Below are 122,940 nucleotides of genomic sequence, written 5' to 3' on the forward strand. Positions count from 1 at the left end.
ATGATAATTTTACTATTTATACCCCATACATCTTACTGGGTTGCCCCAGCCACTCTGGGCAGCTTCCAATAGGGTTGCCATATATCCCCTTTTTCCAGAGCAAGTCCTCTTTTTTATAATGAGAGTAGTCATTGATGAGCCTGGATAGCTCAGTTGGTTAGACCATGGTGCTGATAACACCAAGGTTGCAGGTTCGATCCCTGTATGGACCAGCTGCATATTCCTGCATTGCAGGGGCTTGGACTAGATGACCCTCAGGGTCCCTTCCAACTCTACAGTGCTATCCATCGTTTAAAGTAGAAATTTTCAAATATGTCCTCTTTTTTGCTCTTCAAAATATAGCAACCCTACATATATTAAAAACATAATAAAACATTAAGCATTAAGAAAAGCTTCCCTATACTGGATTGTGTTTTGGACGGTTCAGGGGTCAGATAACTCCATACCCTCCAACATTTCTCCAATGAAAATAGGGACATCCTAAGGAAAAGCAGGACGTTTCAGGATCAAATCAGAAACCAGGACAGCTTCTCTAAATCAGGGACGTCCCTGGAAAATAGGGACACGTGGAGGGTCTGCCGTTTCTGTCATGCTGTTGCTAGGATATTTTAGCTTGGCATCAACTGTTATCTCAAGGTTACTGCTAGTGAACTGCTTCCATTATTTTGCCAAGTTTTAAATTTAACCAACATTTTCAAAATGAAAGGATAAGGAGCAAGACCATGGTATATGTTGTAAAAGCTTTGTTGATCACTTTGCTGAATGTTCTCAATCCCAGATCAGGGGTCAAAGTAATGAAAAACAAATAAAGAGGGGGGAAACAATATACAAAAAATACAGAATCATAGAAACGGGACCAATAAACTAAATGATTTGATCCTGAGGTAAACAAGCATAAATAATGAATACGTCGTTGTCATATATGTCACAAGCAAGCATTGAGTCACTATGTTGCCGAAAGAGGATTGGCCATTTCTAAATGGGATCTTGGATTTATTTTGACTTACAGAGTGAATATGAGCAGCATGCTTTTGTGGAAATTAAACTGTGGAGACAGAGGGAAATGCCAGTTTGGATTAAAATAGCAGAAGTAAGGCATACAAGTGAAGTCTGTTTTTCTTTCAGCCTGACAGGTAAGATCCAGAAGATGGCAGTCACTCCACATAAAATATTTAAAGAGATGCTCAGGAGACAAAGTAACCGACTCTTCCCCTCTTTTTAACTGATAATTACCGTATTTTTCGCTCTATAAGATGCACCAGACCACAAGACACACCTAGTTTTTGGAGGAGGAAAACAAGAAGAAAAATATTCTGAATCTCAGAAGCCAGAACAGCAAGAGGGATCGCTACGCAGTGAAAGCAGCAATCCCTCTTGCTGTTCTGGCTTCTGGGATAGCTGCGCAGCCTGCATTCGCCCCATAAGACGCACACACATTTCCCCTTACTTTTTAGGAGGGAAAAAGTGAGTCTTATAGAGCAAAAAATACGGTACTTTGATGTCAACATCTAAAAATCTTATCTGCCTGTAGCCAGCTTACATACTGGCTGCAGTTGGCTGAAACTGCAGTCTAGCAACATCTGGAGGGCCACAGGATACTTCCAGCTCTTGCACATGCTCAAGGAAATCAGTGTTTGGCTGGTCTGAAAATCCAACTTCCTCTCCATTTCCTCTTTTCCGGCCAAAACATACGCAACTCCCTCAACCATTCCTAATAAAGCTCGGTGTCCAGACCCTTGATCTTCTTGGTCGTCCTCCTCTGCAAATGTTCCAGCTTGTGAACATCCTTCCTAAATTGTGGACACAGTATTCCAGGTGTGGTCTGACCAAGGCAGAATAGAAAGGGAAAGGGAAAAGACCCCTGACAGTTAAGTCCAGTTGCAGACGACTCTGGGGTTGCGGCGCTCATCTCGCTTTATGGGCCAAGGGAGCCGGCGTTTGTCCACAGACAGTTTTTCTGGGTCATGTGGCCAGCATGGCTAAGCTGCTTCTGGGGCAACAGAACACCGAAACAAGAGCAGCGCACGGAAACACTGTTTACCTTCCCACCGGAGTGGTACCTATTTATCTACTTGCACTTTGATGTGCTTTCAAAATGCTAGGTTGGCAGGAGCAGGGACTGAGCAACAGGAGCTCACCCCATTGCAGGGATTTGAACCGCTGACCTTCTGATCGGCAAGCCCAAGAGGCTCAGTGGTTTAGACCACAACGCCACCTGCATGAATAGAGCAGAATGGAGTGGGACTGTTACTTCCCTTGATCTGGACACTGTACTTCTGTTGATGCAGCCTTAGAATAGCATTCTCTTTCTTTGCTGCTGCATCACCCTGTGGACTCGTATTAAGCTTGTGGTCCACTCAGATCCCTAGATCCTTTTCACATGTACTACTAGCAAGCCAGGTCTGTGCCCCCCCCCCCACTGGCAATCCATGCTGTGCCCTTGCATAGCTCTATTGCCTGATTTACATATAAGCTAAACAAGCTATAGCTTAGGGCCCCACTCTCTTGGGGGCCCTCCAAAAAAATAAAGGGGAAAAAATAGATGTACATTTCCAAAATATAAGATAAAAAAACAAATAAAATAAAACCTCCATACAGCAACAGGGTTTTGTGTTGTGTAGGCTCCTATGATGTAAGTAATGGGCCCCGCCTGCTAGCCTGCTCCCTAAAATATCACTGGTTTGATCATTTATATATAGGGTGCCCATATCCTGCATGGACTTTGCATTCTGCATGGACTTTTCAACAATTACTTTGATAAAATACATCTTTTGCTATGTGCAAATGGCTTTAGATACCTATTAAGTCCATAAATTACCATACAGTGGTACCTCGGGTTAAGAACTTAATTCGTTTTGGAGGTCTGTTCTTAACCTGAAACTGTTCTTAACCTGAGGTACCACTTTAGCTAATGGGGCCTCCCGCTGCCGCCGGAGCACGATTTCTGTTCTCATCCTGAAGCAAAGTTCTTAACCCGAGGTGCGAGATTTTGACCAGCTTCGGCCCATCTGAAGCTGATACTGGCCCTGACACATGGGACTCTTCCCCCCCACTACGCTCTGGTGGGGAAGCTGGTCCTGATCTCCCGCTGCTGCTTTGGGAGTCCCCGCTGGCCCCTTGTTTCTGGTGCGTCCCCCCTGGGACCCCCCTTGCCCTGACCATAGGCGCCTCCTTCTGGGAATCTTCCGATTCGCTGGAGAAGCTCATGGAATCTCTCGGGTCACTGTCATACTCCCCTACGCTGCCCTCAGATTCTTCCCCTTCGCTCTCCATTTCCTCCCTCCCCTGTACCTCTGTTCCTGAGCCCCTGACAATTGTGTTCGACCAAAAAGATGTTTAAGAGAAGGGATGGAGCTGGGAGCTAGAATAGAGGGGAGAAGGAGGGTAGTGGTGTGGTATCAGTATAATTTACATCACTGTTGCTCTTCCTCTTTTGCTTTGCTAATATGGCTTCCACGGTTTCCCCTGAAAGACGCTTTGTGCCTTTAACAGCTGCATGAAAGGCAGAAATTCAGCAGATAAGACTGTCCCTTGCCATGGAGCTGAAGGAGAAACTGTATCTTCTGAATGTTCTGTCTGCTGTGCAAGCAAAATAAATAAATGAATGAATGGGTGCTCTGCCAGGCCCTATCTAGCCTGTATACGTTAGTTAGTTATTATTATTTTTTTATCAAACTGTTCTTTTTTATTTAAAAAAAGTTGCAAAACCCATTGCACAAACTAATTATCAACTTTTCTGACCTTGGAGATACTATGAGTACAACTCAGCAGATTTTAACCGTTGGTTTAACATTTAAGCTGTTCACCGTTTGTTTGTTTTTTGTTTGTTTTTGCTTCTGGGCATTAATCTAGGAAAGAGAACTCGGATCTGCTGGCTGCTATGAATGGCTCCCTGGGTCATAAGGCCAGTGCTTTTTTCCGGGGGGGGGGAGAGACTCAGGGGTATGCATACCCCTAAACATTTTGTGAATCTAAGTTTGGCCTCATTGAGGGGCAGTATTTCAAGATGAGAAGGAAAATGAGAGTACCCCTAAACATTGGGGGGCACTGCGTAAGGCCACCAGAAACCTATCAAAACCATTTACATTTTTTTTGGGGGGGGAGGGAATCATGAATTTATAGAGAAGTGTGTAAAAATAGTTTTTTCCCATGGCTGTTGTCCTATAACCATTTTTTTATTGTTGTTATTATAATAATTGATTCTCCCGCAATCTTCTAAACAGCCATCTAAAGGCAATTTACACATAAGATTATTATAAATAGTTAATACACATATACAGTATCTCAAATGCATTTAGGATTGGAAAAAAAGCAAATGCTCATGGTAAAAAAGAGGCCCGTTTATCCAGATGGGAAATCCTGTCAGTAAAAAGAAATGCGCAGATAGAGAGCACTTGTCGGGTTTCGACAGGAATGCTATTTCACAGGGCAGAGACAGCCACACTCAAAACCCTGCTCTGAGTTATTGTAGAGGCAGCTTAGGAGATCTTTGCAGGAGAAACTGTCCCGTGGACTGCAGCGATCTCTTGGGTGTACAGTGGTACCTCGGGTTAAGTACTTAATTTGTTCCGGAGGTCCGTTCTTAACCTGAAGCACCACTTTAGCTAATGGGGCCTCCTGCTGCTGCCGCACTGCTGCCGCACGATTTCTGTTCTTATCCTGAAGCAAAGTTCTTGTGGCTTCAATAGAAGTTTGATCTGGCAAAGCTTCCCCACAACTGCACAATCCAATGTATGGGAGAAGGAAGCCCGGCCGTATTAAATGTGGGGAAAGGGTGGCAGCCTCAGTCTTTGGGTAGGGGTCACCTCGTTAATTCCTGCTTGTTATGTATCCATTTGGGTTAGCGTTTAGCTGCCGAATTGTCAAACTTGGCTTCGTTTATGCAAAGCACCAGCAGGAACTAGTGGTGGTTGGACAGACATGTTATTGGCTACTCAAGAAAAACATTGCACAAAAGTATAAAAGCTGTAGAATGTTTTATTACATTTCAGTGTAGCGCCACACAATATTACCATCTTTTACTCTTGTTGTTCTCACTGTAGCTTTGTGAATTTATACCCCAATTTGTGCCCAGTGTAGTTGTAGCTACCTACAGCTGAGGTGAAATAATTTTGCTTTGTTTCAGTTTATCCATAGAAAATCTTCATGATCCCTGGCACATCCTTAACTTCTATTGGTGGTTTTCTTGGACTCCCGGGCTGCATAAATTTCTTAACTGTAGGGATGCTGCTGATTCTTACTTTAAAAGCCTGAAAAGAGAAACAGCAAAACATTTAGAAGAGAAAAGGAGAAGTCTTATAGCAAAAATGGTGGCATTCCTGAAGAATCATCTCTCACCATGATGGTAGTACAACTTAATCATCAATACTGAAACTATTTGTGAGAAACTTTATTATCTACAAAACACAGTTATTTCAAGGTTGCTCCTTTGAAGATGGAAGCCACTATTTGCAGGCTTGTGAGTTGCTTTTAAGAGTCCACGGTTAATTCACAAATGGCTTATCCATGAATATGGGCCTTATTTGTGTGATGGAAACCCAAGTCATGTTTCAGAGACGATGGTGTTTTAGATACGCAAAGGGGGATAAAAGCTCCATACTAGAGCTCAGCTTATGCTTCAGTAAGCATACTGAGCTCTCATCTGTGTGGCCTGCCGCTTTCCTTTATATGGAGGCTGAAGATATCCAGAAAGGGGTGCAAGTATAGATCTACTAGTTCGGTTGAATTAATGGCACCATACTTATGAGCGCCAGAGCTGCTCCTCCTATTAAACTACTAAGTCCTAGTTTAGGATGTGTGCCTGTTGCCATGTGATGCTGTAGCACCCTGCTTGTGGTTAACGCTTAGCTGGAATGAAATATTCAACGCAGCAATAGAGAAATTAAAATAATAATTTATTTGTCAGACAAATAAATGAGAGACACAGTGGTATATGGTTACCAAAGCTCTGCCCACTCCAGCCCTGATGGCCAGCACTTATATTTCCTCAGCCCAGCCCCCTTGCTCCTCCTTTGGCTGCCTCTGTCCAATCAACCTGGTTGAAATTCCTATTGGTTGTTTGCTAGAACCAATCATAAAAGATACACCCATTTCCTATTACCTTTTATGGGAGACAAAGAGCTATATTTCCTTCTATCCATAAATGGCAGACAAGTAGCCTTATATCTTATATTTGCCTCGACCAGACACCTTAATTACCAGATAACCTTTTTGCCCTATTGCCCTATTACCCTATTGCCCCTTCACTCCAAAACAGATGGCTAAAACAGATGGCTCATGGTATTAAATTTTGTCTAAACAGAGATCTTGGGTTCACCTTCTCACACACCATCAATGAAATAAGAATCTAACATAAGAATCTAACATTTCTTACTTTCTAAATCCTTTGCAAAATTACATTAAGCCAATATATTTCATACATAACATAGATAGATTTTTAGAAGAAAAGGAACTTAGTAAAGACAGTTTCAAAAGCAACCTCTTCAATTTACAACTCCTTTTCCTAGCCAGCTGCTGTTCCTATTAGCTCTTGCCCTTTAACCTTAGGAAAATATGGCTCAAGTCTTCTGTTAAACAATAAATTTTACTATTTACCAACTCTTAATTAGTGTTTTTGCAGCTTGATTGTATTCTGTAATTTGTAGGGTCAATGTAACCTTTGCTCCCAGCCTGTATTTCCCTTTTACAACTTTGAGAAACGTGTCTCCTGTTACTATTATAAATCAAGGGGGCCCTGTTCAAGGAGATAAACAACTGCCAAAGTACTTAGCCAGCTGCTTTATGCCTGGCATGAGACATACAAACATTTGCAAATATATTTTTTAAGCTCATTTTAAAATGCAGGCCTTGATCTGATGCCTCAATGCTACATGCTCAATCACCAAAACACACACGCACACATATACACTATATGCGTACAGACATTTTTAAAGCCTGGGAACCTGCACAATCTATCTGCTGTATACCAGCAAAGGTCCCCAGAGAATTACAGTGCTGTACCAAGTACGTGGGTGGCGCTGTGGGTTAAACCACAGAGCCTAGGACTTGCCAATCAGAAGGTCGGTGTTCGAATCCCTGCAACGGGGTGAGCTCCCGTTGCTCGGTCCCTGCTCCTGCCCACCTAGCAGTTTGAAAGCATGTCAAAGTGCAAACAGGTAAATAGGTACCGCTCCGGCGGGAAGGTAAACGGCATTTCCGTGTGCTGCTCTGGTTCGCCAGAAGCGGCTTAGTCATGCTGGCCACATGACCTGGAAGCTGTGCGCCGGCTCCCTTGGCCTGTAAAGCGAGATGAGCGCCCCAACCCCAGAGTCGGCCACGAATGGACCTAATGGTCAGGGGTCCCTGTACCTTTACCTTACCGAGTATACCTTGGAAAACGGAATATGGAGTCTCACTTTGGGGCAGTTTGACTTGAATGGTATTTGCAATTAGCAGACATATTGTTCCCTATGGTGTGTCGCTGTGTCCAACCCCCTTGCTATTCTGCTACTCTTGTATGGATAGCATGCTCTAGCACAGAGGTAGGGAACCTATGACCTTTCCCTTATGGACGGCCTACATTTCCCATCAGCCCCAGCCAGCATGGCCAGTGATTGGGGTGGATGGGAGCTGCAGTGCAGCAAGATCTGGAGAGTTTCACAGCTAATGAGAACTTGCAAGAGCCAGGGAACCTGTACAGTGGTACCTCACGTTAAGTACTTAATTTGTTCCGGAGGTCCGTTCTTAACCTGAAACTGTTCTTAACCTGAAGCACCACTTTAGCTAATGGGGCCTCCTGCTGCTGCCACGCTGCCGGAGCACAATTTCTGTTCTCATCCTGAAGCAAAGTTCTTAACCTGAAGCACTATTTCTGGGTTAGCGGAGTGTGTAACCTGAAGCGTATGTAACCTGAAGAATATGTAACCCGAGGTACCACTGTACCTACTTAGGGAAGTTTTTAAATGTTTGATGTTTTATCGTGTTTTTCATGTTCTGTTGGGAGCCAGCCAGAGTGGCTGGGGAAACCCAGCCAGATGGGCGGGCTGTGTATAAATCAATCAATCATCAATCATCAATCATTACAAAAACAACAACAACACCTCTTCATCCTCTATCTTTTATAATAAGTTGTGAAATTGTGTTGCTTACCTTTAAAAGAGGGAATTGGGAGAGAATATCAGCCTTCAGCTCTTCTGCCATTAAAATGGCTTCAAGCAGTTGAATATCTGCTTTGCTGAGCTGATTTCCCACCAGGAAATTTTGCCTGTGATCTTTGAGGACCTACAGAGCGGGAAATGTTTTAAGAGTACTTCAGCTACATAAACAAAATGGAGACTATATATTTGGGCAACTTTTGTAAACCAAGCACCCAGATAATATTGCATCATGACATGAAGAGGATTTGGATCAGTACTGAGGTAAGGAGTGCCAAACCCCCTCCCCACACTTCATCTGAAAAGCCACTGCACCAAAAATGAGAAGCTGGGGTATTAACACGCTGTGTGCTATGCTTACTCTTCTCTCACACCACTAAAATGTTTCCTTTTAGCTCAGGACATGGTCTAAAATTTACTGTTGCCCTTTGGAAAATGAAGAATTAAGAAAATGATTTCTGACAGACCAGGCAGTCCTGTCAACATTACCAGCTGCCAACTACAGTTGAGCATAGGTGACTCTGTTCTCTCAAAAGGGGTTGTAAGTTCCGTTCCTTCTTTGCCTCGTACCTTTTCGAAGGCTGGGAAGTATCTGGTGGTGGCTTTTTCGACAATGTTTGCAAACTCCTTCTCCCTCGTGTCAGCTGGCCTGATGGGAAGCATCATCATCAGTTCATACAGATCCATAGTACCTTCACAATACATATCAATCCTGAGGGAAAGAAAATGTTGTTGTGACTGGATCACCAGGGACCATTGGACTTGGTGTGGTACATTGAAAATCACGGACACCAATAAAGCTTGTGTGTCAATGGTGGGAAAGTGTTTCTTCCTCTCAGATAATAATAACAACATCAGGAATAATATTTTTTAAAAAAATATTGTGTAGCCACTTCAACAATTCAGAGCACCTCACCCACATAGAAAGACGGCAGCGAGGAACTTGAACCTCAATTTGCTTATTTCCTCCTCACACCTGATTCATGTTCCTTTCATGTCATGTCATTTCTTTTCAGATGAGATGCTTGAGGTATGTGTGTGGAGGGGGGTATCTTTTCAAAGTGATTTTTAAGCTGCTCCAGGAATGTTTTTTGGCTGAAGGGTGGGCTTTAAAAAACAACTCAACTCAACCAACTCAAATAACTCAATAATAAAATCATACGGATATCCCTGGGTGCTAGACCTGTTGCCCCTCTGTAGCAGGGATAGAGAAGCTGTTTACCTCCAGAAGTTTATTTGGTTCCTACTTCCATCACCCCTGACCTTAGGCCATGCTGGCCAGGGCTAATGGAAGCAGGAGTAAAACTGCATATGTAGGACAGAGTGGGATTGTGAAAATTAGCCGCACAGATCTAGAGTCTTGTGGCAACTAATTCCTATTTGTATGGGCCTTTCCATGCCAAAGCCTCTTTTACCTTGTTCTCTGTGGAAAGCCCTTTAAACTATACTCTTTTCAGAAAACAGCACACATGGGCACTGGACAAATGGATATAACAACAACAACAACAACAACAACACAATGGTAAGACAAACAGAACCAACACAAGAGGGAGAGGGGAGAATTGAGTCATCTCAGTAGAAAAACAGGGACAATGCTTCTATATTTTGGAGAAGGTATATTTCTTCCTTTGAAAGAGCCCTTTTCTCTCTCAGTGTCTCTCAGTCTCAGTCTCTCTCTCTCTCATACACCATAATAAAAGTGCTTTCGGCATAATATCATTTGTCTGATAGAAAAAACACATTAGCAGGAAATGCCCCTATTTTCATGGGCATAAATATGCACAATGAACAAAAAACTGTATGATTTGCTGATCAGTCATAGAGACCTTCTTCAGTTACACTTTTTTTTAAGCAAATCATATTAAAAATCAGAATTATATAAGCGAAAAGGGGGGGGGATGGGAAAGGTGTATTGACCTCCAGTGATGCAATCTATTGAGATTAAATGAATGTCTAGGGCATGAACTTTGGAGAAACCACCTTGATTTCAAATGAACCAGTCCACATGAACTAGTTGGGAAACTGAGAGATGATATTAGCTCACATTGCTCAATCTTGAACCTTTTTTGTTTTAGTTGGCAGTCACAGGGAGTTGAAATGCGCTGACTCATAGCTTGTCAGCAGATTATATCACAGACTAGAGATTTCTTCTTGGATCATGCATTAATAACAAAACTTATAGAAATGTTACAGTACAATGCTCTCTGCTTCCCATCCTTCCCATAGAGATTGTATTTGGTTGCAATGTAGTTGAGAATAGCTCGTGTCTGCACCATCTTCATCCCATCAATTTCCACCATGGGCGCTTGTTGAAAGAGCAGGACTCCATCTTTTCAAAGGAAGATGAAAAGTGTCATTTCATTCTCCCAGTTAATTACAAGCACATGTGAATTTTCAGGAACATCTGACATGCTTTGAATCTGAGTATTTACTTCTCCATTGTTCCTTTCTGATCATAAAGTTTGCCTCTGCTTTTTTTTGTATAGTGAAGAATGCTTTTGCAGAAATGTGCTAAACCTGTACAGCAAACACACAATGGAAAACTAGTTTTGTGTGTATATGCTAAATCTGCTCTCTAGCTAAAAACAAGCAAACTGCCCTGCAAAATGCAGTGTTGAATATCATGTGTTGAAGGTTGCTGTCTATTGTTAGGAAACTCTCTTCTCTTTCAAAGGACAGAGTTAAAGGCAATACAACCAGATAACAACTGTAAATTCACACATATTCTTGCCGAAAATCGTGCACAGGTAACTGAGATTAAGGGCACAATGAAGAACTGGAGAACTTTGAAAACACCTATGATTAAGACTGGAAGATAGTCCCACTGAACTCAGTGTGGCCCACATGTGAGGAGGCATATGTAGAATTGCAGTGACTCTTCAGAGTAGATTGTCTATTCTTCATATTGTACAGGGAATCCATCTAGACTATAAACTTGCTCTTTTAACTTCCATGTAATCTTGGTATCTGTGTGATTATCCTCTAAAGTATCCTGAGATATTCAGATGTCATACTCACCCTTCCTTAACTTTTCCAGATCTTCGTTTGACTCAATAAATTGTTCTTCAAACTAGAAAATAAAAAAGGCAGAAGATTTCAAGGGTCTCATGAAATAATTTCAGCTGCCATAAATGGCCCAGAGTTTTTCAAGCACTGGAGGAAATTTCATGGAAACCCCCTAAGTAATCTCTTCTGTTGTCAATTTTTTGGGAAAGCAATACGAGATAGGAACGTGCCACAAAGCATGGGAGGGGATTATAAGGGCTGGGACACTATTAATTCCACTGCTAATGTCATTGATGGTTGAAGTGGGGATATGATATTAAAAGTGGTGTGAGTCAGAAAGCAGTTCATGCCCTGAAACAGGGAAGTCACAAAAATGGATGTCTTGGTGTGAAAGCAAGGCCAGCCCAAGACTTTTCTCTGTCTGAGACAGAACACCAAATGGTTCCCCTGCACAAGTCAATTTATTTCGGCACATGACGCAGAAAATCCCTGTCCCTGACAATAAAGGTGCCACAATAGTGAATGAAAACACTGTAAATGCGACAATTTGCTACCCTTCCAGAATAATTAAAATCAGTCACCCGAGGCAGGTGCCTCACTCTGCCATATGGTAGGACTGGACCCAACTGCCTGAAATGGATTCCTAGTCTGCATGCCTTCAAAGCACGTTGAAAGCACATGACTTCTCCCAAGGAATCCTGGGAGATCTGGTTTATCCCCACAGAGCTACAATTCTCAACACACACACTCATTTATGTATGCACATAACAGCCTCGAACAAGCTACATTTCCCCATATTCTTTTTCTTGTGGGGGCGGAGAGGGATGTGCTTCAAATATGCGGTTATATTTACAGCCTTAAATAAATGGTGGGTTTTAGATAAATTCTGAAGACAAACCTCGACCCCAGCTGCAGCCAACAGCCACCTTATGGTTTCCATCCGGCCTCTTCCATTGAAGTAGTAAAGCTTTGGTATCCCAGCCATGTTTCTAAGTGCTTACTTTTCTATTGTGATAACAGAGAGATAGAGAGATGGTGTTTAATAGAGAAACAACCACCACTAGAGAAGGACAACTTTTTAAAATGCTGGTTGGTGATTGCTTATAGCAGGATTTCAGACTGAAGAAGAAGAAGAGGAGGAGGAGGAGGAGGAGGAGGAGGAGGAGGAGTTTGGATTTGATATCCCGCTTTATCACTACCTGAAGGAGTCTCAAAGCAGCTAACAATCTCCTTTCCCTTCCTCCCCCACAACTAACACTCTGTGAGGTGAGTGAGGCTGAGAGACTTCAGAGAAGTGTGACTGGCCCAAGGTCACCCAGCAGCTGCATGTGGAGGAGCTGGGAAGCAAACCCGGTTCACCAGATTACGAGTCTATCGCTCTTAACCACTACACCACACTGGCTCTCTTGTCTAACGGCTTCTTGTCTGTTGGTTTTAAAAAAAACAGTTTCATAATCATGATGCACAAGCAGATATGGCATATCATTAGTAAAGATAAAATTGAAAATGAGTTTTTAAAAATAATGAATGTTTAACCCTCATTAGACGGCCATGATTCACAGAGGCACAAAATAGTAAATTCCCCCCTCATTCCTGCACTGTTGCCATTGTCACTATCTGCCTTGTATCTCCTAGAACAGCTCTGGAAACCTGCCTCTCCAGGATGGCTAGCTATCAGGGATGATGGGATTTTATGGTGATGGATTACATCTGGAGCCCACCTCCACCCTAAAACTATTTCAGATTTCCTCACAGAGACACTCCCTTCTCTCAACCAATTTGCCCCAGTCTTTAACGAAAAGCAAAAGATTTGCCTTGCCTTCCTTGCCCCCTCTTCTTGAGGTTTTGAATCCTGTTTGGTCCTTGCCTTTGTATCTATGCCATGGCACCATTTGGACAACACCAGGTGCTGCAGAATGGACCCATAAAACTCATCCTTTAGCTACTTAGGTGGCAATTCACACTAGAACTTTGCAAGGCAATAAGCCAAAGTCAGCCTTCCCTGTTGGAGAGCTGAGTTCGCAGGATGCTGGCATAATGTAATGGATTTATTTCTCTGGACAACTACATGGTACATTGTTTTCACTAATAAATGCATTTATATGCACACTTTGTGCATTTTTATGCACTATTTGTCTGGAGGTATTTGTCAGGTATTTGCAAATCTCAAATGAGAGCTATGTTTCAGGTGGCATATTATTTCAGAAAATGCAAATTTGGCACGTTAAAATGCAAACTGAATCAAATTTCTCTCGATTTCTTGAAATGAAGAATAAGTAATCAAGATAACAAACTTTTTATAAAAGAATGGAAATGGTTTATTGAATATTTGCAGATAAATTGCAAACAGATATAACCACCGGCAGGATTATTGTAATAACCTGCAGTTTCATAAGAGTACAGTATATATTTAAAGTCAATAATTAAATGAGCAAATTAAATGAATTTGGATATGCAGAAGATATTAAAAAATAAATTTAAGGAACCGCAGAAAGAGGGGAAAGGAAGACAGACTTTGAAATGTTAAAATGATTGTAAAATTAATGAATATTTGAAAAGTATATATATATTTTTTAAATCAAATTTCTCTCCCAACTCTACCCAACACTCCTTTGAGGTGCCACCAAAACCCTCAACCCACCGCTATTTGATTTTTAGAGTTCTGCCACTGTCCAGCTCCTGCCTTTGGTCTATCCAGACAGAAAAGCTTCTTTCACAAGATTACAGATCTCCAGAAAATCCTACCACCACCTTTTAATGTTCTCTTGGGAGCCACCCACAGTGGCTGGGTAAAAGAAGAAAATCTTTGGGCAGAGGTGAGGTCTTTGGGAATTGTCCCTGCACCCCTCCTCTGTCAAGGGTGTCACTCGTGAGCTATGACTCTCCAAAGGAATTGCCTACCTTTGACTACTAACCTGCTGGAAGTCCTGCTGGGCAAGTGATACTTCTTATGAGACAGAGCAAAGGCTGAACTTGTGTGCATCAAGTTTATAAAAAGCTCAGAAGCTCCACCTTCCAGCTCTGCCTTTTGTGAGACTTTTCACCTAGGGTCAAATCAGTTGCACAAAGTTAATCCACAATGGGAAAGGTTCTCTTGCAGGTACATAACGTGATGCAACTCAGTTTAGTGTAAATCTGTGCAGCTGCATTGAGGGCAAACATTAATGTCCTTATCATAATTAACCCAAGCTCTTGTATCACTGGGCAGGAGGCCACCGCAATCTTTGGCTGCAGCTGCTGGCTAGGAAATATGGACAAAGGTCATCTACAAAGAAGTTCCCTGCTGGTGGCACTCACCTTTTGAGGGGTTTGGGGTATTTAGATGGCTGTGTTTAATTTACACTGGTGTGCAAGACAGTGAGAAGTGCTTTTGGTCAAGGAGTCTGGACGCCTGTGTCAGCTGCTTCTCTTTAAAGAGTAAATTATTATTGAAAGGCTTTTTTTCCATAAGGTGCAATACATTCCATACCACAATATCCATGAAACCAAACATTGGTACTAGAGCAAAGGGAAAATGAAATATCATAGCCTGATAAGAGTCTGGTAGAATAAGCAAGTTTCGCATAGCATGAACTTCTTTTGACATATAGGGTTATAGAGTAAAACACCGAGATCCAGCTCCGAGGGTCTTCTGGCAGTTCCCTCACTGCGAGAAGTGAGGTTACAGGGAACCAGGCAGAGGGCCTTCTCAGTAGTGGTGCCCCCCCTGTGAAACGCCCTCCCATCAGATGTGAAGGAAATAAACAACTGACTTTTAGAAGACATCTGAAGGCAACCCTGTTTAGGGAAGATTTAATGTGTGATGTTTTATCGTGTTTTTAATATTCTGTTGGGAGCCGCCCAGAGTGTCTGGGGAAACACAGCCAGATGGGCGGGGTACACATAATAAATTATTATTATTATTATTATTATTATTATTATTATTATGAAGACAGAAATGTTTCTGCATGATATTAGACCAGAGTAGATTATTCCCATCTAATACAGTGGTACCTCGAGTTACAAACGCCTCAGATTACAAACGCTTCAGGTTACAAACTCCGCTAACCTGGAAGAGCTACCTCGAGTTGAGAACTTTGCCCCAGGATGAGAATTGAAATCGTGTGCCGGCGGCGCAGCGGCAGCAAGAGGCCCCATTAGCGAAAGCATGCCTCTAGTTAAAAAGTTTCAGGTTAACAACAGACCTCCAGAATGGATTAAGTTCATAACTAGAGGTACCACTGTACTGGGGTTTATCCATCTAACCCATTTCAAATTTTTTGAAGACTCACTGTACTTCCTCCTCCATTATCAACTATTCTATTCTTTATGGTCATGTGGCTACTTTTTATCTACAGCTTTCTCTAAAACAAAAAAAAGAGCTTGTGATGGAGAGCTAGTAGAATAGTAGAAACCTATAAAACATCTCTAAAAGTGAGATTAATGTCATTAGTAGTGAAAGGGGAACTGTCATCTATCACAATATGACAGGGTGCCATGCCAACTTGAATAAAATAGGGGGGGGGAGCAGGTAAGCCCCACCCCGCATAATTGATCACAATATGCACACCATTTGGCAATGCCCATCAGCTTTGTTGGGGCCCGGTCCCCTCAAATTTTTTATGGGGGGGCAAAGGGACCTTGGCCCCTAGGAATTGGCTTCTAAGCAACATGACCTATATGGTTTTGTTCCTTCTGGACCTTAAAGGCTCTCGCTATCATTTTAGAGCATTTATTTCCAAGCTCATAATATACACGGTTACTTTTTGCATAGAGGTGCTTATATACTCAGCATCTAGTGTTTAGAAGCCCACTGTGCTTCCGCAATAAATTGGCATAAAGTTTTCAGTTCAGTCCTTGTGTCTGCTGAGGCCGATATTTCTTTCACCATCTCAGTTTGCAATGCTGATTTCTGCTTCTTCAAAATGATGGACTTTAGGCAATGTCTCCTCAGTACTGCTTTCATAGCATCCCAGATTATGGCCTAAACTGGTTCAGTTCAAAATAGGCTATCAATTCTGTTTTCAGTCTATTCCTAATTTCTGTATGTGTTAAGAGAGTTATTGGGAGGCACCAAAAGAAGGGTCTCGAGACCCCCTCTCATAGCGTTGAAATCAACGATGACTGAAACATGGTCTGATTCATGTATGTGGATTATCAAATTGTTATTTTATCAGACAGGGATTTGAAAGAACTACATGATCTATTCTGAAATATTGTGGCTCAAGGATTAGAAAAGAATAATCTCTTAGGGTTAGATTATAGAGCCACCATGCATCTAATAAACCATTGCCACAGAGTACTGCTGGTAGGAATGTTGAAGACCGCTGTTTACCGGGACCAGACATACTACTATCCACTTGAGGGTACATAACTTCATTGACGTTGCCTCTCTTGGTGAGACAACCCACCTTAAATTTGTCCAACTCTTTAAACTCCTTTCGGCCATTGTTTGGAAACTATATTGAACCCAGCGTGTGACTCTGTCCTTCTGTTGAGCCTTGGATAAAAAATATAGTGTCCTTACATCATATGTTACGAAAATAAGCATTTTTTAGCTAACCATACTGCCTGTTCCATTAGCTTTGGAGGAGCCATGGGAACAGTGTTGTTTTACAATCCATTACGTGTGTGTGTGTTTGATTATGGATTGTGGGTTTTTTTAAAAAAAAAATTATTATTGTAAGTCACTCTGGTTAATAAGAATGCATTAGATGGGAGGTTATAAATATGTGAATGAAAGAATGCATAAATAGCCTTGTCATTTTGCAGTATGAAAGAAAATACACTCTTGTTGAATATTTTAATGCAAGCACTTTACACACTTTGAATCAACATCTGCTCAACATTCCATGTTGCCACTTTTGCTTTTCATGGCAGGTAACAATCACTTCATTTAAAGATCCCTTGGTTTTCAGCATTCATGGTGACTCTGGCAAGCAGCCTTAAAATCTGATGCAATGTTTTTTAGTCACTTGTGAGAATCTTCAGCACAGTTGCGATATATGCATCGTCAGGGGGTGGTTTCCTTTGGCTTCCAGGCTGCAGGAACCTCTTTATAGTGGGAAGATTGCTCACCTTTGCTTTGAAAGCCTAGGGCAAAAATCAAAAAACAAAACAAAGCGAAGACGTGTTTATATATATATATATAGCATCAGAATAGCTCGTAGTGTATAGACTAACATCCTTCTAAAGGATATTTGACAATACAACCTGAAGTAAGGAATTATGCCAATATACATTAACCAACCACCAGAAAGAGAGACTCGTTGTCCTGCACATAAAAAGCTAATATCTGATCCACACAGTCTGATTGCTGCTTTCCCCTGAATGGATCCCACTCTGTGGCGCTAACATCTAAATGTGCCAAACAGGTTCACTCCTATTATATGGAAAACAGATGCTGGAATCAGCTGCATAGGTGGAAGCCTCTGGGCATTGCTGGAGCTATGTGGGGATTTCCCTAGGGTACATCTTCTTGAGTACCTGTTTTTCCTCAATCCCCAACTTCCCGTTTATTGTAAGGATGGGGGGAGAAATTTGGTTCAATTTGCATTTTACGAAGAAAGTGCATGATTCACATTTCGTGAAACAGGAAACTGAAACACAGCTATCCTTCAACATTTGCACTTCCCTGCATTTTGCTCTCCAGTTAACCTTTTCCACAAAAATGTATATTAGGAGAAAGGGCACAAAAATATCCTATGAGTGAAAATGACTTCCCCCAAACGATTCATATTAGGGGAAATTACTTGCAAAGGTTAGGCTAAATTGGATAAAATAATTGGTTCCCCTGTCTGAAATCATAGAGAAATGGCCATTCAGTGTAGAGAATACTGAGCTGGGTGTACCTGACTTCCTATACGGCAGCTTTTTGGAATCAGTTGCCCAGAAAGGGAATCATTATAATCCCTTAACTATAGCTTAACCTTAACTGAACTCTATGCACCTCAATCCAGAGGTCTGAACAAACACATTCTGAAACATAACGAGAGCAGAATTCTGCACGATGAACTCTACCAACAGTTTACCTGCAGTTGAGGGAAGGATTCAAGAACCTCCGCTTTCTTCTCCTCTACCATTAAGATTGCCTCAAGCAGCTGTACGTCTGCCCAGCTGAGGCAATTGCCAACGAGAAACTCTTTTCCAGCCTGTTTCAGGGCCTAGAAAACAACAATAAAGAGTGTGCTTGGTTTGGGTAAAATGTACTCTCTTACCTTAAAATGTACTTTTAACTCTGCTGAGAAATGTTGGGACAGTGTGAGACATTTTGGGGACTTAAATTTAAATGTCATATAAGCCACATAAGATGATAGCCACTCTGATCACTTTTAATAAACTAACACTGAGAGGGCCCAGCACACATTGTGTGTGTGTGACGTTGTGCGTGCAATGCATGTTGTTCATGACATCACAACGTCTGGAGGAGGCCGAATGCTCCGGAGGAGCTGGCCGCTGAAGCTACGATGCATGCTGGGCCCCCTCAACATTGGCCCCTTTCCCAAAAATATTGAGGGAGCTCAAAACTCATCAGCCCCCTAGAGTTGGTGCACCTGGCCCCCAGGAATCTTTGGGAGAAGGCATGACTGTTTAAAGTTGCACAATGTTGCCTTAATTGTATAGCACAGATGAAGCCTCACTCTATATTCAAAGAAGTCTCAGGACATAGTAAAACCTGTCTGATATTTTCAAAGAGCTACGAAAAATATGACCTGTGCCATTAGTCCAAGTCATCATTCCCCAATGAAGAACCTTCCAGATATTGTTTGGCTACAGCTCCCAACATCTTTGACCATTGGTGATGATGGCAGAGGCTGATGGGAATTGTAGTCCAAAGTTTCCGGAGGACACCGAGATGGCGCAGGATGATCCCAAGTAGCTCATCTTTGGGTTCCCCATCCCTGATGTAGCTACAAATAGGAATCTTTGGTGCCATACCTTTTCGTAGACTGGAAAGTACCTGGTAGTGGCCTTCTCAAGGATGGAAGCAAGCTGCTTCTCCTTTTGCTCAGGTGGAGAAAAGGGATACATCAGAATCATCCCCATCAGGTCCATGGTTCCTTCCACATACATGTCAATGCTGTGAGGACAAGGCAGGCATGGGTAGAGAAAATTCATCTGTTTAATTGAACTTATTGGGAAAATAGGGACATAAAAATGGGAGGTGGGTCTAGCTCATGTGGCCTGTCGATCTATCCTCATGTATTATTTCAGTGCTTAGGGGTTATCTGAACCACCTTAGAAAGAGAGAACTGGAAGCTTCTAAGCAGAATTACCGTATTTTTCGCTCTATAAGATGCACTTTCCCCCTCCTAAAAAGTAAGGGGAAATGTGTATGCGTCTTACAGAGCAAATGCAGGCTGCGCAGCTACCGCTGCACTCAGGAGGCTTTGTGTTGCTTTCGCTGTGCAGCAATCCCTCTTGCTGTTCTGACTTTGCTTCGCTGGAGAGGCGCTGCACAGCTTTCCCTCTCTGCCTCTGTTTCTCCTCCCGCTTTGTTGGAGAGGCACTGTGCAGAGAGGGAGAGAATATATTTTTTCTTGTTCTCTTCCTCTAAAACTAGGTGCGTCTTATGGTCGGGCACATCTTAAAGAGCGAAAAACACGGTAGCTGAGCCTGGGAGTGCTACTTTAGGAGGAGGAGAACTGCACAAATAGCTGCCTAGGGACTTGTTACCGGCTGATGAAAAGACTCTTTGCTTCCAGTGTGTCCCACCTGTAGATATGTAAATAATGCCATTATTTACAAAGGCACCACCAGTCTCCAGGGTTCTCCCTCTGTCATCGAAAGGGAAGCCAAATTCTACTCGTTGACATGCCAAAGTGAAACCACATAATTGTAGGTTGTTTGGGTTGAAGAAGAAGAAGAAGAAGAAGAAGAAGAAGAAGAAGAAGAAGAAGAAGAAGAAGAAGAAGAAGTGGTGCCCTTTTGCCCATTGATTTCAGTGGCTCTATCCTGAGTGTGATCAACATTGGACAAAGACATGCACACACACATATGGGTTGGGCATTAGAACAAGTTAGACACCAAACCAGAAGCCCAAATCTTCAAGAATATCTTTTCCCTGGCCTCTCACAGCTTTTTTCTCTTTCCTAGGCAATGCAAATTTGTGAGCATGTGCAAACACGGTTAAAACCACTAGAGTCTTTTAATGCAGCTATTAAGTACAGTATGGTGAATCATGATACAGTACTATGCTCTTTCTTTCAGGTCCTTCCCATGGAGGTTGTATTTCCCCGCGATGTAGTTGAGGATGGCCTTGGTCTGGACCAGCTTCAGCCCATCCATCTCGACCAGAGGGACTTGATCAAACAGCAAGTATCCATCTTTAGAAAAGCAAAGGAAAAAGCCAAAACAAAGTCATTGACCGGTCCAAAATGGTTATTCTGTGAGATTAAAGAAATGTGGTAAGATTCTGCCACAGTAAAGCACTTTCATTTGGCCTCACTTTCTGCCAGAATGCAAACAGCCAAGCGAAATTTTGATCAAGTAGCCAATCTACTATCATTTTGCAACACGTCTCATACTCTGAATGTGTGGGCACCTTCCAAATAGACTGGAGGGTCTTCTGGTGTCAGAGAAGAAAAGCCAGCTTCTCCCTGCTATTATGACCAATGAGTCCAACATTTGAGACATTGAATAAGCTCTCCTATCTTTCCCAGGTGCCATCAAGCTCACAACTTGAGATAGAAAACCACAACAAATTATTTACATGGTTTGCAAGGATGGGAAAAAACAGCTCGGCATAGACACAAAGTGCTGTGCAAGGACCACGGCATTAGTTCTGCAGAGAAACCAACCCCCTTTGGCTCCTCCTTTCCCTGATGTGTTTCTCCCTCCCCCTAGCTGGCTTCTATAAGTAACACGATGGTGTTTGTTTTTGCTTATTTTCCTCTTCTCTGCTCAACACCTTTTCCTTTTGAGTCATGTCTTTTAGACTGTTAGCCTGAGAGCAGGAACTGTCTTGTTTCTGGGAAGCTTTTTGGCTAAAAAGTAGGGTAACAATGCTTAAAATAATTAAAAGGCTTAGGTAAAAAAAGATAAAGGTAAATGAGCCCTGAATGATCAGGGTCAGTCAAAGGCAACTATGGGGTTGCAGCGTTCATCTTGCTTTCAGGCCAAGGGAGCCGGCGTTTGTCCACAGACAGCTTTCCAGGTCACGTGGCCAGCAGGACTAAACTGCTTCTGGTGCAACGGAACACCGTGACAGGAACCAGAGCACACAGAAATGCTGTTTACCTTCCCGTCACAGAGGTACCTATTTATCTACTCACACTGGTGTGCTTTCAAACTGCTAGGGGTTGGCAGGAGCTTGGACAGAGCAACGGGAGCTCACCCCGTTGCAGGGATTCAAATTGCTGACCTTCTGATTGGCAAGCCCAAGAAAACATTGCTGAGTAGTAAACTTTATATCCCAGGCCCTGTTTTAAATATGATTCAAACCTCCATCCTCCCATGGGTTCTGAGAATCAACCACACCTTTAAATCTGGAAAGATTTCTACATGCTCAGGTGATTTTAATGTCAGATCCTGGGGCCATTTTATAATCTACCACCCCCAAAGAATACACCAAGCAAAATAAAAGGAAATAAATAAACTAATTGTTCCAAGGACAGTCTGTCTTATAACCAAGGTACTCAAGCCCATCTTTAATTGCCTTTAAGGAAAAAATTGTATATTGTAGCCTAGATGATATAACGTGCAATAAAATTAGAAAGATCTTTTGCACTGAGGAATGTTACACATTTTGGGGAAAACATGAATTAGGTATGTTTGCCCCCATCCAGATCTCCAATAATGCATGTTGTATTTGCCATCTACGTGACACACTAATGACACACATTTGGGCATCTGTTGTTTTATTGTGTGGGGCAGAAAGGCAGAAGAGAAATATTTTAAAATATATTCCTATCAATATAGATTTTACATTTACATTTTATATGTGGGAAATGCAGAGGGAGAAGGGGCAACAGCATGATTTGTGCTTTATGTGCGAAAACACCCTTGGCTGGAGCAAAAGAGATTTTACTTATTTTGCTGCTTATTTCATACAGGCCTTCCACTTTTGTCTCTGGTAAACATTTTGTGGTTTCAGAAATATCCATGGGTAGAAAAAAGGCTGCTCACTTGTCTGGGCTTACGCCCCACTGAATTTAGTGGGGTTCCCCTCTGAATAGGCATATATAGGTTTGCACCATGAGTTTACCTTTGATTAATTTCAAATACTGTTCTCTTGTTTTCAAAAACGTTTCTTCAAACTGAAAAAAAAGACAGGAAAAAAGATCAAGTTATTTCCATTCCTGTGTCATGCCAGTTCTTTTTATTGCATAAAGTTACTACGTGGCTCTTTTGTAGATACAGAAATAGCTAAGAGTGTGAGCTGTGAATTGGGAAATCTCCCGTTCAAAGCTCTGAGCACACAATTGTGCAAATTTCTGGTGCGAAACAGAAGCAACCAACCTCCACTCCAGCTGCTGCTAAGAGCCACCTGATGGATTCCATTCTTCCTCTGCCTTCAAAGTACGTCAGTTTTGGTTTCCCAGACATCTTTCTAAGCTGGTGGTTTCCTGATGAGTGCCATTTAATGGGGAGAAGAAAACGTTTAATTAAATATAAAAGGTGAAGAATAAAAGGTGAAGGCTGGCAGCCGGCGGCAGCTACATGGGCCAGATGACAAGGTCTGGCGGGCCGGATTCGGCCCGCGGGCCTTGTGTTTGACACCCATGTTTTAGACTAACAAAGGTGGGGTTTGAGTAATTCTTCCAAAGAAAATGAGAAGATGAGGCGTTTTGCATTGGTGTGGTTCAGTGGTGGCCGTTTCTCAATATAGAAACAGGAAAGTGATGCCATCACCACTTCGTTTCGTGCACACAGATTCTGCAGTCTACACTATTCAAGTGTGTACAAGTTGTTTTGGTGTGAGGCAGATACCAGCAGCAAAGCACCTTGTTCATATTTTCATGCAAAAACAACCCTGCTAAAGAGGCACTCTTCTGGGTACACTGCCTATCAGGAATCATCTGTACTGTCGGATAGGCTATCATTTTAACTGCACATGTTCCACTCTTATATTATCTGCACTCAAGTTCATGCAAAGCTTGTCTGAGACCCAAGGCAGGAGTCTTGTTAGAATGTACAGTAATGAACACAAAGAGTAAAGCAGCTGGTCCCTGGTGCTCCCCCCCCCCCCCAGCCATAGAAGAAGAAGAAGAAGAAGAGAAGAGTTTGGATTTGATATCCCACCTTTCACTCCCTTTAAGGAGTCTCAAAGCGGCTAACATTCTCCTTTCCCTTCCTCCCCCACAACAAACACTCTGTGAGGTGAGTGGGGCTGAGAGACTTCAGAGAAGTGTGACTAGCCCAAGGTCACCCAGCATGTGGAGGAGCGGAGACGTGAACCCGGTTCCCCAGATTACGAGACTACCGCTCTTAACCACTACACCACACTGGCTCTCTCTCACATAGCCCCCCAATACCTGGGGCAAGTGTACCCTGCTGCTCTGTCCAGGCCTCTCTGCACTGAAGAGTATGCAGAAGAAAAGCAACATATTCTGGTTTGGGGGTTTTGTGTTTTGTTTTTTGCAATTTATATGGCCGTCAAATCAACAGGTGCTGTAGTATGCCTAAGCCAATCCTTAGCTTGAGGGATGTTTTGCAACAGATTAAAAGAAAAAATATGCATAATAAATAATATTTAAATGCAGCGCACGCACGCACACACACACATTTTTGTTAAAAAATGTTGCCTTGGAAGTAAGTGTCACTGGTATTTACTTCCAGGAAAGTGTGCTTAGGGAATCCCATTACAGAAATAAGCGCCATTGAATAAGTGCCATTACAGAAATAAGTGCCAGGGCAGTATGCTCAGAGATTACAGGCTTTGTTTTTCCCCTTCAGATGATGGTCGTTCATTCCTCACTGGCTACCCCCCCCCCACCTGAAATGTATTTGCTCTATTAAAATAAGAGGCCCAACAATCTTCCACTTCCCTCCAGCAACATAGTATGCAGCAAATCCATGTGAAATCCCCATTTCTCACAGAAAGAGGGAACGCTCTTCAACCTGTTGCTGTGCTGCAAAGCAAAACATAGAATCATAGAACTGTAGAGTTGGAAGGGACCACGAGGGTCATCTAGTCCAACCCTCTGCAGTGCAGGAATCTTTTGCCGAACATGGGGGTTGAACCCATCATGACTCTGAGATTGCTTTCATCTAACTGAACGTCAGCCACTCTTTATTATAGTATCCTTTAACCAACCCCACACTTTCACTTTTTGCCCTGGCTAATCCACCCCATGCTTCATTCCCACTTTCCTTGCTTTCATCAATTAAAATACAATTATTTATCCTCTCCTTCCTCATGCCAAAGGCAAAGTAAAATATTCTTGCATTGCTGCACGCAGCTTTCTGGGGGTGAATATTTAACCCAATAGCCACACAGCAGCTAATTTAAAGCCTCTTAGACCCCACTTAGCCTGTGAGCAAGTTCAACTGAACTCAATGGGGCTTACCTTTGAGTAGAACTGTATAGGACTGCACCTGTTAAGGCTGAAAAAGTTGCTTATTTCCAACTTCCAGTACTAACCTTTTGCAAAGCCGAACTTAGCTGATCTCTTTCTCCACACGCAGATAAATTGTGCCTTCAAAATCCTGCAGTCCAGGAAACTCCACCTACTTTGGGGGAGTCTCTTCCTCTTGTCTTACCACTCAGTTAAAAAACAAAACAAAAAACAGAAACTTGGGCTTGGTTAACATTACTAAAGTTTTGTGGGCATGCACGAATAAACGATGTTCTATCTGAAACTGCTGTATTTACTGTTTTTTAAAGGTAGATCAAAATGTACAGTTTCACGCATTCAAAGCAGGTGAGAAAGGGTCCATTATGCTTTGTATCTGAGAGAATCCTGTGTACAGAGCTGCACATTTTTAATGGATATACAATGCATGATATCTGCATTCATCACATGATGATCAGAGGCTTCACACTTCCCTGGGAGGAAAGCTGTAAAATGCATTGGGGCTTGCTTCATTCTGAGCAAACAGTGCTTGGGATTGGAGTCCACATGACCTCACTGAGCAAAACGGGTCTTAATGGGTCCATTAAGGTATGAATCTGCTATGATTGCAAAGGTACTGCATCACCACAACCACCAAACAGAATAAAACCTGCAGCAAAGTATGTATTTCCACCTCAGGACCTAATGCAACTCCCTACCACACCATAGCTGTTCCCTACCATAGCTGCTCTATGCATCTCAGACTGACAGGGCCGGGGGCTTCCTGTCAGGTGTAAAAATGGTGCCATACACTTCCTGTCACATCATGCATGAGGCAACCTTAGTTTTCCACTTGCTTGAATTCCTGAGAGAATAGGAGGATCAGCTCCAGGTCTGAGGTGGACCAATGTAGGATGTGGGTGGCACTGTGGTCCGAGCCTCTGAGCCTCTTGGGCTTGCCAATCCGAAGGTTGGCAGTTTGAATCCCTGCGACGGGGTGAGCTCCTGATGCTCTGTCCCAGCTCTTGCCAACCAGCAGTTCAAAAGCATGCAAGTGCAAGTACAGTGGTACCTTGTTTTGCGACCGGGATCCGTTCCGGAGCTCCGGTCGCTAGCAGAAAAGGACGCAGGGTAAAGTGCTCATCTGCACATGTGCGCGGAGCGGTTTGTGCTTCTGAGCATGCACGAGTGACAAACCCAGAAGTAACCCATTCCAGTACTTCCGGGTTTGCTGTGGATATTCGCTGGAACGGACGCTAGACGAGGCAGATGTTCACAGAGGTATTACTGTAGATAAATAAATACTACTGTGGCAGGAAGGTAAACGGCGTTTCTGTGCGCTCTGGCTTCAGTCACGGTGTTCCGTTGTGCCAGAAGTGGTTTAGTCATGCTGGCCACATGAGTCGGAAGGCTGTCCGTGGAAAAACGCTGGCTCATAGCTGTCAACTTACAGATTTGAAAATAAGGGACCAGCAGCCAAAATAAGGGACCTGCAGCCTCACCTGTTCCAGGCACTCCAGTCTTCCTGTCCTCCTGCAGTCTGGCCAAACTCATGCTGGTAGCTTCGAGAACACTGTCCAACCAACTTTGTAAGCAGAGGTTCAACTGAACAGAATCTGAATCACATGCACCACAAAGCCTATGCAGCCTCAACTTAAGATGGCTCCCCGGCCTGGCTTTGCACTGCAAAGTTTGCAGCAGCACATGCAACAAAATGGCGTCCAGCATTCAAAAACCCCCTCAGCTTGCATTAACTAGCCACCCCCAGTCGTTCTTAGACTTCTTATTGGGTGAGCAACACAGCCAAGCAACACAGTTGGAGCCTCCCTCCTCCCTGGCCGGCAGGGAGGGAGGGAGAGGAGCTGCTTCCTTTGAAATTTAAGGGACATCATTTAAGGGACATTTAAGGGACATCCATCAATAAGGGATAGCAGCGGGACATGGCGCTGGAATAAGGGACTGTCCCTTCAAATAAGGGACACTTGACATCTATGCGCTGGCTCCCTCAGCCTGAAAGCGAGATGAGTGCCACAACCCCATAGTTGCCTTTGACTGGACTTAACCATCCAGGGGTCCTTTACCTTTACCTATCATCAGGTCCTGGAGACATTTTCAACAGCTGACAACTCTGGTTAATACAGTCATCTGAACAGCCATTTTTGGTCTGCATTTTCAAGAGGATCATCTTTACCTATGTGTGTACATACAGTGGTACCTCAGGTTACAGACACTTCAGGTTACAGACTCGGCTAACCCAGAAATAGTACCTCGGGTTAAGAACTTTGCTTCAGGGTGAGAATGCGTGGTGGTGGTGCAGCGGCAGCAGGAGGCCCCATTAGCTAAAGTGGTACCTCAGGTTAAGAACAGTTTCAGGTTAAGAATGAACTTCCAGAACGAATTAAGTTCTTAACCCAAGGTACCACTGTACATAGTCTTTCTGGCAAGCCATGCTTACTATATCTCCTGATTCCTGCGGTACCTCACTTTCTGCCCTCTGGCTACTCCCACTGGAAAAGTAGATACAGCTGAAGGAGGAAGTTGGGAGAGAAGTACCCTTTCCCACTTCCTCTTTCAGCTCTATGTTCTTCTCAGGGTTTGGGTTGGCACGTGAGCAGCTGAACAGAAACTGGAGTGACCAAGAGAGTGGAAGGGAAAAGGAATTGGATGACGGTGAGCAGAAAGTGGGGTGCTACAGAAATAAGGAGAAAGACTGCCAGTCATTCTATTCCCCCCCCCCCAAGGTGCCAATCTAAAATTTGAAAAGCACATATAGCTGAAAGAGGAAATGCCAAAGAACACCACTCTTCCAATATCCCCCTTCAGCTCTGTGTACTTGTTCAAGAGGAGGAAAGATAACTATCTCATGACAAAGAGGACCTGAGTATCATAGGCTTCATGAGCACCAGGGGAAACATTCAAGGGTGCCATTTCATACATCATGTCTGTGACCCCAGCCTAAGTATTTAAACTGGATAAAAACACAGCATTTCTTATTATAACATCATTTTTATTGTTTTATTGTCAAATGCTATCTATCTTAATATATTGCCCCAATCTAGGTTTGTAATCGCCCACCCCTACACCCAAATGCGGCCCGCTAAAGAGTTTTAGATTAGCATTTATCTCAAAACTTTATTTGTTAGCCAGAAGCCAACTGGATTATTATTTTAAAGCAGCCCACTAGCTTTAAGAAGCATTTGCAAAGCATTGTTAAAGATAGCTGCTTCCCAGATAGGAGTTAACACAGTGCAACATATGCCCAGTTTTCATTTCCTGTTGAAAACCCTGTTTGCTGTTGCTACAAATTTTTCATCGGGGGGAGGCTTCCTTGGGCTTCCAGGCTGAAGGAACTTCTTAATCGTAGGGACATCACACATTCTTGCTTTAAAAGCCTAAAATTGCAAATGTTGCAAATCATTCAGAGCAAGTAAGTTAGGTCTGCAATCTTAAAATTACAGTGCTGAACAAATTTGAAACCAGTGTAAGTGTCAGGCCCAAATCCTGAGAAGTGTGAGTTTGCTGACTGCAGCCCCCATCAACGACTGTCAGTTCCTGAAGTCTCTTGGGGAAAACCACAATAGTAAAACCAATAATTCATATTTTCCAAAACAAAATGCTAACCGAAACATAGCTACCCCTTGGAAATAGGCCCTTCTCTGAATTTTGCAATGCAGTTCTGCAATGAAAAAATGTATACAAAAATGTGTATATTAGGGGGAAATGTACATAAAATGGATAGCTCATTTGGAAAGCAAGAGATAAAGGTTTAGGATACTTTGCTGCAGGGACTTGGGCCTTCAACGTAATCTAAGATAGAAACTAGGGTTGCCATATGTCGGGAATTTTTCGGACATATCCAGGATATTGCTGTCTCTAGCCGTGTCCAGGCAGAAATCAGCAAAAAAAGTCTGGAAAATCTGGACATATGGCAGCTCATGCAGGCAGTGCAATTTTTGGCTATTTTCCTTAAAAATAGCCCCCAAACAGCATTTATTTACTTTTATTATTTTTTTGCGATTTTGCCATAAAAAGCTCAACAACTTTGTCCCCCGAAAACCATTTTTGTCTGGATTTTCACTGTTTGAAATATGGCAATCCTATGGAAACTCTAGCTTTCATTAGAATGGTGTTGTGTTGTATAACATACTTCCTTGTTCTCAGGAGTATCAGCATCTGACTAGCTATACGTGAGTTTGGAAAATGTCGAGGACACAATCAGTCAAATGCCTGTTCACTTCAACTGAAGGTTTATATTACTGAGTACACGGTCATTGTTAATTCAGCTACTTCTTTTACCTGCAACAAAGGAAACTGTGAGAGAATGGTGGACTCCTTCTCTTCTGCCATTAATAGGGTCTCAATCAGTTGGACATCAGCCCAGGTCCACTGGTTGCCAAGAAGGAAAGGTTGCCCGTTCTCTTTTAAAACCTACGGAAGAAAAGTTCATTGAATGCATGTACATGGCTGTACGAAGCGAGGAGGTAGCTACAAGGCGAGAGGGCCTTTTCAGGGTGGCACTCATACTGTATCTAGAATGTCCTTCACACAATGGTCATGCGTTGGTCATTAAGGCACCAGGCAAAGACCATTTTGTTCTTCAAGGCCTTTTAGGGTTTATGCATTTACACCCCACTTTTTACCAAAGCTTAAGGTAATGCACATGGTTCTGCCAAACCCTAACTAGCACCAAAATCTATGGCCTTTCATTTTCAACAAAATGTGACGTAGCAGAACATGGTGCCAGCATGTTACATACAGTACCTTCTCATAAACTGGGAAGTATCTTTTTGTGGCTTGTTCAATGATTAAACTAAGATTCTTCTCTTTTTCTCCAGGAGGTGATTTGTGGTGAACCCTGATCATTCCCATCAGATCGGTTGTTCCTTCCACGTACATATCAATTCTGGGGGGAAAGAGAGGCAATGTCATCCTAAATAAACTACAGACTGCCCTGATCATTAGGCGTTGCTGAGGCTTAGCTTCCCATGTGTCTGGTTTCGGCTCCAGCACTTGATGGGATGCAAAAGCAAATGGTGGAGGAGAAGGGAGCAGGAGGAGCTGAGCATCTGTGCAACGCATACTTGGATGCATGCTGATCCCGCTAGTCCCAAGGCCACCATCTGAATGGTCAAGGATCAACATAGGGATCTACACCAGTGTTTCCCAACCGGTGTTCCGCGGCACACTAGTGTGCCGTGAGATGTTGCCTGCTGTGCCGCGAGATGTTGCCTGGAGGGAGGCGGGTGAGGGCGTTTGCTTCCCGGAGGACTTGTGGGAAGCCGCCCCTTCCCTGGGCGACGCGCCGCCTCGCGACTCCGGAGTCAGTCCCGAGGGCTCTCGGAGGGACTCGCGAGCGACGGCGCGGCAGCTCCGGGGCGCGCTCAGCCAGGCCGCCGCGCGCCCCCGCGCAGCCCCTGCTGCAGCTGCCCGGCGTGGAGCGCGACGCGGAGCCGGCCAGGCTTGGAGGCGCCCAGGTAGGGCCGAGCCGGGCGGGGGCGGGGAGGTCTCGGTCTGCTGCGGGCGCAGGAGGGCGAGCGGGAGAGGGGGAGCCGTCGGGTCTCCTGGAAGGAAGCGAGGCGGCGGCTGAGGGGGATGCAGCCCCGTCCCCAGCAACAGGCGCTCCTCGAAGTGAGGCCACAAGTCGGGGCTCGGACAGGGCCTGGAAGCAGCGGCTCCGGCTCTTGGGAGCGGAGAAGGGGACTTCGAAAGCGGCCTGGAGGAGAAAAGCCCCAATGCAGCAAGAGCGGGGAGCGTGCTGCCTTGTCCAGGCCTCCTCGCTTTGTTCCGTCCGCTGCCGGGAGCAGGACACGGGGGCTCCTCGTTCGCATGCTTTCCCGGGTGATCGGTGAGGGTTAGGGTTAAGGTTTGGGTCCCCCAGTCCCTCGCTTTGCTGCCTCCTCCCCCCCCACCCCCAAAGCTTGGAGGTTCCCCGGCAAGGGGGAGGGAAAAAAATTGAAAGTTACACTTTCGTGCGTCCCTCCCGGCGTGACGCTGCGCGCTGACGTCACGGGGCTGTAATGGTGGTGTGCCTCGAGATTTTTTTCATCAAACAAGTGTGCCTTTGCCCAAAAAAGGTTGGGAAACACTGATCTACACACTCAGTGCAGGGTTTACAGGCTAGCAGGTGTACTGAGGTGGCATTCCTATGTACCTGGACCAAGCCTCATAGGCCATAGAAGAATTTACTTCCAAGGAAACATGCATAGGCTTGATTTCGGGGGGGGGGGGGGAATATCTGCTCCTACCACATAAACACACCTCCTATTTAGGAACACCTTTACAGTATTGTCAATAAGTACTGGGTGCGACTTGCTTATAAAACTGCACTGTAAACCTTCCCTATCTCTGTTTGTTCTGCCTTTCCTCCCACGCCTTCTATGCCTTGCTTCAAGTGGTGTTTGTAATATTAACAATCACGCAGGGGTAAAATAAAACAAAGAACTTGATTAAAGCAAGCTTGCATTCAACGCCTAGCTCTCTCTGACCCTCCAGCAGTTTTTGCTAAGACACTTCCTGGTAGCTGTTTCCTGAATCTGTGGTAAGTTTCTCTCCCTGACTGCTGTCCTCTTGCTTAATTCCACATATAAATATTTATATATATATATAATCTATATAAATTAATTTTTCTGTTTTACATTTTAAAGTACTGACTTTTACATCCTTAAGATATCAATGACTTCCCGTCTTCTCCTTCCATAGCTCATTTTGCATATCATAAAGGTAAAGGGACCCCTGACCATTAGGTCCAGTCATAGCCGACTCTGGGGTTGTGGCGCTCATCTCGCTTTATTGGCTGAGGGAGCTGGCGTACAGCTTCCAGGTCATGTGGCCAGCATGACTAAGTCGCTTCTGGCGAACCAGAGCAGCGCACGGAAATGCCGTTTACCTTCCCGCCGGAGCAGTACCCATTTATCTACTTGCACTGGCGCACTTTCGAACTGCTAGGTTGGCAGGAGCAGGGACTGAGCAACGGGAGCTCACCCCATCTCAGGGTTTCGAACTGCCGACATTCTGATCGGCAAGCCCTAGGCTCTGTGGTTTAACCCACAGTGCCACCTGCGTCCCTCATAATCGTATTAGGGTGCTCCTAATAAGCACCCCTGAGGAATGCATGTGTATAAAACACATAAAACATGAAAGTTCAAAAATACTAAGAAAAATGCTAAAACACACCCTGGACAGCTCAGTTGGGTAGAGTGTGGTGCTGATAATGCCAAGGTTGCAGGTTCGATCCCCGTATGGGACAGCTGCATATTAAAGTTGTAGTAGATGATCCTCAGGGTCCTATATGATTCTTCCAAAGTCTTAATCCCTTTGCACAACATTAGCCACTACAGGAGTCAGAGAGGTACCACAGGCTATCGGGTTAACCCTTCATCTGCCAATCACTCTGCAGAAAGTATTGATAAAAGGCTACTTTCAGTCAGGCCCTTTTCTCAACAAAAGGGCCAATTTATCAATGAAACCATACTCTATTCAAATAAAACATGAACCAAACGAATACACTGAGCAAGGCTGAGACCATGTTTAGCCTCTAGTCGACCTCAGAGACCCCTTCATCCACGTAGCAGGAAATTCTTCCTGAGCCTCCCACCTGTGAAACTAGTTTAACAGGAAACTATCTAAGCAGACCTGTCAAAAAGGCAGATCTGTGTATGAGTGAAACTGGTCCTTGTCAATGGATTCTGGAGTCAAGGTATTCACCATTTCAAAAGGGTGTCTCAGACAGGCCAAGGAGGGCTGTTATCAGGTATTGTCTGCCAAACAAGATGCCTGACTTGTAAATATGTCAGAGAAACATGAACTCTGAGCAGGATCTGATTTACATAGAATCATAGTTTGACTGCTGTCCTCTTGCTTAATTCCACATATAAATATTTATATATATATATAATCTATATAAATTAATTTTTCTGTTTTACATTTTAAAGTACTGACTTTTACATCCTTAAGATATCAATGACTTCCCGTCTTCTCCTTCCATAGCTCATTTTGCATATCATAAAGGTAAAGGGACCCCTGACCATTAGGTCCAGTCATAGCCGACTCTGGGGTTGTGGCGCTCATCTCGCTTTATTGGCTGAGGGAGCTGGCGTACAGCTTCCAGGTCATGTGGCCAGCATGACTAAGTCGCTTCTGGCGAACCAGAGCAGCGCACGGAAATGCCGTTTACCTTCCCGCCGGAGCAGTACCCATTTATCTACTTGCACTGGCGCACTTTCGAACTGCTAGGTTGGCAGGAGCAGGGACTGAGCAACGGGAGCTCACCCCATCTCAGGGTTTCGAACTGCCGACATTCTGATCGGCAAGCCCTAGGCTCTGTGGTTTAACCCACAGTGCCACCTGCGTCCCTCATAATCGTATTAGGGTGCTCCTAATAAGCACCCCTGAGGAATGCATGTGTATAAAACACATAAAACATGAAAGTTCAAAAATACTAAGAAAAATGCTAAAACACACCCTGGACAGCTCAGTTGGGTAGAGTGTGGTGCTGATAATGCCAAGGTTGCAGGTTCGATCCCCGTATGGGACAGCTGCATATTAAAGTTGTAGTAGATGATCCTCAGGGTCCTATATGAGTCTTCCAAAGTCTTAATCCCTTTGCACAACATTAGCCACTACAGGAGTCAGAGAGGTACCACAGGCTATCGGGTTAACCCTTCATCTGCCAATCACTCTGCAGAAAGTATTGATAAAAGGCTACTTTCAGTCAGGCCCTTTTCTCAACAAAAGGGCCAATTTATCAATGAAACCATACTCTATTCAAATAAAACATGAACCAAACGAATACACTGAGCAAGGCTGAGACCATGTTTAGCCTCTAGTCGACCTCAGAGACCCCTTCATCCACGTAGCAGGAAATTCTTCCTGAGCCTCCCACCTGTGAAACTAGTTTAACAGGAAACTATCTAAGCAGACCTGTCAAAAAGGCAGATCTGTGTATGAGTGAAACTGGTCCTTGTCAATGGATTCTGGAGTCAAGGTATTCACCATTTCAAAAGGGTGTCTCAGACAGGCCAAGGAGGGCTGTTATCAGGTATTGTCTGCCAAACAAGATGCCTGACTTGTAAATATGTCAGAGAAACATGAACTCTGAGCAGGATCTGATTTACATAGAATCATAGAATTGTAGAGTGTAGAACCCATTTTTATGGCATTACAATGGTATTACAATTAGGGGTGGTCTTTCTGTTACAATTTCTGAAGCTTTAAAAGGGTCTGCACATTCTGCTCTGGGCTCCTGACCTCCTTACGTGTGTGTGTGTGTGTGTGTGTGTGTGTGTGTGTGTGTGTGGACTCGGTTGCAACAGATATGCAATGAATAACAGCCAGCCTTGCTTCCTGTCACTAGGTTCCATCTCAGTTTTGTTTTCTCTGACCAACAGTGGACCTTGACAGAAGTGGGGCTGTGAAATCCAACTCCAAATTTTCTTACATGATCGCTATAAATATGGAAGAAGTGTATATGCAAAGCATATGCATATGCTTCTTCACAGCTGTTTCAAGACCTTTTTGCTACCTGAAGCTGAGCTCAGAGGGTATCCCCTCTTCTAAGTTATTGCTGTTGCACTATTCAGTCACCAGTTCCTGCCTTCATTTCTCCTCAAGCGGGTGGCGCTGTGGGTTAAACCACAGAGCCTAGGGCTTGCCGATCGGAAGGTGAGTGGTTTGAATCAATGTGATAGGGTGAGCTCCCATTGCTCAGTCCCTGTTCCTGCCAACCTAGCAGTTCAAAAGCACAAAATGCAAGTAGATAAATAGGTACCACTCCGGCGGTAAGGTAAACGGCGTTTCCATGCACTGCTCTGATTTGCCAGAAGCGGCTTAGTCATGCTGGCCACATGACCTGGAAGCTGTACGCCGGCTCCCTCGGCCAGTAAAGTGAGATGAGCACTGCAACCCCAGAGTTGTCTGCGACTGGACCTAATGGTCAGGGGTCCCTTTACCTTTACCCTTTATTGTTTTGTTATATTAAAAAAGCAGGCGCTTAGGCCAGAAAAAACCTTGCATATTAGTGTAATATGGCTTCTAAAAACATACTGTGCTCTCTCCTTCAGGTTTTTCCCATAGAGGTTGTGTTTTGCAGCAATGTAGTAGAGGATGGCTCGAGTCTGCACTAGCTTCATTCCGTCAATTTCAACCATGGGGACTTGTTGAAAGAGCAGAAATCCATCTGTTGAAAGAGAATCATCATGTCAGCCCTGGCAAGTTCCTGTACCGCTTTGCATGGTGAACTTCCTACAATGGGAAAGGAAGCATTTAAAGAAAGGGGGGGGTTCATGGGTTGAACCTCTGCCCACCTTCCATAGCGAGAGCAGAGATGCTTGTAACACCATTTCCAATGGTGAAGCAGAATCAACGTAGCTGAGTTCTTGTTCACACACACCCTGACCAAACACACTTGCATTAGAATTTCTTGGCACACACACACACACACACAGAGCTGTGGATCTGGATGAAGTTATTAAATCTGTAGCCTTACCTTTTAATAACTTTTCATATTGCTCCCTTGTTTCCAAAAACTCTTCTTCAAACTGAAAAAGCGAGAGGACTAACATTTCATTTATTTTGTTAAATAATCAACCAAGAGTGCTGTAGCACGTTAACCAATAAATTTATTACAGCATATGCCTTTATGGGTCATAGCCTACTGCATCAGTGACCATCTAAGTGGACAATTTATATAACCTGAGAATAGAAAGAACAAAACTTTTAAATAGAGGTCCAAAGGCTAAGCAACATACAAACCAGCCATGGCTGCGTTACGAGACTATACAGAGCATTAATGGATTATTATGGATCAGGGATATTGAGTGAATAGACATAATTGGTTGATATAGCACTTTAATTCATGTAGAAGCTAGATTAATCTTTTCCTAGTCCCCGGCATGCCAGCTGTTGTTCTGTTAAGTGGTTCTGTTAATTTCAAACAAGAACACACACTTGTCTATCATGTTGAGAGCTCATTTCCATGTTATTGTATTCCAGAAAGAAAGAAAAAAAGGGTTTGCAGCCTGCTTAACCTGGAAAATGTGGGAGTCAGGTGAGGGAGTCGGAGGCAGCATCCCAGCATACAGTTCTTTCCTGATTTCCAAGTGGCCCTATAACCTGACAGCTTTAGTGAGAATTTCAACATTACAGACCGGAGTGTGGCTTGTGGGATATGTGATATACTCCTGTAAAAAAAGGAAGCCTTGTGGCTGCCTTGGTTATGCTTTCCTTGGTTTTTAAAATAAAAAATATTGCATCGAAAGGAAATGTGTCCCTGATGTTGGGTGACAGCCAAGGATCCTATCGTTGTGAAATAATGGGTTATGTACCTGTGGCTGCCCTGCCAAACCATCTAGATCAGAAACCCAGTCTCCTGTCTGCTGATACGGTCCTAAGGATGCTCTAATTGTGGCAATGGTTCCCGTGGTCATCCTGGCATGACGTCAAACAAGCAACTCATTTGCAGATTTCCTTCTGGAAGAAAACAAAGGCACAGACCTCAACACCTGCAGCAGCTAACAGCCAGCGAATGGATTCCATTCTCCCTCTTCCATTGAAATAATAAAGCTTGGGTTTCCCAGCCATGGTATTCAGGTGCTGGGTATTCTGGAAGAAAAGAGCGGAAAGATGGAAGTGTTTATGGGGAAGCTGAAAGCCATGCAAACAGTATAAGTTTGGGGAAGAAAATTAATAAATAGTAGGATTTTTATTAGTTGGGATATGAAGGGAATACAGTGGTGCCTCGCAAGACGAAATTAATCCGTTCTGCGAGTCTCTTCGTCTAGCGGTTTTTTCGTCTTACGAAGCAACCCTATTAGTGGCTTAGCGGATTAGCGCTATTAGCAGTTTAGCGGCTATTAAAGGCTTAGCAGCTATTAAAGGCTTAGCGGATTAGCGGCTAAAAGGCTATTAGCGGCTTAGCGGCGTAGAAAAGGGGGGGGAGCGGAAAAAAATCAGAACACTTGCAAGACGTTTTCGTCTTGCAAAGCAAGCCCATAGGGAAAATCGTCTTGCGAAGCAGCTCAAAAATTGAAAACCCTTTCGTCTAGTGGGTTTTCTGTCTTGCGAGGCATTCGTCTTGCGGGGCACCACTGTATATCAGCTGCAGAGGAATTCCTGGGCTGGTCAATGCAAAAATGACCTGGCCAAGTGAGGGCCATTAAGAAACAATAGAGGACCATTGAAAACCACTGGCAAGGCAAGAGAATTGTCCTTCCACCCTGCCCTGAGGTGTGAACAGAGGGGATTTGGAAGGTTGGCCAGGTAACTGGGTGTGAGGTGACAGGGAAAGGGTGTTTTGGCAAGGTGTACTGAGGAGAAGGGAGAACAAAGACAGAGATCCATATTGGGCAGACTGACTGAAGGCAATTGGTGGAGGGGGGGGTGAGATGCCTTGGACTCCAGTGCTGGCTCTGTGGTCTAAACCACTAAGCCTCTTGGGCTTGCCGATCGAAAGGTCAGCGGTTCGAATCCCCATGACAGGGTGAGCTCCCGTTGCTCTGTCCCTGTTCCTGCCAGCCTAGCAGTTTGAAAGCACAACAGTGTGAGTAGATAAATAGGTACTGCTGTGGCAGGAAGGTGTTTCTGTGCGCTCTGGTTTCCGTCACGGTATTCCATTGGGCCAGAAGTGGTTTAGTCATGCTGGCCACATGACCCGGAAAGCTGTCTGTGGACAAACACCGGCTCCCTTGGCCTGAAAGCGCGATGAGCTCCGCAACCCTATAGTCGCCTTTGACCGGACTTAACCATCCAGGGGTTCTTTACCTTTAACTTTACCATTTCTTAAAGCTACAACAGCCTCCACCGTGTCTTCAATTCTCCAAAGGAGCACAGACCTGGCTTGGGGTCCAAGATGCTGTGCGCAGCTTGGCAGGGATTGGGGTGACTTATAATAATATTTTGCAGGAGGTACATTTTACAATATTCATCTCAAGTCTGGGAACTAAATGCAGATCTTTGTTTTCTTTGATAGGTTTTATTTATTATTCATGTCTGTATTGAAACACACTTGCCTTTTCACGCACAGGGCAGCTTATTATGAGTGATATGAAGTCACACAGAACCAACAATAAAACTGAAAAGCTCCACGACATAACAAAAGCTTTCAGCATCCATCTGGTTGCCAACTCTCCAATGAGAGCATGATGACAGTAAAACCACAAATCCTAGAAAAGCATCACTCTGTGGCCAAATACCTTATGAAACAAGCTTTTTTAACATTGCTTTTGAAAGATCAGGAGACACAAATGTATACAGATTAACCTTCCTTAGAAGCTTGTTCTACCGGTTGATTCAGTTGTGATCTCTCCAACGGGACATGTTTTTTTTATCACCTCAGGTGCCAAATTAATATGCAGCTGTAATTTCAACAATTGTTGAAGCTACAAAGCCTTAAAATTGGTTTAAAATTAAGGTTCTATTACAGGAATCCAAAAGAGCAGTATTGTATGTCTTAACTCCACCCAAACTCTGAGTTAGCTGGCAAGCAGACAACTTCTGCCTTTGCCATGCTTTCTGCCAGCGTTCATGTGCCTCTGACAGTTGCCTGACAAGGAGAAAGACAGCAGGTGGAAGGCGAACCTTCTCTAAGCATGGAGGAAATGACCACGAATGCTTCATTTGCTGAATGTTTGCTCTTGAGGCAAGTGGCATGCAAACTCATACAGACAGGCATTTCCTTTTTGCCTGTTAAACCGTTCTTCAGAAGACATAGATTAAATGCAACCACGCCAACATTTTTTATGATTGCTGTCCCTGCTTTCTTTGTATAGTCTTAACTTAGTTATTAAAGACATGGATGTGCATCAGGAACTAACCTCGGAGGCTTTGGTGTGAGCGTCAGGCGGGTCTTCCTGTTGTGGCACAAAAAGCTTTGCCTAAAAGCAATTAAATCCTGGAACTCCTCCCACAGAGGTGACTTTGCCACTCAAACAATAAAGATAACGTTCCAGCCTCTGTTTGAGTGAACCTAAAGCCACGTTTGCAAGCTCAACAAGGATTTGCAGTTCCTTCCTGCATTAGTACTGGCTACTTTGTCACGTCTCGGTTCTAAAGTGTCTGCTTTCTACCCCGGATTAATGATATTCTCTCTAACGTGCGCACAGGGGGTCAAAGATGGTTTTTAATGTCATGTGTGAAAACACCCGGAACTTTCAGATCTGTGTGGATTTAAATATAAGTTAGTGTGTGATAAATTCCAGAGAGTTAACCATGTGAATCCTTTTTGGCAAATCTAGTTGAACAACTCTTCAAAAGATCAACAACCTTGTTAAAAAATAGTGTGGTATAAGCTGTTGTGGGCCAGCTTTTCTGTCAAAGTTGGACGTGGCCCATGAGAGCTTGTGCCAGGATATTATCATCAATTTGTTCATTGACATCTTTGGCCAGAGAAGGAGGTCCTGACCGGCCCCACTGTTGACACCTAGACCATGGGTATGCAATCTAAGGCCCGAGGGCCAGATCCGGCCCAATTGCCTTCTAAATCCGGCCTGCGGACAGTCCAGGAATCAATGCATTTTTACATGAGTAGAATGTGTCCTTTTATTTAAAATGCATCTCTGGGTTATTTGTGGGGTACAGGAATTCATTCATTCCTCCCCCATATAGCCTGGCCCCCCCACAAGATCTGAGGGACAGTGGACCAGCCCCCTGCTGAAAAGGTTTGCCGGCCCCTGACCTAGACTCTGTCTCCCTTGCTTCCCCTTCCTAGCCCACCATTCTGAGGAGTGCCAGCTTTTAATTGCCTATAATGCCCCATAATTTTGTTTTGCTTTTGCACTGTTATGCTGTGAACCGCCCTGAGATCTTTGGATGAAGGATGGTATACAAATTTACGGTAATAAATCATCATCATCCAGAATCACTTTTTGGGAGTCGTGTGCAACAAAATCGTTCTGTTGATGCTTTTAACTGGCAAGATTAGAAAACAAAGCAGTAGCCAGCAGGTGGCACTGGCAGCAAGCAATTGAATTTGATTCATTTCCTCTACCTGGCAGGTAGCTTTCGCCTAGGAAAACTTATCAGAAATGTAGCTTCCGAAAAACAGCCTTATTAGCAAAAGAGGGTGTCTTCAGAAAACCCACACTTATTTAGTAATTTGTGCATTGTGAAGTGACCAGGAATTTGAGTTAGCAGACTACACTATCAGCTGTAGCCATAGCCTTTGAAACACAGTATTTTGGTCTCCTATCATCCACCAACTGTAACCTTAACCAGTAATGTAATAGCCCTAATATTAGTCATTATCCAACTGAGGTTCAGATTTAGTCTAAAAATAGCCACTGATATGTTATCTGAAAGAAGGTTCTGAAAAAGCTACCCCAGACTGCCTTCTGTGGCCTGCGGCTTTTTTCAGCTACGTCAAGCTGGGGCTAGCGAATCATACGGTTGCCGATTCGATCCCCATATGAGACAGCTGCATATTCCTGCATTGCAGGGGATTTGACTAGATGATCCTCAGGGTCCCTTCCAACTCTACAATTCTATGTTTCTATAAAAATATATTAAGTGAGAAAACAGCAACAGCAACCACAATCCTATGTGTGGGTAGACACATATAAAATTGCAGTATCAATAAAGGATCCAGAATAGGGCCAGATTTGGGTTTGATGAGGCCCTAAGCTACTGAAAGTAATGGGTCCAGCTGTCCTTTGTGAACAACAAATTGTCACTGCTTTTGTGTTGAATATATGCTATATGATAATTTATGGATCTAATAGGCATCAAGCCATTTGCACATAACAAAATATGTATTTTTCCAAAGTAATTGTTGAACTGAAATCTGGAACAGATTAAGTTTGAGAACCAAGGTACCACTATATATAGAAATGATCAAACCAGTGATATTTTAGGGAGCAGACTAGCAGGTGGGGCCCATTACTTACATCATAAGTAACACTGTAGGTTTTATTTGTTTTTTATCTTATATTTTGGAAATGTGTTGGGAATCTGAATACGTGCAGCTACTCACACAGAGTCAGTTAGGGTTTGGCAGACAGCCAAGGCAATGTAAAGGAGTGTAATCTGCCTGGTGATACAGAGGCATGGAAACAGCTCCCTGATTGGTCAAGCTCTCTCAGGGAAATAATGATTAATGGCCTACTATGTTGGCCTATTTTGACTGTTGTTAGCCGCCCTGAGCCCAGCTTCGGCTGGGGAGGGCGGGATATAAATAAAATTTATTATTATTATTATTATTATTATTATTATTATTATTACTACTACTACTACTAACTGGAATGTGTCAGTGTAGGAGTTGGAGGTTGAGAGTTGTGATTCATGTATGAGAGAGCTAGCTAAAGATCCGTATTCCTGTAAATAGTCCACTGTATATAATAAACAGCTAACTACAAGTTCCTGGTTCCTGCTTCGTCCAACCTGTCTGCAGCCAAGTTAACTGCTTTCATGAACTCTGCGTTTAGTTGCGAGACCTTAGCCAGACCTAGCAGAGTAGTCAGAAAGCTGCAAAACACTAATAGGTTTTGCCAATAAAATGTACATCCAGTTTTTTCTCCCTTTAAATTTTTTGGGACCCCGAAGAGAGTGGGATTGTAAGCTATAGCTTGTTTAGCTTATACGTAAATCTGGCACTGATCCAGAAGCACAGCTTCCACACAATATTTACACAGTAAGGAAAAGCAAATGCTTCTTTACTCAGGAATCAAGGTAGTTTATTAGAGAGTTTTCCAGATTGTAGCAGCAATAGGAAGAAAAACACTACATAAATTGAATATACCAAATCCAATGTCAGCTTAGTATAATAACATAACGCAAAAGTTGTAGGAGATAGATAAAATATATTGAAGGCTTAGCAACTTAAGTGTATTTTGATTTCACAGGAATTTGTAAATAAGTGTCACTTTGAATGTCTTCATGCGTTTTGCATAACCTTGGCCGTCTGAGCTCAGAAATACCAGCAATGAAAGGCAGAAAGACTGAAACAGATTCTCTTTATATTTTTTTTCCAGCTCTGCAGCAAACCCCTTCCATTTGCAGAACACACTGGTAGGCAGAAAAGGATTGTCCGAGCCTCCCTTCTAATAGTGTTTTTTATAACCGTCCAGCTGAATAAAAATATTGCTTCACCCGGTGAAACAGGATACACAAAATATATTTAATAAAGAAAGCTGTATTCCAAAAAGAGTAGGAAGACTGATGAATATATCTGCTAATAAAGAAGGCCTTGTATATGGCATTCTCCCTTTGCTACGTATGCTACTACTACTAGCAAGGGCACAAGTATTAGGGGTGTGCATGAGAAATTTTGGTTTTGTTTTGCTTTCTGAATGGAAAAGGTGTTTATATAATTTACTTTTTGAAGCTTTTCATATTTAGTTAATTCAAAATCCGTTCATTTGTTTGTTGGGTTACAGTTCAGAAGGAGACACACCCTGTCTTTTGCCATCTAACTTTTAACTTTTTGCTAGATTCCAGGGATACTTGAGAAAGATCCCTCAAGTCTGATAACTAATCTTCCATGAATTTTCAGTGAAGACCAGCCCTGTCTTCTTCCAGCTTTTAGCCTGGAGTGGGGCAGCCAAATGGTTTGAAATTTACAGGCTATAGTAGTACTCCACAAAGGCATCAGATCTGCCAGGATTCAAACAGCTCAAAGGCGCCCATTTTTGAGACAAGGAGGAGGGGGGGAAATTGCCTTAAAAAAATGTCTCTGAATTTGAAATCCTGCCTGGCTCAAATGTTCAGCGGGGTATTTGGTCTGTCCCAGAGTGCTTTGTAACAACCAATCCCTCTCCCCAAGGAGTTCTGGGAGTAGTAGCTCTGTGGGGAGAATAGGGGTCTCCTAACAGCTCTCAGAACCCTCAACAAATTACAACTCCCAGGGTTCTTTGCAGGTAGCCATGACCAGTGTTGGACCTCAAATTTCAGTGTGCCATCTTTGGGACTGGTAGGACTGCTCTCACAAGATCCCGCAGGACAATCCAACTTCCCGCCAAATCTCACGAGAGCATTCCTACCTTGCCTGCATATAGCGAAATTGTGCAATTTAAATGCGTTTTAGATGTGGGCATATTGTGCAATTTAAATGCGGGCATATTGTTTTTTCTATGTGGATGCACATCCCCATGGAAAAGCCTGTTTAGCAGCTATCAAGTGTCATACAGCAGTCTAGTCTCTAACACAATGCCATGAGTTTTACGACAGCCATTGCTATTAGGTATTAGTACTGGTGATTCTCTGGAGCTCAGCAGAAATGCTGCCTAAGGACTTGCAGACATATTGTGATACATCTGGAGGACCCTTCTCACGGTCTCCACGTATCTCTCGTCAGGCACAGGTTTCCTCTGGCTTCCTGGCTCCAAAAAATTCTTAATTGTGGGGATGTTGCTGATCCTTTCTTTAAAAGCCTGCAAACAAGTGGAAAGGAAGGAAAACAACAAGAAGAGCAAACAGACTCAGAATCAAAGAACCTGAACTATAGCACTAAAAACAAACTTGCATGCTGCACCCATCACCTTCAGTCCATTTGGTAGAGTCTATTAAAATTGATGACCCAACAAGCCAAGCAATCTCTAGAGCAGGCATCCCCAACCTGAAGCCCTCCAGATGTTTTGGCCTACAACTCCCATGATCCCTAGCTAACAGGACCAGTGTTCAGGGATGATGGGAATTGTAGTCCAAAACATCTGGAGGGCTGAAGGTTGGGGATGCCTGCTCTAGAGCATAGGCTAAAAAACTTTAGAGCTGCAGGTGTTGGGATGGGATGACTCCCATCATCCTTGTGCTGGCTAAGGCTGATGGGAGGTGGAATCATCTGCAAGGCCACATGTCCCCCAATCCTTGATCTAGAGCAGGGTTTCCCAAACTTGGGTCTCTGGCTGTTTTGGGACTACAGTTCCCATCATCCCTGGCCACTGGTCCTGCCAGCTAGGGATGATGGGAGTTGTAGTCCAAAAACAGCTGGAAACCCAAGTTTGGGAACTACTGAGCTAGAGTGCCACAGCTCTCTTTGCTACAGCTGTGTCAACAGCCATTTTTTTAAAAAATGAATTTTTAACATGCACATGCTTCCCATGTTCACTCTGGTTTGAATTAAGGAGGGTGGCTTCATGGACATCTAAGCATTTTTGCCAATTCATAATTCTTTAATGGGAGGCAACATTAAGCCACTCATCACGCAGAACTAGTGTGCATCAGCAGCAGCAGCATATTACCCTAAGGTCTAACAGTTTTCTAGAAGGGGTTTCGACAGAAGCCCATCTGCTTTCAGGTCTGGAACAGATGGGAAAGGAATTCTTTTAAAAAAGGAAGAAACAACATAACTCATATTCAGTGTTTGAAATTAGCCAGGAGCCAGGCGCATTTTGCACCTGGTTTTCAACCACTTGCAACCAAGTGCCAGGATGGTGCCTGACATCTCCAGCTGGGGAATCACTGGATTTCGATTGTTTTCACGCACTAATATCCCTTCCTGTATAATTCTATCAGTTATATTTTATCTGCACAATTGGAATGAACCTCAGGAACCAAAACACTTTTTCTGAGCAGGAGCAGTGAACGTACCCCACCCCACTGCCCTGCTCACATGGAGATCCCTACATTATGAATGGCTGTGTCACCATTAAGAAAAAGAGGTCGGAATAGGCTGATATATATGTGGGCTGTCCCTGAATCAAGTGACTTTTCTTCTTTAAGTTCTCAAAGCTCTTCACCGAGGTCAGGGTTATCATTTGAGCTAGCCAGATGATTAATTGAGAACCAATCACAGTCAGTCCATCGTTTGAAAAATAAGACTTTAGAGCCCCAAAATGGCAACCAGACATTCCATTTTGGCAACTGCAACCTTGGTTTAAGGAGCCATTTGGTGCCGAGCTTATAGATCTGAATTTCTAACACTGCTCATATTGTGTTTGTTTGCCATACCTGCAAGTGAGGAAAGTCGGCCAGAACACCGGAGGATTTTTCCTCCACCATCAGAATAGCTTCAAGCAGCTGGACGTCTGCCCAGCTGAACTGGTTGCCAACAAGGAAATCTTCTCCATGGCCCTTCAGCACCTGCAAGACACCAGTGTTAGCCCAACGCCTAAGAACAGCTTCCCAAGCACACATAAGCATCTTTCTCATCCATCACTATACCTGTCCTTTAAAAAAAACCACACCACACATTTGTTCTTCCCGTGTTACATTTTACACATTAAATTTGTGAAGCAGCCCAGATCACAAGCCTGTTTTATAACAGCAGGCTACTGAAACGCACCTTTTCATAAACAGGGAAATATCTTTGTGTTGCTTTTTTGATGATTGTAGCCAGTTGCTTCTCCTTGTCCTCAGGTGTTAAGAAAGGGTGCATCATAATCAAGACCATTAGGTCCGTTGTTCCTTCTGCATACATGTCAATTCTAAGGAGACATATATTCATGCATCTGTTAAGGTGCCCATCTTGTTTACGACATGCACACACAAAACAGAATTTCAGCTTTTTCCTGCTGTGCAGAAAAGAGGCCGCCAACTACCCTGTGTCGACAAGACGTTGCAATTCCAGCTGCTTGGTGATGGGGGATTTTCTCCATGTTGTTGCAACCCAGGGATGTGGCAACATGATGCTATCCAGATGTGCTGGGCTCCAACTCTCAATTAAGACAGCCAAAGGCCAGGGATGATGGGAGTTGTTCCCCCAAAATATCTGGAAGGCACCACTTTGTAAACGGTCAGAATGAGAGGACAATTGGGCCTGCAGGCGACTGAGGCAGAAAGTGCCCACTCCTAGTCCACATGGAAATGCTATGATTTTTTTCAATCCCATCGTTTGCTTTTCATGAAGGCTAGCTAAAGAATCATCCGTCACCAACTACTATTCCACTTGTCCCATGCTTAGAAAGCACAGGTAAAAGTTTGCCCCTCCACTTTCCCTAGAAAAAACTGCTTTTTACTTGCTCTTTTCCATGGAGAATCTGACTGATGTTTGCTCCAATTCAGCAGTAAAGAGTGGGTTTCCCTGGGGGAAAGTGGCAGGATAAGTGGAATTGTGGAGGACATGCCCTTTGACTCAGGCCACATTTCTACCATACATTTAAAACCATGCAATGCCACTTCAAACAGTCATGGCTCCCCCCCCCCAAAAGAATTCTGGGAGCTGTAGTTTGTTAAGGGCCCAGAGAGTTGTTAAGAGATATATAATAATAATAATAATAATAATAATAATAATAATAATAATACCCTGCCCATCTGGCTGGGTTTCCCCAGCCAAAAGATTAAAAACAGAATAAAATATCAAACATCAAAAACTTCCCTAAATAGGACTGCCTTCAGATGTCTTCTAAAAGTCAGATAGTTGTTTATTTCCTTGACATCTGATGGGAGGGGCAGGCACCACCACCAAAAAGGCCCTCTGCCCTCTGCCAATTGCCCTCACAGAGCTACAATTCTCAGAGTTGGTTTATCTGTCAATCCCTCTTCACAGGCAACTCTGAGCAGGGGCTGATGGGATTTGTAGTCCACACTATCTGAACGGCCCCAGGATGTAGTAGGTCTCAGAAGCCAGAAACAAGAGTGAAATACAGGACCCGAAATATAACTTAAAGCTAGCTAAATGTTTCTGGTACTGTACAGTGCTCTCTCCTTCAGGTCCTTCCCGTAGAGGTTGTGCTTTGCAGCGATGTAGCTGAGGATAGCTCGCGTCTGAACCATCTTCATCCCATCCATTTCCACCAAGGGCACTTGCTGAAAGAGGAGGAATCCATCTTTTGAGAGGATAAAAAAAAAACCAGCGAAAGGTCAAAATGTTTCTTCTAGAAATGAAAGTCAGTACAATTCCACGGTATTGTATTGGTGCTCAGAAGGACTGCAGAGACCAAATGAGGAAATGGTGGAGCAATTGGTGGCGACTATTATTTTACACGGGCTGGCCAACGAACACACAAAAAAACTATCTTGCAACCTTGCAGTCAGCTAGGAACTTTATTTTCAAGTCATGGAAACAGTGACCATTAAAAACAGCTTTCAAGAGAACTACCGTATTATTCCGTGCCTAACACGCCCCCGTGTATAACACGACACCTATTTGGGGGGATTCCAAATTAAGAAAATGGGGGCAGTCCTCTGTGGCTAGGTGTGCCTTCATGTATTCATAACTTCCAATATAGTGGTACCTCGGGTTAAGAACTTAATTCATTCTGGAGGTCCGTACTTAACCTGAAACTGTTCTTAACCTGAGGTACCACTTTAGCTAATGGGGCCTCCCGCTGCCACCGCTGCACGATTTCTGTTCTCATCCTGAAGCAAAGTCCTTAACCCGAGGTACTATTTCTGGCTTAATGGAATCTGTAACCTGAAGTGTCTGTAACCTGAAGAGTCTGTAACCGAGGTACCACTGTACTGAACTTTTCTGAATAGCAAAGGAGTTGGAGCCGGAGGATGAGGAGATCAATTAAAATCAACATCTCTCCCTTCGGCCACTAGACTATATTGCTTACTTGAAATGCAAGAGTACAATTCTTCTCTGGCACTCAAAAGTATTTGCCTTCCCTTTGCTCCTATCCAAGAAGATACTGTATTTTTCCATGTATAAGACACCCCCATGCATAGGATGCCCCCTATTTTAAGAAAATAGGGGAGAGATTGCCCCGTGTATAAGACGACCCACAGTTTTTCACATAATTTTAAAGTAAAAAAACCTAGTCTTATACAGTGGTACCTCAGGTTAAGTACTTAATTCGTTCTGGAGGTCCGTATTTAACCTGAAACTGTTCTTAACCTGAAGCACCACTTTAGCTAATGGGGCCTCCTGCTGCCGCTGCGCTGCGGGAGCACGATTTCTGTTCTCATCCTGAAGCAAAGTTCTTAACCTGAAGCACTATTTCTGGGTTAGCGGAGTCTGTAACCTGAAGTGTATGTAACCTGAAGCGTATGTAACCTGAGGTACCACTGTACATGGAAAAGTATGGTACTTTGTTTGTCTTGCCTGGCCAAATATTTTCAAAATCACCGAATTACCTTGAAGCAGCTTCTCGTATTGCTCTCTGGTCTCCAGAAATTCCTCTTCAAACTACCAGATGAGAAAAAGAAAAAGTGTAATGAATTGCTGCAGTGCTTGAGAAGCACACCCATCACTGAACGTCATCCCAGGACAAGCACCCTCCTTGAGTTTGTTACTTCTGAAAAGTCACAACTAAGCAATGAGCCTTTCATAACTTAACCAAACCGTTTCTTATCGAGATGTGGGCATTTCCAGCACTGAATCAGGTTTCTAAAACCAGTGAAATGCAAGAAAGGAACAGCTGCTTTCTTCACTTCCGATAAGATTTTCCTTTCCTCCTACATCACTGTGATACCGAGTGGATTTCAACTGAATCACACAATGCAATAGCACGAGGACTAAAAAAAACCCAAACACATGCAAAAACCACAAGCAGATACACAGAAAAAACACATGTCCAGTTGCCCAAGTTTAAGGGCCTTGAAATCATATTTTTAATTCCTCTCCCCTTGTACTGCAGTTAGGTATTTCTGATAAACTGCTTTGGATTACTGATTTGTGATGGGTAAAAGTTGAGTAAAATAGGAGCACCCTAAGACAAAAAGCAACCTTTCTTCATATTATGTTGGCACATCTAAGAAAGTACTACTTACTTGATTTTTAAATATATATATCCTGTCTTTCTGGCCTAACAGGGTCATCAAAGCAGCTTGTAATAAAAAATAAAAACCAGAATTAAAGTTTTTCATAAAACATCAAATCCTCCTTGTTTCTTTTGGGTGGTTCATAAGCTTTCAATAGAATTCAGAGGAATCTGAGGCAGACACCAGCTAAGTGCTTCTGCTAATGCAAAGATTTCTACTTGCACAGTGAAACTTCCCCTTCCTCTCCTTTCACACCACACTCCCCCCCCCCATTCTGCTCCAGAGGGTTAGAGGAACCCCCATAACAGATTTAGGGGGCAACTGGGGAGAGGCGACAGAGAGGAAGCCCCATTCTGCAGTGAGAAGTCCTGGGACTAAAGGAAGCATTTTGTTGGATACCACTCCAGATTTTTAAAGTCATGTTTCTAGTTCTCATGACTTGCCAACAATTTGTACATAACAGTAGAACATTTTTCTATATTGGATCTCAGCGGTACTGACATACGGATTCTAAATTCCTCTCCCCTGGGAGCAGCCGCCAAGACCACATAACACTGGTCTTGAAATACCTACATTGGATCCCAGTACGTTTCCGGGCACAATTCAAAGTGTTGGCACTGACCTTTAAAGCCCTAAACCGCCTTGGCTCAGTAGACCTGAAGGAGCGTCTCCACCCTCATTGTTCAGCCCGGACACTGAGGTCCGGCTCAGAGGGCATTCCGGCAATTCTTTCCCTGCGAGAAGGGAGGTTACAGGGAACCAGGCAGAGGGCCTTCTTGGTAGTGGTGCCTGCCCTGTGGAACGCCCTCCCATCAGATGTCAAGGAAATAAACAACTATCTGACTTATAGAAGACATCTGAAGGCAGCCCTGTTTAGGGAAGTTTTTTATGTTTGATGTTTTATTGTGTTTTTAATATTCTGTTGGGAGCTGCCCAGAGTGGCTGGGGAAACCCAGCCAGATGGGCAGGGTATAAATAATAAATTATTATTATAAATGACTGTGTGGCTTCAGAATGTGCAGTTGCAAAATAAGCAAATAATGAAAATAATTTAAGTGTAGCAGGTTGTACATGCATTCATTCTCAACAATTCTGTATGCTGTGCTGGTGAAAGGAAGGGGCAAAATATATTCCCATGGTATGAATGGGATATCCAAAAAGAAATGGAAGGGGGGACCTTCTCATGGCCAAAGGGTTGCTTATCCAACCCCAGGGCAATTTTATCTGGCTTGATGGCTTTATCATATATTCCATCAAGATATGGCAAAAAAACCAAAAACAGTTACTTCAAAGTTTCAGCACATCAAGAAACAAAATCTGTCCATGCTGTAAGAAATAGGAATACCCCACGGATTCTCATGGCTACAATATGTAATGTGCCCCATTAACTGCATCCCACATTGTACAAGGCATATCTCATAACCATGATAACATCTCTGTACAGAAGCTGGCAGACAAGGAAACACAGACCTCCACCCCAGCTGCTGCTAACAGCCATCGTATTGACTCCATCTTGCCTCTTCCATCAAAGTAGTACAGTTTGGGCTTTCCAGACATGATTTCAGCTTCTTGATTGCCTGATGAAAACAAGAAAAGAAACACAAAGGCACCATTCTTGGTGCACAGCCAACTTGCTTGAGCAAACAAATTTCACCAAATAAAGATCGAAACTAATCATCGTTTGTTAAGCAATACAGAGAGGTCATTAGGTCTCTTGGCACACCGGGATATAGTACAAAAGGCCATCGTTCAGCAAATGCAGTTGGTTATGGTTTGCTTATTGATCCATTGCTAACATACAGAGTACTTTCCACTTGTTTCCCTGGCATGTTAATAAAAACTGCCCAAACAGTAGTGTTGTTGTTGCTGTTGTTGTTGTTGTTGTTGTTTCCCTTTGTGCAAAAGGAAAAGTGGGTGCAAAGGCAGATTAACCCTAAGGGCGGATGGACCACCAAATTCAGAGCTTTTCTGGACTTGCACTGGCAAGGCAGAAGGTGGGCAGGGCACCCCACCACCCTCCTTAAGAAAAATCCTTCCCAATGGTCCCAATTGGAACAAATATTACGTATGTCAGTCCAATGGCCAGGTTACCTCCCTGCACTAGTAGGGGACAAACGTTAAAATACACTTGTGTGAAAAGTTCTTGTATTCTTCTATCTCTTTTCATTTCTCTTATTTTGTCCCTTTTCATTATTCTTTGTGTAGGTTAGCTTGTCTTCTATTGTATTGTGAAAAACTTTAATGAAACTTTATTTTAAAAGAAATAAAGGAAAGGAAACAGCTATCAGGACTGAACAGGTTACTAGAAGAACTCAAAAAGAAAGCTATTCTATTCTGCAACCCACAAGGCAGGAAGAGTGCACAATTAGCAATGCATTCAAGTCAAACTAGTTACATTTTTGGAAGTAGGAAAAGCACCCAGTCTGTTACTTTCTCTAGTCTTCAGCAGAAAGGATCCTGGGAAAATTATGTGTTGGCACGTAAACAATAGCCCACAGTTCTCAGTGTTGCTGCGTCCCTTAATAAGGAGGGGGGAAGCAACGGCTGAAAAACTGAGGAAGACAGCTGCATCATTGGAGAGAACAGCTACTTATTCGGCTAAGAGACATAAATAAAAAGACAGAAAGAAAACAAAACCACCCAGCTTTCAGCTGCTCATTGATGATCGAAGAATGTGGGCGAAGGCTAGCCAACTGCAGTCTGCAAATTCAATCTACAGTGGTACCTCGGTTTAAGAACAGTCCTGTTTACGAACGATTCAGTTTACGAACTCTGCAAAACCGGAAGTAGTGTCTCAGTTTGCGAACTTTACCTCAGTCTAAGAAGAGAAGCCAAACGGTGGAAGGGCACCCGCAGCGGGAGGCCTCATTAGGGAAAGCGCGCCTCAGTTTAAGAACAATTTCCGTTTAAGAACGGACTTCCAGAACAGATTAAGTTCGTAAACCGAGGTACCACTGTATTCTATTTTGTAGGCTCATACTGAGCATTGGAGAAATTATTTCAGATCCCACTTCTAACATGAAGATGGTGAATTGAGAAAACTTGGAATAAGAGCAAGTCCTTCACATTACAGCACCATTAGAAGAGGAAAACGAAACAACGGCTATTTGTAGTGGGGTAGCTGGACCAATTATCCATTGAAGCCCCTTATGATGCAGAGTATTATTATTAATTATTATTATTATTATTATTATTATTATTACTACTACTACTACTACTACTACTACTACTACTGCATTTGAGTTAAAGAGTACACCTGACTGCTGCAATCGCACAGACACAACACAGATGATTGTAGGTAAGAAAATAATAAAGTTGTTTATTGTAGGAAATGAATGCCTTGGATAGAAAATGTTTCTAGTCTAACTAGTCTAGAGGAGGAGAAGGCAGCCATGTTTGCGCCTTTCTTCTCTCAGAGGATCATTCAAAAGGAATACCTTATTCTGAGGTCCAATAGAGAGGTGTGAGAATCAGTCCAAACAATAAAGAGAAAGGACATATAATAATACCCTAAGGATGTTGTCATGCTGCAGTTCAGGTGGCACCGCAAACTACAGTATGATGACAAAAGAGGAGGAGGGAACTGGAGACTGAGGCAGGCAGGTGGGCAGCAAAGGGCAGAATGAACCAGAGATGGACAATATGTATCAACCCTTTCCTTATGCACAAAAAGCACACCTTGTACCAGAAAATCAAAACATGATGTGTACAGGAGCCTCTTACTTAGACAACTGGTCTGCTTCAGAATACAATGGGTGTTCTTCATGCAAAAGTTATACATGACATGAAGTAGGTGGAATTAATTCTTGCAGATTCAAGTCAGACAAAAGAAAGTCTTGCCTACGCAGCTTTATAGGGGATTAGAGCTAGTCTAGTGAGGGTTGGACTAAGATCAGAGAGACCTAGAGTTAAATCTCCCACTACCTTGGGTAGGTCACTCCCTCTCCTGCCTTGTAACAAACAAATAATAGGAATAGGTTTATTAACAGTTATTAGCCTTGAAAGGTAAAGAACTGCCATGTTGCGTGCCAGTATTTCTCCAAACATCAGTTGCCAAGGGGCAAGAACATAACGTGATTATTGCCTTGTGGGATTCCTGGAGGCTTCTGATTGGCCACTGTCAGAAGGGGGATGCTGGACTAGAATGGCATTGAGAAGGATCCACCAGGGCTGCTCCTATGGGGTTTCAGGATCATACCACCTGGAATGCTGGTTGTGACTTAGGGCCATACTAGAAGATACATTAACTAGGTGTGTGCTCTTAAGTGCAGTTTATTACGTACACAAATTGCCAGTGCAGACCCACCTAATCTGGATCGGGACCATGGTAAAGAGTTAGTGGGCTTTAACCACTAGGGGCCCTGTTTCAATGCCACACACCAGAAATGTGAATATTGAAGGAAAAAAACCTCACATTTGCTTTGATTGAAGGTTTGTCTCCTATGCCACCTGGTGACATCGGGCATCTGATCAGGCAAAGCTACATTTAAGGATTCTCCCACGCTGACCATTGTTGTGTAGAAAAACCTTGCATTTGTGCACAGACACGGAGCTGAAGTCTTGCCACTTTCATCTGACTTTTAGGAATACATATTCAGTGACACAGATGAATTGGGGGGGGGAATGAGTATTATTAATTGGAGAGAGAAACTTTCACAGAAAGGTTGGAAGAATGGGCCACAAGGAGGGAGGGAGAAATGAAACACTGAAATGAAGATGATTGCTAAACAAAGTATCCAGTGATGAAACAAAACAAACAAATCCACTGTACTAAAGTTCATTTTATACCAGTTTTGGGGAAAGCACCAGTGAAAAAAATATTGCCCTTTCCTAGATATCTTAGACATCATGCCTTAGAGATCATGCCAACAAATATGGGACATAAAATCAGTACCACTGATTGTATTCTTATCTCCCCATTCTCAGTTCAAATTCTGGGTTTTTTTTAGAAGGGTCAGACTGAACAAACTGAATTCACCCACCAGGTAGATGCATAAAAGCAAAAGTCCTGGAACAGGTTGTTCTTCAAATATAAAATCTCAAGTGGGTTTTCACACACACAAAAACATGGTTTCGAAAGCCAACAATAGAAACAAGCAAGTGTTTGAAGGTTAACTAAGCCCCCACATTTGGCAATATTTACTGCTCCCTGAATATCAATAGTATGGCATCATGGTTGTCAGAAAGGACAAGGAGAAACAAAATGATAAGCAGTGGCATTTTTTTTAATTGAACCAAATTATTTTGGTGTTAAGTCATTGTAGCAGATGACTGCTGCTGGGAAGTGCAATTTGGGAGGCAGAGTTCTCCCTTTTCGTTCTCCTGGACTTCTCAGCGGCTTTCAATACTACTGACCACGGTATTATTATGGGCTGTCCCTGAGATGGGACTTGGAGGGCTGGTGTTATGGGGGTGCCAGTCCTTTGTTCAGAAGAGGGGGCAGTTCTAAAAACTAGTGCTGGGGGACTATTTTTTTAAAAAATTGTAGTAGATACAAAGGACATCAATACACAAACAATGCACAACAAAGTCAAGTCAACTTACACTCCGAGTGAAACGTTAAGGAAGAGATAAATGTCAGAATGCTAGAACCACCAGCAAACAGAAGACAGGGCACCAATAGAAAGTTACAAATGGGGATCTAGCATCAGAACGAAGGGGCGATAAAGATAAGACACAGATAGCACTCCAATTCATTGAATCTACTTGATCCATTCAAAGGCTGGAGGAAGAGTTAGGTGGTGTGCAGCATTTTTTACATACATAATAAAATCAAAGATAATTTGTCTCTTTTGCTTTGTCCTCAAACAACTCTAGTTTTTTTCTAAAAGGGCTCTCTCCTCTTCCAGGGGACTTTTGATCTACCCCTTGGCCCTTGGTGTGCCTCAAAGCTCCATTTCGTCTCCCATGCTTTTCAGCATCCATGGGAGATATTATCCAGAGCAGATGGGTTATCTGTAGGAAACACAGCTCCTTTCCACCATGTAGAAAACCCTGGGGTGCAGTTGAGGTCCTGACAGAAGATGGGTGGAAGCGAGCTCCCATGCTGAAACTTACTGATTCAAGTATGGAGGGATGGGAAAATCTGTTGAACTAGAGGGAACTGTGTCATCCCTACAGGAATAATCAAATCATCAAATTGTAGAATTGGAAGGGACCACGAGGGTCATCTAGTTCAACCCCTTGCAAATGCAGGAATCTTGTGCCCAGATCTTGCAGTGGGCACAGGTTTTGTTTTTTTGAGGGGCACATTCCTCACGGCACCCTGCAAGCCCAGCTTTGAGTCTCCCCTGTTGCACCCTTCTCAAGCGCCCTCTAGTTGGAGGGCAGCTTGAGAAGGATGCAACGGGCATGCACCCTGCCATCCCCGCTCCGTGCTTGGTTTGCAGGGCGCCGTGAATGGGCACCTCAAAGCAGGCGGCACATTTATTTATTTATTTATTTATTTAACAAATCTAACACAAATACAGTGGTACCTTGGGTTAAGTACTTAATTCGTTCCAGAGGTCCGTTCTTAACTGTTCTTAACCTGAAGCACCACTTTAGCTAATAGGACCTCCTGCTGCAGCTGCACGATTTCTGTTCTCATCCTGAAGCAAAGTTCTTAACCTGAGGTACTATTTCTGGGTTAGCGGAGTCTGTAACCTGAAGCATCTGTAACCCGAGGTACCACTGTATGGGTTTTTAGTTTAATAAAACTTTCCTTGTAGTCCAGCGACACCTGGAGGGCGGCACATTGGCTACCCCCCCGTCGCAGGCGACCCGTACAGGTGAGAAGCCCTCTGGATCTTCTACAGAGCCTCTCCCACTCATGGGCAGATGAAAGCAGGAGGGAAATAAAAGTGCATTCACTGCCCCTCTGACTTGGGGCTGCGGCAGGCAGGCCCCCCTGCTGCTTAAGCGCTGAAATGCTAAGTCTCAGTAACCAAGCCATATTAGCAACCCACTGCCAGAGGAGCGCTTTGATCTGGGCACATCAAAGGCTTCGAACTTCGAACGCTCAGTTCCCACCCGGATCCGCCCAGCCCCGGAATGGCTCTCCACGTTCCAAACCCGCAACGTAGCAAAGCAAATGCGCAAAGCCAAAGCAGCGCTGGGGCCAACTGCAGCTTAGCTCCCTTTCCTCCGTTCACGGTGCCTTTCAAAGGCAACCCGATGGATGGGTGCAACAGGCCTGGTGGAGATACTGCTGCTAACCACTATCTATCACGATCATCATCACCCGCAACCTCTCGTCCTGTACCAACCCCCCCTTGCAGCTCTTCACACGATGCACGCCTGCACATGTGCATGGCTGCTGCAACTGCGAACAAGGAACCCTACCTTCGGTAGTAGCTGCAAATGCTGAAGGCTCCCGGAGTCCAGGAGCAGGCAACGCCTCCCTCGCCGTTTTGTGCACAGCAGGCAAGGGGGCGTGGGCAAGCCGAGAGGGCCCAGCCAGTAGCAAGAGATTTAATTTGCATGTCGCTCAGTGCGACCTGGGAAGGAGGTCGAGGGCCAAAATAATCGGAATAATAAATAAAACCAACCCGATTTTGCAGAACGCTCTTTAATGTTCTCTTTCAGCGTTCGAGGAAGAATTTTACTTTTGCGCAGCGAGACAAGCTGATCAGGGTCACTATGACTTGAGAGCAACAGTCTCCCGAGAGGTATATATAGACGTTAGGTCTCTTTTCTCTCTGGATGTGAGGGCGATCTGGCTGCGACATCTGTCACCCCATTGATCGCCAGGGTTGATTCGGCTGATCTGGCTGGCTAGGCGGGTGTCCCCTTCCTCCCTCACCGCTCCATGTGCGTCCCTCCCGAAGCTGCGCGCTCGGTGGAAGAGGACGACCATCCCAGATAGAAGGAGTGTACCGTTCTTCGGTCAAGGGTATACGATAGCTGCGCTCCCCTGCTAGAACCTCCAAACAAGCTCAAGGTCCATTTGTAGGAGAACGTAGGGTAGTCAAGCTTCCAAGACTCCAGACACATCCAAGTAAGGCGCTGCATGTGGCAGTTTGCCATTCTTTTCACATCGCAATGCCTTTTAAAAATGTAGGCAGCGTATTATATTCAACTGTATGTTCTTGTATGTGTGTGGGAGGAGAAACACAAGCATTTTTTTGTTGCAAATCCTAAACACAACACAGCATAAATGTGCATATATCTACCTTTGTAGTTTTCCAAATAAATGTGTTAATAGAGTTATCTATAACGAGGGTTGTCTAGTGCAACCCCAGCCACACACACACCCTGGAAATGCAGGGGATCTCAACTAAAGCACCCATGACAGGCGGCCAATCTCTGCTTTAAAAAAATTGAATGAGGAATGAGTCCACAGAAGTCTTAGGGATGGGACCATAGTTAACCTTCCCTTTTTTTGCAGGAAATTCTCTTATTCCAGCGCCATTTCCCGCTGCTATTCCAGACCAGATTGTTAGATATGGGTGGGACTGGGGACTTTATTTTTCTCAGCCAAAGTTGCTGGGATGAGTTTTTTCACAGATCTGCTCCCAACAGCCTACTTACTGAGGATTCATCCCAATTGCTTGGGGAGAGCTTATACTGAAGGGTCATCTCTACCCCCATCGTTCTGCCCAGACACTGAAGTCCTCCTTTGAGGGCCTTCTGGCGGTTCCCTCACTGCGAGAAGCAAAGCTACAGGGAACCAGGCAGAGGGCCTTCTTGGTAGTGGTACCTGACCTGTGGAACACCCTCCCATCAAATGTTAAGGAAATAAACAACTATTTGACTTATAGAAGACATCTGAAGGCAGCCCTGTTTAGGGAAGTTTTTTTTGTTTGATAGTTTATCGTATTTTTAATATTCTGTTGGGAGCCGCCCAGAGTGGCTGGGCAAACCCAGCCAAATAGGCAGAGTACAATTATTATTATTATTATTATTATTATTATTATTATTATTATTGTTGTTGTTATTGTTATTATTATTATACAATGTCAGCTGCGTGCTGAATGTAGAACATGACTGTGCTACAAGCTGGTGAGAGGTGAACTGGCCCTTGAGTTCTGATTAATTCTTATTTATTTATTTATTTATTTAATAGTCTCAATGGTGCCATTAAGAGTTGAACATTAGCTAAATACTTGTGTCTTTTACTAGTTTCAGAATGTGTAAAGGTAGAAGTGGAAAGGCATTGAACACTAGAGGGCACAACCAGTGGTATTTTTCTAGAAAAAGGAGTGCCAGAACTCACCATGAACACCTCCCTCATTCCCTTAGAATGACCATGGCACCCATTCAGCTGAAAAAAAGCACTGGGCACAACCAAATTTCAGTGAATGCAGGGATTATTCAACACTACTCAAAAACATGATTTTTTGAAACACTTTATTTCGGGAAGGAGCCTCTCGTGACACAAAAGGAAACAAGCATTTGTTTAAAAAACCCCACAAAAGACCCCCAAGTAGAAAACATGTTAGGTTTTCAATACCCATTTATACCCGTTGACTCACATTTAACTTTGTACTTATTCTCCATACATATTTTTCCTTGGCTACAGGACACACAATGTTTCTTGTTTTTACTAAAGTGTTCCTTGGCTGTAGTGATCCACAAACTGTGCTAGAGTCACCGTGTGAGTAGAGTGGAGCTATTCAACACTGATACATTATTGACTAATCATCACAAATATAAACCAATAACCGGTTTTTATAAACCTCAACAACTTTATAAGCCAGTGTAGTGCTGTTGAATGTAGGAAACTGTACGTTTTCAAGCAGGTTTAGGATTGCAGCCTTAATCACCTGAAGAAAAACAAATTTAAGGTGGTTGAGGTGCCCATTCATTTAAGTGCAGAAGATTTAAAACAAACCTGTAGTACAGAATTGGAACAGGTGAGTGTATCTTACTTCAGAATAAAGTGTCTTTCACGCTCTTCTCACCCACCAGCTACTCTACAGCATGCGAGACAAATGGTTCAAATATGAAGGGGCATCACAAACATTGCTAAGGGAAAACATTTCACATGTGGCATATTTGGCAGAGATGTTGCTTTTGGTCAGATCTCGGGGTAAGATATGGCTTGTGGTTTTTATCATTTTTTGTGACACAAACCAAGGAGAAGTGGAAATAAGGCCATTTTACTGCTCTCTAGGGAATTATGTTGTCAATTCAAATTATAAGCATAATAATTCATGAAAAGGTACTTCAAGCAGAGGTGCTCCATATGAATTCAGTGACAGTTGTGTCACTGTAAACTGCTCCAGACTTATCTGTTAAACTTGCAGTACAATGTTATATGTGCTCACTCAGAAATAAGATCCACTGAATTCAGTGGTCCTTACTGCCAGGTAATTTTGTACAGGACTGCAGAGTTAAGCAATCAGACAATAGTAAAGGTAAAGGGACCCCTGACTGTTAGGTCGCCACGGACGACTCTGGGGTTGCGGCGCTCATTTCTGGGCTATTATCTATCATGATTCTTACATTGCAATCCTTTACATGCCTGAACATCCTATACATGTACTGAACTGAAAGGACTGTAAGGGAGCCAACAGGATTACAGCCTAAGCAGTTATTCAAAAGTAAATGCCGTTGGGGTTCGTTCCTTAGTAACTGTGGTGAGAATTGCAGCTTAATAAGGAAAACATATTAGCAAAATTAAATATAAGCTAAACCGTTTAATAATTAGTAACTCTAGTGTCCTCCTTAAAAAAAAGTTCTGAATGAAATAATCCTCCATTAAATACTGGCAATTTTGCTTTCCATTGGAGGGGACCCCCCACATATTTTTCTAAACAGTATAAAAGCAAAAGTATGTTTCTGTTTCTCCTACTCCCTGAAGCAGGAACCAAAGAATATACAAATACCACAACGGAGGATTTACAAATACCATGTCAGTAGTAAATTGATTTAACAGGTGATAGTTATCTCATTGATGAATGCATTTTGAAAATTACGTTGTCACTGCAGAATTAAAAATGGGTCAAATTTATCTCCTTTCGAATTCATCTGTCTCATATAGCAGCCACTGAGGACTGCAATGAAACAGAGCAAGGCTTTGTGTAGGCTCTGATAAGAAAGTATAACGACTTCTTGGTCCATTTTGTGCTTCGCTACAAATAGGAAATACTGGTCAAATATAGCTCATGTGCAGGAGAACTACGTACAAACTTTCCCTCAATAACAAAGGAAATAGGGGAAATGAAACAGCTGGTGGGATAACCCCCAAATGGTGTTATTTTGGGGTAGGGAGATAGCAACTGTTCAGCTGAAGACAAGTGATGAGTTCACATCCTATTACCTTCTGGAGAAAAAAAAATGCTGATTTCCCAAAAGTTATGGAGTTGGGATGTTGCCTGTGACAGGTTAGAGCAGAGGTAGGCAACCTGGAGAATGCATGTTACACCATCACTGACCACTGGCCATGCTGGCAAGGGTTGATGGGAACTGGAGTCCAGCCACATCTGAAGGGCTGGAGGTCTCACATCCATGCATTAAAGAACAATGCAGCTGTTATGCTTTTAAAAAATTTGACAACACCTTTGTTGCCATCCTAGCTGTTGTGATTGCCAACTCCACCCTGTGTTTTCTGTGAGAGAATCATTCACAGCTCTGCTTTCAAATTCCCTCTGCAGTTCTGTTATCTGCACACCTCTTTTGCTGTGTGGAAATGCTTGAAGCAGAATTGTTTGTATTTTAGTGAAGGAGTGGCCAGACACCACAATGCAAAAGGAAATGGGACTTTCCTTCTGCTTCAGTTGGAGGCTGGAAGGACAACTTCCAGTGCAGCCTTGTCAGCCGATCATCGGAATGGGAAGGTGTTAACACACAATTTTAGCATGCCTTCTTGAATCTCCTGCCCTCATGGATGACAGAGAAGATGCAATGGCAGAATATGGCTCAAGACACAGCGTGATTCCTACCACAGATTGGAAACAAAGATGTAGAAAAGATGCTCATTATATACTCAAAAACTGCCTAGACAGAAACACCCATCTACTGGCTTGGGGTAATTATTTCTCCCTGAGAAAGAGACAGTCTTGAGCCTTTTCTGTGAGCTGAGATCTTAATCCCCATTCCTTCCACCTCAATTTAAAAAATGATGTATCATTTCAGCTGAACACTTGCCAGGCAGGGCAGTCTCCTTAAAACTTTTTCAACTCTTTGTTTTCATTTTAAAACAATGCATAGGTTTGAATCTGCCATTTTCTATACCATGTTCTGCTGTATAGCTTCAATCTTTAAAATTCTGGCTTACTGACATCTGCTAAAATCTGGCCATTCTAGAACAGCTGGAACTCGATCCTAAAATTACAGTATATAAATATGCATGTCAACCCATTTCTTAATGTAAACCTTGAATTATATAAAGGATAAATTTTGTCAACCCTGTAACAGAAGTTGCTGAGCTGCATTTGCAAAAAGGCAAGCCATAAAAATGAAATGTAGGCTGTGTGGAATATAAAAAAAATATTTTAACTTTGCTGCTGGTATTTATCTTAATACTCCATTTATATTACTCTACGAACCAGCTTTGTCATATTTAATATTGCTTTAAACATTATCCAAGGGCCTTGCTACTCTTGCAACCCATATTGCTTCCCACTGCAGGATGACTCCATCTGTAGATGGTTTAGTTTGCATTGTGGAAATAGGCTAGAATGAAGAAGCATGTGGTCAAGTTAATTTCCTGGTGTCACAAGTCTTTCCCTTTTCCAGTTTACATAGTCAGCAGTGAGAAGCTTATCCTGGACCAAACCAATATGAGCTGTATGTAGGGAACAAATGAACACTGAAAAAATAGGCTGGATCTTTCCACCTGCCAAATTCATGTTTTATATGCAAGGATTTGGTTTTTCAGGTTTGTTCAGAACATACAAACTCTTATCTGCAGCCTGAAGGAAAAGCTTTACTATTCTATCTTGCTGATCAACTAGCTGTAACAATTCTCAGTAACATGAAGAACAAGGAGTTCATGCCCCAGTTGTTTTTATGTTTTGCTACAGCTAAGACGAGACCAGTAACACCACTGTGGCTGCTGAATTATGAAGCTGAAAGGCGGCTCTGGATACTAAGCTTAACAGGTTATTTTTCCAACATACCAGGTTGAAAATTTAACTTTATAAAGTATTTGGTAAATGCCCTTATGTCTACCTGCACCTTATTTATATTAAATACTGCTTCAATCTGCTACATTTATTCACTTATGTAAAAAAGGCCAAAAAAAGGAAAAATACTTTTCTTTTAAAAAGTTACAAGTTCATCATATAAAAATTGCCAAATAAAGCAAGGGACCCACAATACTAAACCTGATATACAAATGTGTATTGGTTCTATGAAAATAATTGCCCCAATCACATAATAAAAATGATAGAAAAAAGGTCCAAGATTTGCTTTCAAATACATACAACTAAAAATAAACCCTCTTCGACGGTCTTGAAATTTCTTGGTCATACAAAAAAACGATCGACAGAATTGCCAGCGTATAAAATATTGCTGGAGACAGTCTTATCATTGGTCACTGTTCGTGAAATGCATACTGCAGCTCAAGAGTTCAATGGTGAGCGCCATATTTTGAAGACCAGTCAATTCGTCCATGGACTGGTTGAACTGGAGGTGGGTGGGGCAACAGCCCTGGTGTGCTTTTCATAGGTATGTTAAATGACGGCCTCCCTATATGAGGTCTGACAGACTTCAGAGAAGTGTATTCTACAAAGGAAAAAGAGAGGAAGTGTGAAAGGAGAGAATGGATCAGGCGTTAAATTCAGATACAGAATCTGGTGACTTTGACCAAAGGATCCTAAGAGAATTTCAAATCAGAGGGGTGATTCAGAGCTCCTGTGCTCCCTTGCTCTGAGAAGTTAGGAGGCTGTCCAGAGTAGTGTGAGGGATGTGGGGAATCAGGAAAAAATTGTGATTGCAGAAGGCTCCACTTGACCCTTCCATTAACGGAAAGCTTTTCTGGATCCAAACCATTGTCACCAATTCTGAATCTGAATGAATACAATGGTACGATGGTTTACGAACTTAATCCATTCCGGAAGTCTGTTCTTAAACCAAAGCGTTCTTAAACCAAGGCGTGCTTTCCCATAGCTTTGCTTCCAAGGCAAAGTTCACAAACCAAAACACCTACTTCTGGGTTTGCAGCGTTCTTAATCCAAGTTGTTCATAAACTAAGCTGTTCTTAAACCAAGGTACCACTGTACACCAATATGATAAGCAGAACTAGTCTTTTTTTAAAAAAATTATATACTTTAACTAGCACGCAGAATCCAGTTCACAACTTTCTATGCAGATGCCAGGAGAGGAGCCAGGAAAAACTATCTTGGTTGAATGCTTCTGAAGAAGTCAACTAAGATACCGTAAGACCTGCTCTCTCACTTCACATATGAAAAATAAAACAGGACAAAGAGTTGCCTCACTGGAATAAGAAGTTACGGTGTTTTTGAGCTACTGCTCTAGGTTCTGTCAAAGGCCAAAGAAAGGAATATATTTTGGTGTTTTTTTTACTGAAGTGGCTTATTTTCTGCTACCACTAGTTGTGGGTAGGAACACAGAGCTTTGAGATGCTCTCAATTCCCTGCTTACGTTGTTGAATCCTAAAGTTTAACCAAGTACTGTCTGTGCTAGAGGTAGCCAACATGGTGCCCTCTAGATTTTATTGGGCTTCAGCTCCCATCTGCCCTAACCAGCATGGTCGATTATCAGGGATAATGGCAGTTATAGTCCAACATTGTTGCCATCACAAGGTCTAGAAATATGCTTGCCTGGGGAAATATTAATAATAATAAAGCCAAAATCCTTAGGACACTGAATTCTTGTGTGATAGGTATACAACTGCAGAACAAACAGGGTCTGTAGTCCTAGAGAAAATTCAGTCTGCTGGTATTCAGACAAACAGTGGCTCTTTTGTATCAGCCATTTCAACTACTGAAAAAAGATTAGATTTGCAATATTAGCAACTACAGGCCCTGTCCCTCGGTTGCCATGGAACTTCCCCTTCATCTGATCTCCTCTGCAGCTTCCTGTATATTCTCAAAATCGGCTCCAGAGTGTTGGAGGACTTTCTGGAGCAGATTTTTTTTTTGGGGGGGAGCAGGAAGAGAAGAGGAAGGGGAAGTCCCAGTATGTGAGTCCAACTCCATGTATCTGCCTGGGTACTGCAAAACAAAACATGGGAAGCATCCCAGAAAACAAGCCTATTTTTCTGGTGTTACTCTTTAATCCACAGTGGGAAAGCTGGTTCAACAATTGCCCCTTTTGGGCTTTGTATGCACACCATACATTTAAAGCATGACCCCAAAGAAGCATTGGGAACTGTAGTTCACCCTTCACAAAGCTACAATTCCAGGCAGGTGCGGACTGCAGATAGTCACAGATGAAACGCCCTCATTTTGCAGTGCAGTGGCATTCTTGCTGTGCTCCCCAGCACCATTTTCAGAAACAGAAAGAGCTTACGAGATGGGTCCGAAGACGATGCATCAATAATTGGCGCTAACTGAACCCTCTGGCCAGCAGAGCCAACTTCTTTCTTCAGAAATGAAGGGATGTAAGCACCCCTTAGCCCACTGGCTCCTGTGTTGCCTGAAAGAAAATAGGAGGTCAATGCAGTAGGCCAGTACAGTTTCACAAAGAACCACCTTTATTTTTTCCTTTAAAAAATTAATCCAGTTATTTTCCTCTCTCATATATATATATATTCCAGTTAATAATCCAGCCAATGCTTAATCCAGTTAATTTCTTAAAGTCCCACCCCATGTGATAGCTTCCTTTTCTGTGATAAGATGGTACTGTCACCAGAAAGAGTTGAAACTGCGCCAGCACTGCGCCACACTTCTACTTGTCCTATGCATAGAGTCCAAGCGGCTTTCTGCTTGACCCGCACTTTCTAGGCACAGGTCCCAGCAGTTTCCATCTTGCCCCGCTCCAGGGAAAACCCACTGCTTAGTGCTAAATCAGAGCAAATGTCAATCCAGAGAAAACCTGGATTGCCATTTGCTCTCACTGAGCACTAAAGAGTGGTTTTCCCCAGAGGAAAGCAGGGGGAAGTGTGGATGAGCCCTGAGTGAATCGATCCTTCAGAGACTTTTATCTTTGGGGGGAAATCTGATATTTTATGTATATGATGTCATGATCTTCAGTGTAAAACCAGCAGGAATTTACTTTAATCTATGCAGAAGTATTAGGGAAGAAATGCCACTCAGCTCAGCGGGACTTACTTCCAAGTAAATGTGCATGGATCAAAGCTGTGAATAAACTTAGGATCACAGCCACTTTACCCTGTTTTGTCTGTCTCATGCAGTAAATACCCAGCAGCCAAGGATGTCAGTACATCAAACACTGGATCACTATCACAAAGCGCAGTCAGCAAACAGGTCAAAGTAGGTAGAACTAAAAAAGAAAAAGACAAGTTTTCTTTTCCTTACTGGAGTTCAGCCTGGTGATCCCGCCTGCCACCACCGATGTCTTTCCAGGTAAATTAGAACTGGGCCATGGATTGGACGGGATGGAATCTTTGCTTGAACTGGAGACTAAATTATTTCTGGTGCTTATTCCTAGAATAAGAAGTAAGACGCTGTAAAACTGCAGCAGGAATACATTAATTTATATACATATCTCGCTCCTCAGTTGCCCATTGATGACAAGCGCTTTGGGGTTGTATTATACCTTGCTTTTGTATGTTAATTTCATAGATATTCCACACAATTAGGTTAAACATGCCTAAATGTGAAGGGCATTAGGTTGTGGTTGCTGTCGATGTAGAATGTAAGTTGAGCAGAACAGTTGAGACCAGAAAAGAACCAGCTGCAATATGTGATGGGTTTGGATATGGGAAACTCGGGGACAAACCTATGCTAGGCAATGAAACTAAATATATGGCCTTGAGCAATTTACTACGTCACATTTCAGCTTACTTCACAGGACTGTTTGAAGCTAAAACACAAATAAAACGCGCTCTGAGCAACTTGCAGGAAGGATGGTATACAAATGTAACATTATTTTACAACCAATCATAAACTGAAGACAGTTTGATCAACAGTCAGTAATAAAATAGTTTCCCAATCATTTTTTGTGGTTGCTAAATATAAAGTTTGCAAAAATGCATTTTGTAGCAAATTTAAGGAAAATGGCTTAATGAAAACAAAACATGTCTACTGGGAAGTAAATCCCACTGAAGTCCCTGTAAGTGGGGTTAGGATTGCAGCTAACAAGCAGCAGGACGTCTGGGACTAAAGGTTACTCACTCACGTCAAAAGCGAGTTATCATATTTTACGAAGCGTCATAGTAAATATTTATTTTTACTAACCAGGTAAATACCTAGAATGTTTCAAGTAATGTTGTTTGGCTGCAGAAACTTGCAACGTTGGTGTGTCCTGCCGAAGATAGGAAGGCGCGCTGTTCCCAGTTCCTAAGCAAGCTGACGGCTTGAGATCCAGGATACTTTCAAATCTGAAACCAAAATCAACCAGCCATGTTTATACTTCAGGATACAGCAGTATGTATGATATAGCAGTATAGAAATACTTTTATGGAAAAATAATAAATAATAATAATAATAATTTTTTATTTATACCCCACCCTCCCCAGCCAAGGCCGGGCTCAGAGCAGCTTACAAGCAATAATAAAAACAAGATGAATGATTACAACTTAAAAACAAAAATAAAATACAACATTAAAATAATGGAACATTAAAATATTAAAATGTAGCCTCATCGCAGGAGAAGAAGGAAAGAAAAAAGAAAGAGAGGGAGGGAGGGAATCAAATTGGCTCCAAGCCAAAGGCCAGGCGGAACAACTCTGTCTTACAGGCCCTGCAGAAAGAAATCAGATCCTGCAGGGCCCTGGTCTCATGAGGCAGAGCGTTCCACTAAGCCGGAGTCAGAGTTGAAAAGGCCCTGGCTCTGGTTGAAGCCAATCTAACTTCCTTAGGGCCTGGGACCACTAGGGTGTTGTTATTTATGGACCTTGAGGCTCTCCGTGGGGCATACCAGGAGAGGCGGTCTCATAGGCATGAGGGTCCTAGTCCATGAAGGGCTTTAAAGGTCAAATTAGCACCTTAAATCTGACCCTGTACTCCACCGGGAGCCAGTGCAGCTTGAAAAGCATTGGGTGAATATTCTCCCATGGCAGAGACCCCGTGAGGAGCCTCGCTGCAGCATTCTGTACCTGCTGGAGTTTCTGGGACAGCTTCAAGGGCAGCCCTGCGTAGAGCGAATTACAGTAGTCAAGCCTGGAGATGACCGTCGCATGGATCACTGTGGCCAGGTCGGGGCGGGAAAGGTAAGGGACCAACTGCTTGATGCGGCGAAGGTGGAAAAATGTCGCCTTGGCTGTTGCTGTAACTTGCCCCTCCATGGAAAGGGAGGCGTCAAGGATTACACCCAAACTCTTAACGGAAGGCAATGGCACTAATTGGGCCCCCACAAGAGAAGGGAGTTGGTCCCTCATCCCCATGCCATCCCGACCTAGCCATAGGACCTCTGTCTTCGAAGGATTTAGTTTCAATCGGCTCCCACGAAACCATTCAGCCACAGCTTCCAAGCATCTGGTCAGTGTGTTCGGGGCTGAGTCGGTATGGCCATCCATCAGCAGATAGAGCTGAGTGTCATCAGCATATTGGTGACAGCCCAGCCCAAAGTTCCGTATAATCTGGGCAAGGAGGCACATAAAGATGTTAAAAAGCATCGGGGAGAGAATTGCGCCCTGCGGCACTCCACACACCAAGGAGTGGCGCAACGACATTTCCCTCCCTAGTGCCACCCTCTGTCCCCGACCAGAGATAAAAGAGCACAACAAGTTACGGGCTATGCCAGAAGATCATGATCGACCATGTCAAAGGCTGCTGACAAATCTAAAAGGATCAGCAGTCCTGACCCGCCTCGATCCAGTTGTCTACAGAGATCATCTGTTAGGGCAACCAGAGCCGTCTCCGTCCCAAAACCAGGACGGAAACCGGACTGAAATGGATCTAATGCCGATGTTTCCTCCAGAAACCTACCAAGCTGTTCAGCAACCGCTCTCTCAATTACCTTACCCAGGTATGGAAGATTTGAAACTGGGCGGTAATTGGATAGGTCTAAGGGATCTAATGAAGTTTTCTTTAAGAGTGGACACACCACTGCTTCCTTCAGTTCCCCTGGGAATGTCCCCGTGTCAAGGGACAAATTGATAATTTCAACCAGGGGGGTCCGCGCAACATCTGGACACTCCCTAATCAGCCAAGATGGGCACGGATCAAGGAGGCAGGTGGTGGGCCTACCAATTTGGAGGAATCTATCCACATCAGTAGGGAGTATCCGATCGAAATGGTCCAACACTGGACCTGAAGTCAGTCGAGGGGCCTCCAGTTCAGTCACTGTATCTAAATTGGCAGGGAGATCACGGCGGAGCAACAGGACCTTCTCCGCAAAAAAGCTCGTGAATGCCTCACAGCTGTGGGTCGAATTTGTGCTTAAATTTGGTTGTCCTCCTAAGGACGTTATTGACCTAATTATTCTAAAAAGTTGTGCCGGGCGAGAGCTAGCGGATGCAATGGAAGCTGCAAAGTAAGATTTGCATAAGGCCAGTAACTTGCCTACAAAGAGCTTCATCACTCTGTCCTTTGTTTTTAAGCTCCTTTCTGGCAAGTGAAGAGTTAACACCTCCATCTTCCAGGTCTTCCCAATCCTCAGAGTCTTTTAGTGTCCCGGGAATGTGTCCCCATCTACGACGGTTCTTTGGTTTAAGTTCCCCATTTGCCTTCTCTGTGCCAATGTCTGCTTTCTGACATTGCGGGAGGAAAATAAGAAAACAGAAGAAAAGCATGTGAAGATCAGAACTGCGATATGAGCAAAATAGATATTGAAAGTGCTTCCAATGGGCAGAGAATGGGCCTTTGGCAACAGGGCTGTGATTTTACTGCCCAAATCAGGTCCCACTGGCCACCACTCACTTTCATTTTCTCTTCTATAGTTTCTGCCAAATAAATAAATCCCCATTCCAGTTGTACCTTGGAAGTCGAATGGAATCTGTTCTGGAAGTCCGTTCAACTTCCAAAACATTCGGAAATCAAAGCGTGGCTTCTTATTGGCTGCAGGAAGTTCCTGCAGCCAACTGAAAGCCATGGAAGCCCATGGCTTACTGCCTCACCATGGGCCGGAGAGACATAACTGCCTGCTCAGAGCAAGGTGTAGCATGTATCTTGAGAAGCTGGGTCTGAACGCGTCATCTAAATGAGGAGACCTCCAACTTCACTTGATGGTTGTAGCATACTTCCTCCCCAAGAAGATCATGTATAACCATCAGTACCCAGATGCTCAAATGAGTAGAAGTTTGGATCCTTCCTAACAGGCATATTTCAATAAACATTCCCCATGTATCAGTGGAGCCAAGGTCTGCCCCGCCTGCCTGCTCTACACTAAGGAACTCTTGATTTCCAATTCACTGGAGACCAAGTCAAGAGTTCCCAAGACTAACGCAGAATAGATGGGAGAGGCTGCGGCATTCATGCAACATTATGTAGCCTCTGTGTTGAGAGCAACTGTGGAAAGATCAGCTCAACACGAACAAGCTCCTAGCATCCAGAAACAAAAAAGAAAAGTAGAAATCTGTTTTTGCATTTGCACTTAAAATCACACAGCCAATCCTATTTAAAATACAAGAGTGAGATAATGTCCACATTTTAGAAAGGCAGACATCTCATCCAAGACTATGTCTTACCTGCTGAGGAATCTTATTGTGAATTTCTGGCAAAGCCACCTGGCTAGGCTTGTCTTCTTTTAAATGCTCACTCACGGTGGTGTCTGTTTTGTAGGGGTATATCAGGGAGTGGGAGGGCTGGTTCTGCTGGAATGGTCTGAAGGAAAGGCGAACTTGTGCTTTAGGAGGAGGCTGTGCTGGTGGAATGGGTTTCATGTGGACTTGTGCTTTATCAGGAAGGTCTCTCTGTTGCTTTCCCAGATCCTGAGTAGAGCGAGAGGTGCCCAGTAACTGGCCAACCTGGAAGTAAGGATATCGAAGAGCCTAAAAGTCAAGAGAAAAAAAATTTAAACCAGGGGAGTCAAGCAAGCAGAAACAGGCAGTTTCTCAGTCCCAATATCTAGGGTTCTGTGCATGCCACAATACCACTCAAGGGCAGGGAAGACCCAAAATATGATAGCACATGCAAAATTCAACTTTCTAGTAGTTCAGTTGCTGCTTTCGTTTTTAAAAAAGGAGGTTTCTTAGTACTACAAATATATGCCTGTTGAAATCTTAGAAGGCAAACGGGTGGGTCTTCCATGTTCTGTAACCCTCCTTCTCCCCCTCCACAACAAAACCAGATTTATGCAAAAATGAAAAGCAACCCATCCATGCCACAAGCAATTTTGCAGTTTGCATAATGTGTTTAATCTGCACAATTTAAAAATCATAGGCAAAATCTGGAATGTCTGGGTGCAAAATTTTAATTTTTAAATTTTTTTATGGTGTTGTGCACAACCCTCCCCACACAGGCTGTATGCCCAGAGACTTCTCTCTGGCATTACTCATCTGTTGGACTACCTCTTTAACATGGCATTTGACACCTGAGATATATATTTTCAGGATACACGCTATTCCAGTGACTGCAATTTATTTTTAACAAAGTTTTTTAAATTGCTGTAACCTGCCCTGGGACCTTATGGTGAAGGGCAGGTAAGAAATCATAAACATAACAGACAACTTATTTCACTTTATTAGGGTCCTTTGATTAAACCAATCAGTAGTGAAAGTTAATCAATTAGGGCCAGACAGCCTTTATTCTCAAAGTGTGAGTTTTGTTCTCACTGCTTTATTTCCACTGAAAATGAATAAAGGATAAAGCTGTCCGCCCTGTTGCAGTTTTTAAGAGGTGCTGATGTGAACACAAATCCAATTCTACGTGCTCCTTTTCTGAATAGCAAGGATGGGAATGCATAGAAGAAACAAAGCGAGGTATAGAGTTAGAAACTGCAATAAGAAATAGAGAAAAGCAGAGCTGTGCCAGCAGTGGGTGAAGAGACTTGAGACTTCCCTGAATCAGAAAAATATTCCACTGAATTGGGACTGGAGGTGGGAAATAGTGGTCAGAACCAACAGCCTGCAACACATGTTTTGAACCCACTCCTCCTTGTAACCTTTGAAAGTTCCTCTGTTCCTCTGAGAGAGTGAGCTGTCAGCAAGGCAGAGAGTTGTAAAGACATATCCATAAAAGAAGAGCAAACCTGGCTTGCCGTTGGCCGCTTTTTGGGGTCCCACTGCAACATGTCTCTCATGAGCTGTATTGACTCGCTGCTTGCGTTAGGGATGAGGGTCTTCAGGTTGTTTGGGACGCACTGAGGCCAGCGGAAATTCATGGTGCCGGCAAGCTGGTAGCCTTCGGGCCAGTCATTCTGAAAAGGACGGAAGCATGCCTGGTCAGGAAATGAATACCCGTGTAGCTGGTGCAGCCTTGCCCAAGATGCCACCCTCATGCCCTCATAAGCAACGTTTCCAACATTGCATAAAGGTCTGGCTGACTAATGAACTGATCCTGGGATAACTGAAGCGAGCGGATCAGCTCACACATTTCAAGGGGCAGGTAAGAGGCTGAAGTGATCCCAGAGAATCAAGAGCACATGAGAAGACCAGGGACTCATGACTAGAAAGCTGAAGGGTGAAGTGAAAGCAATGACATGGTAGAGTAAGGCAGTCCTAGGTTAGCTGATCACCGCCATATTTTGGCCAGGCCACTCAACAGGTAGACCGTTGTCAGGCATTTTGTTTCTGTTATTCTACTGCATTCATTCATTGTACCTTTATTGTATCTTTCTTTCTCATATCAATATGCACTATATGCTTGTACACCATTTAAGCAATGTGTGTTCTCTTTCGCAGCATCAAGGCACAGTAACGTCAGCCAGTTCCTGGCATAGAATTCTTATGGACAGCAATGCAACAATAAAGAATGACTCCAAGCATATGCAGAATGCTCTCCTAAAGTTTGAGCGGTCACAGCTTCCTCTCACGCATGCTGAATTCCACTGGAATTAATTCCAAGGCAGCACATTTTTCTTCCCTTTGCTCCCCACCAACCCATACAATGTCTCCTTTCTAGTACAAGTTGCTATTTTCTCTATCGAGACTGTATAAAACTGGAGACATCTTAGCAATCAGCTATCCAGTGTCAATAGCAGAAAAGAAGTAGAGTAGTAGCGGGGAGGGGAGAACAGAACATATTCAGAGTTATACTCCTTCATGTGCACTGAAGACAGGCTCACAGTTACCTTTTTTGGCGTCCCCAGCACTTGGCAAATTTTGAAAATAGTATCAATTTCGCTAGCTCCTGGGAAGAGCGGCCGGAGTGTGTAAACCTCTGCCATGATACAACCGACAGCCCAGATATCAATGGGAGAACTATAGTTAGTGGATCTCAAAAGCACTTCAGGAGCTCTGTACCTGAAAGCCAAAAGCGAGGGGGAAACACAGCGGGGTTCATTTACAAAATATGCCAAGAAGAACCTTACACCAGACTAGTACATTTGCACTGGACAGCAATTGCAAAAGGTCCCTTTCTCTCTGCCAGCATGGAAACAAGAGCCTCTAAAATGCTTCCCAACCCAACCTCCCTCCCTGAGCATCGCTCAAGGTAAGAAGCTGAAGCAATTTTATTCAAGGGTTGCTTGTCCTGTCTAGGGCTTAGATCTTCCCCAATATATCCTCTGTCTTGCAGGGATAATTAACCCTTGAAGTTCTAAACTATAATCAAAGTGGTAAGGTGCTGAGCAATTGTTATTTATTTTATTTGTAAATCACCTAACGTAGGACATTCTCTAGGCCAGAGCTTTCCAAACTGTGTGTTCTGACAAACAAGAGTGCTGGCTGCAATGTGTAGATGTGTCACATATGGGTGGTGCTGTGGTCTAAACCCCCATAGCCTCTTGGGCTTGCCAATCGGAAGGTTGGCAGTTTGAATCCGCACGACGGGCTGAGCTCCCGTTGCTCTGTCCCAGCCCCTGCGAACCTAGCAGTTCGAAAACATACCAGTGCAAGCAGATAAATAGGTATTGCTGTGGTGGGAAAGTAAACGGCATTTCTGTGCACTCTGGCTTCCAACACAGTGTTCAGTTGTGCCAGAAGCAGTTTAGTCCTGCTGGCCACATGACCTGGAAAGCTGTCTATGGACAAATGCCGGCTCCCTCAGCCTGAAAAGCAAGATGAGCGCCACATCCCATAGTCGCCTTTGGCTAGACTTAACTGTCCAGGGGGCCTTTGCCTACCTTTTACCTTACCCCATGCTCCTCCCAGGGCTGGAAAGGGGTTAGTTTAACCTCCGTCTTGCTAGTATAACTGAATTACTGCTGAGAATCGATGCACGTCTAAAAAATGTGTCACCAACATGAAAACTTACAATCAAGTTTTAAAGCGTCCAAAATTGTTAGAAACCACCGCCATCAAAATGTGAGCAATAAAACCAGTAACTTAAAACTTGAAATACCCGCTTCCAGGAGTGTGGGTGAATTTATCAGTAATCCAAATTGGCAGTAACATAAAACATTGAACTCAAATTCCATTGAATGCCTGGCTAAAGAGGAAAGTCTTAACCTGGCACTGAAAAGTTGTTAGCGTCAGACGGCTCTTAATTATTCCCAAAATCACAATCATAGTGGGAATAGAAGTAATCTTTAACTCCACATACACAGCCATAGCCTACTCAGTGTAGACCCACTGACATTAATGGACCTAAATGAGTGAGTAATGTTCATTAATTTCATTTGATCTACTCTGAGCATGAGTAACGTGAACACAGTTTAAGGCATATAAGCTCAAGTGTTTACCATCTTGTGGATACGTAATCTGTGTAGGGAGGTCTGGATCTGATTTCCCGTGCAAGGCCAAAGTCTGCTATCTTCACAAGTTCCGGTCCCATGCAAAGGAGGTTTTCAGGTTTCAAGTCCCTATGGAAAAACCCTGTAGTTGTGAAAACAAACACTAGTCAGTCTGTTCTGCCGCCCACATTTTCATTTCATTGTGCATGTTTGTGTGGTTAGTTACCAGCAGGCTTGTCGACTGACCGGAAAAAAATATCTGGCTTTCCCACTCCTCTTCAAACAGTGGAAGAAAACTGCTGCAAGCAGTAGATGGAAGCTTTTTATGGCATGGCGATAAAGGGTGATAGTCAATGTTAGTCATACACAGAGCAAACCCAATGAAATTGAGAGACTTAAATTAACTGATTTCAGTGGGTCCACTCTGACTTATAGTTGGGGAATCACTCAAATGCTATAATTTGCTCATGTACACAGAGCAAAAGCAGTTAAAGGCATAGAATGTCGGAGCCGGGGTGGGGAAAATAAAGATCTGGAAATCCTAATAATCAGTGGTTAATTTTGAGAGAGGGGTGCTACCGCTCAGGTGTGTTTGGATGGTCTTTTTCCTAACCCCAAAATGTGGCAGCTGGCAAAGGTGACTCAGTGTACTCTGCATATGCTATGAGGTTCTTTATTTTATTATTACTTAATCTTCCAGGGCGGATTTCTGGCACAGCAAACAGAATCTGGGGTCAGGTCCCTGCTCAAAAGGCCTCCTGCTAGAAATTCATTAATAAAGCATTAAAAACTCTTCCATGCCACAGGAAAGGGTCAAACCAAGTGGCACAGTCCAAAAAGAGCTATCAAGGCACACTTGAATTGCTTTACAATCTAGTTAACACAGCAGCAATTAATTATACAAAGCTGTTCTATCAAATCATCCACTTCGTTTTCACTTTATGAAACTGTTTCATGTTTCAGAAACTGCAGTGCTTTGGAAGTTACAAGGAATGAGTTTATTCAGGAAATAACAAGCCCTCACTCCGGTTACATAATATCTGACCCCATCTCCTTTCATTGATGCCATTATAACACTTTATTAAGAGAAGGTGCCAAGAGAGTAAATTGAGCTATTTTGAACCACAAAATGTTCTCCTCTAATACTGCTTTATATTTTGAGGTGAAGATCTGACCAGGTAAAATATCTTCTCTTTCTTAAAAAAAAAAAGTGTGAAAGGTAATAATTTCTCTCTCACACTCACTAAACATGAAGAAAACAGCAATAATCACACTTAGCATTACTATTGTGCAAATGTTCAAGACATTTCAAATATATCAGTAAACCATGCAACTGTATTATTACTAACAGTACTATTATTTATTGCATCTATCACTATACAAACAAAGGTCTCAAAGCAACCTAACAACACGATGCAATACAAGGTCAGCATTATTATTGCCAGAATTGCACAGAACTACTGTGGTCTGCGTTGGCTTCAGAAACGGCATCTGGCCACACAACTTTCGGTCTTCTTTTGCAGCAAAACAGTCTTGGTAGCTTTCCTTGAACCCTGCAGCTCCTGCCTGGGATGACATCCCATGATCGACCCATAATCCTCTAACAGGGGTAGGAGGTCAGTTTAACAATAGAAGTGTTCATTCAAATAATCAGGCTTTACAGATACATTTTGTGCAGTTCAGTCTTGTTGCATGTTTACCCAAAGGCAAGTCCTGTTGACTTCAGTGGGGGCTACACCCCAACAGTAAGGGCGTTTCCAGCTGCAGCCTTAATTAGGAATTGCAGTAAATGGTATAATTCTACAATAAATATATCTTGTTTAATGAACATTAGCCTTTTTGGAACATACTGGAGAAGAGTGTGTTTTCAAGCCTCACTCATACCACTCTCGACTGGTCATGTTTACCTTCCTGAACGCAAACAAAAAAACCTTTAGTGCCTGCTCAAATATTTCTTAAGTATTTGTTAATATCACTTCCTACCATGGCATCAATACAGTCACAGATACTCATCCAATTTGGCCTTTAGTCAGGTCTTACCGTGTTTATGTATGAATGCAAGCCCTTGAAGAATCTGATACATAATATTCCTGACAGTAGATTCGGGAAATAATTTGTTCCTGTAAGGTAAAAGTAGAGGAGGGGGATTTATGTTCACACAGGGGATTTCTTAGCTGTACTTCTTTATTTACTGGAGATACAGTCGAAGGGTAGAATGGATACAGTTATACAAGCAGTAATAAGCATGCTTTTATATATCCCTTATTGGAGGAGGACGTTCTGGGTGCCACAGGATAGCGCACAGAGCAGGAGATCTGCAGGCAGAGGTGTTCTGCCCAAGAAGGAGGCATCCTCATTGCACCCATGGAAAGATCTGTGGTTCTTCTTCCAGCACCACTGCTGCAATGGCAGAGAAGGCAAAAAAGAGCATGCCAGGAGTGGACATGGGTGGGCTCCACTGGATCTAATGGCCTTCCATTCCTCTAACACAGGAGAAAAGTATACCACACCTGGAACGAGCATATTTATTTTCTCTCCTATTGATAGCAATGGGAAGGGATTTTTGTTGCTGTCGTAAATTGCACTGCTGATGGGGAACCGGAAAAGGAAAAGTGACCCATCATTGCCTTCAGCCTTAATCAGATCTGGCACTTGTCTGCCTTTGATTTGTACTCGTGTTCCTCCCCCCTTTCGGATTGCTCTGCTCAAAATTCTACTTCACAGCACCAAGAGGCTCTTCAAAGCAGCTTATAAAAGATTCTCACAATAAAACCACTCAAGTCTAGGAGTACCAGAACAAAATTACATGCTATTCATGTGGTGCCAGGATTATTCAGGCAGCGTTTCCTGTCCCCATCCTTGGTCCTTCCGGACATTGTCACTGGATCATGGCCTACTCATCAGCAGTTGCCAGTCAAGGACCTCCAAGACAAGAGAGAGGGAGCTGAGCAATCTCAGTTCAAAAACCTAAATATCATGCTTATAATGTACTTGATGTGATTTCGCTACCATGAATTACAGTTGCATAGTTCTAGTGCTTGGTGAATAGTAGTTCATGGTTTTGGTTAGTTATACTGGATGGTAGGGGGGGGATCAACATACCTTTCTTTCATTAACTGATAAAGGTTCTCCTTCATGTATTCAAACACAAAGTACAGATTATCATTTTCTCTGATAACTTCTTTCAGTTTCACCACATTGGCATGGTTGAGTTTCTTCAAGGACTGGGAATGCAAGATAAGACAATTACAGACACTGTTGAAACAGGGCTTTAAGATAAGTGACAATGAACGCTTGTCCCAGAAACATAAATTGAGATACTGCTAAATTTAAGCGCCTGGCTGTTAAAAAGTACTCAGACTCTTAGAGTCAGTTATGACCAATGTTCCTCTGGCCTTGTAAAGATGAATGCTGATAGTGGGCACATTGGCACAATCCGTTCTTCAGCCGAGAGGCACTCCAGCTCCCTGGAGGAATGTGAAATGCTGCCCAAGACAGCATCTGACCATGGACTTTCAACCACAGCTCTACCCGAAGCTGAAGGAATCCAGTGCAAATTTCAGATTAACGCACCTTAACTTCTCGAAGATTCATACATTCTTCCCAGGAGTAGAATTTTCTCTTCATCCTGTGAAGCACAAAGTAAGGAAGTCAGTATCACAATCTGATACTACTCATGTACTAGGTCCATGAAGGAATAAATGGAAGCTCACAATACTCAGAGCTGTGCTTCTTTTATGGCTGGGAGCCAACAATCACCCTAGTTCTGCATGCCCAACAAGGTCTTTGGGCTTGTGCTTATTGAACGCTGCCACTGTCACATGGAAACACATTTACAATACTTAGAGGATTTTTAAAGCACATATGGTGGTGGTGGGAGGAAAAAAAATCCCACTGTGCATAGGTCTAAAGGGTAGCTCTTTGGCACTCCACCCATATGGAGCTCTCTTTGGCACTCCACCCATATGGAGCACACATATTTTTTTGTTTGTTTTATTAATTAATCTGTATTTTTCCTCCTTTTGGCTTTAAAGAGGTTTAAAAGTCAGCATGCAAACCTCTGATAAGATTATTGAGGCATAGCTCCTTGCCACTCATGACTTGCAGAAGTAGAATTACGCAAAATGAGAACATGGTATTCTTCTTTGCATGTGATTTAAGTCAGCTTGCTGCATTTTAAAAAAAACACACAACCCTATTTCTTAAAGTTTATTGTTGTCGATTCCCCCCCCCCCCCAAATAAGCATTGTTTTATACCGCAATTTATATTGAGGTTTTCAGCGTAAGGGGATATCTTGAGTCTTGGCTGTTTTATCTTCAGGGTAAAGGGTTTGATCTGATGATCCTGTCCATTCCACATTCTGAAGATCTGGAGATTTTGTCTAAAGTGTTTGTGTTTTCCTATATGATACTTCAGTTCTATAACATGTATACAAATACCGTATTTTTCGCTCTATAACACGCAGATTTTTTCTCCTAAAAAGGAAGGGGAAATGTCTGTGCGTGTTATGCAGCGAATGTGTGGTCCCTGTAGCCGAAAAATAAGGCAAAAATCAAACCGCGCTTCAGGGAGAAGGGAGCTCCGTGAGAAAGCTGTTGCTTTCCTGCATTCTGCCTCAGGGTCTCTCTGCCCACCCTGCTCTGTTTCGTTGCTGTGTTTGCTCAAACGGAACAAAGAGCAGGGAAAGCCCCTCCCCTCCAGGCAAGTAGAGAGGAGAGCAGAGCGTCCGAACAAAGAGCAGGGAAAGCCCCTCCCCTCCAGGCAAGTAGAGGGGAAAGCAGAGCGTCCCTCGCTCTATCCTGTCCCTGCTCCGGAGGGAACAATGTTTGTGAAGGGAAGAGAGATTACAGGTTCGGCTTAAAATTCTGATTTGACTTCCTGCTTTTTGTTTTTGGAGACACACAGCATTCAAATATGCTTTCTTCCATTTAAAAGGATGAAATCCTTAAACAGTGGCTGGCTTGTGTGGGTGGGTGGGGGAAAACTTTTGCCTTCCTTTCCTCACGTTATAGCCCTCTCCTGCATTCTTAGCCTTCTGTGTTTTTCCTTCCCTCCCCACTTAAAATGTGGTTACAAAGCATGGATCCACATGGATCCTCAGGATCTTTGCATTGGGTCACCCCAAATTCACCATCAGAGCACACAGCATGTCCATGGCTACAGCCTGTCCCCCCCAAAAAAAATCACACACCCACTGTTGCCTGGGGCTGCAATGGTGCAAAAACGTGGTTACAAAGCATGGATCCACAGGGATTCTCAGGATTTTTGCATTGGGTCACCCCAAATTCACCATCAGAGCACATAGCATGTCCATGGCTACAGCCTGCCCCCCCCCCAAAATCACGCACCCACTGTTGCCTGGGGCTGCAATGGTGCAAAAACGTGGTTACAAAGCATGGATCCACAGGGATTCTCAGGATTTTTGCATTGGGTCACCCCAAATTCACCATCAGATCACATGTCTGTGGCCACAGCATGAATCACAAAAATCATATATCCACTATTTCATTTAGAATATTTTTTTTCTTGTTTTCTTCCTCTAAAAACTATGTGCGTGTTATGGTCTGGTGCGTGTTATAGAGCGAAAAATACGGTATACTGTACCATCTCCTCAGCATTGCCCACCACCAAATGCAAGCTATTGGGTAAATTCATTTAATACAAGCACAATGTTCTCCTTATCCACAGATTTCCACTTCTAGCTGGAAAATAAGCCAAACACCCTTTAGCACAGAGTCTGGGAGCCTGTGCCCCCCTCAATGTGGTTGGACTCCAGCATGACCAATGGTAAGGGATGGTGGTAATTCATCAACATCTTGAGGGTCACAGGTTTCCCACTGCTGCACAATCAAAATGAGACTTGAAGGAACAACATCTTATTCAAACAACCCCGTGAAATGATGATCAGGCAATCCTTATGGTGATGTAAGTGCCACATACTCCCATATATATAACTGGGTCAGTGGCTCCTTCTCTCCCTCTAGCACAAGAAAAAATATGGAATATTCTCTTTTTCTCAATGAAGGGAAAAAAATCAGAACCTCTCTCTCTCTCTAGTAGAAAAATGCCAGAGAAATTGCTGATTTGTGCTGAAACAAGGCATTCTGGCAGCAGTTCAAAAAATATTTCAAAGCAAACCTCAACCTAAACTACAGCTACTAAACATATTCTAACTATATGATGCCTTCTACTAGTACATGTGCAGTTGTTGACAATCTTCTACCCTAAAACAAACCAAAAAATAGCTGGATTGTGGCTAACATTATATTTGAAACACGCCTGCAGTTCTAGTCATCTCTGCCCATCAAAACATGCATAGAGCCAGGACATTTAAAAAAAAGTACTTGTGATCCAACTAAAGCTGAGGATCAGGAAATTAAATAACATTTGGGCAAAGAGTATGTGGCAAAACACTGAAACTAGCTCAATGTGAAGACAAAGCTTCCTGCTTGCACAGTGCATTAATCTGCAGTGCATGAATTGTGGATGAATTTGATGCCAACCTTTCCAATACAAATGCATTGCTGCTATTTTTCTCCAGGCTATTCATCTGTTATTGCGGTTCTGAACAAGTACCGGTACATTGTGAAATACTGCAAGCTGTACATAAACAATACATGCACAGACAACACATCCACATTGACATGGGAGTCAAAATCCCATCACAAGCCATCTGGTCAGCTGGACAGATGTGATTGTAACATACTGGTTGGTTACAACCATGGCTTTCTATATTCTGTGCTAAATAAACCTGCACCTAGGCAACCAAATTCTGCACTGAAAAGCTGAATGTGGATAATTGAACATATTTTGCACAAAATATTCTGTAAAATTATCTTTTCCCATAATTTATTTCGTTGCAGTGAGATGAGAAGCTATTAAGGGTAGAGTAACTCCATCACAAAATTCCAGTAACTTCAAAGATTTCAACAGGCATGACCTAGCCACAAAAGGCTAGAAAGCAGAGATTCTCAAGAAGCTGCAGTTTAACTCAATACCAAGTCCTACATGTCTGCTGAAGAGCAACAAACACAGATCCCTAGTTGTGGCCTATCAAACATGCTGATATTTGTACCACATCACATTGCTTCGGACTCCCCCATCCAATGGATCAGGCCCAGTTTAAAAGCCAGCAAAGTTGGATTCCACAATCTTCAAAGACGTTGTCAACTTGTAGTCCCTACTATTTAAGCTGAACGGTGTCTGCAAAGAGTTAATGTTGAAGTTGTACAAGAACAACATACATGAGCCTCTTACCTCTTAATGGCGATCAGCTCCCCTGATTCAATACTTCTTCCCAGGAGAACAGAACCGTAAGTCCCATCTCCCAGCTGTTTAATAGTTGTATATCTATTCATGATGGAGGTCCTCCAGAACGCAAACTCATTTCAGTCCCTGGGATGCCGTTTTCCACAGCTGCATTTCCTCTCAGAGTGAAGTTTTTCCGGTGGCAGCACAAACACAAAGCATCTGGAACAGTGTGAATGTTGTCCGGGCTCATATTTTCAAGGACTGGCTTTGCGTCTGTAAAAATACAGGGAAATGCTAACCATTTTCCAAGCCCAAAATGTCTGGATATTCTCATTTCCCTGCAATGTGGCTCATAATCATTATCTGTGTTTTTCCTCGTCTGCCTGAAGACAGGGGATCAAATGAGGGTGTGGTGTGCTCTACTGATAAGATGGCCCACATGAACTACTTAATGCAATTTATACTAGCACCAGAAACTGACAAAATTATAGGCATAAAAATATGAACTGGAAGAATGAATCCAAGAGAAAGTTTGTTAATGACAAAGACATAGTCCTGTCAATTCTGATAAAATCATGCACTTTAATTTATAATAATTTCTTATCGTCAAAATCATATTTAGATGGATAGACCAGACAGAGGCAAGACATAAATGGACAATGTTATCCCAGCATAACATAGACCAATGATTAATCTGATTCCAGAAGGTTTAGGATTATCAACAAGACCAGCTGCCCCTGTCTCAGATTCAGAAGAGAGATGAAAAAGAGACTCATTATTCCCTCTTGTCTACCATCTGTCAATCATTTTCTTTATGATTAGGTCAGCTTACTTACAGGAAGGCTAAATATCATCTTATCATATTCAAATGATACCTCCATAGTTTTTGTTTTGTTTTTTAAACCCAGTGCCGGGGGGGGGGAGCACTTGGAAAATTCACGCACCACAGTGCTTGTTTTCCTGTAGCCACAAGGAACCCTATGTCAGCCTTCATTATTAAAAGATTAGCAATGGGTCGCTGACTCAGAGCACAGTAGATTTTTTTCTCAAACGTTTTGTAAGATGTTAATAAATTTTCAACATATTTATTTAGTTGCCACAATGAATATATTTTATTGAAGACAAACCTTAATCATGGGTCAAAGATCACAAGCAAATGAATCTTTTAATATATATTTTTTAAGCCTAGTATTTTTGTTCCCTGCCCTTCATCTTTAAGGAGGAAGCTCTTTTTAAAAAACCCCGCATTGTCATTTTTCTTTGGAAAGGAGCTTATGTTATGAAACAGTGTGTTCAAAATGGTTGTTAATAGAGCTATCACTCACTTTTTTTAAATTCTGCTTTAGTTGATGAAACTGTGGAGCGTGGCCATTCATTATGTGATGCCTAATTGTGTGATATGCCAAATTCATGGCCAGAGGCTACAGACTGACTCTCTGCACAGTTGGAACCATCAGCGGGAAGGAGGTAGGGAAGGGGTTTAAAGTGTTTGCTGCGTGGTAAGTGACCATCTGATTCTATGTACAGAGAACAAAAGTAATTCATAACCTCCCTATGCTATCCAGGCGGGAATTCTTTTGGTCTAGCAATGCACACCTGGAGTTCTGCCACACACAGGGATTCTCTAGTCTATAATAGAAGGCCATACTACATATATATCACTTTGCACACACATAGGACTCTAGGTAAGCTACATAGTTATCCCCTGGTCTTAATTATTCTTAATTTTCCAAGAAAGCTTTTGTCATTTTAACATAATGGATGCTGCTTCAGAAATGTCAAATAGCATCTTGGCAAATGGAAATTAATCGTGTTAATGTCTAAAAGCACTCATTTTGAAAGCTGTAATGGAGACATTTTAGTATTTTAATTCTAACCCCACCCTGCAGAAAGAGCTGAGCATCAAGGTAGCAAGCAAAAGCAAAGTCAGTGGTAAGGATACAAAAGGAATGTTTCTTGTTTGGTGTAGAATGTGAAAACATATAGGACTCAATCCCTGGTCCTAGGTTTATTGATTTTCATGAAAATAAGACCTATTGTTTAAATGAGGCTCCTGAGTCTAAGTGCTCAAAACGAGTGTAAAATTTCTGCAGGTTTCAATGGGATCTCAGCCAAACCATTCTGAAGTTAACTGGTTTGTAAATCTGAAAGTGAAAATGGCTACATAAGGTAAAAGGCAAAGGACCCCTGGACGGTTAAGCCCAGTCAAAGGCGACTATGGGGTGCAGTGCTCATCTCGCTTTCAGGCCAAAGGAGCCAACGTTTGTCCACAGACAGCTTTCCGGGTCGTGTGACCAACATGACTAAACTGCTTCTGGTGCAACAGGACACTGTGATGGAAGCACATGGAAGCACAATTTACCTTTCCGTCACAATGGTACCTATTTATCTACTTGCACTGGTATGCTTTCAAACTGCTAGGCTGGCAGAAGCTGGGACAGAGCAACAGGAGTTCATCACTACTGAGCAGATTTAAACTGCTGACCTTCCGATCGGCAAGCCCAAGAGGCTCAGTGGTTTAGACCCCAGTACCACCCGCATCCCTAGCAGTCTTGCATCCAACAGTTTTGAAACCAGAGGTTCAAAACAGCACAGTTTTGAAAAGTTCAGTCCACCAACATGCATGTCCAATTTTATCCAAACACAGGTGAAAGCCTGCTCCTTCATCTTAGAAACCATTATGCAAACCTTGGCTACAATAACTAAAGGTGTTCAAATGCGTAGCGATCTGGTAAACAATCAACTTTCCAAAATATACAGTAGATAACCATGAGAAAGCTGAACTTTGCTGGCAATTCCCACAGTTAAGAGTCATGCAAATGAAAAACAAAACAAAGAGCTCAGTCCCATCACAGACAATATGATTAATTTGCACTGGGGGGGGGGGGAATCAAGAGAAATGCAAAGGATACCTCCTGTTTGTTTTTCAAGTGACTCCTACCTGAAAACTAAGTACATAAATGAAAGGGACCACAAAGCAAAACACAGTACTCATAATTACAAGATAGGCAGACAGATAGATAGGCGAAGAAGATGTTCTAGAGATATTCTTTAAAATAATGTTATTTGAGGTTACAGAGTCAGTTTTCCATAGCGAGCACAATGAGTTTTGTAGTGGAGAATGAATGGATGACATGGTCACATTCATGCCCCTTCCCTGTCCCCAAAGGGCCAACAGACACCATCTGCTCAGTAAGGAGGAAGCAGCATGTGAGGGAGGCAGGCAAAGGCAACATTAGCAGCCTGCTCCAACCAGACGGTCTCCTTCTCTTGCTTCTCCTCCCAATTGTACAGTAAATTGTAAACTACCTTAGGTGCCTTGGCAGAAAGGCAGCATATAAATGCAATGAATAAAACAAAAATCTCAGTATTCAAAGCAACAGCTAAATGTGAACAGTATATGGGCCATGATAACTCATTACAAACCAAAAAGGCCTTTTCTTGTGTAACCCACCCTCTAGACCTCTCAGAGATCATGCTTGAAATATGCAAAGAAAAAATGCTATTTAAAGGTTTTAAATTGATGCTTTCCCCTACATTACCTAATTAATAGTGAATATCTATTAAACTATGTAAATTTACAACTAAATATAGTATGATTTATGTACTGTAAATAAAGCTTTGTATATTTTATTTGGTTTTTACTAAACTTAGAATATCTTACAGATGCTGCTGCCCAATATATAACTTTGCTGGTGACGTGTATTATTCAAATTATTTTTAAGACAAAAGTTTTTTTATATATATAAAAAACAGATTTTATTATTATTTAATCTGTTCTTTAAGAGAAAATTAGTGATTACATTATATAGTTGTTGCTTTTAGATCAGTTTTTATTTTTTATCCACCGTTATCACAAAATAAGCATTTGTATTAAAATACTGCCAACAAATCACATTAAAAGGCTACAGTACGAACAAACAAATTAAAAAAAACAACTATCAATGTCTCTACATGCTTTCCCACAGTAGATTATAGGCCAAATCAGAATATTCTTGCAAGCGGACTAGTTTTAGGCCTCTTCTTAAGATGTCAAAATAGTAGCAAAAGTCGTCTTTTAACAATTCAAAATGTAAGCAACAAATGAAGTTTCTACTCTTATTTTACTCCTTAATCAGACATGGAGGGATGGCTAAGATCTCAGGAATTTGGACAATAAACAAAAACCTGAGGATTAACCTGATTTTCCGAAGCCCCCAAAGCTGTCATGTCTGTGGAACTGACACACAAAATTTACATCAGTGCTCCAAAGGAAGTCTGTCAGCTTCACATGCACCCTTTAAGGAGAAGCAAGTCCTGCAAATGTTGGAAATAAGGCTTCTGCAAGATTAAAAATTACAGTTGTATAGCCAGTACAAACCCTGCTAGTGGAAGCCGTCGATTCTTCCATCAGAAGGAAACCAGAGCAGAGGCAGACTCATCGCACTCAGATGGGCAAGGGGAAGCTTTCCGCCCACCAAGAGAAAAACATACTGTACACACACAAAAGGAAAACGCGGCCACTGAGCAGGGACAACCAAGAGCTTTCCCTGGTAAAAGCAACTCAGCAGCTCCCCCGTATGGCATTTAGTTAGGCAAGCACAACTTTTGTCCTATTTCCTGGAAAAGCAGCAAGTTCAATGCATGCAAGCCTAAGATGAGCAAAGCTTGGCCCCTGGACATGTTTTCAAACATGCAGCAACAACTGGGAACGCTGAACTTGTCAATGCATCAGCCAACACAGCAGGCTTTGAGGGAACAGTGGTAGGATCCGTCGGCACTGCACAGGAAGGCTTGAGCTTTGATACATATCATTGTAGAAGCTAAGCGCAGCATAAACAGTGTTTGTTTATATATCGCTATGCACAACACTGGTGCCATCAATGTGTATGACTTCTTCATAGAGCAAGGAAAGATGATAGGCCCATGCCCCAAAGAATAACCTGAAATTCAACACAGAAGAAGTAATAAAAATGAGGAAGATGAAGAACAAGGGATGAGCAGGTATTCAGTTCAGTCCTGTCTTGTTAGGCAGAGTACTTTAGGCCTAGTATCAGCAAAGTATGAAGGCTGGACAGTGCAATTCTATGCTTACTTGGAACTAAACCCCACTGCATCCAACCAGACATAATTATATTTAGCACTGCAGCCTGAGAGTTTTTTCTTATTCCCTACCTACAATGTTAAAAGGCCAAGGAAACGGCCACCTACACAATGGGTGGACAATCTAAACCTAACAGCATTGCTTATGAGGACTGCAGGAAGCAAACAGCAGAAAGCGATGGGAAAGAACTTGAGACGGAAACCTAAAGATGGATGCAAAACTCTTTTGTCAAGAGAGGGAGAAGTTCAGCTTATAAGTCTCTCCATGAATGTAGCCCAAAAGCTAAAAAAGGGAATATATATTTGGGTCTCTCTGTCTCCCCAGATGCTGTATCCAAATTTGTCACCGGCTCCTCATGCAGCCAGCCCGCTTTCCCCTTAGTTGCACCCAGTGCTTTTTTCTGGGGGGACACATACCCCTAAACAGGGCTGAATTTAGGTTTGATGAGGCCCTAAGCTACTGAAGGTAATGGGGCCCTTTATATGTCCAACTGTCCTTTGTCAACAACCAATTGTCGCTGTTTTTTGTGTTGAATATATGCTATATGGTAATTTATGGACGGAATAGGTCCATACACAACACAAAACACTTTTGCTGTATGTAGGTTTTATTTCATTTGTTTTTTTATCTTCTATTTTGGAAATGTACATCCAGTTTTCCTTTTCCTTTAAATTTTTTGGGGCCCCCAAGAGGATGGGGCCCTTAGCTATAGCTTGTTTAGCTTATACGTAAATCCGGCACGGCGCCTTAAACATTTGGTGAATCCAAATTTGGCCTCATTGAGGGGCAGTATTTCAACATGAGTAGGAAAATGAGTGTACCCCTAAACATTTTTTGGGGGGGCGGAAGCACTGGTTGCACCTCTATACAAAACGGGAGTAGCTCGGGTGGTGGGAAGGCAATGGGAGATGGGCAAACACTTGTCGCTTACGCTGCCTTCCTTTCGCCACTTACCAGGCAAGGAAGTGCTACCGAGGCCCGTGGGATTTGCTTGTGGGAAACCATGCTTAGGTCACGCACGTTACTCAGTTTAAGGCCTGAAACCACACAAAGTCCAGATGGTTGGTTTGGTTTACAACTTGACACCCCCCAACATCCCCGTGCGCTTAAACGGCCCTCAGCCGCCGGGAACTACAATCCCCATCGCACACCACCGAGAGACGTTTCTGAAAGCCTCATCCCAGCCAATCACCGCCCAGCTGAATGCTTAAAGAGCGCTTTCGCAGCTCCCGGCATACACTGCGCCGCCTACACTTCCCAGCAGGCAGCACAGAGTAACGGAAGACCAAAACAAACAACAACCGTTAGCGCATTGCCTTCTGGGTACAGTAGGTCCCTCCTCTTCGCCACACCCACCCGCTCTGGTTCTGCGCCCCGAGTGGGAGGAGGGAAAAGGTTTGCGCGCGTGCGCACAGCGGCGTCCCATCTGGCACCGCGCGCCTCGTCTGCTCCGCGGCTCAGTTGGCGACACTCGCTCGCGCGCTTGCCTGCCTGCCTGTCCGCCTGCGACCTGCTCTCGCTCTCTCTCTCTCTCCTTGAGAAAATGGCTGCCGTACGCCGCGCTCGCAGTGACTCCCGCTGCGTGGTCCGCTTCTCCGACCGAGAACTCTACTAAAATTCCCTTCCCGGCTTGTTTAACCGCTCGTAAGAGGAGGGGGTGAAGAAAACTTAAAAACCAGACATTAGTCAAGGCACAAAAGACGGGGCCCGCGGCTGCCGGTCGTCACCGACGCTCGCGAAGAAGCAGTCGAAGAGGCCGCTCGCGCCTTGAAACAGCCACAGCGCCCGCAGCCGCGCGAGAACGACCGTTGGACGGGCGGCCTGGGGTAGGAACTGCCTCGGCCTCAGCATGGTAAGGGAGGGGGGCGATGGCGGCGCGTGACGGGGGCGGGGCACGTCGGGGCGGAACGCGCCTCCCTCCTCCCTGCCCTCCTTTTCGTCCCGTGCGCAGACCCTCCCAGGTGTCAGGGGCCGTCCCGGATTTGCAGAAGCCATCCCGGTTTCCGATTCGATCCCTGGATTCTGACTTGATCCAGCTTTTCCTTACGGCATCCCTGTTGTCATCGGGATAAATGTTGGAGGTGAAATTCTTAAGTTCTCCCCAGTGATCCATCATGTTTGAAGTCCAGGGCAGATGATACGAGCACCGAGATGCAAAATTAAGCATATGACCGCTGTTATTTTGTGTGTGTGCACGCGCATATATATGAATGTGCACATATGTGTATATGCGCGTATATGAATATGCGTGTGTATGCATATGCATATATGAATATGTAGAATTACTGTATATACAAATACATGCATACATACAGGGAGCAGCCTTGAACACCCAGGTCTTTGGAGAAGACTTCACTGCCAACAGCAGCTTCTATTCCTGAGTGGCCTATGGCGAGAGGAGGCGACTAACCAAAATAAAAATACTATAAATAATAAATAATAATAAATATACAAGAGCTACTGATGCCATCCATCCAGTGAGGCCCACAGAACTCGAGGAAGATTTTATACGAAACAATAGTGGAAACATTAGCATTAAGATATTTTTAGAATGTTTGAGCCACTTTGAAAGCACTTTGGTCCCAAACTTTAAATCTGTTCATTGGATGAGTGTAGTTGAAGCTATCTATGATTTTCTTTAGCACCTGATAATGAGTTAATAGGTTTGTATACAGTATATGTATTGAGCACTCAGAACTTGGGTGTCATGCATTTATATCCCAAGTAGCAAGAATGAGTCATTTGCTGAGCTGGGTGTGGTGCTCACATCAGTTTTGCCAGTATGAACCTGCTTTTGAGCAGGTTGCAATTAAGATTTTTCTGAGTTTTAGGATCCCACAGTGAAGGAAAACTCAATCCAGGTAATATTCCTGTCAATAACTAGTGTGAAAAATCAAATAGCAAGCCGCCTAAAATGACTCCTCTTCCCACTGTCTTGATTCTGTGCTTTCTTGTGAATGTGGCTGAAGGCTTCTGTGAAAGGAAGTAAGAGACTTTCATGAGAGGTAGTGGGAGGATTTTTTATTTTTCCACCTTCAGCTCTTTGTTGCAGCTGCTACACTAATTCCATATACACAGTCTATTTTCATGTGTATTTGTCCAGGCCTTGATGGTCTTGATACTGTTGAGGCTTAGTGTTGCTGTTTTTTAAATGGATTTATTTTTATTTATTCATTTTGGTTTATATATTATTATTATTTTTTATTGTTTCAAACTGCCCTGTTTTCATCTGGAGCAAATGGCGTATAAGACTGGAACAAATAAAATACAGCATTACTTCATGCATGGTCTGATAAGGTTCTGTATTTGCATGCAGGATTGTACGTCTAGTTACTGTGACTCCGGTGTTTGTTCATCACTGCTTTATACAAATGAGGTGAATACAAAATTCTTTACCTAGAATGCCACATAGTTAAATTTACACTTGAAAAGTTCCTGTTTCAGAGCTTAGCTATAGATGTCTTAGTTTTAATAGTAAATAATAGTATTTGTCCACTTACCTTTTCTTCCAAAAGATAGCTTATCTTAGGAAACACATCTTTAAATGTTTTTTAAACATTTTGGGTTGTCTTCTGCAAGGCTGTGTAAATGGTTATATGTATCCTGTTTTATGTTTTTATTTATCTGTTGCATGAAGAGATCTCATTTTAAAAATAGCTACGGGGTTATCTTTCAGAAGACAGGTCAACCATTGAGCACAGTCTAAAGTTAGTAAACGATCCCATTAATAAACTGTAGCCAATTAATATTCATCTCATTAGTATGAAGCAGTGATGAACAAACCCCAGAGTTTCAATGACATAGAATCCTGCATGCAAGTACTTATTATTATTTGATTTATAATATTTAATAATTTCAGAGGGTATACTTTGAGTATGAATAGTGGCTCATCTATAACATCTGCTTAAAAATTCTGTATGATTTTAGATTAGGTGTTTTGTAGGATAAGAACAAATTATGGGACAATACTAATTTCATTAAAAATGTGACTTTAAGTACTAATTTCATGTGATTTATTCTCTCAGGCAGAAGGTGAAGAAGATTGTCACTCTGACATGGTAAGAGCAGATGACAATGAAAGGTCTGGGGAAGCAAATCTTCAGGTATGTCTGCTATTGTATTTTAGGGCATGGACTCATCTGCATAATTTAGTTCTTTGGTCTGTGTATTTTTTGCCCTTTCGTTGGTATACTTGTCCCAATCTGCACTTTAGAGCCAATGTATATGAATGCTTTGAACAGATAGGCAATTTGATAACGTGCCTTGTTTGTTTCTTTGGACTGAAAAGTTTTAAGGATTTTATTGTGCTATAATGTTCATAAAGATAAGTAATTCCAGAGGCAGTAAAAGTAAGTTCTATCTGTGGATAAGAAATACTTTACAATCTGAGGGAGTGCATTAATTCATACAAAATGCTGTAATTCCTGGCTTCTTTCTAACTTCCAAGCTTTAAAATACTGACATAGTGTATATTGGTCACTCTTTGAAGAATGAGCTATAGTAAGCTCTTTCTGCAAATAGACTTTTCCTTTTCCTTTAGGGTATTATCTTTTTGTGTAGATTGGGACATCTTAGCATCTTATTGTGACACCTGCCACATACTTATCCGAAGGATTTGAAGAATGTTGCAACTCTTAGTTTTCTTACAATAAATAGGAAATGGGACAGCTTATAATTTAGCAGCAATAATGATTGAGGCATTCACTTCATTTTTCAGCAAGTTAAATGATCCAGCGCAATTACTTTCACCAAATGAAAATACCCCAAAATAGTTCTTCACCATATTTACTCAGAAACTGGCTTAGAAAATAGTAGAAATTCATTGGTGATTAGGACCTTGCAATCTTGTTCAGAAAGCACTTGCTGAGATGGCTTAACTATATAATAAACAGTTTGTTTAGATGATTGTCAGAACCCATTTATTGGCATTCCATGTTTTTGTGATGTTTCAGTTGCACTGGGTTTGACAAGATGTACCAGAATCTATTTTGCTTGTTTCCAAACTTGCAAATTTGTCCTGGAAAGGCCCACAGCAAAGTGATTCTTTCTCACTAAAATTAGTAGCTATGAATACACTAAAAATCAGCAGCAAAATGTCAGTTACTGACTGGAATAAATAATACATTCAGATTTTTTAAAAAAGTAAAATACCAAGAATCATTTGCTTCATTATATGGAAGAAATTATCTAAATATCTTGCACTTGTAGACACGTCTACCCAAATATTGGAATTTAGTTTCTGGATTTCTAGGCAGAGCTCCAGATGTTCAGAGCACAATGGATGTTTGAACTTACCCCAGGGGTGAGCTCTACGGGTTTGGAGGTTCGATCCTGCAGAACGTCGGCAAGAGGGCCTTCAGTAAAGGCTGTAGATACCAAAGGAAAGCTGGAACTAGCAAAAGAGGAAAAGGTAAAGAACTTGAGCTTCTTATCTTCAGTGAGCTAATGGAATGCAATCTCTACGGGCTAAGCACTTAAAAAGCATGGGCTACTTTTTCTACTTCTGTTCTTACCGCTGTGCCATCTCTCCCTACTTTCTCATTCTGTTTCATCTTCTGAATTAACAGAATATGGACGTATTACCCTTAAAGCTGGGAAATACAGAAAGATGCTTTAAAATATTTATTTGGAAGATGTTGCTCAGAGTTCCTAAAATGCTTGTCTGGATCCAAGTTCAATGAAGAAAAGGGACTAGCCATGTTTATTGTAGATAAATTAGTAAAATGATGGGGACAGATTTTTATTAGGATAGATAAATTAGCAAGATAAAGATGACAAAAATCCTACTAATTTAACTTGCATGTGTAAATAGGAAGAATTCATAACAGAAGGAAGATGCATGTCAAAACCGAAAATGCTGAAGAACTTGATTCACCTCAGTCACTTTTTTATAGTAAGCTAGACAGTTTTTCTTCTGAAGAAAAGTGGAATGACAATAACTATCTCCCTTTCCCATTTCTATTTTGCTGTGTCTTTTTCATTCGATGCTCTAGGAAATTTTGGAGCAAATTTTATTTATCAAAAATAACACAATATGTTGGAAAAACTTGCTATTTTACTGATTTGTGTGTTCTGTTCTTAATTGCAAGACTTGGCAGAAATATTGCAGCTGTAATGTGCTCTGACGACTGTGCTTTCTCTCACAACTGCCTTAGAGTTCACTTTTGGAAATCATCCCGCAGGTGCTTTCTTGCTTAATATGTCACCGATTTTTGCTCTAGGTGTAGAATCTACAAGGAGTTACTGTTTTTTCCAGCAGATGCTAGGCACCATGATAGTATCAAATCATAATTTTATCTTACTCTTGGAAAAACTGCTGTAAAGATCCACAATGGCACATCCTCTTGTGGTCATTGTATTGAGATATTTTCAGATGAGTGGAATTACTGCCAGTTTCAGAACTACCGTAGATGGACAATTTAATTGTAAAACTGCAAAACAAATAGTAGAAGTAAAATGGTTTTGCAAGGTGATGAAAGTTTAAGGTTAAGAAAATGACATATCACAAACACAATCCATTTAGTTGGACAAGAAAAACTTCACTTCTGTGTGTCTTAATTTTATATTTAATGCTGATAAAACTTGCCATATATTATGATTGAGTAGTAATTTTATTTGGATTGCTGGCAAGAGACTCAAATAATTCACTAATTTTTGTACAGGCAAGAGAACTGTTCCTGAAAGCAGTGGAACAAGAACAAAATGGGGCTCTTTATGAAGGTAATCTAATGTTTATGTTCTAATCTTTATACAATAAATTTCTGGATCTTAACTGTTGCATATGAACTGAATTCATAGGCTGCTGTGGGTGAAAACTATTTGTACAGTAATTGTTGGGAGGAAAGAATTGTGAACACAGCTGAGAGCTAGGCAGTTTTGTTTTCTCATCTGCTAATTAAGAATCCTGTTGCAAAAGTGAAGGACCACTAACTACAGTTCAGATGACATGGGGCCTCTGGTGCCTTGGCTAGAATATTGATTTTGACTTGGGTGAACCATGTTAAATGCCCTGCTCAGTCATAAATTTAATTAGGTAGTCTTAGGGTGAGGGAAGAGATGTGTCAGTACCCTACCTCACAGGGATGTTGTGAGGATTAATAAATGATTCTAAAGCCCTTTTCTTTTTAAGAACTTACAAACTTAACTGATAATTTCATTTTGAACTATGTACTGGAATATATGGAACTTGTTGCTACATTTTTCTATTAGCACTGCACGTGTGAATTGACAAGTACTCCTTGGCAGAAAATTATTACTTGTCAGGAGCCTAGTTCCTTTACTTGGGAAGGATTCAAAATCCAAGAATGTCTGTGGTGTGCTAACATGCCACCATGATATAAAGTACAGTGGTACCTTGGGTTACAAACACCTCGGGTTACAAACACTTTGGGTTACAGACTCTGCTACCCTGGTAGTAGTACCTCAGGTTAAGAACTTCTCAGGATGAGAACAGAAATTGTGTGGCGGTGGCAGCAGGAGGCCCCATTAGCTAAAGTGGTACCGCAGGTTAAGAACAGACCTCTGGAACGAATTAAGTTCGTAACCAGAGGTACCACTGTACTGAATTTGGTTATATTTAGAAACCCAGCATCTGTCAGTGGCAGATAGGTGCCATTGACACTGGTGAACTTTCATAGCTAATCAAGCTCTTCTACATGCAAATTCACCCTTGAGTCTTGATATCCAATTGGCACAACGTAATATATATACCCGTGGGAAAGCTTCCTGTGCAGAAGGGATACTGTGCTAAAAAGTCACATAAATATTGGCCTGTGTCTAAATGGCTTTACTGATCACAATGTGATTAGGTACCTTCTAAACATATTGTTATGTAGCTTTTGTCATCTTCATTTTTGAATGCTCTTAGGAGGACGTTTTGGTAAAAACTCTCAAGGAAATTCTACTGTTTCATACAGGAAATTATTACATGCTGCCGGTGCCTGAAAACAGCTTCTCGGGGGTCCTTTAAAAAGGCTAAAACTAGTGAAATTTAAAGCTGTTAAATCCCATTTTTTTGCTGGAAAAAAGTCAAAGGGATGTCTAATTTGACTTGAATAAGATTTCTCTTAAGGATCCCTCTCTTCACTTTTATTGCTCAGTGTGAAACAGATTTTTACCAGCATTCTAATTTGAGAAGTAGTCTTGACATATAGAATAGGCAGCAGTGGGCAGTCTTTTAGGATCTTGCTAAATTTAACCTGCACAAAATAGCATACTATTCTATTTGTTGAGGATAGTTCTTGTCTCTGGTTTTCTGAGGCTTCGATATTGAAAAACACAAACTAGCTCCTGTCCCAGTTTCCATGCTTATTAAATCCTGTTTTTAAAAAAGAACTTTAAAATAGTTGTTTCACTTTGAAACATGCTACTTGTGTGAATAGCTGTAGCAAGTTATTCTTTTACATAAAAATGTTCGCACTCAAGAATGACTTCTAATGATCCTAACATTGATATTCCTGTCAAAGAAGAACATTAGGCTACAACCCTAGGCCCACTTAAGTGTGAGTAAAACTCTTAAAGTTCTACTGTGTCCAGAGTAAATATACATAGAGTTGCACTGTTTGTATACCCTTTAAAATACAATAGAATATTGTCGTTGTGCAGTTGGGATGCTGCACTAATATGTAATATTGCTAGGACAGGATAATTTTAGCCATATACCACATTTTAAAAATAAAGCAACTTGCCCCATATAATAGAATTTTATCCAGTTTCGGTGATGTGCTAAGACTGTATTAGGCTGTGCTGCATTTGCCGCATAAGCCTTTGCAACTTCATCTATTTCAACCTCATCTATTTTGGTTTCTACACTCCAGGCTGCTAGGTTAGTTCACCTGAGTCATGTTGGTTCTGTGATGTTAACCCTTCTTTTCTTTTAAATAAAAAACTTTATAAAATTCGTGTGTGTGAATAACTTGGTATTTCTGCAAAATGAGACAGAATGATGATTAGAGAAAGTGCATTTATTACTAGAAGATGCACTGGAACAAATGTACTATTCTATAAAAAAGAGATTGATGAAATGCATCTATACCATAAACATATGGTAGAGTGCCAGTCCTTACAGTACAGTCTCAACACAGAAGGTTACTGGAAGGGAAGCATAATCTTTAAGAGATGCTCACAAAATTAATCTCTTTAATTGCTGCAACTCTGGTGATATCCATAGTGCCCTTTTGTAGGACACTCCATGTGTGATGACTTGCACACTATATCCCCTTTCATGTATCATATAGCCTCTTTCATGTTATAACAACTTTCATGTAGGGGCCATTGCATGCCAGTAGGCCTTTATAAGCCAGCGTGGTTAGAGTGTTGAGAGACCTGGGTTCAAAACCTCCACTCATCCATGAAGTTCACTGGGTGACCTTGGGCCAGTCACAGTCTCACATCCTAACATACCTCATAGGGATGTTGTGAGACTAAAATGGAGAGGAGAACCTTGCAACCCAAGTTCCTTGGATAAGAGGTGGGATATATATGTAGTAGACAGTACACTACTCTGCCCTAACTTGATTCCGAGTTCATCAGGTGGATTCCAAGGACCTAAGTATAAAACAAACCAGATTTTACACCTGCTGCTGATAGTGGGTGAATAATAGGTGGCCTGCAGGCCCTCAAATCCTTCTTCCCAAACTTAGGCTATCAAGGACCATGGCAAGGAAGGCACCTAATAGCAGAAGCCTGATCATTCCTTGGTTGTCATAAGGGATTATGGGAAATGATAATGCAATAAGGATTGAACTGGGAAGCATTGGTGAAGTATGTTTTCTCATGATTCCCAATAGCATTGGAGGAGTGTGTAGCTTTAATTGCTTATATTTTTCTTTCCGCCTCTAGATTTTGGAAAGGGTATGGAAGGGTTGTTATTACTATTTATTAAGTTTACATACCGCCCTATACCCACAGGTCTCAGGGCAGTTCACATTGTATTGAACCCCCTCCTAAATTGAGCCCGGGTTTTTAGGGTGGGGTTTGGGGTAGATTCAAAATGGACTTGGACATGGCTAAACTGAAAAAGGTCATTTGTGAACTTTCCCCTTATAAAAATCACTGCTGCTGTTACCATTTAAAATAAATGAATACAATACCAGTCCTAGCATTTACTAAATGACATGCTTAAAAAGGTAATATATTTTATAAAAGTTACAATAAATGAAGCTAGACCTTAAGATGCTATATTACTCAGTAAGAATAATATGAGAAAGATGCTAATGGAGCTACCATTGTAAGACTGGGATCCTAACTGATTGATCAAGAAATAAATTACCTTGAAATCAATGGGATTTGATATCATAGAATCTAGTGTAACCCCCTGCAATGCAGGAATATGCAGCTTTCCCATACAGGGACCAACCCTCAATCTTGGCCCTATCAGCACCATGCTTTAACCAATAAAGCATAGTTATAATCTAGCTGCATTTGATCCATTCCCTTCATTCAAACAGAAGGTTAAGTGCGAATAAGAGTACATAATTTTCACTGACATGTTGAAACATCCACTATACTTTTTACAGTCAGTAAGGCCCCATCTGCACTATAGATTTAAAGTCATATTACATCATTCTAAGCAGTCATAATGTTCCCCAAAGAATCTTGGGAGCTGTAGTTAAGGGCACTAAGAGTTGCTAGGAAACCCTTATTCCCTTCAAAGAGCTAGTTTCCAGAATAATTTAGGAATCAGTCCCGCTTCCCATGACTGTTTAAAGTGGTGTGATGCTGCTTTAAATGTATAGTGCAGATTATTATTGAATTTATGCCCTAGTCTTTCCACGGAGCCCAAGGCTGCAAAGAAATACACCATTTAAAAACAAATGAATGCACTGCAAAACAGATTAAAACATTCCAAAAACGATTACAATTTTTTAAAAAACCTAAAATCGGTTGCAGTGAAAAACATTCAAAAAGCAGTTAAAACAGTCTTCCGTTCAGTGATCATAGGGTTTCCAGGAACAGTATTCTTCAGACTGCAAAAGCCTTGTAAACTGGAACGTTTTCAAGTTCCTTCTGCAGGTTAATAATCACTAGAGAGACATTCAACAATTCAATAACTACCATTGAAAAGGGTGTCTTAATGGGTCAGTGCCAACTGGCCAGCCCACCAAGATGTCACAGGCTATATATGGGGCCTAGATGAAATTTATAAAGACTAACCTGTGTTCTCCAGATGATGAACACTCGACTCCCATCAGCCGCAGCTAGAATAATCAGTGGCCTGGAATGATGGGAGTTGTAGTTCACTAGCTTCTGGAGCGCCATAGGTTCTCTGTCCCTGTTCTCACTGGTGGCTCCCAAGTGCTGCTTTGAGGATAGTCACAAAGGAGATAGTAACCAACTTGTGTTGAAGAACTGGTGGATTTATACAGGTTTCATGAAACACTATTATCTGATATGAGCAAAAATAGGCCTTGTGGTAAAAGACGCTTTCAGTGTCTATATGCTGATGACACCCAGGCCTGCCTCTGTACCCTAGAATCTTCACCCCATCCAAGCACTGCTTATGTATAGATTCTATACACTGGCCATGGACATGTTGCATACCTGCAACTTCTAAGGGGGAAGGCCAACTTATCTGCCCAGCTTGTAATGCATTTCTCTGCATAAACCATGTTTTGCTTGTTTTCCAAAGACTTACCGTATTTTTTGCACCATAACACTCACTTTTTTCCTCCTAGAAAGTAAGGGGAAATGTCTGTGCGTGTTATGGAGGGAATGCCTACGGGTGGCGGGGGGGGGGATCTGCTGCAGTCGTGAGCAGAGGATCCATGGTTCCCCTTCCTTCCCTCCTCCGTGGCTCTCTTTGAAACAGCAAAGCAGGAGAAGAGCCGCTGAGTGGGGAGGAGAGAGGGACAGAGAGCCTGCTTCTTTAAAGGAGCAAAGCAGGAGAGGTTGGTTCTTTTAAAGCAAGCAGGCTGTCTGTCCCCCTCTCCTCCCCACTCAGCTCGCTAAATAGCAGCAAAGTTTTTCAGCTCGCTAAGCCAGGGATGAGCGGGGAGGAGGAAGAAAAGCAGAGCCTGCTTGCTTTAAAGGAGCAAAGCGGGAGAGGAGAGGAGCCTTCTCCCCTTATACCCCTCTTCTTCATTATTAGCAGCATCCTTCTCCACCCACCCCACGCATGCTCCTTGTCTCTTGAGTGCTTTTCCTTCCCTCCCCACTTAAAACGTGGTTACAAAGCATGGATCCACATGGATCCTCAGGATTTTTGCATTGGGCTACTCCAAACTCACTGTCAGATCACATGCCTGTGGCCACAGCATGAACTACAAAAATCATACATCCACTGTTTCGTTTAGAAATTTTTTTTCTTGTTTTCCTCCTCTAAAAACTATTTGCGTGTTATGGTCTGGTGCGTGTTATAGAGCGAAAAATACGGTAGTTGTTTTTGCAAAGCTGCTACTGCTGTGTTACAAACTCTCTCCAAACTTCTTGAGTTTGAAAAGTGGCTTGTCATGCTATTTGGGGACTGTTGTATAAGACTTACAAGTCCAAATTCCTCCTCAACCTGCAGGACTAGTTACATGGTTCTTTGGGTCTTTCCCATTGATGTCAGTTAAAAATGATAGCTGAACATGCACTAGTGCATTAACTAATAGTGTGAGGTAGTCTTCCCTAGGAAGATACAATTGCCATGGGAATTATTTCTCCTCTCTGGTCTCCCATTTCACCTTATTCCAGATCTTGACTGGACCAGAAAAAATAAGGCCACATTGCCTATTCCTGACTGATAGAAGGCGACATGCTGACATTTTAATCTTTGGTTGATTGTGACTACTTTCATAGGTCCTTAGACAGTTTTAATGATTCAGGGGTTCAGCTTTAAGGTCCTTGTTGGTGTAAGAAGTGTATACAGTCGTACATTGGTTTTCGAAGAGCTTAGTTCATGAACAACTTGGAACTCGAACACCGCAAACTTGGAAGTAGGTGTTCTAGTTTGCAAACTTTGCCTCAGAAGCCGAACATCCGCCACAGCTTCTGATTGGCTGCAGGACGCTCCTGCAGCCAATCAGAAGCCACTCCTTGGTTTCCGAACATTTCAGAATTTGTATGGATTTCCGGAATGTGTTCTGTTTGACAACCAAGGTATGACTGTATGAATTTATTTAGTTCATGGGCATAGACTGTCCCCCAAGATGTGTTTTACACACTTCTTATTTCATGGTAACCATTCATGATAATGAACTTGGATTCATGCATATATTTTACAGAAATAAATATTGATCTTGGTCAACCTCTCCTACTGCCTCCTGGTATTTTATGAGTGCTCTGGGTGGGGGGGGCAACCCTTTGGAGCAGTTTTCCAGCATTGTTAGATATAACCTGAGAAATGTGCTAATAAGCATACTTTTCATGAAGATGCTCAGTAAAGTAAGTGCAGTTCAATATTTAAGTATACATTACTTTTATATTTAGCTATTAAGTTCTATCGTCTGGCTATGCAACTGGTCCCAGATATTGAGTTTAAGATCACCTACACCCGATCTCCAGATGGTGACAGTATTGGGAAAAGCTAGTAAGTATAATACACATATTATTTTGAAAGCTTAAGATGCTCATGAGGGAATATGCCAAATAGCTGCAATTCTAAACACTTAAACCCTAGTCCTATGCAGTGAGATATGCCTAAGTGCTCTGAAATCAGTAGGTTGAAATACACCTAACTGCAGAGTTTGCACAGTACAACCCTGTGTTTGTTTACTCAAACATAAATTTCACGGAGTTTGATGCAGCTTAATCCCAAATAAATGTGCAATCTTAAGAGTGAACCCTTAGCTTTATCTTCTTGGAAGCACGTTTCACTGAGCTCAATTGTACTTATATCGAAGTAGATATGAGTAGGTTTGAGCTGTATCATAATAATTTCCAGAACTAAGAGCCTGTCTGGAAATTTACTTATAAAAATATAGAATAGTATTGGTGAAAAACCCTCATTTAAATTGACAAGTATGAATATTGGTGACAGAAACCAATAAAAGTTGTTTCTAGAACATGATGTGAATAGGAAAGAACATTACCTTCAGGAACAAGGCTGCAATTCTAGATATACACACGCATGGAAGTAAATTAATTGAAATTAATAGGTTCAGCATAAACATGGTTAAGGGGCTGTTGTATGATAATCTAATCTCTTTATGCTTCCTTCTAGCATTGAAGATAATGAGAATGATAGCAAGGTGGCTGACCTTCTATCCTACTTTCAACAGCAATTTACTCTTCAGGAATCATCCATCAAACTGTGTCAGCCTGAGCTTGATATGAATCAGACGCATATCTCAGGTAAGGGAAGTTTTCATATTGAAATAGTATGCACAGTAAAAAGGTAGACATGGGTTTTCATTTGAGCCTGGTAAACCTCTGTCTGAACTGTCCTTCGTTGTTATAATTTGGAATGCTATAGGCTTAACACTATAATTTCCATGTTAAAAATACATATTTAGTGTCGGAAATGTGTAATAAAAATAGGGACATGCAGGGATTATTATTATTTTTTGTTTACAGTTATTTTTAATCCTACCTTTGTTTTTGCATTTAATTTCATAGGCTTCCTGACCCAAGTGAATGGAGGTCTATTTGTAAAGGCCATGATCTGCTGCTTGTTAGTAGTTGCTGTAAGAACTTACACTGCCATCTTCTTGCTGGTTTTAAGAATCATATCCCTTTAAATAACACTCTAAAGACTTCTTGCTTGGTTGTATTCTTGATAGTTACTTATTCTTTCTCATTGTATGCTGGTGATAGCATGTGATGTATCCAACACAGTTGTCATCAGAAGAAGAGAGTTGACTTTATATATGCTGAAATTCTTTGTTGCAGGTGATAGAGGGCTGCATGCTTCATGTAAACATTTTGTTGACATGCAGAATCATTACTTTAGCTTGCTTAGTGATATAAGCAGTCTCTGGAGAAACAGCTGTTTGGAACTAACACTATGCTTAATGTAGCTAAAGATAGTTATGATATCTTTATTAAAATAGTACAATTCTAAATAAACAGTGAATAATTCTTAGACACATCCAAAGAACCACTTATTTTGGAAGTAGCTATCTAAAATAGGCTTGGAGTAATGATGTATAATTACTATTTATCTGTTTTTTCCAAAGTGTTGCCAATGGAGCTGATGATGTATATTTTTCGATGGGTGGTTTCCAGTGATCTGGACCTGAGGTCTTTAGAGCAGTTATCATTGGTCTGCAGAGGCTTCTACATTTGTGCCAGGTACAAACACAACTTTCATTTAAGAAACCTGTCATAGTTTGGTAGTCTGGATTAAATTGGGGTTGGGTATTTGGTTAAAAATATTTGGTAAATTGACTGGCCAAAGGATCAAGTATTTTTAAAGCATGTGTTTATTTTATAGTGTCACCTCCCTCACACAAAAATGAATGCCAGGACAGTATACCTAGAAATGGAAAATTACAGAAACATTTTAACCTTATTAGAACAACAAATAAGATATTTTAATCATAAACAGAGTTTATACTTGTGTTAAATACAAAAACAAACTAAAAACTTACTGTGAAACCATGAAATTTACTTCTTTAAAAATGGTAATAATTTGTGCTTGTAATTGTGCTTGATTCATGGAATAGTTCTTTTTGACTTTTATCTTGGAATAAAAATAGAGGAGGGGGTTATTGATTTGTGTTTTCTTGTTCTTGTTTTTGTTATATATTTTGTGCTTTTATGTTGTGAACCACCCTGGGATTTGTGGATGAGAGGCGCTATACAAATATTATTATTATTATTATTATTATTATTATTATTATTATTATTAAAGTAAAATAACAGCAACTATGAAAAACAAAAGCCATGTTATAAAGGTAGTTTTGCTAAGTATAGAGCAGATCAGTTCATTGTCACATCCAGCTTTCTGCTTCCTGCAACAAACAAAATGAGAGTAATGGCGGGTCCTAGATTGCCACATATTTGAGAGGTCTGAAGTTATAGGACATGGCCAGCAGGAGAAACTGTGCTGCTATGCTTGCCTCCGTATGAAGTAACAGGGATCACTCTGTTGCCTGCTTCCTCTGTGGTGTGTTACCCTGCTGCCTTCTACCCTGAAGTTCTCCATCCTTCCTTTTGTCCATGGGATTCAGATCATTCCCATTTAAAAGCTCTAGCACTTCCCACCTCCTCACCCCCACCCCATCAGCAGTGAGCCAAATGACTCCCAATGACAACAGTAGCAGCTGCCTATTCTGACAGCCCAACCAACCAGCAAGAACGTGAACAGAACAACCTTTGATTTACAAGGGGGGGAGACAGTCAGGCAGGCCGGCCAATCAGCTCCGTGGTTTATTTAAATTATTCACAGATTTGTTTTATGTATTTGGGGGGCAAACAGGGGATGGAGATAAATAGTGGAAATCTTGCCTGTCCTTGCAATGCCTCCTTTGGGGGTAGGGATGAGGAGGATCAAAAAAAGGTGGACCACTTCACTTCTTATGGCAGAGATGCTTCTTGTGACCATTAGCAACTTTAGCGGATTTCTGTCTCCAGCATGAACTTGGCTGCTGGCATTCTTGTTATTTCTTCTGGAGTGTTCAAGCATGGTTGGCTCTCCTGTTTGCGGGTCTAAAGACCTAAGGTGCATCTGGGGCTGTCCCATTCTGTCTCCGATCTAGCTCCCATTCTGGATTGTGCTGCATGGTCCCCAGTACTCATGAATCTTACTGCTTCTCAGATTTCAACTCTTCCCCCACCTCTCAAAAAACCCCACACTCCTGCTCTTTTACCTCCGAGCAGGCGAAACGTCCTCATCACTGCACAGTCCTATGCAAGTTTACTCAGAAGTAAGTCCCACAGTGTTCTTTGAGGCTTATTCCTGGGTAATGTGTGTAGGGTTCATTTTTCCAAACTTTAGTCTAACAGTTTTGTTACTGTGGGGAAAATACAGGTCTATAAATTCAAACTGTAGCATAAATGCCATTCATAAATAGTCTCTTCACATCACAGCCAAATACATTCTTCCCTGTATTTTCAATTTCCTTTTTTTTTTCTTATGTGTTTTCTTTTTTTTTTTTTTTTACTAGGGACCCTGAAATCTGGCGTCAGGCTTGTTTGAAGGTTTGGGGCAGGACCTGTAACAAATTGGTTCCTTATGCCTCATGGAGGGAAATGTTTTTGGAAAGACCTAGAGTTCGATTTGATGGTAAGGCAATCATTAACCAAGAAAAGCAGCACTTAAGACAATTGCAGCAGCATTTTCTCTCTTATTTAAATATATCTCAATGTAATATGTTAACTGGTCGGTTGCTGATATGTGAAGTGTTTGAGTGTTAGTTCGCCCAGGGGTTGAATGACTGGTAAAACTGAAGTGGTTGAGTTGGTGGGACTATATCCCATGCTTGATGCATTGACCTCATGCCACTAGATTGACTACAACTGTGTTGCAGTGGATAGGACTGCAGCATATAAATTAATAAGAGAAAGATGAAGATCACTATGTGAGAGATCCAATGGATTTCAAAGAGGTTTTTAGATGGAATAATATAATTGAAAGTTTAAAAAATTATCACTTTATAACCATGAATCATTTAAGAACTCAGTGGGTCATTGTTCATAAATTTATTGATATATCTCTTTTTTCACTTCCTATTCCATAGGTGTATACATCAGCAAGACAACATACATACGTCAAGGAGAACAGTCTCTTGATGGCTTCTATAGGGCATGGCACCAAGTGGACTATTACAGGTACAACTACTTCTTTGTGCACTGCAGCTTGGTTATTCTTAATAGTGATAACTGCAGCAGATAAGACCCTAACTTGACAAATAATGCTCATGTATAATTTCGTAAGGATTAAGGTTTTAATTTCTAAATCATAGTTCTATTTTCAGTTGGAAACCACTGCAAATCACTTGGACTCAGTATTTCACATTGTGAACCCTTCCATGTTTCTCAAACTATGAGCCTACAGATCATTAACTGCTCTTGGATATGACACCCCAGTGCTAACTCTTCACACTGATATTCCTACTTGTGCTGCTGGTATAGCTCCAGTAGCACCATTGAATCTCTGTGATTGTGAAATTATGGGGACCTATGCTGTTCTGTTGCATTCTCTCACCAAGATCCCAAACACTGTGCGGTGAGCCTCTTTCTGGTCTCAAGACTCCCACATCCCCAAACATGGGACATTTGGGAGCAGTCTGTTGTTACATAAGAAACTATTTGGAATAATTCTGGTGGTCAGAACTAAATAGACAAGTTCTGGTGGTACTGCGCTGACATTTGTATGCAGGTACAAGCCCCTTGCAGCATAATCACCTGTTTTCAAGTAGGAAAAATGTAAACATATATGGGAACTTGGTTTAAGTTGTATTTCTTTGTTTTGTTTTCAAGTTTATGTGATTTTACAGAAGGAGAGTCATCCTTCCCGGGTTAATGTTGCTTAATTTTGTAGGTACATGAGATTCTTCCCAGATGGCCAAGTAATGATGCTAACAACTCCGGAAGAACCTCAGTCTATTGTTCCTCGTTTACGAACTAAAAACACAAGGTGTGTTAAGTTTATGTATCACAGAATTTTATTTGTCATGCATTGAAAGGATTGGCGCCTCGTCTTTTAAGTAAGGGGGATGTCAGGATTTAAAGTAAGGTGTGAGCACTAAAATACTGTACCATTAACATTCAGGAGCAAACTAAAATACAATTTAAGTGGCTTGAGAGTTGCAGCCCCAAGTTGTCACTAAAAGAGAGGAAAGCAGTATCTGTGAAGTATTGTCAGCTCTTTGAGAAGTATATTTTAATGGAGTCTTTTCCTTCTAAACCTTAGAACGGATGCAATCCTGCTTGGCCATTATCGCCTTTCCCAGGATACGGACAATCAAACCAAAGTATTTGCTGTAATGACAAAGAAGAAGGAAGAGGTACATATGAAACCAAATGCTAGAGGACTGAGACATTGGTTAAGATAGCAAGAAAGCAGTAAATGCTTTCTTGAACACAATTTCTTAATAGAAAAGAAGCTATCAGCCTTGTTCCCAGCGTTGCTTGGAAATTCCAAGACACACAAAAAAATCAGTTCACTTTTGATAGAATCGGCCTGCCATTTTGATTCAAAATATTGTCAAACTTTATCCAAACATAGACAAAAACCTGCTTCTTAATCTCAAGAACAATTATGTGAAATTTGGTTACAATATCTTAAGAAGTATCAAGATGCATAGAGAACAGATAGACAAATAACTTTTCAAAATAAATAGAAGATACATACACCACCAAAGTACTTCCACAAAGGCCCTCAATTTCCTTTTTAAAACCCATAAGTATGGTTTTTTGTTTTGTTATTGCTATTGCTATGCTAAGCTGCCTTCTGGTATCACCTAATTACCAATTACTTAAAATGCTGTTTAAATGTAGACAGACTTAACAACAATTTGTAATCTCTTTTGAAGGAGATAAATGAAGGGGGTTGGGCAAATACATGGTTTCTGCTCATGCCTTTGGATTATGCCTCATTTGTGATCTCTCTGTTGTTGTTGCTGCTGCTCTGAACCAAATAATTAATGACCGTTAGCTGCGGGTTTAGGGGGAGGAATGTGAGCTTATGGGCAAGAAATAGTAGAATTTTAGTGGGCAGGGAGAGAGAGAAAGTGGACAGGGATCAGTTGAAGCAAGGGATAGAAATTCAGGTGGAGGTAAGACTTTACGGGAGGTAAACTGAGGGCAGCAGAGGTGCCGAGAAGGACCTAGTTTCGTCTGCTTGTCTTCCTCCAGTAATTTTTTTGCAGCCCTCCACTGCTATGTTTTTAATAGGAGCTTTCTACTGTAAGTCTGGTTTTTAGATATTTTGATCTTTATAAGCCGTTTAAATATAAATAGCATCCATTTTTCTGTAAAATAAACTCAAACTGCTTAGGTGATGATTTTTCACCCAGAAAGCTGCCTGTTACTTACAGTTTCTCAGTTCTGACCATCCTGTTGTGATTGTTTTATGATAATGATAGGTTATCATATATAGAACCTACATATTTTCACAAATGGAAATATACAGGCAGTGTCATTTATTCGGCAGCCTTAACTCTGATTTTCAGCTTTGGCAACTATCTTTACTGTTACATTTTCTCGACAGCACTATATTGTTTCTGTTTCCATGTAGAAACCAATTGACTACCACAAGTACAGATATTTCTGTCGTGTCCCTGTGCAAGAAACCGACCACAGCTTTCATGTAGGGCTACAGCTGTGTTCCAGTGGCCGCCAGAGATTCAACAAGCTTGTTTGGATTCATCACTCTTGTCACGTTACTTACAAGTAAGTTTTTGGATAAAAAGGGGAGAGGAAAGAATACTGTTTGGTTGGGATTAATGAGAGAGTAGTCAGCCCTTCTGTCCCACTCCTCATGTTTGGTGCCTGGAGGAGGTGAGGATGCAGTGCCCCTCCATCAGCCTCTACCAGTAAGGAAGAGTGGTGATGGTGGGGGCTTTGCCATGGTGGTGGCCCCTAGGGATGGTCCTGAAGCAGTCTGTGGGATAGGGGGAGGAATTGCTAAAAATTGCCTTTACGCCCATTCCACTGATGGATGCATTAGCGAAAGAAAAACAATTGGATTTCCTCCACTACAAGAATTCGTAAATAGATGAGGCTTGGTACAGTCAACTCAGTCCTTAAGATTGATGGGGAAGATGCTTTGCTTGTGTTGTCCTGCATTAATCCATGGTTCAGGAATGCACAACAGGGTCATCTTGGTAGTGGCACCTGGTTTTGGAGATGCCATTCCCGGCCTAGAAGATAAATTTGTTCTCCTCACTATATCCAGTATTCAGATGTCAGCTGAAGATATGTTTGCTTCCCCAGGCTTTTACAAATCGAGATTAGATAATTTTAATACTTAACAGTTGCAGGGTTTGGTTTTCTTTTTTGTAAATTTTAATGGTTCAAATAATTATTTGCTTTATGAGGTGGCATTACTCATAATCATGAGATTACTGGAATTCTTATTCCATTTCCCCCCTGGCATTTACAAGGTATTGGCCCACATGGCTTTCAGATCCATTTTTGCAACCATAAGCTGCAGCCATAAGTTACAGAAACTAATAAAATAAAATGAAATCTTAAGATTTTTGGGGAGCTGAATTTTGTCTTCAGTACCATTTTCTGCAATATTGCAGCACTGGTCTAATGTGTTTCTGTAATATCTTTTATAGGTCTACTGGTGAAACAGCAGTCTCTTCTTTTGACATCGACAAGATGTACACCCCTTTGTTCTTTGCACGAGTGAAGAGCTTTACTGCATTTTCAGAAAGACCTCTCTAAGAAGGTCACATCTCTTACTCCTGCATGAAAAATTACAGCAAATAACACTTAAGTTATAAATGTGTGTATATATATACATATATATATATATATATGAATTTTATTTTAAAAATGGGGGATCTTTTTGAAAGATATATACTGGAAATAATTTGATTTAGGGTGGCAGGGTTATTTTATTGGTTCTGAAGTCAAGTTTACACATTATTTTAAACTTGTTTATGTTGTGAAAAGACTTTGATAACATAAAAGGCATTTTTGCCATGTCATTTTATGAGCAAATTTATAAGCTGTTCTCTTTCCAACGTAAGGCTTCATCTGCCTATGCACCTTAAGTTCAGGAATCGTTCTAAACCTACTGCTGTACATAAGACATGGTGTGCGTGCATTGGGGGAAGGCTCAAAATGTGAAGAAATTGTCCTACATCTGTGTGTGGCCTACACAAATGTAAAATAAATGTTTACTTTGAAATACATGTATTTGGGTTGCCTTTCAAGAAGAGACATTGACTTTGCTGTAAGCTGAAGCCTTACAAAAAAATTAAGCAAGGGAAGCAAAGTCAGAAGTTCAGCTTCAGTTGTTGCTATCTGTTTTGGCATCACGTTGTTTCAACAACTAGTAGTTGTTGCATTGCAAGAGGTAGAAGATGAGCGAGAAGTCACATTGGGGAACTGGCTGCCTCTCTCTTCTTCTTGATCCAGGAAAGGATTTCAAGAAAGCAATTTGGAGCACTGAACTTGAAAGTGCATTGTTTGAATTATGTTATGCAAATGAGAATAGGGCTGTACTCAAGTATGTTTGTCTTTTCTTTGTTTAACCCTTCACCTAACTGCTAAGAATACTGCACACCCCTTGGGTGTTTTGTCACACTAAACTGATTTTTTTTGCTTTTGGGGACTCCTACAGATGTTCAGGTACTGTGTGCTGCTTCTCCTGCGTATGTACTTTGGGAGTTGAATGCAACTGCTGTATGACGCTTATCATAAATATGTACTTACAAACATAAAACTAAAGTTTCTAAATGTTTTTCTTCTCCCAGTTTGTGTTACATTTATTTATTTACAATCGAGCACATCCCTTTAAAATGCCGATTTATATTATTTGTCGTAGGTTTGACCCAGGAACTTCAGAACAATATGCTTGTTTTTGCTATCATTTTATCCACACAGCATCCCTATGAAGTAAGTTAGACAAGAAGGTTGTTTTATTGAAGGCCACCCAGTGATCTTCATTGTTGAGTCAAGATTTGAACTCAAGTCTCTGTAGTCTATATAGTGTTTCTATTCAGTACACCAGACAGGCTTTTTAAAATAAAACAAATTGCTAGTTTATAGGACAAAGCATGGGGCTATGGTTCATAGCTACGAGGCAAAATCTCAAAATATTTTATAGAGTAAAATTAAATGCATTCTTTATTAACCTTTTTTTTTGGGGGGGGGGGTCACAGCCTAAACTTGGAGACAATGGCTTGGGTCCACAGATGTCTTTCAGAAGTGACCTGCTGCATCGTCCCTTTGTCTCATCACGTATCATTCCAGAGGACAAGCTTTTTGGAGGTCCAAGGAAGGGGCTGTAGGACAAAAGAGCTCCATTGCATAGAGGTTCCACTAACCTATCTGAGCATCCAACCTAGTGGCTGGGATCTAAAGAACTATCTAGGTGTGGTAGATTTCCTCCCCTTAGCTGGCGCTGTTACAAATAGCTTCTGAAGTGCTGCTGCTGTTTTCAAAAGTGCTTTGCCATGCTTTTGTGGAAGACTTTTTAGAAGTTTAAGTCCAAAGTCCCTCGGGATACAGTAGGTCTGCTTACCTCTGGATTCTAGCAGTATCTTGAATTCTATTGCTAGAGTTGTAAGGTCCAATTATATGACTGCAAATACAGGTTGTTTACTTTAAACATAAATTGCCGGTGCACTTTTGAACTCTTGAGTAAATTGACACAACTTATATTCACACATCTGCAATCTCCGTTCAAAGAGAAGTGCTCAGGGTCACTTTTTTTAACCCATCCACACATTCAAACCAAGCAGAAGTATTTGCTCAGATTGGGAAAAAAAAGTCACTGTTTTAACCATGTTCTGCTCTCTTGGTTGTTAATTTAGAACCATTTTCATGACAAAGGGAAATGTATCCCTGTTAATTCTCCTTGACTTCTCAGTGGCTTTCAGTATTATTGACTATGGTACCCTTCTGGAGCAACTGCAAGTTTCAGGCACCGGCACCACTTTGAGGTAGCTCTGCTCCTTGGATGGATGTCTCTAGAAGGTGATGCCCTTCAGCCCTGTGAAGCCTTCAATGTGGGGTTCCTCGGGGTTCGATTTTATCACCTGTGCTGTTTAACACTTACATAAAACCACTGAGTGAGGTTATCTAGAAGTTTGGAGTACGTTGTCAGCAATATGTTGATGACACAAAGTTCTACTTCTCCTTTACATCTGCAGGTGAGGCAGTGGATGTTCTAGACCGTTGTCTTGCCTCAATCATGGATTGGATGAGAGCCAACCAACTCAAGCTCAATCCATATAAAGCTGAGGCACTGATAATGGGTGGTTCCCTAGCTTGTGGGTACTTCTGCATCCTTTGCTGTCACTTGAGGTTCAGGTGGCCTCAGTGACATGGAGTGCCTTTCATCAGCTCCAGTTGGTGGTCCTGCTGCACCCCTGTCTGGACAAGGATAGCCTAAGTTCTGTCATTTATGCTCTGGTAACCTCTAGGTTAGATTACTGCAATGTGTTGTACATAGGGCTGCCTCTGAAGACTGGAAATTCCAGCTGGTGCAGAATTCTGTGCCAGGTTGCTCACCAGAACAAGAAAGTTGAAACATGGTACACCAATCCTGGTCAAACTGGCAATCAAAGTGAAAGGCTATGCTGTGTTATAAAACATACCTGTTCTAAAGAAGAAATTTGAAGCACTTGAGTTGTACAAATGTATTCATTTAAAGTGGAGGATTTGAATTGGGGGGGGGGTCTGTGCATGAGTGGAACAGACTTCTGCTCATGCAATGAGACTCCCCCCTTTTCCTCCCCCCCCCCCATATCCCCAAAACTGGCAGGTTGGGGCATTTTCTAGAGCAGATTTTGTAAGAAAGGATGGAGAAGGAAGTCCTGTCTGTTCATAGACTGGATTCCACCCTAAAAGTAAACATGGCATTTAAAAGTAGGCCTTCTTAACGTTCAATAATAATAGTAGTGGCACTCATCTGTTTTCATTGCATAAGCTGAAGAACTTGAAAAAGCAAGCAAGTAGACCAGTCTTTGAAAATGGATCATAATAGGATAGAATGTGTATTTATCATTTAATAGTGTTTTCTAGCACGTTGCCCTTGGGATAAGTCTGGTTCTCTTTGATGATAAAATAACACATTGTGCAATACCTTATCTGGAGGAAATAAACCAATAAATGCTGTGCTGTAGAATTTATTGTTGCGTTGAGAATGCAGCCACAGGGCTGTTAACTATGCCCTGATTAAGCTTTTTATCATGGGAAATTGCCCTGGAAAATTGTGATTTATTTTTATGGATGTATATTTGCTAGGTTGCCAAAAAGAACAACAACTTCAAGCTATAATTAAAAAGGGGTCCTTGTAAGCTGCATATAATGTGGAACATACTAGGCTTACTCAAAAATTCTAGGGCACTGTTCATCAATTAATTTTGATGGCAGGCCATGGTGACAAGGGAATAGGAAGTCCGTGCTCCACACCTCCATTGCCTGGATGGACCTACAGTAGCCACCTCATTACTCCAGGGTTTTCCCTTCCACATCCTCCTTTTACTTTGATAGGACCAGTTGACCACCTGACTAAGAGGCTGCCAGTTCCTGATCCTTGTTTTAGACTTGAGGCAGATAAAGTCTGCCAGAAAGGATTTTGGTATATCCAGTCACAGACAAGGTATCATTACTGAATGACGGAAGAGCTACAGGGTAAGAAAACGAACGAAGGGTCTATGAAGAGAACTAAGAAGTTTCATTTACAACCATGGACTCAGCTACATTACTAAAGAAACAACTATTTGCATGCGCTATAAACATGCAACACCAGATGGCGCCAGAGAGCAGAAAAAATATATACATTTTCCCATAGGGTTTTTTATTTAATTTTGTTTTAACAATTTAATTTCTGACTTATTTATAGAGGGTTTCCCCCCCTGTGTGTAGATCCTCCCTATGTCATAGACCAGAAAAATCAAAGCTTTTTCACAAAGTTTTGGCTTTGTGAAGATTCCAACCTTAAGATGTGCTTTTACTGATGAAGAATCTACCTCCAACATTCAAGGTATAAAAGGTTGTGGTCTGTATGTGAAAAGGAACACCTTCCAAGATCAGCCACTGTATCCCTGCCATGACAAGTGGATTATAGAACAACACAAAATATGACCAGTGCTGCCCCCAAGGCAGCAGTGATACTACACTGATAATGGTGTAGCCAGTGTTGCATAATGGTTAGAGTGTTGGACTGGGAGACCAGGGTTCGAATCCCCACTCAGCCATGAAGTTCACCAGTTGTCCTTGGGCCATTCGCCATTAGCTGTGTGCTTCCTTCATCCTGCGGTATGAACCGAAAATAGTTTTATTCAGCATTACATGAGGCAAAAAGAGAATTTTATGAGGAAAAACTAGATTTTCATCTCACTCCCAATCCACAAAAAAATTGGCAAAGTGCCCCATTTAGGTAGGTGATTTTTGCTAAGCCCTTCTTAACACTTCGTGGGCGACGTTAAAAGGAACCTTAAAAAGAGTTACTTCTGTCCTCCACTGCCTCCCGCAGTTTGATCAAACTCATGCTGGTAGCTTCAAGAACACCATCCAACCATCTCATCCTCTGTCGTCCCCTTCTCCTTGTGCCCTCCATCTTTCCCAACGTCAGGGTCTTTTCCAGGGAGTCTTCTCTTCTCATGAGGTGGCCAAAGTACTGGAGCCTCAGCTTCAGGATCTGTCCTTCCAGTGAGCACTCAGGGCTGATTTCCTTAAGAATGGATAGGTTTGATCTTCTTGCAGTCCATGGGACTCTCAAGAGTCTCCTCTAGCACCATAATTCAAAAGCATCAATTATTCGGCGATCAGCCTTCTTTATGGTCCAGCTCTCACTTCCATGGAAGTGAGAGTCTCTTTTAACCTGAGTTATAAATTGAAATACTTCTTCCTTGCCACTAGGTGGCAGTTGGTGATTCGGATATCTTGTTTATTGGCTCACTGAAAGTGGAAGAGTTATTTTGTCTCTGGTGGCCGACATCGATATTTAACGTGGAATTGCCTCCTTGGTTCAGTCACATCAAACAGCATCCATACACCACCACCACCCAGTCATTGTCCTGTATTTTCCCTGCGGGTCTTTTCTTAGGCTGCAGAAAGCGTAACTACTTTTTTCCCAGGAGAAAGGAAGATCAATGCCATTTCCATAGGTGTAAATGACGCAAGCGAATAGTGGGAAACTAGGGATTTTGGATAGCTCTGCATATCATGATCGTGTGTGTGTGTGTGTGTGTGTGTGTGAAATTAGCAGAAAATTATTGTTTTGAAGGGTTTTGATTGTTGGACGGGCATGATATTTTAAATCTATCAAGGGGCGAAGGAAACAGCAACAGTCTTGACAGGTCAGAATCAGAGTCAAGCATTTACGAAGCAGCTATACTGCAAATACACCAAGTTGATTTGTATTGTTGTGCTTCTGCTATGGGGGAGACATGTTGAAAAAGTAATGAAGGTGCAATCCTATCCACAAATACCTGGATGTGATCCTTATTGAACTGACTTCTGAATAGTCGCACTGAGTCATTTGGCTTAAAACGGGACTTTATGGAAAGGTACCTAAAATCATGAGTGGTGGCAGCTAAACAGAGAATCTTGTCCTTTGTCCTTTCTTCTGGAAAATACGAAGACACCGCTGTTAGGCAAATTAATTGACAGCACTGCTCTAAACTCACCATGAAGCATTCTTACTTGGGTCCTACTGAAATAGACTCAGGGTGTTGTTTTGTCTAGCGCTCAGTGTTGTGAAGAGCAAACCCTGAAAATAAGACTAAGATTGCCACGTTTTTTTCCTGGCAGAACCACCTGCATTTAACAGCTGCATCAAAGGTAAAAATTCAGCAGGTGCTGCTTTCCTCAGCAGAAATACACAGAAGACGACAAATTTCTTCTTCTTCTTCTTCCTCTCTATTTTTGCCAGTCATTAAGCCATTGAGTCGTTCAAGAGCCTTGAGGCTAGATACCAAGTTATTGGTGCTAATTAATCACAAAGGAGAAAAAGTACACAATGAACTACATATGAGAGATATGTCCATCCTACCAATTACCACACTTGTGTATATCACATCAGCTTACAGGTGAATCTGCTTGCCTCCTCTTCCTTTCTGATTGTATCTACAAGCACTTCTTGAAACAGCATGCACTGACCCAATATATATACTAGTTTCTTGGCCCTGGCCCCACATTTTCTTTTAATCTTTGTTGAGACTGAGATTCCCATTCATCAGAAGCGATCATGCCTGATTCTTTGGGAATTTCTAAGCAAATTATTATCATGGAGCAAATATAAAGGGGGGTAAAGGGACCCCTGACCATTAGGTCCAGTCGTGACTGACTCTGGGGTTGCAGCGCTCATCTCGCTTTATTGGCCGAGGGAGCCGGCATACAGCTTCCGGGTCATGTGGCCAGCATGACTAAACCACTTCTGGTGAACTAGAGCAGCGCATGGAAATGCCGTTTACCTTCCCGCCGGAGCGGTACCTATTTATCTACTTGCAGTTTGACGTGCTTTCAAACTGCTAGGTTGGCAGGAGCAGGGACCGAGCAACAGGAGCTCACCCCGTCACAGGGATTCGAACCACCGACCTTCTGATCGGCAAGTCCTAGGCTCTGTGGGAAATAAAGCCGCAATCCTTTTTTTAATCAGGAAGAGTGGATAAGGACTATAGAACCATTGTCACTAGCTATGTGTAATAACAGCAAACGATTTATGGGTACTCTGTCAGTTTCCAGATCTGCTCCTCTTTTGTACTCAATATTCAAGGAGATTTGTTGCATATATCACTTGATGCTTTTCATTCAGTTTCTCGTTAAAAGGCATGATACTGGAAGGAACTTGACCTGCCATCGAATTGTCCTTTGTCTAGTAGCGTCTGGATTTGCCATGCAGCTATTCCTCATCAGTCTAGTCATGGCTATCTTCCCTTTCAACACCTTCTCTCCATTCATTACTAAGTGCATGAGATTACATCAGCTGACCTTGTCTCCTCACTTCTGTGAGCTCAGCAGAAGATTGACAGAAGTATTTTGTATTTTGAAGTATTTGGAGAATTGTATCGCAAAATTCAGATTTGTGCGAATTTCAAAGGTTGGATGTGTTTCAGTTCTCCTATTGCTTCAGAAATTGTGGATTTGACATTCAGCTTTAAATGTAAGCTGAGGTGAATTTCTTCCCTATCCGCACTGCACACACAAATTGTGACAGAGCAGTTGGACACCACCCAGAGGACAGGGAGGAGCCTTGTTTACCTTCTGCAAGTTTGAGGCGTGTGGAAGGAGATGAAAGGGGCTATTGTTTCCCTGAAGCTACAGAGATACATTGGTTCTATACCAGTTTAACTGTTGCTACTTCCTCCAAAAAATCATAGTCATTGCAGTTTGGTGGCTGTGAAGATATAATAATATACCTTTAAGTATTGGTGCTCACTAATAATTCTGTTGGCTAGAAAGGCAGTATATCATTTTCATAACTAAGATTAAATTAATAATACCATGCACACACACACACAAACAAACAAACAAACACACACACACACATACTGAGTGACTGTCTTCACCCAGCCATCTAAGTCCACTCTCCAAGTTGGTGGTCACAGTTGGTTTTTTGATGGGTGAAGTGGTCTGTATTTGTCCTCAGATGGACAATCCGATAACTAAGATCTTAGCGAAAACTGGTGGTGCTGAGGCAAGACCAAACAGAAAAAGCTAGCTCAATCCTGATAGGTCTGTCTTTTCATAGTAGAAATGCAGGCACCAATATGCATATTAGTGCATTACTAAATCTACAGAAGCTTCTTCCTGAAGCCACCATAGATCTGACAGTCTTCGTCTTGACATGCGTTTTTGTAAAAGACTTCTTGTAGCATTTTAGACCCAGAGCAGCCTAGAATCCTTGATCACTTACTGGAACAGAAAAAGACAACACTCCAGAGCTTCACATGTAACTATTAGTAAGTTCTGACTGTAATGGCCTATATATTATATTATATTATATTATATTATATTATATTATATTATATTATATTATATTATATTATATTATATTATATTATATTATATTATATTATATTATATTATATTATATTATATTATATTATATTATATTATATTATATTATATTATATTATATTATATTATATTATATTCATCTGGCTGCATTTCCCCAGCCACTCTGTGCAGCTCCCAACAGAATAATAATAATAATAATAATAATAATAATAATAATGCGATAAAACATCAAACATTAAAAACTTCTCTAAACGGAGCTGCCTTCAGATGTCTTCTAAAAGTCAGATAGTTCTTTATTTCCTTGACATCTGATGGGAGGGTGTTTCATAAGGAGGGTGCCACTACCGAGAAGGCCCTCTACCTGCTTCCTTGTAATTTCACTTCTCACAGTGAGGGAACCGCTGGAAGGCCTTCCGAGCTGGACCTCAGTGTCCGGGCTGAACGATAGGGGTGGAGACGCTTCTTCAGGTATACTGAGCCGAGGCCATTTAGGACTTTAAAGGTCAGCACCAACACTTTGAATTGTGCCCAGAAACGTACATAGCCTCTGAAGGTTTTTTAATATTGCAAAGCATCTCTTTTTGTGCTGTATTTGGATCTCAGAGGATTTAATTCCCTACTGTATCATCTCATCTGCCCAGATCTAAACCTCTGCCAAGAACTCTGATGGATCAGTTTGCATCATTAAAGCACTACTAGTGACCTGAAGAATATTCTTGAACATAGATGCAAAGGGCCTTTGGGAAATAAAAAAAAAAAAATACAAAACTCTGCAACATTTGTCCCTGCCCCTCCATGATGCTGGCTTCCTCAGGAACCGCCAACTTCAGCTGAAGTGAGAAAATCTCCTGCTTAGTCCTAACTAGGTTCAGCTTTCAGCCCTTCTTCCAAAGTTAACAATGGGAAGAATTCAAATAGGAAACTAAGTTTAAGGTGCAGCTGATGTTCCTGCAAGGGCCTAAATATTTAAACATGCATTAAAAGTTAGGATATTGTTGCTGCATCTCCCATGCAATGCCCACTTACATCTGAACATGCAGAATGGTGAAGAATAATTGGTTAAAACCTCTCTGCCTCCAACCCTGATTTCATCAACAGTAATAGATAATGAAAATAGAGTTGCTATCCTTGATTTCTGATAAGTCCAAATGGAAAACATATCAAATAAAAAAAAAAACCCAAACTACTTTCCTCTTGTGTGTAGGATTGCCTTCTAAAGACAAATCTAGTTGAACCTGAAAAGCTAAAGAAAATATGATGACAAAGATGAATGCATGTCTGGGTATGTAACAAGACAGGGACAATCTCAATCTGGTTTTTCCTCTTTGTTTTGAAGGGATGCTAATTAAAAGAGCTTTTATGAGTGAAAGATCACCAACTAGATAATAAATGTAAATGCATATGATTAACATGCTTCTTGGGTGTAAAAAATTCCTCCTCAGGGCGGATTTTTTATGTTTCTCTGATTGGGATCTTGAAGTTGAGAAAAACTGGCATTTTAACTTATTCCAAGTTAAGAAGTGACATTTGCTACTGAAGTGCAGTTCTGCCAAGGACATTCATCCCCAGTGTCTCTCTGGACGGCACTCATAGATCCCATTGGTTCTAATGGGACAGTTTTTTTACCTTTTTATGTACATTCGATGCACATTCCTCTCCCTTCAAAGAATTCTGGACATCGTAGTTTGTGAAGGGTTGCTGGAAATCATAACTCTGTGAGGAGTACACTACAGTACCCAAAATTCTTTGAGGGAAAGAATGTGCTGCAAACATGCTTTAAAGGTATGGTGCATATTCAGTCATCAGAGTGTACTTAAATCTCTCGCTAAAATTAATTGAACCTAAAAATGCTAACCTTTGGCAGGATTGTGCCCAATATTTCTTGATAAGGAAGATAATAAATTATTTGATAAGCATTTGTTTGGCAACATTTACTGGTGACTCTGTTATGTACTGAAGTTCTCACCCTGGGACAGCAGGGGGATACTGTAGATAGTTTTCAATCAGGTCCACATATGCAAATAAGGGATTGAAAGTGACGTTCAGTGATTGGATAGTTACAGAAAGTTGTTACAGTTACATTGTACTGGAGCTCTATATAAGCAGGCTGGCTGAACCCTTCAGTTCAGTTCTGTTCTGACCTGTGAATAAACAAGAGCTGTTTGGAGAATCGCTGTGTTGTCTGATATGTTCACCCACAACTTAACAGACTCCTTCATGGATGGTATTCTTTGGAATGCAAATGATTAATAAGCAGAGTTAATTTATTGAACTTTAGATTACTCACGACACATCCAGTTTAGGTACAGCTGTCAACTGAGAAAGTATAGTGAGTAATGGTGACAAGGGCTTTCTTATGCAATGAATGTTACAATCCAGATCCATTTATATATGTGGAAATTTTGCCTTTGACCTCAGTGGACACTGGTATGAAGCATGTCTGCATATATACAGATTCTGAGCTTTATATAATCCGGTAGACAAAAATGTATCTGGGTAACTTCTTACATGAGAAGCCTGACATCATTAATGAAAATACTGTCAATTTAGAGTTAAGTCAAGCAGTTAATTAAGCAAACTCCTTTAATTTGTTGACTGGCCTAATGCCTCTAATCATGCTATTACTAATTGTATTAATTACTTTCTGTACAAAAGCTAGCAGTTCAATGTGTTGCATGTGTCAGGTTCTTCTGTTAATCTTGCTATTATGGTCTGACATCACATCTGGGATATGAAGAACACCATCTTAATTGGAAACATTTTGGAAAAATCAATAGCATGGTAATACAGGGAAGGTAGGATGATAATAAAGATTAATGGAGCTGAACTCTCAGCATCTATTTGTCAGCACCTGAGAGCTGTGGAGTTGACATGCATCCATCTGGCATTCTTAGCAATGGCATAAGAGATCATAATGCTGGTTTAATGTCACGAGGGATTAGTCAAGAAATTGACATATCATTTCTTCCATTGTGAATCCCAAACACAGGATCGCTCTGCAAGGTGGAGGTGGAACAGCCAGACTTAGTTGTCTTTGCTCAACTATCCTGTCAGCCACTTTTCCTCTTGAGCGCCAGAAACAGCATTTGGCTATGTAGTACATATGGCAGCCAACGCTTGGTAAGTTGGTCAAGAACAGAAAGTTACCGGCTGTAAATACAAATGATTTTATGCCCTCGCTAATTTCTGTTTACGATGGGTTGTCCTCAGGGAAAGAGTACATTGTGTAAGGTTGCGTTTCACAATGAAGAATAATCCCCTTGTAGCGTGCAATGGATGTAATAAATATGCCGGTTGGGGGAAAGGTGCGACTGGTTATGACAACACAATCCAGACATATAAATGAAGCCTTTTGAGAGATATATTGCGAAGCATTTTTAAGCTATGGGTTCTGCACAAGGGTGCCTTAAATGATGAGCTTTTCCTTTTGCAGTGCAGAGTACAGTAATGGATTTGTACCTCCAACCCAGAAGCAGTGGGACCCCTCCCTATAAGAGAGGACAACTTGACCTACAGGGAGTGGCAGACCTTGGTAATATGCTGCCCTGTGCAAGACCAACATTTGACACCCTCCTCGCTGTCATCTCACCGCTGGCTTACACAGGGCTTTGGGAAGGTGGTATAGGCTCTGGCAGGGTCTTAAAGCCCTCCTACCTCCTTCCCAAAGCCTGGTAAGTGTTAAGTTGTGGGTGAACATATCAGATGACACAGCGATTCTTCAAACAGCTCTTGTTTATTCACAGGCCAGAACAGAACTGAACTGAAGGGTTCAGCCAGCCTGCTCATATAGAGCTCAGCTACAAAGCAACAGTAACAACTTTCCGTAACTATCCAATCACTGAACGTCACTTTCAATTCCTTATTTGCATATGTGGACCTGATTGAAAACTATCTACAGTATCCCCCTGCTGGCCCAGGGTGAGAACTTCTGTACATAACAGTAAGCACTTGCCTGGCTTTGGCAAAGAGGAAGGAGGATGCTAGGACCCTGCCAGAACCCTCCTGCCTCCTTCTCAAAGCTGGAGAAGCACTTTGAGAAGGCCCTGTCCTCAGCTGCTCACCTTGCGCGGCTGCACGGCTTGCACTGCTCTAAATCTGCCTGTGCTCCAGGGGTACCAGCTATGACCTGCAATTATGGTTAATCTAATAGCTCCTCCAAACAGCCTGTTTATCGAACCTTCATCCTGGTTTGCTTACACGCTTCTGCAGAGGTTAGAATATGCCCAGTGCTTACAGGGTATTCCTTCTTATTTGTCTGCAGGCTGTTCATATGACAATGAGCATTCACCCAGAATTGCTTGCAGGATCAGTAGCATAGCAAGACTGGGACAGGCGGGGGGGGGGCTGCACTGGGTGCCCCAGGGCATTCTGGCGGACTGCTGGGAGGCATTGGAGCTGCAGGGCAGCATGGGAGTTGATTGGCAGTACTGGCACTTCAGGGCTGCAGAGCCACTGTCCGTGCTCCCAAAAATTTCAGCAGCAACTTTTGTTGATTTTGTAAAAGTAGCTCAACAGCTTTGGGGGTATCTCCTTTAAAAAGTTCAACAGCATTGGGGTATCTCCTAAAGAAAGCTCAACAACTTTGGCAGATCTCCTTTAAAAAAGCTCTGCCCCAGACGCCACTGTGCAGGGTGTTTTTACTTCTATTTTATTGTGGCCTAGGACCCACGTACCTATGGGACCGCCTCTCCTGGTATGCCCCACGGAGGACCTTAAGGTCCACAAATGACAACGTTCTGGAAGTCCCAAGTCACAAGGTGGTTAGGTTGGTTTCAACTAGGGTCAGGGCCTTTTCAGTACTGGCCCCAACTTGGTGGAACACTCTAGGGCCTTGCGGGACTTGACATCTTTCCACAATGCCTGCAAGACAGAGCTGTTCCGCCTGCCCTTTGGTTTGGACTCAGTCTGACCCTTATGTTTCCCTCCCCTTATGGTTTTGACTTTTAAAATGAGGCTGCATTTTAAATTGCATTTTAACCTGTATTTTAAATTGTTTTTTCTTTTTTTTCTTATTATGTTTTTACTGAAATTTTATTGATGTTAGCTGCCCTGAGCGTGGCTCTGACCGGGGAGGGCAGTGTATAAATAAAATTTGCTTACTTTACTACTAGTAGTAGGGTGACAGAGCGCTTTAAATTGTACTAGGGTGACAGAGCAAATTTAAATTTTTTTATATATGCCCTTGAATCCCTCCTGCAAAACAGTGACAGTCTGGAGGCACTAGCAGTAGGTAGAGCTGCGTTGCTCTCCCTTCTTTCTAATGTCGTGTGTTGATGTTGGTCACCAAGAGGGGCAGGGGGAGCTCATTGTGGTGTGGGCGCAGTGGCAGGAGCGTTGGATTGGCTCTACCGCTGGGCCCACACTGCATCAAGCCCCAGCACCCTTTCCCCTCCGCCGTCTCTCTCAGGAAACAGAGGGACGTGTGGCATTGGGCAGACTGGAGGGCAGCACAGCCGCACCTGCACAGCCCCGCTGGCCACCACTGTCTGGAGGCACCCTAAGAATAGTAATTACCACTAAATAGTGTTCTCTCAGTGTTTCAAGGGCTGCACATTTGTTATGGCAGCAATCCTGCAACAACCATATAAAGTGGGCCAATATGACTTATCTCCATGTTACGAAAGGAGTCCTGAGGCTAAGATATTGTGGCTTACCTAAGGCCTCCCGGTGAATTTGTGCCAGCAGCCAGGCACTACTTCGCTCACGGCTCATACCTTTGGCCGCTACGGGTCATCCGTGTGAAAAACTGAAGGAACATCTTGTCCTAAAGAATCCTTAACTATTTTCCCTGTCACCCTGACCATCCAGCTGAGAATCTTCAACTGGCCCTTATACGAGTTGTCCTACACAAAAACACCCTCACAATCTCTCTGTCCTGACTATGCATTCCTCTGTCATCGGTACAGTCAAATGGAATCAGATAGCTGCATACCACACTTCCATTTTTTTGGTTGTCGTCTTGTAGCCTTTGGCCTTTTGGTGACCTGAGTATTACCACCAGCGCAAATTTCACAGGTCCCATAGGAGTTGTGGGAATGTGATAACTGCCTGACAGGAAATGTCTAAGCAGTGCCATGTGGGAAATGGTTGACTGAACCTCACTCTTTGGACAAAGAAACCTTCTGCTAACTATTGTCATTCATGTCTTGGTGGCCTCTAGATTAGATTAATTTAATGAGCTCTAATTGGGCCTGGGCTTAAAAACAATCCAGAACTTTGGTTCAGAATTGGCTCATTCAACTATGGATGGGTTTAACCCGGCGCGGTGATATTACACCCATTCTGAAGCAGCTACTTTGACTCCCAATTTGTTTCAAGGCCCAGTTTTGCTGCTTTACACCCTTAGTGCAAGGTGACTCAAGCTTTATGGAATTGGCTTCCAATCAAACAAGCACCTAATATTTTAGCTTGTAGGAGGTTGTTGAACACTTGTTTTTTGTTTTTAAAAAGGGCTTTCCCTGAAGAGTGTATACTAGGTAGAGTTTTGTAATTTGATGCTTCTAAATCATGTTTTTAGATTGTTATGTATTTTTATTTCTAATAGATAACGTTGGGCTTTTAAATATATATATGTGTGTATGTGTGTGTGTGTGTGTGTGTGTGTGTGTTGAGCACTGCTTCAGAAGCATTCATTGGGAAGTGGTTTCTAAATCCTTAAAGAAAATAAAGAAATGAAAGTGCCCCTTTCCCCTTAGAGACCTAAAATAAATGGGCTTTATAGCAACTTGGCCTCTAATGCAGCAGGTGCAAGCAGCTACTCTCTGAGGCCCGCCCCTCAACCATCAGTTTTGCTCCATCATATTTCAACACCAGTTCCTTGAATGTCGCTTCTTGGACTCTCCCTGAATAGATCATGATTTAAGTATGGCAGCCAGCAGAAATGGGAAGCTGATTTTTTGGTGACTTGTTTTAAGACGGTGAGAAGGAACTGAATGCCACAGCATTCTCTCCACTCATGAACCGACATCTGGAGTCCTGCTGCCACCAACAGTTGAGGTGGAACGTAGCCCTTGAGGCTAGCGGAGATGGACAGCCTTATCCTCCACGAATTTGTGGACTCCTCTTTGAAAACCATCCAAGTTGGTGGCCATCTTGTGGGAGAGGATTTCGTAGTTTAATCGTGGACTGTGTGAAGCAGTCCTTACTTCTGTCAGTGGGAAAGAGAGCACCGCCATCAAGATTAGTTGTCACTGATAGTCTTGAGCTCGTCAGCTTAAAAGGTTATATCCCAAATAAATCAGCAGCACTACCCTGGACTCATAGGAGCCAACTCCTAGAGGCTGAGGGGTCTTTGGTTCCCCCTGTAAAATATTCGAGGGGGTCGGGCCCCCCCAATTAATGGACATTGCCTTTCAAATGGTGTGTGCGCACCGCCTCATTTGGGTCGGGGCTTACCTGCCCCCCCATGTGTTATTCAAATTGGCATCCCTGCTTGGACTGACTTTTACTGTTACTTTGCATTCCTTTTATCTGAATCTGTTGCTCTACCTCCTATTCTTCAATTAACTCACAAACATCCATTTCTTTGAAAAGAGATGAATGAGGTAGATAAACTGGAGTGGTAAGACCAGGGAAATACTTCTTAAAATACAGGGAGAGACTCTTGGACCTTTCCTAGCCGTGCACAAGGAAAATGGCAGCAGCTATAACTTGTTCATGCAGCAATATGACAAGGCAAGCCATACCTATCTTCTTCAAAGGGGCCAGAACCTGTTACCTCACATTACTTTGCTCTTTTCCCTCTGGGATTGTTTGTGTGATGGACTGTAACAAGGGCAGCCAAGATGGTGCTCTCATAATATTTTGGGGGTTTTTTTATATAAATATTTTTTATTAATTTTCCAATATACATTTATAATATCCAATCTAAATTTATCACATATTTTCTCTTTTGGACTTCCTTCAGCCTCTCTAACAATCATCCATTATTCAATTTTTTAATTACACATTTCCTAATTTTTATATTGCATTTTATATACCTACACCCTCTTATTTTTCTTCAACACAATCTTCCTCAAACATTCACAGAGCTTCTTGAAATCCCACTAGCGTTGTTTGCTCCTCACATATACATTTCAAATAATCTGAAAATTTCCCCCAATCTTCGATGAACTTTTGGTCACGTAAATATCTGATCTTCCCCGTTAGTTTATCTAATTCTGCATAGTCCATCAGTTT

The 122,940-nt window shown here is 42.2% G+C and overlaps 5 protein-coding genes across 14 annotated transcripts; 1 reads left to right on the plus strand and 4 right to left on the minus strand.

Moving 5' to 3' along the window:
* Positions 1 to 4,961: 4,961 nt before the first annotated feature.
* LOC310702419 (uncharacterized protein) lies at positions 4,962 to 38,460 on the minus strand. Its single transcript, XM_083493896.1, has 14 exons — positions 38,422 to 38,460; positions 36,104 to 36,211; positions 35,097 to 35,148; positions 34,655 to 34,787; positions 29,375 to 29,516; positions 28,910 to 29,041; positions 27,886 to 28,005; positions 27,167 to 27,239; positions 12,037 to 12,134; positions 11,151 to 11,202; positions 10,329 to 10,461; positions 8,703 to 8,844; positions 8,128 to 8,259; positions 4,962 to 5,249 (listed from the first exon to the last, which is right to left on the minus strand). The coding sequence occupies exons 2-14, from the start codon at positions 36,188 to 36,190 to the stop codon at positions 5,127 to 5,129; spliced, it is 1,419 nt and encodes a 472-aa protein (XP_083350022.1). The 5' UTR covers positions 36,191 to 36,211; positions 38,422 to 38,460; the 3' UTR covers positions 4,962 to 5,126.
* LOC310703399 (glutathione S-transferase 3-like) lies at positions 16,907 to 24,802 on the minus strand. 2 transcript variants are annotated; one of them, XM_083495764.1, is made up of 7 exons: positions 24,703 to 24,802; positions 22,578 to 22,684; positions 22,324 to 22,375; positions 20,311 to 20,443; positions 19,056 to 19,197; positions 18,149 to 18,280; positions 16,907 to 17,210 (listed from the first exon to the last, which is right to left on the minus strand). In XM_083495764.1, exons 2-7 carry the CDS (start codon positions 22,662 to 22,664, stop codon positions 17,085 to 17,087), a joined length of 672 nt encoding a protein of 223 aa, XP_083351890.1. In that variant the 5' UTR covers positions 22,665 to 22,684; positions 24,703 to 24,802; the 3' UTR covers positions 16,907 to 17,084. The 2 variants fall into 2 exon arrangements, with proteins under 2 accessions (XP_083351890.1, XP_083351889.1); XM_083495763.1 differs by having other exon boundaries at positions 24,629 to 24,786.
* Positions 38,461 to 41,249: 2,789 nt separating the features above from the next.
* Positions 41,250 to 55,586, minus strand: LOC310703425 (glutathione S-transferase 3-like). Its single transcript, XM_083495806.1, has 7 exons — positions 55,505 to 55,586; positions 49,652 to 49,758; positions 47,555 to 47,606; positions 46,170 to 46,302; positions 44,820 to 44,961; positions 44,486 to 44,617; positions 41,250 to 42,969 (listed from the first exon to the last, which is right to left on the minus strand). The coding sequence occupies exons 2-7, from the start codon at positions 49,736 to 49,738 to the stop codon at positions 42,823 to 42,825; spliced, it is 693 nt and encodes a 230-aa protein (XP_083351932.1). The 5' UTR covers positions 49,739 to 49,758; positions 55,505 to 55,586; the 3' UTR covers positions 41,250 to 42,822.
* A 1,908-nt stretch (positions 55,587 to 57,494) lies between these two features.
* CILK1 (ciliogenesis associated kinase 1) lies at positions 57,495 to 86,460 on the minus strand. Of its 4 annotated transcripts, none has more exons than XR_014524072.1 (15): positions 86,200 to 86,460; positions 80,169 to 80,435; positions 76,484 to 76,538; positions 76,013 to 76,134; positions 74,951 to 75,030; positions 72,920 to 73,052; positions 71,369 to 71,540; positions 70,328 to 70,495; positions 68,826 to 69,128; positions 67,702 to 67,889; positions 65,434 to 65,576; positions 64,552 to 64,680; positions 63,584 to 63,709; positions 58,468 to 61,834; positions 57,495 to 58,383 (listed from the first exon to the last, which is right to left on the minus strand). XR_014524072.1 is itself a non-coding variant. In XM_083495612.1 (14 exons), the coding sequence occupies exons 2-14, from the start codon at positions 80,267 to 80,269 to the stop codon at positions 61,680 to 61,682; spliced, it is 1,875 nt and encodes a 624-aa protein (XP_083351738.1). In that variant the 5' UTR covers positions 80,270 to 80,435; positions 86,200 to 86,460; the 3' UTR covers positions 57,495 to 61,679. The 4 variants fall into 4 exon arrangements, 2 of the variants coding, with proteins under 2 accessions (XP_083351738.1, XP_083351737.1); XR_014524073.1 differs by lacking the exon at positions 86,200 to 86,460 and adding an exon at positions 84,523 to 85,294; XM_083495612.1 differs by having other exon boundaries at positions 57,495 to 61,834.
* A 144-nt stretch (positions 86,461 to 86,604) lies between these two features.
* On the plus strand, positions 86,605 to 107,530 carry FBXO9 (F-box protein 9). Of its 6 annotated transcripts, none has more exons than XM_083495665.1 (13): positions 86,605 to 87,097; positions 89,271 to 89,348; positions 90,497 to 90,655; positions 91,908 to 91,965; positions 98,656 to 98,755; positions 99,389 to 99,519; positions 100,344 to 100,458; positions 102,276 to 102,394; positions 102,849 to 102,939; positions 103,652 to 103,747; positions 104,024 to 104,117; positions 105,350 to 105,504; positions 106,398 to 107,530. In XM_083495665.1, the coding sequence occupies exons 1-13, from the start codon at positions 87,095 to 87,097 to the stop codon at positions 106,504 to 106,506; spliced, it is 1,308 nt and encodes a 435-aa protein (XP_083351791.1). In that variant the 5' UTR covers positions 86,605 to 87,094; the 3' UTR covers positions 106,507 to 107,530. The 6 variants fall into 6 exon arrangements, 5 of the variants coding, with proteins under 5 accessions (XP_083351791.1, XP_083351795.1, XP_083351792.1 ...); XM_083495666.1 differs by having other exon boundaries at positions 86,664 to 87,071; XM_083495667.1 differs by lacking the exon at positions 86,605 to 87,097 and adding an exon at positions 88,567 to 88,621.
* The last annotated feature ends 15,410 nt before the right edge of the window (positions 107,531 to 122,940 follow it).

Source organism: Podarcis liolepis, assembly GCF_965112155.1.
Source record: "Podarcis liolepis genome assembly, chromosome: 3".
In the NCBI taxonomy this organism is placed as follows: Eukaryota; Metazoa; Chordata; class Lepidosauria; order Squamata; family Lacertidae; genus Podarcis; species Podarcis liolepis.

Coding starts and splice junctions, on each gene's coding strand:
- LOC310703425 (XM_083495806.1), bottom strand. CDS start 49,738: ATGTCTGGAAAGCCCAAACTGTACTACTTTGATGGAAGAGGCAAGATG. Junction 46,303..47,554: donor ATACGAGAAGCTGCTTCAAG/GTAATTCGGTGA, acceptor TCCTCTCAAAAG/ATGGATTCCTCCTCTTTCAG. Junction 44,618..44,819: donor ATTTCCCTGTTTATGAAAAG/GTGCGTTTCAGT, acceptor GGTGTCTTGCAG/GTGCTGAAGGGCCATGGAGA.
- CILK1 (XM_083495612.1), bottom strand. CDS start 80,269: ATGAATAGATATACAACTATTAAACAGCTGGGAGATGGGACTTACGGT. Junction 76,135..76,483: donor TGAATCTTCGAGAAGTTAAG/GTGCGTTAATCT, acceptor TTGCATTCCCAG/TCCTTGAAGAAACTCAACCA. Junction 69,129..70,327: donor AGCGGCCAACGGCAAGCCAG/GTTTGCTCTTCT, acceptor CTTGACTTTTAG/GCTCTTCGATATCCTTACTT.
- LOC310702419 (XM_083493896.1), bottom strand. CDS start 36,190: ATGGCTGGGAAACCCAAGCTTTATTATTTCAATGGAAGAGGGAGAATG. Junction 28,006..28,909: donor CACAGTTTCCTTTGTTGCAG/GTAAAAGAAGTA, acceptor TTGCAATTTTAG/GCTTTTAAAGCAAGAATGTG. Junction 8,845..10,328: donor GATGGGAAGCAGAGAGCATT/GTACTGTAACAT, acceptor TCTTTCCCTCAG/GATTGATATGTATTGTGAAG.
- LOC310703399 (XM_083495764.1), bottom strand. CDS start 22,664: ATGTCTGGGAAACCAAAACTGACGTACTTTGAAGGCAGAGGAAGAATG. Junction 18,281..19,055: donor ACTTTCCAGTCTACGAAAAG/GTATGGCACCAA, acceptor GTTGTTTTCTAG/GCCCTGAAACAGGCTGGAAA. Junction 17,211..18,148: donor AATCCTTCCCTCAACTGCAG/GTAAACTGTTGG, acceptor TTTTTGCCCTAG/GCTTTCAAAGCAAAGGTGAG.
- FBXO9 (XM_083495665.1), top strand. Junction 90,656..91,907: donor AACTAGCAAAAGAGGAAAAG/GTAAAGAACTTG, acceptor ATTTTTGTACAG/GCAAGAGAACTGTTCCTGAA. Junction 99,520..100,343: donor GAATCAGACGCATATCTCAG/GTAAGGGAAGTT, acceptor TTTTTTCCAAAG/TGTTGCCAATGGAGCTGATG.